Here is a 144,179-nt window from a genome sequence, read left to right as displayed (position 1 = left end):
GCGGGAATTAAGGAAGAATTCAATGCATATTTGCGTAACGCTGATCTTGTGAGCTTCAAGGGAGAGAAGTGCAGCCAGTATCACAACCTCACCAGTACCTTTGTGAGGAGGTTTGAATTTTCAACTTCACGTAATTCTCCAACTGTCTTGTTTGATCTTTATGATAATTCTTATACTATGGACTTAGAGGATTTTACCACTGCATGCAAACTTCCACAATGGGGTAGTATAAGGGATCCTCGCAAATCTAGAGATTTTCTTGCTAGCATAACTGTGGGAGAATCTAGAGATATTACACAAGCTACCATAGGGAGCATTCACTTTCCTGATATACATTATTTTTCTCTCTTCATAGGTAGATGTATCAATGGTAAAGATGAGGCATGTCACATGTGTGTTCCCGATCTCAGTATTTTTACGAGTGCTGTGTTAGGAGACCAATCTTATAATTTGGGAGCCATTGTTGCACGTAGGTTGCATCTTAATAGATTTAATGGAGATTTCTTTGGAGGAATTTATGAAACCCGCATAGCTAATTTTCTTGGTATAACCATACGGGAAGATGATATTGAATTACCACCTGCTTACCTAGACTTTAATGCTATGGTTCACCACCAGTTTGTTGAGAGGAATGAATCACCTCTCCAGTATCGACTAATCTTTGACAGACGCCGTGCTGTCCATATTACTCTCCCTGCTCCTGCCTTCTTTGATCATCACGCAAAAGGAATATATACCATTACCAGAGAGGAGGCAGATGAGTATGAGAGGAGAGCGGAGGCCGCTCGTCGCCACACTGCGGCTCAGTAGGCGATAGCCGCTGCATCTCAGTACGACCCCAACTACTAGTATGGATATCCGCCAGGCCAGCCGTGGCCATAGACCAACTTAGGCCAAAAGCCTAAGCTTGGAGGAGTACGTATTTCCCACCGACATTACATTTATGTTCACACACTCACTGCGAGATGTCGGTGCTCAAACTTTTTCATTGTATCATCCATGCTAGTTTAATTTCCTTTTTATGCTTTATTCTTGTGTGTTTAATAAACCTTAAGAAAAACTAAAAAAAATTAGTTATAGCTTTTAATCAGTTTAATTTCCATGCTTGTAGTAGTAATTAAAAAGAAAACCCAAAAAGATTTCATGTTCTTCTTTTGCTTGTTGGGAGCTTTCCCGTGTAAATAGTTTTATTTCTTTTCTTTTCTTTGGGGGTCGATAGGAGAAGACCATGATTAAATTGTTGAAGTGGCTCTTATATGCATTATTGTTTATCTGACAAAAGAGCCCATATTGCCTTGTCTTCTCCTGTTTATTGAATGCTTGCAGATTCCAGCTTAGTCCAATGCACGTGCACGGTTATTATTATTCACACTATTCGGTCGTGCAAGTGAAAGGCAATTATGATGATATATGATGGACTCGCTGAGATGAGAAAAGCTGGCATGAACTCGACCTCTTTTGTTCTTGTAAATATGATTAGTTCATTGTTCCTGATTCAGCCTATTATGAATAAACATGTTTGCAATGACAACTAGAGATCATAGTTTCTTGTGCCATGCTTGATTAGCTATGAGTTATAATGGTTTACCTTGCGTGCCAACATGCTATTGAGATAGTTATGATGTGGTATGATAGGGTGGTATCCTCCTCTGAATGATTTAAGTGACTTGACTTGGCGCATGTTCACGCATGTAGTTGAAACAAAATCAACATAGCTTTCACGATATTTATGTTCATGGTGGATTATATCCTACTCATGCTTGCATTCGGTGTTGATTAATTTTAATGCGTGCTCATGACTGTTGTCGCTCTCTAGATGGTCGCTTCCCAGTCTTTTGCTAGCCTTCACTTGTACTAAGCGGGAATACTGCTTGTGCATCCAATCCCTTAAACCCCAAAGTTATTCCATATGAGTCCACTATACCTACCTATATACGGTATCTACTTGTCGTTCCAAGTAAATTTGTATGTGCCAAACTCTAAACCTTTAAATAAATATCCTGTTTTGTATGCTCGAATAGCTCATGTATCAACTAGGGTTGTTTGTATCTTCCATGTGAGGTGGGTTATTCTCAATAGGAGTGGACTCCGCTCCTCACTCACGAGATAAATGGCTGGTCACCGGGATGCCCAGTCCCATGCTTTATACAAACTAAATCAAAATAATTGCAAACAAAACTCCCCCTATGACTCTTGTTAGTTGGAGGCACTCATTGTTTCGAGCAAGCCATGGATTGATGCTTGTTGGTGGAAGGGGGAGTATAAACTTTACCATTCTATTTGGGAACTGCCTATAATGTGTGTAGCATGGAAGATATCGCCATCCCTTGGTTGTTATGTTGGCAATGAAAGTATACCGCTCAAAATATTATTCACCTCTGTTTCAAAACCGAGCTCTGGCACCTCTACAAATTCCTGCTTCCCTCTGCGAAGGGCCTATATATTTACTTTTATGCTGAGTCATCATCCTCTTATTAAAAAGCACCAGTTGGAGAGCACCGCTGTCATTTGCATTCATTATTGTTAGTTTACATTGAGTATGACTTGACTGGATCTCTTTTACCATGAATTACAATGTCTAGTCAGTCCTTGATCTTTAAAGGTGCTCTGCATTTATGTTTTGCGGTCTCAGAAAGGGCTAGTGAGATACCATCTTGTTATATCATATTATGATTGTTTTGAGAAAGTGTTGTCACCCAAGATTTATTATTATTCCTCGCTAGTTGATTATGCTATTGATATGAGTAAACTTGAGACCTATGCATTATTGCAAATGTGATTAGTTATAATCTTTGCTGAAAACTTGAATGCTGGCTTTACATATTTACAACAACAAGAGCAAACAGAGTTTGTAAAAGTTTTTCTTTATCACTTTCAGTTTGTCAACTGAACTGCTTGAGGACAAGCTAAGGTTTAAGATTGGGGGAGTTGATACGTCTCCAACGTATCTACTTTTCCAAACACTTTTGCCCTTGTTTTGGACTCTAACTTGCATGATTTGAATGGAACTAACCCGGACTGACGCTATTTTCAGCAGAATTACCATGGTGTTATTTATGTGCAGGAACAAACGTTCTCGGAATGACCTGAAACTTCACGGAGCCACTTTTCAGAAAATATGAAAAATACCTGCAAAAGATGAAGGCCAGGGGGCCCCCCACCTCTCCACGAGGGTGGGGGGCGCGCCCCCTACCTCGTGGGCCCCCTGTTGCCTCTCCGACTCCAACTCCAACTCCATATATTGAGTTTCGGGGAGAAAAAAATTAGAGAGAAGAAATCATCATGTTTTACGATACGGAGCCGCCGCCAAGCCCTAAAACCTCTCGGGAGGGCTAATCTGGAGTCCGTTCGGGGCTCCGGAGAGGGGAATCCGTCGCCATCGTCATCATGAACCATCCTCCATCACCAATTTCATGATGCTCACCGCCGTGCGTGAGTAATTCCATCGTAGGCTTGCTGGACGGTGATGGGTTGGATGGGATCTATCATGTAATCAAGTTAGTTTTGTTAGGGTTTGATCCCTAGTATCCACTATGTTCTGAGATTGATGTTGCTATGACTTTGCTATGCTTAATGCTTGTCACTAGGGCCCGAGTGCCATGATTTCAGATCTGAACCTATTATGTTTTCATCAATATATGAGTGTTCTTGATCCTATCTTGCAAGTCTATAGTCACCTATTATGTGTTATGATTCGTTAACCCCGAAGTGACAATAATCGGGATACTTACCGGTGATGACCCTAGTTTGAGGAGTTCATGTATTCACTATGTGTTAATGCTTTGTTCCGGTTCTCTATTAAAAGGAGGCATTAATATCCCTTAGTTTCCGTAAGGACCCCACTGCCACGGGAGGGTAGGACAAAAGATGTCACACAAGTTCTTTTCCATAAGCACGTATGACTATATTCGGAATACATGCCTACATTACATTGACGAACTGGAGCTAGTTCTGTGTCACCCTAGGTTATGACTGTTACATGATGAACCGCATCTGGCATAATTCTCCATCACTGATCCATTGCCTACGAGCTTTCCATATATTGTTCTTCGCTTATTTACTTTCCCGTTGCTATTGCTATCATCACTACAAAATACCAAAAACATTACTTTTACTACTGTTACCTTTTGCTACTGTTATCACTACTATCATATTACTTTGCTACTAAACACTTTGCTGCAGATATTAAGTTTCCAGGTGTGGTTGAATTGACAACTCAGCTGCTAATACTTGAGAGTATTCTTTGGCTCCCTTTGTGTCAAATCAATAAATTTGGGCTGAATACTTTACCCTCGAAAACTGTTGCAATCCCCTATACTTGTGGGTTATCACCTAGCGTTGAGCCGAAAAATTCATGGGCCAATACAGGCCGAAACTGCCTAAGGCCCATGTTTGGCCCAAATAGGACGAGCAGTTAGCAGGCCAAAATATATCTCGGCCTGTTTGGCCCAATAAAATTATGGGCTTTAAGCATGCCGGTATCCACGCGGGCCATAGGCCCAAAAGTGTCGCGGTCCATTATCTGATTTGATGTAAGCAGGACGGATTCAATGCGGGCTGTAATTAGGCCCAACTGTTACACGGGCCATTAACAAGCCGATAGGCCAATTGGGCTGAAATTTATCCACGAAGACTACGGGCCGCTAAGAGGCCTAAAGTTACTTCGGACAAGAAATAGTCCAGTTTCTGCATGGGTTGTTAAAGGGCCTAAAGTTAAATTGGGCCAACAACGTCCGAGATGCACCATGGGTTGCTAACAGGTCGAAACTATTATCGGGCCGAACTGGTAAACGGGCATTTAACAGGCTGAAATACAAACCTATCTTAGAATGGGCCCAAAAGAATAGTGGCATGTTAATGGGCCTGATTTGATATGGGCCGTAATTTGGCCCAAAACACGGCAGGCTGTGAACGGGCCTGATCTAGTATGGGCCTCAATTTGACCCAAAACATGGCAGGCTGTTAACGGGCCAGCCCACGAGTGTCTAAAAAACATGGTGGGCCTTTAGCTGGGCCGACCTTTTTACCTAAAATGGGCCACTGTTGGGTTGTGCCACGTGTCGACATATCATAGGCGTCTTCCGTCCATTGTAGGAATGACATCTGTCCCAACGATTAGCTGACACATGCATTATCCAGTGAATGAGAATTTTACGCGTGGAAAATCCCCATTGGTCAGGGCTGTTACCAGGTTATCAGATCCAAATAGGAACCCGGTAGCTTAATGGTGACCCATTATGGTGGATGCCACGTGTCGGTCACCCTTGACGAAAGCACTTCCATGACGCGTGATTTATCGTCATGGAAGTGGACACTTCCATGATGATAATTTTGGTAATGTCATGGAACACTTCTACGATAGCACAGGTATGACTATCTTGATTCTGTCATAAAATCATCATGGATGTACATGCATTACAAAAAACGTGACCTACTGTGACAAACACGTATGATCACGGAAGTGTATTTTTTTGTAGTGCCACCAATGTAGCATTGTAAAGCAATGCCTGCGGAATCAACAACGAAAGGGAAAGATGCCGATGAAAAGGAGACCACAAGGAAGAACTCCTTGGTATCTCTAAATGGGGAAAGTGGACTATGGAACCAAATCTTCTTCTCACCAGTTCAGCCAAGGCAAGACCAGGGCCAAAGTCCCAATGCAATAGACCTTCCGTGGAGGGGTGGGTTAGCAATCACCATGGCTGCCAGTTGTGGTGGTGGTGGTGGAGGGGAGGAGGAGGAGTCATCGATTGATAAACCTTAGGTCATCCACTTGAGAGAAATTTGATACTATCTTACAAAACTCTACGCTTGGAGGCCCAACAAGAGTCTACAAGAAGAAGGTTGCATAATAGACATCAAGCTCTTTTCTGGCGCCGTTGCTGGGGAGGTGAGTGCTTGAAGGTGTATCTTTATATCTTTCAATTGAATCTTTTAGCTTCTTGTTTTATCACTAGTTTGGTTTATAAAAAGAAAACTACAAAAAATGGAATTGAGGTTGCCTCATATTATTCATCTTTATAATTTCTTTCTTGAAAATGATGGATTGAAAAATTGTGCTCAATTATTAGAACAAGAATTCAATAAAATGTTTGGCATAAAATCTTTGAATGATGAGCATGATTGCAATGTTGCTACTATGAATTATATGAATATCCATGATGGTAATGATATGCAAAGCCATAAGGTTGCGGATGCTATATTTGATGAAGATGATATTTTTAGTCCCCCAAGTTTTGATGAGCGAAATTATTATGATGATTGCATGCCTCCTATTTATGATGATTATCTTGATGAAAGTGGGTTTGGAAGAGTGTCAACTTTATGTAATAATGATCCCACTATTTTGGAGGGTGTTGAATCTTATTATAATAATGATAAAAGTGGATTTGGAGAGGTCGTGACTTTATTTAATACTGATTCCACTATTCCGGAAGAGGTTTCAGTTGACTATGATGAGAACAAAGTTGCTACTTATAATGATTATTGTGATGATACTTATGTTATAAAAAATAGTGATGATTATATTTATAAAACTTTTCATGATTATGATGACCATTTTACTAAACATTACTCTTTTAATGTGGAAAGAATTTATTGTATTCGAGTTTCATATGATACTCCCACTCCTATTGATGAGAAGAATTTTGCTTATGTGGAGAGTAAGAAAAAATTTATGATTGTGGATCATGAAAATATTGCTTTATGTGATAGTTATATTGTTGAATTCATTCATTATGCTACTGAAAATTATTTTGAGAGAGGAACATGTGCTTTTACATATCTCAATAATATCAAGTTTCATATCTATGTGTTGAAAGTTTTGAAGTTATGCTTGTTTTGTCTTCCAATGCTAGTTGATTCATGTTACCATGAATTGTTTGCTCACAAAATCCCTATGCATAGGAAGTGTGTTAGGCTTAAATGTGCTAGACATATGCTTCATGATGCTCCCGTTATGTTTCAATTCTTATCTTTTATGTAAGCATCATTGAAATCATCATGCATAGCTAAAAAGCCATTAAAGAAAAGCACTTGTTGGGAGACAACCCAACACGATTACCTAATGTTTTTGTGTGTTCGCATGATTAAGCTACTGTAGTAATCATGTTTTATAGCTTTTGTTTCAGTAAAGTTCCAAGTAAAGCCTTTGGGATAGTGTGGATGATAGTTGACTTGATTCTGTGCAAAAAAATAGAAACTTTTATGCCCAGTAACAGAATTGTTTAAATTCACTAGAATGTGATAAAATTCTGATTTTTTACACATAATTGATATACAAATTTCCTACGTTGTCATAATTTTTCAGAAGTTTTGGAGTTATAGCAGTATGGTCATTGTTCAGATCATTACAGGTGGTTCCGTTTGCTGTTTTAAGGCATTTCGCTTGTTTTATGGTTTCTATGGCTTATATTGGTTAATATAGATTGTAGAAATGATCGGGTACAGTAGGCATTGTGTGAAAAAAATTATGAATCTTGTCTTGACAGTACCAAAGTGAATGATTTGCTCTTTATCATACTAACCCATCTCACGGATTTCCGTTATGTTTTGTGTGATTGAAGTTTTCAAGTTTTGGGTGAGATATCGATATGAGGAGAATAAGGAGTGGCAATACCCTAAACTTGGGGATGCCCAAGGCACCCCAAGTTAATATTCAAGGAATACCCGAGCAACTAAGCTTGGGGATGCCTTCCGGGACCCTCTTTCGTCTTCAACATTATCGGTAACCTCACTTGGAGCTATATTTTTATTCGAGTTGGTATTGGAGCGTCATTTTCTTTGGTTGAGATTTTCTTGTTGTTATTTAGAATAATTTTTTGTATATTTTACTTCAATAAAAGTGTCAAGTATAGCCTTTACCATGCTTATTTTGCAAGTCTATATGTTGTTGTTTGAAAACAGAAAGTTTTCTATCATTGTTTGAATTCCTCAAGAAAGTCAGAACAAACAGAGTGTCCCTGGTATGCCTCTACTTGACCTTATATCATGATAAATGTTTATTATTCATGCTAGAATTTTCAATACTTGACCTTATATCATGATAAATGTTTATTATTCATGTTAATCAAAGATGGTTAAGTTTCCTGACCATAGACATGTGTTGTCATTTGATGAACGGGATCACATCATTAGAGAATGATGTGATGGACAAGACCCATCCGTTAGCTTAGCATAATGATCATTTAGTTTTATTGCTATTACTTTCTTCATGACTTATACATATTCCTCTGACTATGAGATTATGGAACTCCCGGATACCGGAGGAACACTTTGTGTGCTATCAAACGTCACAACATAACTGGGTGATTATAAACATTCTCTACAGGTGTCTCCGATGGTGTTTGTTGAGTTGGCATAGATCAAGATTAGGATTTGTCACTCCGAGTATCGGAGAGGTATCCCTGGGCCCTCTCGGTAATGCACATCAATATAAACCTTGCAAGGAATGTGACTAATGAATTAGTAACGGGATGATGCATTAGAGAACGAGTAAAGAGACTTGCCGGTAACGAGATTGAACTAGGTATGAGGATACCGACGATCGGATCTCGGGCAAGTAACATACCGATGACAAAGGGAATGACGTATGTTCTTATGTGGTTTAACCGATAAAGATCTTTGTAGAATATGTAGGAGCCAATATGAGCATCCAGGTTCCGCTATTGGTTATTGACCAGAGATGTGTCTCAGTCATGTCTACATAGTTCTCGTAGCCGTAGGGTCTGCACGCTTAAAGTTCGATGACGATTTGTATTATGAGTTATGTGATTTGATGACCAAAGTTTGTTCGGAGTCCCGGATGAGATCACGGACATGACGAGGAGTCTCGAAATGGTCGAGAGGTAAAGATTCATAAGCTGGAAGATTGCATTTGGACATCGGAATGGTTCCGAGTGATTCGGGCATTTTTTCGGAGTACCGGGAGGTTACCGGAACCCTCGGGAGAAGTATTGGGCCTATTGGGCCTTATTGGAGGAGAGGAGAAAGGCCACGTGAGAGGGGCACCCCCTCCTTGCCCAAACCGAATTGGACTAGGGGAGGGGGCCGACCCCCCTCTTTCCTTCTCCCTCTCTCTCCCTTCCACTTTTCCCTCCCCGGTGGAAGGAAGGAGGGGGTCCGAATCCTACTTGTACTAGGAGTCCAAGTAGGACTCCCCCCTTACGGCGCGCCCCCTAGGCTGGCCACCTCCTCCTCCCCCTTTATATACGGAGGCGAGGGGGCACCCCAAAGGCACAACAGACATCTCTTAGCCATGTGCGGTGCCCCCTCCACAGTTTACCACCTCGGTCATATCGTCGTAGTGCTTAGGCGAAGCTCTGCGCCGGTAACTACATCATCACCATCGCCACGCTGCCGTGCTGATGGAACTCTCCCTCGTCCTCAACTAGATCAAAAGCTCGAGGGACGTCATCGTGCTGAACGTGTGCTCAACACGGAGGTGCCATACGTTCGGTGCTAGGATCGGTTGGATCATGAAGACGTTCGACTACATCAATCGCGTTACTAATCGCTTCCGCTTTCGGTCTACGAGGGTACGTGGACACACTCTCCCCTCTCGTTTCTATACATCTCCTAGACATATCTTGCATGATCATAGGATTTTTTTGAAATATTGTGTTCCCCAACAGTGGCATCCAAGCGAGGTCTATGTGTAGATCTTATATGCACGGGTAGAACACAAAGAGCTATGGGCGATAATAGTCATACTGCTTACCACCAACATCTTACTTTGATTCGACGGTATTGTTGGATGAAGCGGCCCAGACCGACATTACATGACCGCGTTCATGAGACTGGTTCTACCGATGTGCTTGGCACACAGGTGGCTGGCGGGTGTCTATTTCTCCAACTTTAGTTGAATCGAGTTTGACTATGGCTGGTCATTGTTGAAGGTTAAAATAGCACACTTGACAAATAATCATTGTGGTTTTGATGCATAGTTAATAACAGTTTTTGCTAGAAGCCCATAGCAGCCACGTAACTTGCAACAATAAAGTAGAGAACGTCTAACTTGTTTTTGCAGGGCATGTTGTGACGTGATATGGTCAAGACGTGATGAGATATAAATTGTTGTATGAGATGATCATGTTTTGTAAAAGTTATCGGCAACTGGCAGGAGCCTTATGGTTGTCGCTTTATTGTATGAAATGCAATCGCCATGTAATTGCTTTGCTTTATCACTAAGCGGTAGCGATAGTAGTAGTAGCAATAGTTGGCGAGACGACAACGGTGCTACGATGGAGATCAAGGTGTCAAGACGGTGACGATGGAGATCATGATGGTGCTTTGGAGATGGGGATCAAAGGCACGAGATGATGATGGCCATATCATGTCACATATTTTGATTGCACGTGATGTTTATCCTTTATGCATCTTATTTTGCTTAGTTCAGCGGTAGCATTATAAGATGATCCCTCACTAAATTTCAAGGTATAAGTGTTCTCCCTGAGTATGCACCATTGCTACAGTTCGTTGTGCCGAGACACCACGTGATGATCGGGATACGTTCACATACAACGGGTGCAAGCCAGTTTTGCACATGCAGAATACTCGGGTTAAACTTGACGAGCCTAGCATATGCAGATATGGCCTCGGAACACTAAGACCGAAAGGTTGAACGTGAATCATATAGTAGATATGATCAACATAGTGATGTTCACCATTGAAAACTACTCCATCTCACGTGATGATCGGACATGGTTTAGTTGATATGGATCACGTGATCATTTAGATGACTAGAGGGATGTCTATCTAAGTGGGAGTTCTTAAGTAATATGATTAATTGAACTTTAATTTATCATGAACTTAGTACCTGGTAGTATTTGTATGTCTATGTTGTGGTAGATCAATGGCCCGTGCTACCGTTCCCTTGAATTTTAATGTGTTTCAAGGGAAAGCTAAGTTGGAAGGTGATGGTAGCAACTACACGGACTGGGTCCGTAACTTGAGGATTATCCGCATTGCTGCATAGAAGAATTACGTCCTGGAAGCACCACTAGGTGCAAGACCCGCTGCAGGAGCACCTCCGGACGTTATGAACGTCTGGCAGAGCAAAGCTAATGACTACTCGATAGTTCAGTGTGCCATGCTTTACGGCTTAGAATTGGGACTTCAACGACGTTTTGAACTTCATGGAGCATATGAGATGTTCCAGGAGTTGAAGTTAATATATCAAGCAAATGCCCGAGTTGAGAGATATGAAGTCTCCAGCAAGTTCTATAGCTGCAAAATGGAGGAGAATAGTCCTGTCAGTGAACACATACTCAGAATGTCTGGGTACCACAACCACTTGACTAAGCTGGGAGTTAATCTTCCTGATGATAGTGTCATTGACAGAGTTCTTCAATCACTGCCACCAAGCTATAAAGGCTTCGTGATGAAGTATAATATGCAAGGGATGGAAAAGACAATTCCCGAGCTCTTCGCAATGCTAAAGGCTACGGAGGTAGAAATCAAGAAGGAGCATCAAGTGTTGATGGTTAACAAGACCACTAGTTTCAAAAAAAGAGCAAAGGGAAGAGGGGGAACTTCAAGAAGAATGGCAAGCAAGTTGTAGCTCAAGTGAATAAGTCCAAGTCTAGACCTAAGCATGTGACTGAGTGCTTCTACTACAAAGGGATTGGTCACGGGAAGCGGAACTGCCCCATGTATTTGGCGGATAAGAAGGATGGAAAAGTGAAAGGTATATTTGATATACATGTTATTGATGTGTACCTTACTAATGCTCGTAGTAGTGCCTGGGTATTTGATATTGGTTCTGTTGCTCATATTTGCAACTCGAAACAGGGGTTACGGATTAAACGAAGATTGGCTAAGGATGAGGTGACGATGCGCGTGGGAAATGGTTCCAAAGTCGATGTGATCGCCGTTGGCATGCTACCTGCACATCTACCATCGGGACTAGTTTTAGACCTAAATAATTGTTATTTGGTGCCAGCGTTGAGCATGAACATTATATCTGGATCTTGTTTGATGCCAGACGGTTATTCATTCAAATCAGAGAATAATTGTTGTTCTATTTATAAGAGTAATATCTTTTATGGTCATGCACCCTTGAAGAGTGGTCTATTTTTGTTGAATCTAGATTGTAGTGATACACATATTCATAATATTAAAGCCAAAAGATGCAAAGTTAATAATGATAGTGCAACTTATTTGTGGCACTGCCATTTAGGTCATATTGGTGTAAAGCGCATGAAGAAACTACATGCTGATGGGATTTTGGAATCACTTGATGCTTGCGAACCATGCCTCATGGGCAAGATGACTAGAACTCCGTTCTTCGGAACAATGGAGTGAGCAACTGACTTATTGGAAATAATACATAATGATGTATGTCGTCCAATGAGTGTTGAGGCTCACGGCGGGTATAATTATTTTCTGACCTTCAGAGATGATTTCAGCAGATATGGGTATATCTACTTGATGAAACATAAGTCTGAAACATTTGAAAAATTCAAAGAATTTCAGAGTGAAATGGAAAATCATCATAACAAGAAAATAAAGTTTCTACGATCTGATCGTGGAGGTGAATATTTGAGTTATGAGTTTGGTCTTCATTTGAAACAATGTAGAATAGTTTCGCAACTCACGCCACCTAGAATACCACAGCGTAATGGTGTGTTCGAACATTGTAACCGTACTTTATTAGATATGGTGTGTTCTATGATGTCTCTTACTGATTTACCGCTATCGTTTTGGGGTTATGATTTAGAGACGGCGGCATTCACGTTAAATAGGGCACCATCTAAATACGTTGAGACGACACCATATGAACTGTGGTTTGGCAAGAAACCTAAGCTGTCGTTTCTTAAAGTTTGGGGCTGCGATGCTTATGTAAAAAAGCTTCAACATGATAAGCTCGAATCCAAATCATAGAAATGTGTCTTCATAGGATAAACAAAGGAGACTGTTGGGTACACCTTCTATCACAGATCCGAATGCAAGATATTTGTTTCTAAGAATGGATCCATTCTAGAGAAGGAGTTTCTCTCGAAAGAAGTGAGTGGGAGGAAAGTATAACTTGATGAGGTAATTGTACCTTCTCCCGAATTGGAAAGTAATTCATCATAGAAATCAGTTCCAGTGATTCCTACACCAATTAGTGAGGAAGCTAATGATGATGATCATGAAACTTCAGATCAAGTTACTACCGAACCTCGTAGGTCAACCAGATTACGATCTGCACCAGAGTGGTACAGTAATCCTGTTCTGGAGGTCATGTTACTTGACCATGATGAACCTACAAACTATGAGGAAGCGATGATGAGCCCAGATTCCGTGAAATGGCTTGAGGCCATGAAATCTGAGATGGGATCCATGTATGAGAACAAAGTGTGGACTTTGGTTGAGTTGCCCGATGATCGGCAAGCAATAGAGAATAAATGGATCTTCAAGAAGAAGACTGATGTTGACGGTAATGTGACAGTATACAAAGCTCGAATTGTTGCGAAAGGTTTTTGACAAGTTCAAGGAGTTGACTACTATGAGACCTTCTCACCCGTAGTGATGCTTAAGTCTGTCCGAATCATGTTAGCAATTGCCGCATTTTATGATTATGAAATTTGGCAAATGGATGTCAAAACTGCATTCCTTAATGGATTTCTTAAAGAAGAGTTGTATATGATGCAACCAGAAGGTTTTGTCGATCCTAAAGGTGCTAACAAAGTGTGCAAGCTCCAGCGATCCATTTATGGACTGGTGCAAGCCTCTCGGGGTTGGAATATAGACTTTGATAGTGTGATCAAAGCATATGGTTTTATACATACTTTTGGAGAAGCCTGTATTTACAAGAAAGTGAGTGGGAGCTCTGTAGCATTTCTAATATTATATGTCGATGACATATTGTTGATTGGAAATAATACAGAATTTCTGGATAGCATAAAAGGATAGTTGAATGAGAATTTTTTCAATCAAAGACCACGGTGAAGCTGCTTATATATTGGGCATCAAGATCTATAGAGATAGATCAAGACGCTTAATTGGAGTTTCACAAAGCACATACCTTGATAATGTTTTGAAGAAGTTCAAAATGGATCAATCAAAGAAAGGGTTCTTGCTTGTGTTACAAGGTGTGAAGTTGAGTCAGACTCAATGCCCGACCACTGCAGAAGATAGAGAGAAAATGAAAGTCATTCCATATGCCTCAGCCATAGGTTCTATCATGTATGCAATGTTGTGTACCATATCTGATGTGCACCTTGCTATAAGTTTAGCAGGGAGGTACCAAAGTAATCCAGGAGTGCATCACTGGACAGCGGTCAAGAACATCCTAAAATACCTGAAAAAAGGACTAAGGATATGTTTCTCGTTTATGGAGGTGACAAAGAGCTCATCATAAATGGTTACGTCGATGCAACTTTGACACTGATCCGGATGACTCTAAGTCACAAACTGGATACGTATTTATATCGAATGGTGGAGCTGTAAGTTGGTGTAGTTCCAAGCAGAGTGTCATGGCGGGATCTACGTATTAAGCGGAGTACATAGCTGCTTCGAAAGCAGCAAATGAAGGAGTCTGGATGAAGTACTTCATATCCTATCTAGGTGTAATACCTAGTGCATCGGGTCCAATTAAAATCTTTTGTGACAATACTGGAGCAATTGCCTTGGCGAAGGAATCCAGATTTCACAACATAACCAAACACATGAAGAGACGCTTCAATTCCATCCGCAATCAAGTCAAAGAGGGAGACATAGCGATTTGCAAAATACATACGTATCCGAATGTTGCAGACCCATTGACTAAGCCTCTTTTACGAGCAAAACATGATCAGCACCAAGACTCTATGGGTGTTAGAACATTACTATGTAATCTAGATTATTGACTCTAGTGCAAGTGGGAGACTGAAGGAAATATGCCCTAGAGGCAATAATCAAGTTGTTATTTATATTTCCTTATATCATGATAAATGTTTATTATTCATGCTAGAATTGTATTAACCAGAAACTTAGTACATGTGTGAAAACATAGACAAACAGAGTGTCCCTGGTATGCCTCTACTTGACTAGCTCGTTAATCAAAGATGGTTAAGTTTCCTGACCATAGACATGTGTTGTCATTTGATGAACAGGATCACATCATTAGAGAATGATGTGATGGACAAGACACATCCGTTAGCTTAGCATGATGATCGTTTAGTTTTATTGCTATTGCTTTCTTCATTACTTATACATATTCCTCTAACTATGAGATTATGCAACTCCCGAATACCAGAGGAATACTTTATGTGCAATCAAATGTCACAACATAACTGGGTGATTATAAAGATGCTCCACAGGTGTCTCCGATGGTGTTTGTTGAGTTGGCATAGATCAAGATTAGGATTTGTCACTCCGAGTATCGGAGAGGTATCTCTGGGCCCTCTCGGTAATGCACATCACTATAAGCCATGCAAGCAATGTGACTAATGAGTTAGTAATGGGATGATGCATTACAGAACGAGTAAAGAGACTTGCCGGTAACGAGATTGAACTAGGTATGAGGATACCGACGATCGAATCTCGGGCAAGTAACATACCGATGACAAAGGGAATGACGTATGTTGTTATGCGGTTTGGCCGATAAAGATCTTCATAGAATATGTAGGAGCCAATATGAGCATCCAGGTTCCGCTATTGGTTATTGACCGGAGATGTGTCTCGGTCATGTCTACATAGTTCTCGAACCCGTAGGGTCCGCACGCTTAACATTCGGTGATGATTTGTATTATGAGTTATGTGATTTGATGACCGAAGTTTGTTCAGAGTCCCGGATGAGATCATGGACATGACGAGGAGTCTCGAAATGGTCAAGAGGTAAAGAGTCATATATTGGAAGGTTGCATTTGGACATTGGAATGGTTCCGAGTGGTTCGGGCATTTGCCCGGAGTACCGGTAGGTTACCTGATACGTCTCCAACGTATCTATAATTTTTGATTGATCCATGCTATATTATCTACTATTTTAGACATTATTGGGCCTTATTTTCCACTTTTATATTATTTTTGGGACTAACCTATTAACCGGAGGCCCAGCCCAGAATTGCTATTTTTTGCCTATTTTAGGGTTTTGAAGAAAATGAATATCAAAAGGAGTCCAAACGGAATGAAACCTTCGGAAACGTGATTTTCTCATCAGATAAGATCCAGGAGACTTGGACCCTCCGTCAAGAAAGCCACGAGGTGCTCACGAGGGTAGGGGCGCCCCCCTAGGGCGTGCCCCCTGCCTCGTGGGCCCCTCGAAGCTCCACCGACGTACTTCTTCCTCCTATATATATCCACGTACCCCCAAACGATTGGGGACGGAGCCAAAAATCTAATTCCACCGCCGAAACTTTTTGTATCCACGAGATCCCATCTTGGGCCCTGTTCCGGACCTCCGCCGGAGGAGGCATCGATCACGGAGGGCTTCTACATCACCATCCAAGCCCCTCTGATGAAGTGTGAGTAGTTTACTTCAGACCTACGGGTCCATAGCTAGTAGCTAGATGGCTTCTTCTCTCTTTTTGGATCTCAGTACAATGTTCTCCCCCTCTCTCGTGGAGATCTATTCAATGTAATCTTCTTTTTGTGGTGTGTTTGTTAAGACCGATGAATTGTGGGTTTATGATCAAGTCTATCTATGAATAATATTTGAATCTTCTCTGAATTCTTTTATGTATTATTGGTTATCTTTGCAAGTCTCTTCGAATTATCAGTTTGGTTTGGCCTACTAGATTGGTTGTTCTTTCCATGGGAGAAGTGCTTAGCTTTGGGTTCAATCTTGCGGTGTCCTTTCCCAGTGACTGAAGGGGCAGCAAGGCACGTATTTAATTGTTGCCATCGAGGATAACAAGATGGGTTTTTTTATCATATTGCATGAAACTATCCCTCTACATCATGTCATCTTGCTTAAGGTGTTACTCTGTTTTTAACTTAATACTCTAGATGCATGCTGGATAGCGGTCGATGAGTGGAGTAATAGTAGTAGATGCAGAATCGTTTCGGTCTACTTGTCTCGGACGTGATGCCTATATACATGATCATACCTAGATATTCTCATAACTATGCTCAATTCTGTCAATTGCTCAACAGTAATTTGTTCACCCACCGTAGAATACTTATGCTCTTGAGAGAAGCCACTAGTGAAACCTATGGCCCCCGGGTCTCTTTCTCATCATATCAATCTCCATCACTTTACTATTGATTTGCTTTTACTTTGCTTTTACTTTATTTACTTTGCATCTCTATACCAAAAATACGAAAAAAATTATTATTTATCATCTCTATCAGATCTCACTTTCGTAAGTGACCGTGAAGGGATTGACAACCCCTAAGCGCGTTGGTTGCGTTGAGCTATTGTTTTTGTGTAGGTACGAGGGACTCGAGCGTAGCCTCCTATTGGATTGATACCTTGGTTCTCAAAAACTGAGGGAAATACTTACGCTACTTTGCTGCATCATCCCTTCCTCTTCGGGGAAATCCAACGCAGTGCTCAAGAGGTAGCAAGAAGAATTTCTGGTGCCGTTGCCGGGGAGTCTGCGCAAAAGTCAACATACCAAGTACCCATCACAATCCCCATCTCCCGCATTACATTATTTTCCATTTGCCTCTCGTTTTCCTCTCCCCCACTTCACCCTTGTCGTTTTATTCGCCCTCTCTCTCTATCCTCTCTCTCTCTCTTTCTCTATTTACCTCTTTTTGCCCGTTTCTTGTTTGCTCGTATGGTTGGAATAGTCGTTTATTTATTACTAAACAGAGAACCTAAGATTTATGAATCCTCATCCGCTTGCTAATCTTTTTAAGAGATTCAGTTATGTTGAACCAATTGCTAGTGGGTTTTGTGCACTAGATTATCTTTATGAAGTTTTGCTTGAAATTCGTGAATCTGAAAATTGCGATGAAGTATTTTATGAAGTGAATCACGATAGATCTTTGAATAAAAAGCATGATTGCAATGATGTTATTATAAATTCTATTAATGTCAATTATGCTAATAATATGCAAAACCCTAAGCTTGGGGATGCTAGTTTCGCTATGTCCTCTACTTGTTGCAATGATCATGATTGGGGTGATTCTTCTTATGATCTTGAAAATTTATTTAAGCCCCATGATGATTATGAGATTGATTATAATGTTTGCAATAATAGTGAAAGTGGGTTTGGAAGAATGTCAACTTTAGATCCCACGTATTTGGAGAATGTTCAATCTTATGAAGTTTTTGATAAAAGTCCGTTTGGAAAGGTCATGACTTTAGTTAATTTTAATCCCACTATTTCGGAAAAGTGCCAACTTTGCATGCATGTGGATCATGTTGAGAATATTTTATGTGATAGCTATATTGTTTAATTTGCTTATGATCCTACATGTAATTACTATGAGAGAGGAAAATATGGTTGTAGAAATTTTCATGTTACTAAATTACCTCTCGTTATGTTGAGATTGCTATTGTTTCTTTCTGCTTCCTTGCATATGCTAGTTTTTGCTTGCCTTGATAATTTGTTTGCCTATAAGATGCCTATGCATAGGAAGTATGTTAGACTTAGATGTGTTTGTCACATGCTTTATGATGCTCCTTTTGTGCTTCAATTCTTGTCTTTCATGTGAGCATCATTAAAATTATCATTGCCTAGCTATAAGGCTTTAAAGAAAAGCGCTTGTTGGGAGACAACCCGATATTTTTCCTTGCTGTTATTTAATAAATAAATTATCTAGCCTCTGTTTTGGTTGTGTTTTTTGTGTTTAATTAGTGTTTGTGCCAAGTAGAACCGTTGGGAAGACTTGGGGAAAGTCTTGTTGAACTTGCTGTAAAAAACAGAAACTTTAGCGCTCACAAGAACTGCTTTCATTTTTATTGGGAAAGTGATATTTAGTTAATTCTTTTGGCAGATGATTAATAGATAAATTTCTCACGTCCAGCAATTTATTTTAGAATTTTTGGGGTTCCAGATCTTGCGCTAGCTACAGATTACTAGAGACTGTTCTGTTTTTGACAGATTCTGTTTTTCGTGTGTTGTTTGCTTATTTTGATGAATCTATGGCTAGTAAAATAGTTTATCATCCATAGAGAAGTTGGAATACAGTAGTTTTAACACCAATATAAATAAATAATGATTTCATTACAGTACCTTGAAGTGGTCTTTTGTTTTCTTTCGCTAAAGGAGCTCACGAGTTTTCTACCTTAAGTTTTGTGTTGTGAAGTTTTCAAGTTTTGGGTAAGGATTTGATGGATTATGGAACAAGGAGTGGCAAGAGCCTAAGCTTGGGGATGCCCATGGCACCCCCAAGATAATCTAAGGACACCTAAAAGCCAAAGCATGGGGATGCCCCGGAAGGCATCCCCTCTTTCGTCTACTTCTATCGGTAACTTTACTTGGAGCTGTATTTTTATTCACCACATGATATGTGTTTTGCTTGGAGCATCTTTTATGATTTGAGTATTTTCTTATTAGTGTTCCACAATCATCCTTGCTTTACACACCTTTTAAGAGAGCCATACATGATTTGGAATTTGATAGGATACTCTATGTACTTCACTTATATCTTTTGAGCTTTATAGTTTTGCTCTAGTGCTTCACTTATATCTTTTAGAGCACGGTGGTGGATTTGTTTTATAGAAACTATTGACCTCTCATGCTTCACTTAGATTATTTTGAGAGTCTTAATAGCATTGTAATTTGCTTAAAATCCTAATATGCTTGGTATGCAAGATTAATAATAAAACTTTCGTCTGAGTGTGTTGAATACTAAGAAGAAATTGATGCTTGATAATTGTTTTGAGATATGAGGATGGTGATATTAGAGTCATGCTAGTTGAGTAGTTGTGAACTTGAGAAATGCTTGAGTTAAAGTTTGTGATTCCCGTAGCATCCACGTATGGTGAACCGTTATGTGATGAAGTTGGAGCATGATTTATTTATTGATTGTCTTCCTTATGAGTGGTGGTCGGGGACGAGCGATGGTCTTTTCCTACCAATCTATCCCCCTAGGAGCATGCGCGTAATACTTTGCTTTGATAACTTCTAGATTTTTTCAATAAGTATATGAGTTCTTTATGACTAATGTTGAGTCCATGGATTATACGCACTTTTCTTCCTTCCACCATTGCTAGCCTCTCTAATACCGTGCACTTTTCGCCGGTATCATACACCCACCAAATACCTTCCTCAAAACAGCCACCATACCTACCTATCATGGCATTTCCATAGCCATTCCGAGATATATTGCCATGCAACTTTCCACCATTCCGTTCATTATGACACGCTCCATAATTGTCATATTGCTAGCATGATCATGTAGTTGACATCGTATTTGTGGAAAAGCTACCGTTCATAACTCTTTCATACATGTCACTCTTGATTCATTGCACATCCCGGTACACCGCCAGAGGCATTCATATAGAGTCATATTTTGTTCTAAGAATCGAGTTGTAATTCATGAGTTGTAAGTAAATAAAAGTGTGATGATCATCATTATTAGAGCATTGTCCCAGTGAGGAAAGGATGATGGAGACTATGATTCCCCCACAAGTCGGGATGAGACTCCGGACGAAAAACAAGAGGCCATAAAAAAAGGAGAAAGGCCCAAAAAATGAGAGAAAAAGAGAGAATGTACAATGTTACTATCCTTTTACCACACTTGTGCTTCAAAGTAGCACCATGATCTTCATGATAGAGAGTCTCTCATTATGTCATTTTCATATAATAGTGGGAATTTTTCACTATAGAACTTGGCTTGTATATTCCAATGATGGGCTTCCTCAAAATGCCCTAGGTCTTCGTGAGCAAGCGAGTTGGATGCACACCCACTTAGTTTCTTTTGAGCTTTCATATACTTATAGCTCTAGTGCATCCATTGCATGGCAATCCCTACTCACTCACATTGATATCTATTGATGTGCATCTCCATAGCCCATTGATACGCCTAGTTGATGTGAGGCTATCTTCTCCCTTTTTGTCTTCTCCACAACCACCATTCTATTCCACCTATAGTTCTATATCCATGGCTCACGCTCATGTATTGCATGAAGATCGAAAAAGTTTTGAAAATGTCAAAAGTATGAAACGATTGCTTGGCTTGTCATTGGGGTTGTGCATGATTTAAATACTTTGTGTGGTGAAGATAGAGCATAGCCAGACTATATGATTTTGTAGGGATAGCTTTCTTTGTCCATGATACTTTGAGAAGACATAATTGCTTTGTTAGTATGCTTGAAGTATTATTATTTTTATATCAATATGAACTTTTGTCTTGAATCTTTCGAATCTGGATATTCATACCACAATTAAGAAGATTTACATTGAAATTATGCCATGTAGCACTCCGCATCAAAAATTCTGTTTTTATCATTTACCTACTCGAGGACGAGAAGGAATTAAGCTTGGGGATGCTTGATACGTCTCCAATGTATCTATAATTTTTGATTGCTCCATGCTATATTATCTACTGTTTTAGACATTATTGGGCCTTATTTTCCACTTCTATATTATTTTTGGGACTAACCGATTAACCGGAGGCCCAGACCAGAATTGTTGTTTTTGCCTGTTTTAGGGTTTCAAACAAAAGGAATATCAAACGGAGTCCAAACGGAATGAAACCTTCGGAAACGTGATTTTCTCATCAGATAAGATCTAGGAGACTTGGACCCTCCGTCAAGAAAGCCACGAGGTGCTCACAAGGGTAGGGGCACCCCCTAGGGCGCGCCTCCTGCCTCGTGGGCCCCTCGAAGCTCCACTGACGTACTTCTTCCTCCTATATATATCCACGTACCCCAAATGATCGGGGACGGAGCAAAAAACCTAATTCCACCGCCGCAATTTTCTGTATCCACGAGATCCCATCTTGGGGCCTGTTTCGGAGCTCCGCCGGAGGAGGCATCGATCACACAGGGCTTCTACATCATCATCCAAGCCCCTCCGATGAAGTGTGAGTAGTTTACTTCAGACCTACGGGTCCATAGCTAGTAGCTAGATGGCTTATTCTCTCTTTTTGGATCTCAATACAATGTTCTCCCCCTCTCTCGTGGAGATCTATTCTATGTAATCTTCCTTTTGCGGTGTGTTTGTTGAGATCGATGAATTGTGGGTTTATGATCAAGTCTATCTATGAATAATATTTGAATCTCCCCTGAATTCTTTTATGTATGGTTGGTTATCTTTGCAAGTCTCTTTGAATTATCAATTTGGTTTGGCCTACTAGATTGGTTGTTCTTGCCATGGGAGAAGTGCTTAGCTTTGGGTTCAATCTTGCGGTGTCCTTTCCCAGTGACAGAAGGGGTAGCTAGGCACATATTGTATTGTTGCCATCGAGGATAACAAGATGGGTTTTTTATCATATTGCACGAAACTATCCCTCTACATCATGTCATCTTGCTTAAGGCATTACTCTGTTTTTAACTTAATACTCTAGATGCATGCTGGATAGCGGTCGATGAGTGGAGTAATAGTAGTAGATGCAGAATCGTTTCGGTCTACTTGTCTCGGACATGATGCCTATATACATGATCATACCTAGATATTCTCATAACTATGCTCAATTCTGTCAATTGCTCAACAGTAATTTGTTCACCCACCGTAGAATACTTATGCTCTTGAGAGAAGCCATTAGTGAAACCTATGGCCCCTGGGTCTCTTTCTCATCACATCAATCTCCATCACTTTACTATTGCTTTGCTTTTACTTTGCTTTTACTTTATTTACTTTGCATCTCTATACCAAAAATACCAAGAAATTATTATTTATCATCTCTATCAGATCTCACTTTCGTAAGTGACCGTGAAGGGATTGACAACCCCTAAGCGCGTTGGTTGCGTTGAGCTATTGTTTTTGTGTAGGTACGAGGGACTCGAGCGTAGCCTCCTACTGGATTGATACCTTGGTTCTCAAAAACTGAGTGAAATACTTATGCTACTTTGCTGCATCATCCCTTCCTCTTCGGGGAAATCCAACACAGTGCTCAAGAGGTAGCATTACCGGAACCCCCGGGAGAAGTATTGGGCCTATTGGTCCTTATTGGAGGAGAGGAGAAAGGCCACGTGAGATCCCCCCCCCCCCTTGCCCAAACTGAATTGGACTAGGGGAGGGGGCCGACCGCCCTCTTTCCTTCTCCCTCTCTCTCCCTTCCCCTTTTCCCTCTCTGGTGGAAGGAAGGAGGGGGTCGAATCCTGCTTGGACTAAGAGTCCAAGTAGGACTCCCCCCTTATGGCGCGCCCCCTAGGCCGTCCACCTCCTCCTCCCCCCTTTATATACGGAGGCGGGGGGCACCCCAAAGGCACAACAAACATCTCTTAGCCGTGTATGGTGCCCCCCTCCACAGTTTACCACCTCGGTCATATCGTCATAGTGCTTAGGCGAAGCTCTGCGCCGGTAACTTCATCATCACCGGCGCCACGCCGTTGTGCTAACGGAACTCTCCCTCGTCCTCAACTGGATCAAGAGTGTAACATCCCAAATTTTCAATTTGGAATGTTATACATTAGATCATCATTGCATATCATATTTTATTGCATTTTGGCTTGATCCTAGAAATTCTACGCAACTCAAGGACCTACGGAGAGAGTTGGGGATTTCATTATTTTCATATTCGAGTTTTCTCAAATTTTGAAAAGAGGATCGTTTGATTTTAATTATTTTCTCTTCGAATATTTCTTTTATAAAAATAAAAGAGAGAGGATAAAATGATTTCCTCTAAATAAAGAAATATCAAAGGTTTAATATTAAAATCAAATAAGATTTTTATTCGGAGTTTTATTGCTTTTTTATTTGAATTAGGAAAAATATGTGTTTTTCAAAATTGCATTTTAGGCCCAAATAAATGTTCACCTTGTCCGGCTTATTTTTAGAGGACGGGGAAAATTTATTTCGGGATTTGTGGAGTCCGTTTAGTATTTCTTTTCTTTCTTTTTCTGCACGTCGGAATTATTTTTAAAAAAGTCAAACCGACCTCGGGTCGTACCCGGCCAGGAGACCTCGGGCCGGCCCTTTTATAAGCCGCCACCCCGCACCCCGCAGTCCACCCATGCCCCGACGCAAACCCTAACCCCGTCGCCGCCTGCGCCACGCGCCGCCGCTGCCGTTGCCGCACGCCGTCGCCTGTGCGCGCCGTCACCGCACGCCGCCGCTGTTGCCGCCCCGCGCCGCCTCGCCGGAGTCGCCGCTGCCGCCGTCTCGCCGGACTTCGCCGGAGGTAGTCGCCGCTGCTGCCTCGGTTTCCGCAAGAAAACTGAAAGGTTTTCTTTACGAAAACCCTAGGTCCGTTTTTTAGATCCGGTTCGGTTTTTTTTCTGTTTAGTTAATAGCGGACATTCGTTCGTACGTTCGTTTTAACGAACGGTTTTCGTCCGTTAGCCGCAGAAAGCGTACGTTCTTTCGTTAGCCTGTTCGTCAGTTTTTCTTTTTCTCGGATTTTCCGCGATTATTTTCGATCGTGATTTCTGATCCGATTTTCGTTTTAGTATAACTTTTGGCTCGTTTATCGAAATCAGGCGATTCAAGCGCCTAGAGTTTTGTCTCGAAACCCTCTTTCTATGTAACCAACTTAAACAAGTTTTTGCTACTGTAAAATTTGAATTTAGTCCAGATTAGTAAACGAAGCTTGTTTCTTTCGCCGTTTGAGTTTTGTTGCTTCGTTTGATTTGATTTTTTGCAAAGCGGAGTTCTTAAGTTGAACTTTCTGGTTAGATCTCTTATTTGAGTTTTACCCGTGCCCTTGCTTGATTGCTTATTGTATGTTTTTTATTGTGATAGAGTACCCGGAGTGTGAAGCATGCTACATCGAGTCTCTAGGTTTCACGGATCATCAACAAGGCAATTAACACTTTGATCATACCTCTTTACTACCCAGTTTTATTGCATTAGATCAATCCTCAAACAATTGCATGGTTAGAATCTGATTAAATTGTGGGTTGGGAAGTAGAAGAGGTAGTACCTATTCACTTGTTTATTATCAAACCCTGGGAGTTACTTCTACGTTGCTTATACTGCTATGCTATGCTCGTAGACGTGGATTGGGTTTGAGTGTATTCATGATAAATGTGAGATTGTTAATTAATGGTTCAACTTAAGGTGGCAACTTTAATACACATCTGGGTGGATTGAGGCACCTGGGGTATCTAGTGATTGCTTGTATTTTTGTAAATCACGGGGCACCGTGTGATTTTCCTATGGACCGCCACCCAGGCTCATAGGGATCATAAGATTATTCATGCTGGAAACTTCCGTGTGCAGCCACATGCCATTATGGGCTCTGGCATAGTTGAGTAACTTGTGGGAAACCTTTCCATGATGGGCTAGCAGATGTAGGGGGTTGTAGGTGTACCGGCCTATCTATCGGTTAAGGGGACCTCTTCGGAAAGACTGTGTCTCGGTCATCCATTTCTCAAACATCATGTAGTGTGAGAAATCCAACGGAGGAGATTGAGTCTTGTGGGGAAAAGTGCACAAACCTCTGCAGAGTGTACAAACTAATCTTGGTTAGCCGTGTCCCCAGTTATGGACATCTTGAGTATCTGGTTCTTGGATTATCATGTGGATCTCATCACTCTAAATTAATTTTGTTGGGTTTTTAATCACTTCTAATTGGGATTGATATGGGGTTTACCATTCTCAATATTTGTCAACAAACTTTGTAGTTAAATAAAATATATTCCTTTGCGGTAGGGAAAAATTGGCTTTTCGCAAAACCTATTAACCATACAGCCTCTACCGGACCATATATGCATGTAGTGATAGCATTATTCTGTTCATTACTCTCTTGTGTTACACTGCCAGCATATTCCATGTGCTGACCCATTTCGGGCTACAACGTATCATGTTGCAGACTTTTCAGACGACGAGTAAGGAGCTTTAGGTCGTGGTCTTTCACTCAGTGATGTCGTTGGAGTTGATGGACTCACTTTATCTTCCAAGCCTTCCGCTATTATCGCATTAGATGGCCTTAAGCCATATTTATTGTAATAAGTTCTCTTTTGAGACATTCGATGTAATAAGTGTGTGATTGCTACTTTGTTATAAATCCTCAAGTACTGTGTGTGTCAGCATTACCGATCCAGGGATGACACTAATGCACAGAGATCAGACTATTTGAGGTCTGGTCGCTACAAGATGGTATCAGAGCACACGCTGACTGTAGGACACGACCACTAAGACAAAATCCTAGATCACTACTCTCTTCTCATTTCCGACTCCTCTCCATTTTTTACTCTTTAGGATGGCGGACGCAAGGAACAAGTTTGCACAACCAGATGAAGACACACCTTTTGGACGCCACTTGAAGGAAGTCACTAGGTACCTGAACATTGGAATACCAAGCTTCACCGGGACTTACAACGCCACTTTACCAGAAGAGGAGCGCTGGATGATTCAAGTTCAAATTCCAGGAAGGACATTTACGCCAGTCGCTGAGCCCATAGAGTTTTCCTTTGATGCACCAACCTGGAGTCTAGGAAAGAGTATGGCAACCCACATCACCATGGGACGCATTGGAGAAGTTTACCACAAGGATCTCAAGGATACTATCTACCATATTTGTGGGCGCCGAGATGAGCAATGGGAGATGATCAGCACCAGGAAGGATAGGTTGATTGTCGTTTTCATCCAGGAGTTAAACCAGCATATTCGCCGCCAGGAAAATCAGATGTGCGCAGGCATGATAGATCTGAAGAAGGCGATGAAAAGGATCACGGAGCTTGAGGAAGAACTCAAGGCAACTCACGAAGATTATGAGGAAGAAATCGTCGTACTAGTGGAGAAGAATGACGACCTGACAAGGAAGCTAGGAGTATTCATGCGAGACCCCACGCCAGGAGGAGAACATGACGGTTCCACTTGCCCAGAGAACTACATCATCATCGACGACACCGACTCGGACCCCGACGATAGTGATGATGACTATGTTGATGAAGCTGGAGCGGATATCATGGAGTCTTTGACCGAACAATATTTCTAGTCGACCACCATATCAGTAGTAGTATTCTACCATGTAAATATTATAGTCCAAGCACTTTGTAACAATAGCTCTAGACCGATTGTATGCCCTTGCTTGATTGATTGAGTGATATGATTGTGTTTGTCTCATGTGCATATGGGTAGTGTTTTCTCACTAGACCTCATTCTATTCTATTCTCTTCCATCTAAACCCTCAGATGCCTCCGAGACGTGACCCCGGATTTACCTTTCCACCGGAGCTCACTCAGTTGATCCAGCAGCAGAATACCCTAATGCAGTTGTTAGTTCAGAACCAAGGCAACAGCAACAACAACAACCCACAACCACCCACCCACCCCCAGTTGACAATTTAGCCCGTTTTCTGAGGTTGCAGCCGCCGGTGTTTTCCAGTAGCACCGAGCCGATAGTGGCAGATGATTGGCTCCGCAAGATTGGAAGGGATTTAACCACTGCGGAGTGCACAGATGCTGAGAGGGTGCATTTTGCCGCGCAACAATTGGATGGACCAGCAGCCTCGTGGTGGGAGAATTACACTGTCACCTATCCTACAGTCACTGTTACATGGGACTAGTTCCAGCAGGCTTTTCGCACTGCCCATGTATCCCAGGAGCTATGGCCATAAATAAGCGTGAATTTTGCAACTTACGCCAAGGAGGACGCATCGTTAGCCAGTATGTCGATGACTTTAGCAAGCTAGCACGTTATGCCCCAGATGACGTTGCTACGGATGCAGATAAGCAGGAGAAGTTTTTGGAAGGACTGAATGATGAGCTGAGCATGCAGTTGATGGTAGCAACCTCTAATAACTACCAACAGTTGGTAGATAGAGCTCTCATGATTGAAGGGAAGCAACAGCAGATTGATAACCGCAAGAGGAAGTATGGACAAGGGAAGTATAATTCTGGAGCCCAACAGAGACCCCGTTTCACCCCGAACTCGGGAGGACTTGTGCATAACCATGGAGGCCGCACTCACAATGGAGGAAGTTCTCACAACCATAGTGGCTCCAAGAATGGTAATGGAGGAAGCAACGGATAGAACCATTCCAACCCAGCAACGTCCGCCAAGAAAGATCTAAGCCACATTACTTGCTACAAGTGCCAGAAGACCAGACATTACGCCAATGGATGTCCTGAAGCTAAGAACGGAAAAGGCAATGGAAGCTCTGGGAAGAAGCCCAGCCCTTTCAACAGGGGACAAGTGAACCACGTTAACATGGAGGAGATTGAAGCCCAGCCATATGCACTAATAGGTAAGTTTTTGGTTAAGTCTTTTACTGCAGTCATACTTTTCGATAGTGGTGCATCGCATTCATACATATCAAGGGGATTTGTGGATAAGTATAAACTGCCCACCAAAATTCTTAGTACACCTATGTTAGTGAGTGATAACCCACAATTATAGGGGATCGCAACAGCTTTCGAGGGTAGAGTATTCAACCCAAATTTATTGATTCAACACAAGGGGAGCCAAAGAATATTCTCAAGTATTAGCAGCTGAGTTGTCAATTCAAGCACACCTGGAAACTTAGTGTCTGCATCAAAGTGTTTAGTAGCAAAGTAATATGATAGTGATGGTAACGGTAACAAAAGAGTAATGAAAGCAAAGTAATGTTTTTGGTGTTTTGTAGTGATTGTAACAATAGCAACGGGAAAGTAAATAAGCGTAAACCAGTATATGGAAAGCTCGTAGGCATTGGATCAATGATGGATAATTATGCCAGATGTGGTTCATCATGTAACAATCATAACATAGGTGACATAGAACTAGCTCCAATTCGTCAATGTAATGTAGGCATGTATTCCGAATATAGTCATACGTGCTTATGGAAAAGAACTTGCATGACATATTTTGTCCTACCCTCCTGTGGCAGCGGGGTCCTAATGGAAACTAAGGGATATTAAGGCCTCCTTTTAATAGAGAACCGGAACAAAGCATTAGCACATAGTGAATACATGAACTCCTCAAACTACGGTCATCACCGGTAAGTATCCCGATTATTGTCTATTGTCACTTCGGGGTTAACGGATCATAACACATAATAGGTGACTATATACTTGCAAGATAGGATCTAGAACTCTCATATATTGATGAAAACATAATAGGTTCAGATCTGAAATCATGGCACTCGGGCCCTAGTGACAAACATTAAGCATAGCAAAGTCATAGCAACATCAATCTCAGAACATAGTGGATACTAGGGATCAAACCCTAACAAAACTAACTCGATTACATGGTGAATCTCATCCAACCCATCACCATCCAGCAAGCCTACGATGGAATTACTCACGCACGACGGTGAGCATCATGAAATTGGTGATGGAGGATGGTTGATGATGACAACGGCGACGAATCCCCCTCTCCGGAGCCCCGAACGGACTCTAGGTCAGCCCTCCCAAGAGGTTTTAGGGCTTGGCGGCGGCTCCGTATCATAAAATGCGATGATTTCTTCTCTCTATTTTTTTTCTCCCCGAAAGCAGTTATATAGAGTTGGAGTTGGAGTCGGGGGGTCTCCAGGGGGGCCACGAGGTAGGGGGCGAGCCCTAGAGGGGCGTGCCCCCCACCCTCGTGAGAAGGGTGTGGGCCTCCTTGTCTTCATCTTTGGCGAGGATTTTTTATTATTTATTGTAAGATATCCCGTGGAGTTTCAGGTCATTCCGAGAACTTTTGTTTTCTGCACATAAAACAACATCATGGCAATTCTGCTGAAAACAGCGTCAGTCCGGGTTAGTTCCATTCAAATCATACAAGTTAGAGTCCAAAACAAGGGCAAAAGTGTTTGGAAAAGTAGATACGATGGAGACGTATCAACTCCCCCAAGCTTAAACCCTTGCTTGTCCTCAAGCAATTCAGTTGACAAACTGAAAGAAATAAAGAAAAACTTTTACAAACTCTGTTTGCTCTTGTTGTTGTAAATATGTCAAGCTAGCATTCAAGTTTTCATCAAAGATTATAACTAACCACATTTGCAATAATTCTCAGGTCTCATGATTACTCATATCAATAACATAATCAACTAGCAAGCCATAATAATAAATCTCGGATGACAACACTTTCTCAAAACAATCATAATATGATATAACAAGATGGTATCTCGCTAGCCCTTTCTGAGACCGCAAAACATAAATGCAGAGCACCTTTAAAGATCAAGGACTGACTAGACATTGTAATTCATGGTAAAAGAGATCCAATCATAGTCACACCCAATGTAAACTAACAACAATGAATGCAAACGACAGCTGCGCTCTCCAGCTAGTGCTTTTTAATAAGAGCGTGATGACTCAACATAAAAGTAAATAGATAGGCCCTTCGCAGAGGGAAGCAGGGATTTGTAGAGGTGCCAAAGCTCGGTTTTAAAATAGAGGTGAATAACATTTTGAGCGGTATACTTTCATTGTCAACATAACAACCAAGAGATGGCGATATCTTCCATGCTACACACATTATAGGCGGTTCCCAAACAGAATGGTAAAGTTTATACTCCCCATCCACCAACAAACATCAATCCATGGCTTGCTCGAAACAGCGAGTGCCTCCAACATACATCAGGTCCCAGGGGGAGTTTTGTTTGCAATTATTTTGATTTAGTTTGCATAAAGCATGGGACTGGGCATCCCAGTGACCAGCCCTTTATCTCGTGAGTGAGGAGCGGAGTCCACTCCTCTTGAGAATAACCCGCCTAACATGGAAGATACAGACAGCCCTAGTTGATACATGAGCTATTCGAGCATACAAAACAGGATGATTATTTGAAGGTTTAGAGTTTGGCACATACAGATTTACTTGGAACAGCAGGTAGATACCGCATATAGGAAGGTATAGTGGACTCATGTGGAACAAATTTGGGGTTTAAGGAGTTTGGATGCACAAGCAGTATTCCCGCTTAGTATAGGTGAAGGCTAGCAAAAGACTGGGAAGCGACCAACTAGAGAGCGACAACAGGCATGTACATGCATTAAAATTAATGAACATTGGATGCAAGCATGAGTAGGATATAATCCACCATGAACATAAATATCGTGAAGGCTATGTTGATTTGTTTCAACTACATGCGTGAACATGTGCCAAGTCAAGTCACTTAAATCATTCAGAGGAGGATACCACCCTATCATACCACATCATAACCATTTTAATAGCATGTTGGCACGCAAGGTAAATCATTATAACTCATAGCTAATCAAGCATGGCACAAGAAACTATGATCTCTAATTGTCATTGCAAACATGTTTACTCATAACAAGCTAAATCAAGAATGATGAACTCATCATATTTACAAAAACAAAAGAGGTCAAGTTCATACCAGCTTTTCTCATCTCAGTTAGTCCATCATATATCATCATAATTGCCTTTCACTTGCACGACCGAATGATGTGAATAATAATAAGAGTGCACGTGCACTGGACTAAGCTGGAATCTGCGAGCATTCAATAAACAGGAGAAGACAAGGCAATATGCGCTCTTTTGTCAGATAAACAATAATGCATATAAGAGCCACTTCAACAATTTAATCATGGTCTTCTCCTACCGACCCCCAAAGAAAAGAAAAGAAATAAAACTATTTACATGGGAAAGCTCCCAACAAGCAAAAGAAGAATGGGAAATATTTTTGGGTTTTCTTTTTAATTACTACTACAAGCATGGAAAGTAAATTAATTAGAAGCTACAACTAATTTTTTTGGTTTTTCTTAAGGTTTATCAAACACACAAGAAGAAAGCATAAAAAAATAAACTAGCATGGATGACACAATGAAAAAGTATGAGCACCTACATCTGGCAATGAGTGTGTGTGAACATAAATGTAATGTCGGTGAGAAATACGTACTTCCCCAAGCTTAGGCTTTTGGCCTAAGTTGGTCTATGGCCACGGCTGGCCTGGCTGATATCCATAATAATAGTTATTGGGGTCGTACTGTGATGCAGCAGCTATCCCCTCCTGAGCTGCAGCGTGGCGACGAGCGGCCTCTGGTCTCCTCTCGTACTGATCTGCCTCCTCTTTGGTAATAGTATATCCTCCTCTTGCCTGATAATCAAAGAAAGCAGGAGCAAGGAGAGTAATATGGACAACGCGGCGTCTGTCAAAGATTAATCGGTACTGGAGAGGTGATTCGTTCCTCTCGACAAAATGGTGGGAAACCATAGAATCAAAATCTAAATAAGCAGGAGGCAACTCCATGTCTCCTTCACGAACGTCTATCTCAAGAAATTTAGCTAAGCGGGTTGCATAAATTCCTCCAAATAAATCTCCATTATGTCTATTATGATGCAACCTACGAGCTACAATGGCTCCCATATGATAAGATTGGTCTCTTGACACAGCTCTCCTGAGAATGCTAAGGTCAGGGACACACATGTGACATGCTTCATCCTTAGCATTTATGCACCTACCTATGAAGAGAGCAAAATAATGTATAGCAGGAAAGTGAATGCTCCCTATGGTAGCTTGCGTTATATCTCTAGATTCCCCTACAGTTATACTAGCAAGAATTTTTCTAAATTCAGATTTAGGGGGATCCCTAACACTACCCCATTGTGTAAGTTTGCAAGCAAAAGTGAAATCCTCTAAGTCCTTGGTATAAGATTTGTCATAAAGATCAAACATGACTGAAGGAGAATTACGCGAAGATGAATACTCAAACCTCCTCACAAAAGAGCTTGTGAGCTCATGATACTGGGGGCATTTGTCTGCCTCAAAGTCCTCAAGATCGGCATTACGCAAATATGCATTAAATTCTTCTTTGACTCCCGCTCGATCCATAAAACTTTCAGAAGGCCACTCACAAGGACGCACTGGAACGTCTCTTGGTGGCTCTTCGTCAGCATCACGCATTGCAAGCCTGGGTCCTTGCTTCTTTGAAGAACCACCTTGGAACATTTTCCTAAGCATATTTCTTCCTCTGAAAAATTCTGAAAATTTTTAGTAACTTCAAAATAAAAGTAAACCAAACTCAATAATATTGATAGCAACTACTCCTACAAGTGCCTAGGGCCTATATCATGCATCAAAACTACTTTTGACCATATAAATTTGACATGCAAGCTCAAGAACAGGGTCACCTAAGCAGCAAAATTTGCAATGAATAAAGCACTAGAACAAAAACTAATTCGACCAATGGAGGAGTCACATACCAAGGAACAATCTCCCCAAGCAGTTTTGTGAGAAGCGCTTTGAGCAAGGAGATCGAAAATGGCAGCAAAACGAGCTTGGACTCGGGTTTGAGTTGGTTTTTCATGTTTGGGGGAGGAAGATGAAGTGTGTGGCTGAAAGAATAAGTGGAGGAGGGCCACCGTGGGCCCATGAGGAAGGGGGGCGCGCCCTAGGGGGGCGCCCTCCACCCTCGTGGCAAGGTGGTTGGCCCCCTAGTGTGTTCTTTGTTCCATATATCCTCAAATATTCTATAAAAAATATATTTAATTTTCAGGGCATTTGGAGAACTTTTATTTTCAAGGTATTTTTATATTGCATGGATAATCAAATAACAGATAGAGAATTATTTATTTTGTTTTATTTCAACTAAATAACAGAAAGTATAGAAAGGGTACAGAGGGTTGTGCTTCTAGTTTCATCCATCTCATGCTCATCAAAAGGAATCCACTAATAAGGTTGATCAAGTCTTCTTAACAAACTCATTCCGATTAACATGAAACCGGAGAAATTTCGAATAACACTAGGTTACCCCAATGGGGATATGCACATCCCCAATAATAAGTATATCATATTTCTTCTTGACAGTAGGAAGAGGAAATTCAAAACCTCCAAATATAATCGATGGAATTTTTCCGATATAATTGATACTATGAACTTGAGGTTGTTTCCTTGGAAAGTGTACCATATGCTCATTACCGTTAACATGAAAAGTGATATTGCCTTTGTTGCAATCAATAACAGCCCCTGCAGTATTAAGAAAAGGTCTTCCAAGAATAATAGACATATTATCGTCCTCGGTAATATCAAGAATAACAAAGTCTGTTAAAATAGTAACATTTGCAACTACAACAGGCACATCCTCACAAATACCGACAGGTATAGCAGTTGATTTATCAGCCATTTGCAAAGATATTTCAGTAGGTGTCAACTTATTCAAATCAAGTCTACGATATAAAGAGAGAGGCATAACACTAACACCGGCTCCAAGATCACATAAAGCAGTTTAAACATAGCTTCTTTTAATGGAGCATGGTATAGTAGGTACTCCTGGATCTCCAAGTTTCTTTGGTATTCCACCCTTAAAAGTATAATTAGCAAGCATGGTGGAAATTTCAGCTTCCAGTATCTTTCTTTTATTTGTAATAATATCTTTCATGTACTTAGCATAAGGATTGGTTTTGAGTATATCAGTTAATCGCATACGTAAAAAGATAGGTCTAATCATTTCAGCAAAGCGCTCAAAATCCTCATCATCCTTTTTCTTGGATGGTTTGGGAGGAAAAGGCATGGGTTTCTGAACCCAAGGTTCTCTTTCTTTACCATGTTTCCTAGCAACAAAGTCTTTCTAATCATAATGTTGATTCTTTGATTGTGGGTTATCAAGATCAACAACAGGTTCAATTTCTACATCATTATCATTACTAGGTTGAGCATTATTATGAACATCATCATTAACATTTTCATTAGGTTCATATTCATTACCAGATTGAGTTTCAGCATCAGACATAGATATATCATTTGGATTATCAGGTGGTTCAGCAATAGGTTCACTAGAAGTTTGCACAGTTCTATCATTTTTCTTTTTCTTCTTTTTAGAAGAACTAGGTGCATCAATTTTATTTCTCTGAGAATCTTGCTCAATTCTCTTAGGGTGGCCTTCAGGATACAAAGGTTCCTGAGTCATTCTACCAGTTTTAGTAGCCATTTTAACAGCATAATCATTTTTCTTACTATTCATCTCATTGAGCAACTCTTTTTGAGCTTTAAGTACTTGTTCTACTTGAGTGGTAACCATAGAAGCATGTTTGCTAACAATTTTAAGTTCACCTCTAATATTAGCCATATAATCACCCAAGTATTTAATCATATCAGCATCTTGTTTTAATTGTCTACCAAAATAAGCATTGAAGTCTTCTTGCTTGATCATAAAATTATCAAATTCATCCAAGCATTGACTAGCAATTTTAGCAGGAGGGATTTCAGTTTTATCATATTTATAGAGAGAATTTACCTTTACTACCTGTGTTGGGTTATCGAGGTCTGGAGGTTCTTCAATAAATAAAGGATTAAGATCATATGTTTCTTCAACAGGCGGTAAATTAAGACCATGTATTTCTTCAATAGGAGGTAAATTCTTAACATCTTCAGCTTTAATACCTTTTTCTTTCATAGATTTCTTTGCCTCTTGCATATCTTCGGGACTAAGAAATAGAATACCTCTCTTCTTCGGAGTTGGTTTAGGAATAGGATCGTTAATTGGGGCAGGAGCTGGCTCAGGAGCTAGCTTAGGAGGTGCCCAATTATTTTCATTTGTCAACATATTATTCAATAAGATTTAGCTTCATCCGGTGTTCTTTCCCTGAAAAGAGAACCAGCATAACTATCCAAGTAATCTCTGGAAGCATCGGATAGTCCATTATAAAAGATATCAAGTATTTCATTTTTCTTAAGAGGATGATCAAGCAAAGCATTAAGTAACTTGAGAAGCCTCCCCCAAGCTTGTGGGAGACTCTCTTCTTTAATTTGTACAAAGTTGTATATTTCCTTTAAAGTAGCTTGTTTTTTATGAGCAGGGAAATATTTAGCAGAGAAGTAATAAATCATATCCTGGGGACTATGCACACAACCAGGATCAAGAGAATTAAACCATATCTTAGCATCACATTTAATGAGAACGGAAATATTTTAAGGATATAAAAGTAGCGAGATCTCTCATCATTGGTGAACAGGGTGGCTATATCATTTAATTTAGTAAGATGTGCTACAACAGTTTCAGATTCATAGCCATGAAAAGGATCATATTCAACCAAAGTAATTATATCAGGATCAACAGAGAATTCATAATCCTTATCAGCAACACATATAGGTGAAGTAGCAAAAGCAAGGTCAGGTCTCATCCTAGCATTTGGAGGTTGCTTATTCCATTTAGCTAATAATCTTTTGAGTTCATATCTATCTTTGCAGGCTAAAATAGCTAAAGAAGCATCTTGATAAAATAAATAACCCTCAGGAATAACAACTGATTCTTCATCATCACTTTCATCTTCATAATCAGATTCAATATTTTCAATCTCTCTAGCCCTAGCAAGCCATTCCTCTAGAAAATCACTAAGTGGCATAGTAGTATCAGGCATAGAGGTAGTTTCATCATAAGTATCATGCATAGCAGAAGTAGCATCATCAATAACATGTGACATATCAGAACGAATAGCAGAAGCAAGTGTAGGTGTCGCAAGCTTACTCATAACAGAAGGTGAATCAAGTGCAGAGCTAGATGGCAGTTCCTTACCTCCCCTCATAGTTGAGGGATAGATCTTGGTTTTTGGATCTCTCAAGTTCTTCATAGTGTCTAGCAGATATAAATCCCAAGTTACTCAAAGAATAAAGCTATGCTCCCCAGCAATGGCGCCAGAAATTTGTCTTGATAACCCACAAGTATAGGGGATCGCAATAGCTTTCGAGGGTAGAGTATTCAACCCAAATTTATTGATTCAACACAAGGGGAGCCAAAGAATATTCTCAAGTATTAGCAGCTGAGTTGTCAATTCAACCACACCTGGAAACTTAGTATCGGCAGCAAAGTGTTTAGTAGCAAAGTAATATGATAGTGATGGTAACGGTAACAAAAGAGTAATGAAAGCAAAGTAATGTTTCTGGTGTTTTGTAGTGATTGTAACAATAGCAACGGGAAAGTAAATAAGCGTAAACCAGTATATGGAAAGCTAGTAGGAATTGGATCAATGATGGATAATTATGCCGGATGTGGTTCATCATGTAACAATCATAACATAGGGTGACACAGAACTAGCTCCAATTCGTCAATGTAATGTAGGCATGTATTCCGAATATAGCCATACGTGCTTATGGAAAAGAACTTGCATTACATATTTTGTCCTACCCTCCCGTGGCAGCGGGGTCCTAATGGAAACTAAGGGATATTAAGGCCTCCTTTTAATAGAGAACCGGAACAAAGCATTAGCACATAGTGAATACATGAACTCCTCAAACTACGGTCATCACCGGTAAGTATCCCGATTATTGTCACTTTGGGGTTAACGGATCATAACACATAATAGGTGACTATAGACTTGCAAGATAGGATCTAGAACTCTCATATATTGATGAAAACATAATAGGTTTAGATCTGAAATCATGGCACTCGGGCCCTAGTGACAAGCATTAAGCATAGCAAAGTCATAGCAACATCAATCTCAGAACATAGTGGATACTAGGGATCAAACCCTAACAAAACTAACTCGATTACATGGTGAATCTCATCCAACCCATCACCGTCCAGCAAGCCTACGATGGAATTACTCACGCACGGCGGTGAGCATCATGAAATTGGTGATGGAGGATGGTTGATGATGACGACGCTGATGAATCGCCCTCTCCAGAGCCCCGAACGGACTCTAGATCAGCCCTCCCGAGAGGTTTTAGGGCCTGGCGGCGGCTCCGTATCGTAAAACGCAATGATTTCTTCTCTCTATTTTTTTCTCCCCGAAAGCTGTTATATAGAGTTGGAGTTGGAGTCCGGGGGTCTCCAGGGGGCCCACAAGGTAGGGGGCGCGCCCTAGGGGGGGCCACCCTCGTGAGAAGGGTGTGGGCCCCCTGGTCTTCATCTTTGGCGAGGATTTTTTATTATTTATTGTAAGATATCCCGTGGAGTTTCAGGTCATTTCGAGAACTTTTGTTTTCTGCACATAAAACAACATCATGGCAATTCTGCTGAAAACAGCGTCAGTCCAGGTTAGTTCCATTCAAATCATACAAGTTAGAGTCCAAAACAAGGGCAAAAGTGTTTGGGAAAGTAGATACGACGGAGACGTATCAGTGAGCTCGCTAGGAGCAGAGTATATGGCAAGCCAAGGATGTTTTTAGATACCATTGGCCATAGGTAGGCACGTTTTCCCCTCAGATCTGATAATTCTGGAGTCGCAAGGTTTGGATGTGATTCTGGGTATGGATTGGCTATCGATGTATGGAGGAAACATCGATTGCGCTAGTAAGTCGATTTTGCTCACCACCCCAGTAGGAAGAAGGATCAAGTATGTATCCCGGCATGTGCCGATTAGGACTCAAGTAAATTCCTTAACAGGAGTTTTACAGGAGGAAGTACCAGTGGTGATGGATTTCCCAGATGTATTTCTAGAAGAGTTGCCAGGCATGCCACCAGATAGATATATTGAGTTTTTATTGAGCTTTTGCCAGACACAGGGCCAATATCTAAGAGACCGTACAGGATGCCCGCACAGGATTTAGAGGAAATTAAGAAGCGGATTAAGGAGTTACTGGATAAAGGATATATTCGCCCAAGTTCGTCACCTTGGGGATCACCAATACTTCTAGTGGAGAACAAGGCTGGATCGTTAAGGATGGTTGTTGATTATTGTGGATTGAATGAAGTAACGATCAAGAACAAGTACCCACTTCCTATGATCAATGATTTGTTTGACCAGCTGCAAGGAGCTAAGGTGTTTTCCAAGATCGATCTGCGATCAGGGTACCACCAGTTGAAGATTCGAGAGCAGGATATACCTAAGACAGCTTTTACCACACGGTACGGGCTATATGAGTATACCGTTATGTCATTTGGCTTGACTAACGCACCTGCTTATTTTATGAACATGATGAACAAGGTGTTTATGGAGTTTTTGGATAAGTTCGTTGTGGTGTTCATTAATGATATTCTGGTCTACTCGAAGAATGAAGAGGAGCATAAGGAGCATTTGCGTTTAGTACTTGGGAAGCTCAGAGAACATCAGCTATACGCCAAGTTCAGCAAGTGTGAGTTTTGGTTGAAGGAAGTTGGATTCCTTGGACATGTTATATCCGGAGAAGGAATAGTAGTAGACCCCAACAAAGTTGTCACTGTGACATATTGGGAGGCACCCACGTCCATGGGAGAGATCGGGAGTTTTCTTGGATTCGCAGGATACTACCGGAGGTTCATTGAGAATTTCTCGAAGACTGCAAAGCCTATGACAGAGTTGTTAAAGAAGGACACCAAATTCAAATGGACTGAGGAGTGTGAGGCTAGTTTTCAGGAATTGAAGAAATGTTTGGTTGCATCACCAGTGTTGATTCTGCCAGATCAACGCAAGGATTATGAGGTGTATTGCGACGCCTCTCGTCGAGGACTTGGAGTAGTGCTTATGTAGGAAGGAAGAGTTGTTTCATATGCCTCACGACAGCTTAAAACCCATGAGTTAAATTATGCTACGCATGATTTGGAGTTAGCACCCGTAGTGCATGCGTTGAAGACTTGGAGACATTTTCTCATCGGAAACCATTGTGAGGTATACACGGATCACAAGAGTTTTAAGTATATCTTCAGGCAGAAGGAGTTGAATCTCAGGAAGAGGAGATGGTTGGAACTCATAAAGGATTATAATATGAAGTTGCACTATCATCCCGGAAAGGCTAACATAGTAGCCGATGCGTTGGGCCGCAAGAGTCATGTCAATACACTCATACAGGAGAGTTACCCAAGGAGTTAGCAGAAGACCTTCGCGAGCTATGTTTGGAGATAGTTCCGAGAGGTTATGTAGCAGCTTTGGAGATTCAGTCTACTTTGATGGATAAGATCAGAGAAGCGCGGAATACGGACAAGGAGATTGCTGAGATAAAGGAAAGGATGAGCAAAGGAAAAGCCAAGGGATTTCGCGAGGATGAGCACGATACCCTATGATTTGAGGACCGCGTATATGTACCAAATGATTAGGAGATCAGGAAGCTGATTTTGCAGGAGGCCCATGACTCACCATATTTGATTCACCCAGGAAATACCAAGATGTACCTGGATCTGAAGGATAGATTCTGGTGGACCGGAATGAAGAAGGATATTGCGGAGTATGTAGCAGTTTGTGATGTATGTCAGAGAGTGAAGGCAGAGCATCAGAAGCCAGCAGGATTGCTGCAACCATTGTCGATACCCGAATGGAAGTGGGATAAGCTAGGCATGGATTTTATCACGGGATTACCCAAGACTCGTTCAGGCTATGACTCGATATGGGTTGTAGTCGATCGTTTGACGAAAGTATCTCATTTCATCCCGGTGAAGACCACTTGCGCCAGTGCTAAGTTGGCAAAGATATACATGACAAGGATTGTATGTTTGCATGGAGTTCCGAGGACAATTGTATCAGATAGAGGAACCCAGTTTACCTCAAAGTTTTGGAATCAGTTACATGAAACTTTGGGAACCAGGCTAGAGTTCAGTACAGCTTTTCACCCACACACGGACGAACAGACTGAGAGAGTCAATCAGATTCTGGAGGACATGTTGAGAGCTTGTGCGCTAGATTATGGATCTAGTTGGGATGATAATTTGCCTTATGCAGAGTTCTCTTACAACAACAGTTACCAAGCCAGTTTGAATATGGCCCCTTTCGAAGCATTGTATGGAAGGAGGTGCAGAAAACCGTTGTTGTGGGATGAAGTTGGAGACCGACAGTTGTTTGGACCAGATTTGATTAAAGAGTCTGAAGAGAAGGTTAAGCTGATTCATGATAGACTCAAGGTAGACCAGTCCAGGCAGAAGAGCTATGCGGATTCTAAACGCAAGGAGACTGCTTACGAAGTTGGAGACAGAGTGTATCTTCGGGTATCACCACTCCGAGGAGTTAAGCACTTTGGAGTTAAGGGAAAGTTAGCACGAAGATACACTCCGAGGAGTTAAGCGCTTTGGAGTTAAGGGACCACACAAAGTTTTGGAACGTATGGGAGAAGTTGCTTACAAGTTGGAATTGCTCAAAGGATTGTCAGGAGTTCACGATGTGTTCCACGTTTCTTAGTTCAAGAAGTGCCACGCAGAGATGACGGATATCCCTCTGAGAGATACAGTGCCACTGGAAGCGATACAGTTGGATAGCGACTTGACCTACGAGGAGAAGCCAGTCAAGATTCGCGAGTTTGCCAGCCGAGTTACACGCAACAAAGTTATCAAATTCTGTAAAGTTCAGTGGAGCCACCATACCAAGGATGAAGCCACCTGGGAACGAGAGGAAGACCTACGCAAGGACCACCCACACCTACTTTCTAGCCAACCCGAATCTCGAGGGCGAGATTCATCTTAAGGGGGGTAGGTTTGTAACATCCCAAATTTTCAATTTGGAATGTTATACATTAGATCATCATTGCATATCATATTTTATTGCATTTTGGCTTGATACTAGAAATTCTACGCAACTCAAGGACCTACGGAGAGAGTTGGGGATTTCATTATTTTCATATTCGAGTTTTCTCGAATTTTGAAAAGAGGGTCGTTTGATTTTAATTATTTTCTCTTTGAATATTTCTTTTATAAAAATAAAAGAGAGAGGATAAAATGACTTCCTCAAAATAAAGAAATATCGAAGATTTAATATTAAAATGAAATAAGATTTTTATTCGGAGTTTTATCGCTATTTTATTTGAATTAGGAAAAATATGCGTTTTTCAAAATTGCATTTTAGGCCCAAATAAATGTTCATCTTGTCCGGCTTATTTTTAGAGGACGGGGAAAATTTATTTTGGGATTTCTGGAGTCTGTTTAGTATTTCTTTTCTTTCTTTTTCTGCACGTCGAAATTATTTTAAAAAAGGTCAAACCGACCTCGGGTCGTACCCGGCCAGGAGACCTCGGGCCGGCCCTTTTATAAGCCGCCGCCCCGCACCCCGCAGCCCACCTGCGCCCCGACGCAAACCCTAACCCCGTCGCCGCCGCCGCCTCGCGCGCTGCCGCTGCCTCGCCGGAGCCACCACCGGAGGTAGTCGCCACTGCCGCCTCGGTTTTCGCAAGAAAACCGAATGGTTTTTTTTATGAAAACCCTAGATCCGTTTTTTAGATCCGGTTCGATTTTTTCGGTTTAGTTAATAGCGGACGTTCGCACGTACATTCGTTTTAACAAGCGGTTTTCGTTCGTTAGCCGCAGACAGTGAAAGTTCGTTCGTTAGCCGGTTCGTCAGTTCGGCCATTATTTTCGATCGTGATTTTTGATCCAATTTTTGTTTTAGTATAACTTTTTGCTCGTTTATCGAAATCAGGCGATTCAAGCACCTAGAGTTTCATCTTGAAACCCTCTTTCTGTTTAACCAACTTAAACAAGTTTTTGCTACTATAAAATTTTACTTTAGTCCAGATTAGTAAACGAAGCTTGTTTCTTTCGCCATTTGAGTTTTGTTGCTTCGTTTGATTTGATTCTTTTTGCAAACCGGAGTTCTTAAGTTAAACTTTCTGGTTAGATCTCTTATTTTAGTTTTACTCGTGCCCTTGTTTGATTACGATAGAGTACCCGGAGTGCGAAGCGTGCTACATCGAGTCTCTGGGTTTCACGGATCATCAGCAAGGCAAGTAACACTTTGATCATACCTCTTTACTACCCAGTTTTATTGCATTAGATCAATCCTTAAACAATTGCATGGTTAGGATCTGATTAAATTGTGGGTTGGGAAGTAGAAGAGGTAGTACCTATTCACCTGTTTATTATCAAACCATAGCAGTTACTTCTACATTGCTTATACTGCTATGCTATGCTCGTATACGTGGATTGGGTTTGAGTGTATTCATGACAGATGTGAGATTGTTAATTAATGGTTCAACTTAAGGTGGCAACTTTAATACACATCTGGGTGGATTGAGGCACCTGGGGTATCTAGTGATTGCCTGTATTTTTGGAAATCCCGAGGTACCGTGTGATTTTCCTATGGACCGCTACCCAGGCTCAAAGGGATCATAAGATTATTCATGATGGAAACTTCTGTGTGCAGCCACATGCCATTATGGGCTCTGGCATAGTTGAGTAACTTGTGGGAAACCTTTCCATGATGGGCTAGCAGATGTAGGGGATTGTAGGTGTACCGGCCTATTTATCGGTTAAGTGGACCTCTATGGAAAGACTGTGTCTCGGTCATCCGTTTCTCAAACATCATGTAGTGAGAGAAATCCAACAGAGGAGATCGAGTCTTGTGGGGAAAAGTGCACGAACCTCTGCAAAGTGTACAAACTAATCATGGTTAGCCGTGTCCCCGGTTATGGACTTCTTGAGTATCTGGTTCTTGGATTATCATGTGGATCTCATCACTCTAAATTAATTTTGTTGGGTTTTTAATTACTTTTAATTGGGATTGAGATGGGGTTTACCATTCTCAATATTTTTCAACAAACTTTGTAGTTAAATAAAATATATTTTCCTTTGCAGTAGGGAAAAATTGGCTTTTCGCAAAACCTATTAACCATACAGCCTCCACCAGCCATATATGCATGTAGTGATAGCATTATTCTGTTCATTACTCTCTTGTGTTACACTGCCAGCATATTCCATGTGCTGACCCATTTCGGGCTGCAACGTATCATGTTGCAGACTTTTCAAACGACGAGTAAGGAGCCTTAGGTCGTGGTCTTTCACTCAGTGATGTCGTTGGAGTTGATGGACTCACTTTATCTTCCAAGCCTTCCGCTGTTATCGTATTAGATGGCCTTAAGCCATATTTATTGTAATAAGTTCTCTTTTGAGACATTCAATGTAATAAGTTTGTGATTTCTACTCTGTTATAAATCCTCAAGTACTATGCGTGTCAGCATTACCGATCCAGGGATGACAGTAATGCACAGAGATCAGACTGTTTGAGGTCTGGTCGCTACAAAGAGCTCAAGGGACGTCATCGTGTTGAACGTGTGCTGAACACGGAGGTGCCGTACGTTTGGTTCTAGGATCGGTTGGATCATGAAGACGTTCGACTACATCAACCGCGTTACTAAATGCTTCCGCTTTCGATCTACGAGGGTACGTGGACACACTCTCCCCTCTTGTTGCTATGCATCTCGTGGATAGATCTTGTGTGATCGTAGGAAACTTTTTGAAATACTGCGTTCCCCACCAAGAACGTGATAAAATCTTGAAATTTTTACACAGTAAGCCATAAAAAAATTCCTACAATGTGTTAATTTTTCTAAATTTTTGGAATTTAATAAGTATGGATCTTTCTTCATCCTTTACAAATTGTTCTGTTTAGACAGATTGTTGTTATGATTTCATTGTTTGCATATGTTTGGTTGTTTAATGATTATATTTGAGGATAGGAGTGTTAATTATACAGAGGCATTTAGTATGCAATGTTAAATCATAATTTTTGTGATTTACTACACTAGAGAATGTTAAGGTTTTTGCTTGATTTATACTAACTTATCTCACGAGTTCTTGTTGAGTTTTGGGTGGATGAAGTTTTTGAGATTTAAGGAAACCGTGATATGAGAGGAATTAAGGAGACACAAGAGCTCAAGCTTGGGGATGCCCAAGGAATCCTAAGATAATATTTCAAGAAGTCTCAACAATCTAAGCTTGGGATGCCCCGGTAGGCATCCCACCTTTCTTCTTCAAGAACTATCGGTTGAACCTAAGTTTTTGCTTCTTTGCATGAGATGTGCTATTCTTGGAATGCCATTTTTTGTTTTCCTTGTTGTTTGAATAAAATACTTGGGTATTAAAGTTTTTAAATGGGAGAGAGTCCTCACATAGCTACTTAATGTTTTGACTACTCACCTGATCTTCACTTATATCTTTTTGGAGTAGTTTGTCATTTACTCTCGTTCTTCACATATATCCTATGAGTAAATTGTTGAAGGAATTGAATATCATGAAGTTGAAATTATATGTGCTTCATATGCTTGTATCATACCTAGTAGCAGCTTCACGTTGGGTTTAGAAAGCAAAATCTATTGAATTTTGACAATCACAATATTAGTCATACAAGCAATTCATGAATGATTAGTATAAGGAAGAGAACTTTCACATGTAAATATATTATCTTGGACAACTTTTATGATTGTGAATACCCATTAATTATTTTAAAACTTGAGCAAATTAGTTGAAGTTGGACAAGGAAGACAATGTAATGAGCTATGTTTGGGTATATTTGTATAGAAGTTATATTATCATGGATCCTCCAACGTGTGGTGCTTGCTTAGGATCTTCTCCTAGCCAAAATTTCTTACTGAGTAGAGATACTACTTGTGCGTCCAAAAACCCTTAAACCTAGTTTCTTGCCATGAGTGTCCACCATATCTACCTATGGATTGAATAAGATCCTTCAAGTAAGTTGTTATCGATGCAAAAAGCAATAAAAGTTGCTCCTAAAATATGTATGACCTTTTATTACAAGGGAAAATAAGCGTTGTACAAACTTGTGATGGTAAAGAAATAAAAGTGATACACTGCATAATAAAGGTTGCTATCACAAGGGGCAATATAACGTGACGTTCCTTTGCATTAAGGGCTTGCACATCCAAAAATAAAAAGCGCATGACAACCTCTGCTTCCCTCTGTGAAGGGCCTATCTTTTACTTTTATGCAAGAGTCAGTAATATTCATCCTTATTCCAACTTATGCTCTAGTTAGCAAGCATCATGTGGTGGGGAAAGATCCAGGCACATATGCCATTCAAATATATTTGATCATGAATTATTATTGTTGATAATTATCTTTATGATAAATAAGTTGGGAGGCGAAACATCAAGTCCCTATCTTTTTCTGTGTTTGATGGATGCCATTTGTTCTAAAATATGCTTTGAGTAACTAGCAATCATAGAAGACTAGATTATAATTGAGTATGTGGAGCTCTTACTTAGACTTTGTTGAAGATAACTTGAATCTCAATTGTTTGGTGACTAAGAACATAGGTTGTTAAGTTTCAAGAGAATGCATTGTTTGAACCATAACGTGTGAATTGATTGCTACTTTATCATGATGAGTTTTATGAGAAAGAGTTGTTGTTATGATGCCAGGAAAAGTGATTGAAATTATCATTGATCAAACTTATGCACTATGCTAGCATCCACACTTCATAAATTATTTATTTTACCATTTACCTACTCGAGGACAAGCAGGAATTAAGCTTGGATGCTGATACGTCTCCCACGAATCTATAATTTATGAAGTATTCATGCCATGATTACAACAATGTTATGTGGTTTTGGTATGATTTGAATGGAACTAACTCGGACTGACATTGTTATCAGCAGAACTACCATGGTGTTGTGTTTGTGCAGAAATAAAAGTTCTCCAAATGCAACAAAACTTTTTGATGATTGCTTTTGGAAGGAAACAGACACTAGAAGCTTCGTGGGAGGGCCAGAAGAGGCACACGAGCCCCACCAGCCACTTGCGCACGCCCACCCCCTAGGCATGTCCTGGTGCCTTGTGGGCCCCCTGTGGCACCTCTTTGTGTGAGACCGACACCAAAAAAGCTTACATATTCTGAAACCCCCAAAAGTTAACCTAGATTAGAAGTTCCACCACCGCAAGACTCTGTACCTTCGAAATACCATCTGGAGCCCTATTCCGGCACCCTGTCAGAGGGGGGAATCATCACCGGAGGCCATCTTCATCATCCCGATAGTCTCCATGGCGAGGAGGGAGTAGTTCACCCTTGGGGCTGAGGGTATGTACTAGTAGCGATGTGTTTGATCTCTCTCTCTCTCATGTTCTTGATTTGGCACAACCTTGATGTACTGCGAGCTTTGTTAATATAGTCGGATCATATGGTGTTTTCCCGTCTCTATCTTGTTGTGATGAATTGAGTTTTTACCTATGAGGTTTCACTATTATCAGATTGAATACTTTTATGGATTTGACAACACTTGATGTATGTCTTGCATATGAATACCCATGGTGACAATGGGGTATTATATTGATTCACTTGATGTATGTTTTGGCACTCAACTCGCGGATTCCCGAGCTGACTTTGGGGTAACCTATGCATAGGGGTTGATGCGCGTTTCGTCCTACTTTCTCTGGTAGAAATCTTGGGGCACTCTTTGAAGTTATTTGTGTTGGATTGAATATTATGAATCTAATGTTGTTTGATGCATATCGTACAATCAACTCACAGATACTTGTGGTGACATTGGAGTATCTAGGTAACATTAGAGTTGGTTGATGTGTATCACATGGTGTTATTTTAGTATGAACTCTAGGGTTGTTTGTGACACTTATAGAAATAGCTCAATAGATTGATCGGAAAGGATAACTTTGAGGTGGTTTCATACCCTACAACAATTTCATCTTATGTTCTCCGCTAGATAAGAACTTTGGAGTGATTCTTTGTCGCACATTGAGGGATGGTTATATGATTCAAGTATGATAGCATTGTTTAGAGATTGCATTAGTGAAAGTATGAACCCTAGGCCTTGTTTCCAAGCATTGCAATACCGTTTGTGCTCCGTTTTATCACTTGCTACCTTTGGTGTTTTTTTACTTTCAGATTACAAAAACCTATATCTACTATCCATACTACACTTGTATCACCATCTCTTTGCCGAACTAGTGCACCTATAAAATTTACCATTGTATTGAGTGTGTTGGGAACACAAGAAATTTCTTGTGTTTGGTTGCAGGGTTGTTTTAGAGAGACCATTTTCATCCTATGCCTCCCACAGATAGATAAACCTTAGGTCATCCACTTGAGGGAAATTTGCCACTGTCCTACAGAACTCTCCGCTTGGAGGCCCAACAGGAGTCTACAAGAAGAAGGTTGCGTAGTAGATATCAGTAGTGCAGCGAGCAACAAAACGCTCAACACCCCATCTCATCTTTTGCCAAAACAAATGTGTATCAAGTACATCTTCCGTCTTCTTCATGGAAAAGTGTCCCATTAATACTCCTTCATGCGCCTCCTGCAACCACAAAACACGACCAGAGCTAACTGGAATGCATAGCTTGTTAGTACGTAACACAAATCCATCATTAATAATGAACTTTTCTGGTGTTCTTCCTTCTTACAATTCCGCATCACACTTTAAATTCAACATCTTGCACATATTGATCTTTGATGGTCTCCAAACCAAATATTTTAAAGTCAAGTTATGGAAGCATAGTATAACGACGAGACAATAATGCATCAGCAATAACATTTTCTTTACCCTTCCCGGGTTTAATGACATAAGGGAAAATCACAATTGATTCAACCGTCTACAGTTCATTTTTTCTTGACTTTTAATGTGTTTTGAAGATTCATGATCAAAATGTATAACAAATTCTTTGGGCCATAAATTATGTTGCCATATTTCCAAAGTGCGAACAAGAGCATATAATTCCTTATCATAAGTAGAATAATTCAGAGTAGGCCCACTCAATATTTTAGAGAAGTATGCAACAGGTTTACCATCTTGCAACAAAAGTAATAGAATCCAGTAAGTAGCCCAATCCTTATGTATATATGCTAAGGACAAGCCAGTAGTTTTTCTTATAATAGCTAAAACGCTCTTGAGGACACACGCGAATCTCGTCAAGTTACTTTCAACATGATTCATTAAGTTACCATTCATTGATTTGATAAGTGTTGTGTAGGTGGACTAGAGGCAGGGAAGCATCCGCAAATACAGGAGAAGTAATTAAGATAAATCTAACCATGGTACCATTAAACAATAGGATAAAAAATTGAAGGAAATATGCCCTAAAGGAAATAATAAAGTTGTTATTTATATTTCCTTATATCATGATAAATTTTTATTATTCATGCTAGAATTGTATTAACCGGAAACTTAGTACATGTGTGAATACATTGACAAACAGAGTGTCCCTAGTATTCCTCTACTTGACTAGCTCTTTAATCAAAGATGGTTAAGTTTCCTGGCCATAGACATGTGTTGTCATATGATGAACGGGATCACATCATTAGAGAATGATGTGATGGACAAGACCCATCTATTAGCTTAGCATAATGATCGTTTAGTTTTTCTGCTATTGCTTTCTTCATGACTTATACATGTTCCTCGGACTATGATATTATGCAACTCCTGAATACCGGAGGAACACCTTGTGTGCTATCAAATGTCACAATGTAACTGGGTGATTATAAAGATGCCCAACAGGTGTCTCCGATGGTGTTTGTTGAGTTAGCATAGATCGAGATTAGGATTTGTCACTCCGTGTATCGAGGAGGTATCTCTAGGCCCTCTCGGTAATGCACATCACTATGAGCCTTGCAAGCAATGTGTCTAATGAGTTAGCCATGGGATGATGCATTACGGAATGAGTAAAGAGACTTGCCGGTGATGAGATCGAACTAGGTATGATGATACCGACGATCAAATCTCGGGCAAGTAACATATCGATGACAAAGGGAACAACCTATGTTATTATGCGGTTTGACCGATAAAGATCTTCATAGAATATGTAGGAGCCAATATGAGCATCTAGGTTCCACTATTGGTTACTGGCCAGAGATATGTCTCGGTCATGTCTACATAGTTCTCGAACCTATAGGGTCCGCACGCTTAACGTTCGATGATGATTTGTGTTACGAGTTTCGTGTTTTGATGAACCGAAGTTTGTTCGGAGTCCCAGATGAAATCACGGACGAGATGAGGAGTATCGAAATGGTCGAGACATAAAGATTCATATATTGGAAGGTTGCATTTGGACATCGGAATGGTTCCGAGTGATTCGCGCATTTTTCCGAAGTACCGGGAGGTAAGTATTGGTCCTAGTGGGCCTTATTGGAGGAGAGGAGAAAGGGCCACAAGAGAGGGGCGCGCCCTCCCCTTTCCCAACCCGAATTGGACAAGGCGAGGGGGCCGACCCCCTCTCTCTCCCTTCCCTTTCCCTCCGGTGGAAGAAAGGAAAAAAGGGGGGTGATACGTCTCCGTCGTATCTATAATTTTTGATTGTTCCATGCCAATATTCTACAACTTTCATATACTTTTGGCAACTTTTTACACTATTTTTGGGACTAACATATTGATCCAGTGCCCAGTGCCAGTTCTTGTTTATTGCATGTTTTTTGTTTCGTAGAATATCCATATCAAACGGAGTCCAAACGGGATAAAAACCGACGAAGATTTTTTTGGAATATATATGATTTTTGGGAAGAAAAATCCACGCGAGACGATGCCCGAGGGGGCCATGAGGCAGGGGGCAGGCGCACCCCTGACCCTCGTGGACACCCCGTAAGGCGGTTGGTGCCCTTCTTTCGCCGTAAGAAATCTAATATCCAGGAATATAAGAAACAGTGAAAGGGCAGAATCTGAGAACGCAGAAATAGAGAGAGATAGAGATACAGATACAATCTCGGAGGGGCTCTCGCCCCACCCATGCCATGGAGGCCAAGTACCAGAGGGGAAACCCTTCTCCCATCTAAGGAGGAGGTCAAGGAAGAAGAAGACGAAGGGGCCCCCTCTCCCCTTCTCTTCCGGTGGCGCCGGGATGCTGTCGTGGCCATCATCATCATCATCATCATCATCATCACCGCGATCTACACCAACACCTCCGCCATCTTCACCAACATCTCCATCACCTTCCCCCCTCTATCTACAGCGGTCCACTCTCCCGCAACCCGATGTACCCTCTACTTGAACATGGTGCTTTATGCTTCATATTATTATCCAATGATGTGTTGCCATCCTATGATGTCTGAGTGGATTTTCGTTGTCCTATCGGTGGTTGATGAATTGCTATGATTGATTTAATTTTCTTGTGGTTATGTTGATGTCCTTTGGTGCCCATCATATGATTGCGCGTGTGGATCACACCCTAGGGTTAGTTGTATGTTGATAGGACTATGTATTGGAGGGCAAGAGTGACAGAAGCTTCAACCTAGCATAGAAATTGATGCATACGGGGTTGAAGGGGGACCAATGTACCTTAATGCTATGGTTTGGTTTTACCTTAATGAACATTAGTAGTTGCGGATGCTTGCTAATAGTTCCAATCATAAGTGCATAGAATTCCAAGTCAGGGATGACATGCTAGCAGTGGCATCTCCCACATAATACTTGCTATCGGTCTAGTAAAGTAGTCAATTGCTTAGGGGCAATTTCACAACTCCTACCACCACTCTTCCACATTCACTATATTTACTTTATTGTTCCTTTATCTAAACAGCCCCTAATATTTATTTACGTACTCTTTATTATCTTGCAAACCTATCTAACAACACCTACAAAGCACTTCTAGTTTCATACTTGTTCTGGGTAAAGCAAACGTCAAGCGTGCGTAGAGTTGTATCGGTGGTCGATAGAACTTGAGGGAATATTTGTTCTACCTTTAGCTCCTCGTTGGGTTCGACACTCTTACTTATCGAAAATTGTTGCGATCCCCTATACTTGTGGGTTATCAAGACCTTTTTCTAGCGCCGTTGCCGGGGAGCAATAGCGTGGGGTGAATATTCTCGTGTGTGCTTGTTTGCTTTATCACTAAGTAATTTTTATTTGTTGTTCTTAGTTGTTATTTATCTTTAGTTATGGATATGGAACACGAAATACCAAAAAAAGGTGTACTTGCTACTCATGGAGATGGGGAACCTTCTAAAACCCTCGATGTTGGTTATGTGAAAAATATTATGTACTACTTTAATAATCCTGAGAAAACCCCATTCAATTATGTAATGGGAGTAACGTTGGATCAGAGTGAATAATTAGGGATTACCGCTTGACAAAAAAAGGGAAACTATTATGGGATCAAATTCATATATTGAAGTGGTATGCTAGGCAACTATGCTTGAGATATGATTATACTTGTTGCTCTAGGATGAAGGCTCCACAGCTTCCCTTTTCATGCGAATTTAATGATAATAAAACCTTAGCTTCTTATGCCAATGGTATATATGATTACTATGATGTGGAACAAATAGAAGAATTTGTTGCTTTTATGGGTGCTTATGAAATTGAATCTATGTTTAAAGAGTTTGAAGACTTTGATAATTCGGTTTATAGACCTGAAAATTTAGCTATCCTTAAATATTGTTATGAGAATTATGAATACAATTACGATATTAATGCACTTATTGAGAAAGTATCCGCTGTCCAAGAAGAGACTAATATTTTGCAGGAGTCTATCAAAGAAGAAATTGATGAAACTGTGAGCTCATTGGATGAAAAAGATGAGGAGGAGAGCGAAGAACAAAAGGAGGAAGAGCGGATTAGCTACCCGTTCCCACCTTCTAATGAGAGTAACTCTTCAACTCATACATTGTTTAACTTCCCTTCGTGCTTACCGGAGGATGATTGCTATGATGATTGTTATGATCCCATTGATTCTCTTGAAATGTCCCTTTTTGATGATGCTTGCTATGCTTGTGTCCAATATGCCAATATGAATTATGCTTACGGAGATGAACTTGCTATAGTTCCTTATGTTAAACATGAAATTGTTGCTATTGCACCGACACATGATAGTCCTATTATCTTTTTGAATTCTCCCGACTACACTATATCGGAGAAGTTTGCCCTTATTAAGGATTACATTGATGGGTTGCGTTTTACTATTACACATGATGATTTTGATAGATATAATATGAATGTGCTTGCTGCTCCTACTTGCAATTATTATGAGAGAGGAACTATATCTCCACCTCTCTATGTTTCCAACATGGTAAAATTGCAAGAAATTGTTTATACTATGCATTGGCCTTTACTGTGTGTGCATGAATTGTTCTTTTATGACATGCCGATGCATAGAAAGAGATTTAGACTTCGTCATTACATGATATATGTTACCTTGTGCTCACCACTAAATTACAAATCATTGTTAATTAAAATTGGCTTTGATATAACTTGGGATCCGGGTGGATCCATTACTTGAGCACTATATGCCTAGCTTAATGGCTTTAAAGAAAGCACTGCCAGGGAGACAACCTGGAAGTTTTAGAGAGTCATTTATTTCTGTTGAGTGCTTTTATATATTTTAAAAACAACAAAAATAAAGAGGGGAACCCAAAACTTTTTCAAAAAGGAAAGCGAACCTAAGAAAGACAAGCATTGTTGAAGTGGGAGCTAGCCTTGAACTTTGTTCATGCTCACGGAAACTTTGTGAATCTTGATTATAGAAACTTTTCAATAAAAATAATTATCCCCTTGTACAATTCCATTGTATTATAAAAATAATGTGCCAAGGTTTGCCTTAAGGATGTTTACATTTGCTTGATGGTTTGTACGGTGCAGGACAGAAACATTGGCTGTAGTGCGTGATTTTACATTTTTAGCTGGAATATCAAATGGTTATGATTCTTTTTGACCTGTCTTCCTACACAAATTTTTTATTTTTCCTAATTTTGGCAGAATTTTTAAAGTATCATAAGTATGGTGAATGTTCAGATTATTACAGACTGTTCTGTTTTAGACAGATTCTATTTTTGATGCATAGTTTGCTTCTTTTGATGAAACTATCGATTCATATCAGTGGATTAAGCCATGAAAAAGTTATACTACAGTAGAAACAATGCAAAAACAAAATATGAATTGGTTTGCAACATTACTTAGAGTAGTGATTTGCTTTATTATACTAACGGATCTTACCGAGTTTTCTGTTGAAGTTTTGTGTGGATGAAGTGCTCGATGATCGAGAAGGTCTCAATGTGAGAAGAAGGAAGAGAGGCAAGAGCTCAAGCTTGGGGATGCCAGAGGCACCCCAAGTAAATATTAAAGGATACTCAAGCGTCTAAGCTTGGGGATGCCCCGGAAGGCATCCCCTCTTTCTTCAACAAGTATCGGTATGTTTTCGGATTCGTTTCGTTCATGCGATATGTGCAATCTTGGAGCGTCTTTTGCATTTAGTTTTCATCTTTATTTTATGCACCATGCTGGTATGAGATAGTCCTTGGTTGATTTATAGAATGCTCATTGCACTTCACTTATATCTTTTGAGTATGGCTTTATAGAATGCTTCATGTGCTTCACTTATATCATTTGAAGCTTGGATTGCCTGTTTCTCTTTACATAGACAACTGTCATTTGTGGAGTGATCTTTTGCTTCACTTATACTTGTTAGAGCGTGTGCATATCTTTTGTAGAAAGAATTGAATTCTCGTGCTTCACTTATATCTATTTAGAGAGATGACAGGAACTGGTCATTCACATGGTTAGTCATAAAATCCTACATAAAACTTGTAGATCACTGAATATGATATGTTTGATTCCTTGCAATAGTTTTGCGGTATAAAGATGGTGATATTAGAGTCATGCTAGTGGGTAGTTGTGGATTGTAGAAATACTTGTGTTGAGGTTTGTGATTCCTGTAGCATGCACGTATGGTGAACCGTTATGTAACGAAGTCGGAGCATGATTTATTTATTGTTTGCCTTCCTTATGAGTGGCGGTCGGGGACGAGCGATGGTCTTTTCCTACCAATCTATCCCCCTAGGAGCATGCACGTAGTACTTTGTTTCGATGACTAATAGATTTTTGCAATAAGTATGTGAGTTCTTTATGACTAATGTTGAGTCCATGGATTATACGCACTCTCACCCTTCCACCCTTGCTAGCCTCTCTGGTACCGCGCACCTTTCGCCGCGCAATGTTACTATCCTTTTACCACACTTGTGCTTCGGAGTAGCACTCTGTTCTTCATATAGAGAGTCTCTTGAGTTATCACTTTCATATACTAGTGGGAATTTTCATTATAGAACTTGGCTTGCATATTCCGATGATGGGCTTCCTCAAATGCCCGAGGTCTTCATGAGAAAGCAAGTTGGATGCACACCCACTTAGTTTTTAGTCTGAGCGTTCATACACTTATAGCTCTTAGTGCATCCGTTGCATGGCAATCCCTACTCACTCACATTGATATCTATTGATGGGCATCTCCATAGCCCGTTGATACGCCTAGTTGATATGAGACTATCTTCTCCTTTTTGTCTTCTCCACAACCACCATTCTATCCCACCTATAGTGCTATGTCCATGGCTCACGGTCATGTATTGCGTGAAAGTTGAAAAGGTTTGAGAACGTCAAAAGTATGAAAAAATTGCTTGGCTTGTCATCAGGGTTGTGCATGATGTGAATATTTTGTGTGGTGAAGATGGAGCATAGCCAGACTATATGATTTTGTAGGGATAACTTTCTTTGGCCATGTTATTTTGAAAAGACATGATTGCTTTATTGGTGGGCTTGAAGTATTATTGTTTTTATGTCAAATGATAGACTATTGCTTTGAATCACTCGTATCTTAATATTCATGCCATGATTAGATATGTGATGAAGATTATGCTAGGTAGCATTCCACATCAAAAATTATCTTTTTTATCATTTACCTACTCAAGGACGAGCATGAATTAAGCTTGGGGATGCTGATACGTCTCCGTCATATCTATAAATTTTGATTGTTCCATGCCAATATTCTACAACTTTCATATACTTTTGGCAACTTTTTATACTATTTTTGGGACTAACATATTGATCCAGTGCCCAGTGCCAGTTCCTGTTTGTTGCATGTTTTTTGTTTCGCAGAATATCCATATCAAACAGAGTCCAAACGGGATAAAAACTAACGGAGATTTTTTTGGAATATATATATGATTTTTGGGAAGAAAAATCCACGTGAGACGATACCCGAGGGGGCCACGAGGCAGGGGGGCGCACCCCTGACCCTCGTGGCCACCCTGTAAGGCGGTTGGTGCCCTTCTTTCGCCGCAAGAAATCTAATATCCGGATAGAGATCGTGTTAAAATTTCAGCCCAATCGGAGTTACGGATCTCCGGGAATATAAGAAACGGTGAAAGGGCGGAATCTGAGAACGCAGAAACAGAGAGAGACAGAGATACAGATCCAATCTCGGAGGGGCTCTCGCCCCTCCCATGCCATGGAGGCCAAGGACCATAGGGGAAACCCTTCTCCCATCTAGGGAGGAGGTCAAGGAAGAAGAAGACGAAGGGGCCCCCTCTCCCCTTCTCTTCCGGTGGCGCCGGAATGCTGCCGTGGCCATCATCATCATCACCGCGATCTACACCAACACCTCCGCCATCTTCACCAACATCTCCATCACCTTCCCCCCTCTATCTAAAGTGGTCCACTCTCCCGCAACCCGCTGTACCCTCTACTTGAACATGGTGCTTTATGCTTCATATTATTATCCAATGATGTGTTGCCATCCTATGATGTCTGAGTAGATTTTCGTTGTCCTATCGGTGGTTGATGAATTGCTATGATTGATTTAATTTGCTTGTGGTTATGTTGCTATCCTTTGGTGCCCATCATATGATTACGCGTGTGGATCACACCCTAGGGTTAGTTGTATGTTGATAGGACCATGTATTGGAGGGCAAGAGTGACAGAAGCTTCAACCTAGCATAGAAATTGATGCATACGGGATTGAAGGGGGACCAATATACCTTAATGCTATGGTTGGGTTTTACCTTAATGAACATTAGTAGTTGCATATGCTTGTTAATAGTTCCAATCATAAGTGTATAGAATTCCAAGTCAGGGATGACATGCTAGCAGTGGCCTCTCCCACATAATACTTGCTATCGGTCTAGTAAAGTAGTCAATTGCTTAGGGGAAATTTCACAACTCCTACCACCACTTTTCCACATTCGCTATATTTACTTTATTGTTTCTTTATCTAAACAGCCCCTACTTTTTATTTACGTACTCTTTATTATCTTGCAAACCTATCCAACAGCACCTACAAAGCACTTCTAGTTTCATACTTGTTCTAGGTAAAGCGAACGTCAAGCGTGCGTAGAGTTGTATCGGTGGTCGATAGAACTTGAGGGAATATTTGTTCTTCCTTTAGCTCCTCGTTGGGTTCGACACTCTTACTTATCGAAAACTGTTGCGATCCCCTATACTTGTGGGTTATCAGGGGGCGAATCCTACTTGGACTAGGAGTCCAAGTAAGACTCCCCCTTGGCGCGCCCAACCTGGCCGGCCTCCTCTCTCCCTCCCTCCCTTATATACGTGGCCAGGGGGCACCCCAATAGCACAACAGACAATCTCTTAGCCGTGTGTGGTGCCCTCCTCCATAGTTACACACCTCGGTCATATTGTCGTAGTGCTTAGGTGAAGCCTTGCGCCAGTAACTTCATCATCACCATCGCAACGCCGTCGTGCTGACGTAACTCTCCCTCGGCCTCAACTGGATCAAGAGTTTGAGGGACGTCATTGAGCGGAACGTGTGCTGAACACGGAGGTGACGTACGTTCGGTGCTTGGATCGGTTGGATCACGAAGACGTCCGACTACATCAACCGCGTTACTAAACGCTTCCGCTTTCGGTCTACAAGTGTACGTGGACACACTATCCTCGCTCGTTGCTATGCATCTCCTAGATAGATCTTGCGTGACCGTAGGAATTTTTTTGAAATACTGCATTCCCCAACAGTGGCATCCGAGCCAGGTCTATGCGTAGATGTTATATGCACGAGTAGAACACAATGAGTTGTGGGTGATAATAGTCATACTGCTTACCAGCAATGTCTCACTTTGATTCAACGGTACTGTTGGATGAAGCAACCCAAGCCAACATTACATGACCGCGTTCATGAGACTGGTTCTACCGACGTGCTTCGCACACAGGTGGCTAGTGGGTGTCTGTTTATCCAGCTTTAGTTGAATCGAGTTTGACTATTCCCGATCCTTGTTGAAGGTTAAAATAGCACACTTGACAAAAAATCGTTGTGGTTTTGATGCGTAGGTAAGAACGGTTCTTGCTAGAAGCCAGTAGCAGCCACGTAAAACTTGCAACAACAAAGTAGAGGATGTCTAACTTGTTTTTGCAAGGCATGTTGTGATGTGATATGGTCAAGACATGATGATATATAAATTGTTGTATGAGATGATCATGTTTTGTAACAGTTATCGGCAACTGGCAGGAGCCATATGGTTGTCACTTTATTGTATGAAATGAAATCACCATGTAATTGCTTTACTTTATCACTAAGCGATAGCGATAGTTGTAGAAGCAATAGTTGGCGAGACGACAACGATGCTATGATGGAGATCAAGGTGTCAAGCCGGTGACGATGGTGATCATGACGGTGCTTTGGAGATGGAGATCAAAGCACAAGATGATGATGGCCATATCATATCACTTATTTTGATTGCATGTGATGTTTATCCTTTATGCATCTTAATTTGCTTAGTTCTGCGGTAGCATTGTAAGATGATCTCTCACTAAATTTCAAGGTATAAGTGTTCTCCCTGAGTATGCACCGTTGCTACAGTTCATCGTGCCGAGACACCACATGATGATCGGGTGTGATAAGCTCTGCATTCACATACAACGGGTGCAAGCCAGTTTTGCACATGCAGAATACTCGAGCTAAACTTGACGAGCCTAGCATATGCAGATATGGCCTCGGAACACTGAGACCGAAAGGTCGAGCGTGAATCATATAGTAGATATGATCAACATAGAGATGTTCACCATTGGAAACATCTCCATCTCACGTGATTATCGGACATGGTTTAGTTGATATGGATCCCGTGATCATTTAGATGACTAGAGAGATGTCTATCTAAGTGGGAGTTCTTAGGTAATATGATTAACTGAACTTTAATTTATCATGAACTTAGTACCTGATAGTATTTTGCATGTCTATGTTGTTGTAGATAAATGGCCTGTGCTACTGTTCCTTTGAATTTTAATGCGTTCCTAGACAAAGCTGCTACCTCTTGAGCACTACGTTGGTTTTCCCTTGAAGAGGAAAGGGTGACGCAGCAAAGTAGCGTAAGTGTTTCCCTCAGTTTTTGAGAACCAAGGTATCAATCCAGTAGGAGGCCACACACAAGTCCCTCGTACCTACATAAACAAATAAGAACCTCGCAACCAACGCAATAAAGGGGTTGTCAATCCCTTCACGGTCACTTACGAGAGTGAGATCTGATAGAGATAATAATAGTAAGATAAATATTTTTGGTATTTTTCTGATATAGATTGAAAGTAAAGATTGCAAAGTAAAATAGATTGGAAACTTATATGATAAAAGATAGACCAGGGGGCCATAGGTTTCACTAGTGGCTTCCGCAAGATAGCATAAGTACGGTGGGTGAACAAATTACTGTCGAGCAATTGATAGAAAAGCGAATAATTATGAGAATATCTAGGCATGATTACGTATATAGGCATCACGTCCGTGACAAGTAGACCGACTCCTGCCTGCATCTACTACTATTACTCCACACATCGACCGCTATCCAGCATGCATCTAGAGTATTAAGTTCATAATAATAGAGTAACACATTAGGTAAGATGACATGATGTAGAGGGATAAACTCAAGCAATATGATATAAACCCCATCTTTTTATCCTCGATGGCAACAATACAATATGTGTCGTTTCCCTTTCTGTCACTGGGATCAAGCACCGCAAGATTGAACCTAAAGCTAAGCACTTCTCCCATTGCAAGAAAGATCAATCTAGTAGGCCAAACCAAACTGATAATTCGAAGAGACTTGCAAAGATAACCAATCATACATAAAAGATTTCAAGAATCAAATATTGTTCATAGATAGACTTGATCATAAACCCACAATTCATCGGATCTCGACAAACACACCACAAAAAGAGTTACATCGAATAGATCTCCAAGAAGATCAAGGAGAACTTTGTATTGAGATTCAAAGAGAGAGAAGAAGCCATCTAGCTAATAACTATGGACCCGAAGGTCTGAAGTAAACTACTCACACATCATCGGGGGGCCATGAAGTTGATGTAGAGGCCCTCCGTGATCGATGTCCCCTCCGGCGGAGCTCCGGAAAAGGCCCCAAGATGGGATCTCTTGGGTACAGAAGGTTGCGGCGGTGGAAATAGGGTTTCGTGGTGCTCCTGGATGTTTTCAGGGTATATGAGTATATATATAGGAGGAAGAAGTAGGCCGGTTGAGCCGCGAGGGGCCCACGAGGGGGGAGGGCGCGCCCAGGGGGGTAGGCGCGCCCCCCTACCTCGTGGACTCCTCGTTTGTTTCTTGGCGTCCACTCCAAGTCCTTTGGATCATGTTTGTTCCAAAAATCATGTTCCCGAAGGTTTCATTCCGTTTGGATTCCGTTTGATATTCCTTTTCTGTGAAACACTGAAATAGGCAAAAAAACAATTTGCACTGGGCCTTGGGTTAATAGGTTAGGCCCAAAATAATATAAAAGTGTAAAATAAATCACATTAACATCCAAAACAGATAATATAATAGCATGTAACAATCAAAAATTATAGATACGTTGGAGACGTATCAAAAGCTAAGTTGAAAGATGATGGTAGCAACTTCATGGACTGGGTCCGTAACTTGAGGATTATCCTCATTGCCGCACAGAAGAATTACGTCCTGGAAGCACCGCTAGGTGCAAAGCCCGCTGCAGGAGCAACACCAGATGTTATGAATGTCTGGCAGAGCAAAGCGGATGACTACTCGATAGTTCAGTGTGCCATGCTTTACGACTTAGAATCGGGACTTCAACGACGTTTTGAACGTCATAGAGCATATGAGATGTTCTAGGAGTAGAAGTTAATATTTCAAGCAAATGCCCTAATTGAGAGATATGAAGTCAAGATGGAGGAGAATAGTTCTGTCAGTGAACATATACTGAGAATGTCTGGGTACCACAACCAGTTGACTCAATTGGGAGTTAATCTTCCTGATGACAGTGTCATTGACAGAGTTCTTCAATCATTGCCACCAAGCTACAAAAGCTTCGTGATGAACTATGATATGCAAGGGATGGATAAGACAATTCCTGAGCTCTTCGCAATGCTAAAAGCTGTGGAGGTAGAAATCAAGAAGGAGCATAAAGTGTTGATGGTCAACAAGACCACTAGTTTCAAGAAGAAGGGCAAAGGGAAGAAGGGGAACTTCAAGTAGAACGGCAAGCAAGTTGTTGCTCAAGTGAAGAAGCCCAAGTCTGGACCTAAGCCTGAAACTCAGTGCTTCTACTGCAAAGGGACTGGTGATACGTCCATTTTGCATCATGCTTTTATATTGATATTTATTGCATTATGGGTTGTTATTACACATTATGTCACATTACTTATGCCTTTTCTCTCTTAATTTACAAGGTTTACATGAAGAGGGAGAATGCCGACAGCTGGAATTCTGGGCTGGAAAAGGAGCAAATATTAGAGACCTATTCTATACAACTTCAAAAGTACTGAAACTCCATGAAAGTTAGTTTTCAAATATATTAAAAATATTGGGCGAAGAAAGCACCAGAGGGGGCCACCCATCGTCCACGAGGGTGGAGGGCGCGCCCTACCCCCTGGGCCACCTGGAAGCCCCCTGATGCCCATCTTATGGTATAAGGTGTCTTTTGCCCTGGAAAAATCAGAAGGAAGCTCTTGGGATGAAGTGCTGCCGTCTCGAGGCGGAACCAATCTAGGGCTCCGGCAGAGCTGTTCTGCCGGGGAAACATCCCTCTGGGAGGGGGAAATCGTCACCATCGTCATCACCATTGATCCTCTCATCTGGAGGGGGTCAATCTCCATAAACATCTTCATCAGCACCATCTCCTCTCAAACCCTAGTTCATCTCTTGTATCCGATCTGTCTCAAAACCTCATATTGGTACATGTGGGTTGCTAGTAGTGTTGATTACTCCTTGTAGTTGATGCTAGTTGGTTTATTCGGTGGAAGATTATACGTTCAGATCCTTTATGCATATTAATACCCCTCTGATTATGAACATGAATATGATTTGTGAGTAGTTACATTTGTTCCTGAGGACATAGGAGAAGTCTTGCTATAAGTAGTCATGTGAATTTGGTATTCGTTCGATATTTTGATGAGATGTATGTTGTCTTTCCTCTAGTGGTGTTATGTGAACGTCGACTACATGACACTTCACCATTGTTTGGGCCTAGGGGAAGGCATTGGGAAGTAATAAGTAGATTATGGGTTGCTTGAGTGATAGAAGCTTAAACCCTAGTTTATGTGTTGCTTCGTAAGGGGATGATTTGGATCTATATGTTTCATGCTATGGTTAGGTTTACCTTAATTCTTCTTTCATAGTTGCGAATGCTTGCGAGGGGGGTTAATCATAAGTGGGATGTTTGTCCAAGGAAGGGGAGTACCCAAGCACCGGTCCACCCACATATCAAATTATCAAAGTAACGAACGCGAATCATATGAGCATGATGAAAACTAGCTTGACGATAATTCCCATGTGTCCTCGGGAGTGCTTTCCTTTATATAAGAGTTTGTCCAGGCTTGTCATTTGCTACAAAAAGTATCGGGACACCTTGCTGCACCTTGTTTACTTTTGTTACTTGTTACCCGTTACAAATTACCTTATCACAAAACTATCTGTTAGATAATTTCAGTGCTTGCATAGAATACCTTACTGAAAACTGCTTGTCATTTCCTTCTGCTCCTCGTTGGGTTCGACACTCTTACTTATCGAAAGGACTATGATAGATCCCCTATACTTGTGGGTCATCTACTGGTCACTGGAAGCGGAACTGGCCCAAGTATTTGGCGGACAAGAAGGATGGCAAAGTGGAAGGTATATTTGATATACATGTTATTGATGTGTACCTTACTAATTCTCACAGTAGCGCCTGGGTATTTGATACTGGTTTTGTTGCTCATATTTGCAACTCGAAATAGGGGCTACGGATTAAGCGAATATTGGTTAAGGACGAGGTGGCAATGCGCGTAGGAAATGGTTCCAAAGTCGATGTGATCGCCGTCGGCACGCTACCTCTACATCTACCTTCGGGGTTAGTTTTAGACCTGAGTAATTGTTATTTGGTGCCAGCGTTAAGAATGAACATTATATCTGAATATTGTTTTGACGCGAGACGGTTATTCATTTAAATCAGAGAATAATGGTTGTTCTATTTATATGAGTAATATCTTTTATGGTCATGCACCCTTGATGAGTGGTCTATTTTTATTGAATCTCGATAGTAGTGATACACATATTCATAGTATTGAAGCCAAAAGATATAAGTTTAATAATGATAGTGCAACTTATTTGTGGCACTACTGTTTAGGTCATATTGGTGTAAAGCGCATGAAGAAACTCCATGCTGATGGGCTTTTGGAATCACTTGATGCTTGCGAACCATGCCTCATGGACAAGATGACTAAGACTCCGTTCTTCGGAACAATGGAATGAGCAACAGACTTACTGGAAATAGTACATACTGATGTATGCGGTCCGATGAGTGTTGATGCTTGTGGCGGGTATCGTTATTTTCTGACCTTCACGGATGATTTGAGCAGATATGGGTATATATACTTGATGAAACATAATTCTGAAACATTTCAAAAGTTCAAAGAATTTCCGAGTGAAGTGGAATATCATCGTAACAAGAAAATTAAGTTTCTACGATCTGATCGTGGAGGTGAATATTTGAGTTATGAGTTTGGTCATCATTTGAAACAATGCGGAATAGTTTCACAACTCATGCCACCTGGAACACCACAGCGTAATGGTGTGTCCGAATGTCGTAACCGCACTTTACTAGATATGGTTGAAAGTGCAACTATCCCTGGGTGGTTTTGGTAATTCCTAACAACATATAGCTCATTGAGCTAATACTATTTCAAGATAAATATTTAAGGAAAACTCAATGATTGGCATGGCATGGATTAGAAATGTGGACCCCTCAAAATGCTAAGGACAAAAGATTGGCTCAAGCTCTAAAGGTCAAGATTCTACATTTTACCTTTTAGTGATCCAAAATCACATTGAGTCCATAGGAAAAGCTAATACTATTAAAAGGGGATGAGGTGTTGCTTAATGGGTTACTTGCTCAAAATGCTTAGTGATATGCTCCAAAACCCTCAACCACTTTCTCATATCCACATATGTGATACGTCTCCAACGTATCTATAATTTTTGATTGCTCCATCCTATATTATCTACTGTTTTGGACTATATTGGGCCTTATTTTCCACTTTTATATTATTTTTGGGACTAACCTATTAACCGGAGGCCCAGCCCAGAATTGCTGTTTTTTTTGCCTATTTCAGTGTTTCGGATAAACGGAATATCAAACGGAGTCCAAATGGAATAAAATCTTCGGGAACGTGATTTTCTCACCGAACGTGATCCAAGGAACAAAAGAGGCGGTCACGAGGGTGGGGGCGGCCCCCCTAGGGCGCACCCCCCTGCCTCGTGGGCCCCTGGTTGCTCCTCTGGCGTACTTCTTCATCCTATATATACACACGTGCCCCCAAACGATCAGAACAGGAGCCAAAAACCTAATTCCACCACCGCAACTTTCTGTATCCACGAGATCCCATCTCGGGGCCTGTTCCGGAGCTCCGCCGGAAGAGGGCCGTCATCACGGAGGGCTTCTACATCATCATAGCCTCTCCGATGAAGTGTGAGTAGTTTACCTCAGACCTTCGGGTCCATAGTTAGTAGCTAGATGTCTTCTTCTCTCTCTTTGAATCTCAATACAAAGTTCTCCCTCTCTCTTGTGGAGATCTATTCGATGTAATCTTCTTTTTGCGATGTGTTTGTTGAGATCGATGAATTGTGGGTTTATGATCAAGTCTATCTATGAATAATATTTGAATCTTCTCTGAATTCTTTTATGTATGATTGGTTATCTTTGCAAGTCTCTTCGAATTATCCATTTGGTTTAGCCAACTAGATTGGTAGTTCTTGCCATGGGAGAAGTGCTTAGCTTTGGGTTCGATCTTGCGGTGTCCTTACCTAGTGACAGAAGGGGCAGCAAGGCACGTATTGTATCATTGCCATCGAGGATAACAAGATGGGGTTTATTTCATATTGCAGGAATTTATCTCTCTACATCATGTCATCTTGCTTAAGGCATTACTCTGTTTTTAACTTAATACTCTAGATGCATGCTGGATAGCGGTCGATGAGTGGAGTAATAGTAGTAGATGCAGAATCATTTCGATCTACTTATCATGGACGTGATGCCTATATACATGATCATGCCTAGATATTCTCATAACTATGCTCAATTCTGTCAATTGCTCAACAGTAATTTGTTCACCCACCGTAGAATACTTATGCTCTTGAGAGAAGCCACTAGTGAAACCTATGGCCCCCGGGTCTATTCTCATCATATCAATCTCCATTACTTTAATCTTGCTTTGATTTTTACTTTGCTTTTACTTTTTACTTTGCATCTTTATACCAAAAATACCAAAAAATATTATATCTATCAGATCTCACTCTCGTAAGTGACCTGAAGGGCTTGACAACCCCTAATCGCGTTGGTTGTGAGTAGCTATCGCTTTGTGCAGGTACGAGGGACTTGAGCGTGGGCTCCTACTGGATTGATACCTTGGTTCTCAAAAACTGAGGGAAATACTTACGCTACTCTGCTGCATCATCCCTTCCTCTTCAGGGAAAACCAACGCAAGCACAAGACGTAGCAAGAAGGATTTCTGGCGCCGTTGCAAGGGAGTCCACGCAAAAAGTCAACATACCAAGTACCCATCACAATCCCTATCTTCCACATTACATTATTTGCCATTTGCCTCTCGTTTTCCTCTCCCCCCAATTCACCCTTGTCGTTTTATTTGCCCTCTCTCTCCCTATCCTCCCTCTCTATTTGCCTCTTTTTGCTCGTTTGCTTTTTGTTTGCTCGTGTGTTAGATTGCTTGTTTGTCGCGATGGCTCAAGATACTACTAAATTGTGTGACTTCACCAATACCAACAATAATGATTTCCTTAGCACTCCGATTGCTCCTCTTACCGATGCTGAATCTTGTGAAATTAATACTGCTTTGTTGAATCTTGTTATGAAAGATCAATTCGCTGGCCTTCCTAGTGAAGATGCCGCTACTCATCTGAATAGCTTCGCTGATTTATGTGATATGCAAAAGAAAAAAGATGTCAATAATGATGTCGTTAAATTGAAGCTATTTCCTTTTTCGCTTAGAGATCGTGCTAAAGCTTGGTTTTCGTCTTTGCCTAAGAATAGTATTGATTCATGGAACAAGTGCAAAGATGCTTTTATCTCTAAGTATTTTCCTCCCGCTAAGATCATCTCTCTTAGAAACGATATTATGAACTTTAAACAACTTGATCATGAACATGTTGCACAAGCTTGGGAGAGAATGAAATTAATGATACGTAATTGCCCTACTCATGGTTTGAATTTGTGGATGATTATACAAAATTTTTATGCCGGATTGAATTTTGCTTCTAGAAATCTTTTAGATTCGGCCGCAAGAGGCACTTTTATGGAAATCACTTTAGGAGATGCTACTAAACTCCTAGATAATATTATGGTTAATTATTCTCAATGGCATACTGAAAGATCTTATAATAAAAAAGTGCATGTGATAGAAGAAATTAATGTGTTGAGTGGAAAGATGGATGAACTAATGAAATTATTTGCTACTAAGAGTGTTTCTTCTGATCCTAATGATATGCCTTTGTCTACTTTGATTGAGAATAACAATGAATCTATGGATGTGAATTTTGTTGGTAGGAATAATTTTGGTAACAACGCTTATAGAGGGAATTTTAATCCTACGCCACATCCTAGTAATCCTTCTAATAATTATGGGAATTCCTACAATAACTCTTATGGAAATTATAATAAGATACCCTCTAATTTTGAATCTAATATTAAAGAGTTTATTTCTTTGCAAAAGAATTTTAATGCTATGATTGAAGAAAAATTGCTTAAGATTGATGATTTGGCTAGGAACGTTGGTAGAATTGCTCTTGATGTTGATTATTTGAAACTTAGATCTATTCCACCTAAGCATGATATCAATGAGTCTTTAAAAGCCATGAGAATTTCAATTGATGAGTGTAAGGAAAGAACCGCTAGGATGAGTGCTTCCAAAGATGCCTTTATTAAAGCGTGTTCTTCCAATACCTATGAAAATCAAGATGAAAATATAAAAGTTATTGATGTGTCTCCTATTAAATCTTTATTTTGCAATATGAATTTTGATGAAACTGGATATGATCTTCCTTTACCTAGAAGGCGTTCTAAAAATTTGGAGTATTTAGATCTTAATGATGAAATTGATGAAAGTGGGATTGAAAGAAATAAAAATCTAGATGTTGCTAAACCCACTATATTGGATTTCAAGGAATTTAAGTATGAAAGTTTATCTTTAATTGATTGTATTTCCTTGTTGCAATCCATGCTAAATTCTCCACATGCTTATAGTCAAAATAAAGCCTTCACCGAACATATTGTTGATGCCTTGATGCAATCTTATGAAGAAAAACTTGAGCTGAAAGTTTCTATCCCTAGAAAACTCTATGATGAGTGGGAACCAACTATTAAAATTAAAATTAAATATCATGAGTTTTATGCTTTGTGTGATTTGTGTGCTAGTGTCTCTACTATTCCCAAGACTTTGTGTGATTTACTAGATTTCCGTAACTTTGATGATTGCTCTCTAAACTTGCATCTTGCGGATTCCACTATTAAGAAACCTATGGGAAGGATTAATGATGTTATTATTGTTGCAAATAGGAATTATGTGCCCGTAGATTTCATTGTTATTGATATAGATTGCAATCCTTCTTGCCCTATTATTCTTGGTAGACCTTTCCTTAGAACGGTTGGTGCGATTATCGATATGAAGGAAGGGAATATTAGATTTCAATTTCTATTAAAAAAGGGCATGGAACACTTTCCAGGAAAGAAAATAAAATTACCATATGAAACTATCATGAGAGCCACTTATGGATTGCCTACCAAAGATGGCAATACCTAGATCTATCCTCGCTTTTATGCCTAGCTAGGGGCGTTAAACGATAGCGCTTGTTGGGAGGCAACCCAATTTTATTTTTATTCCTTACCTTTTGATCCTGTTTAGTAATAAATAAAATATTTAGCCTCTGTTTTGGTTGTGTTTTTTTGTGTTTAATTAGTGTTTGTGCCAAGTAGAACCGTTGGGAAGACTTGGGGAAAGTCTTGTTGAACTTGCTGTAAAAAACAGAAACTTTAGCGCTCACGAGAACTTCTGTCATTTTTATTTGAAGAGTGCTATTTAGTTAATTATTTTTGAAGATGATTAATAGATAAATTCCTCACGTCCAGCAATTTATTTTAGAATATTTGGGGTTCAAGATCTTGCGCTAGCTACAGATTACTACAGACTGTTCTGTTTTTGACAGATTCTGTTTTTCATGTGTTGTTTGCTTATTTTGATGAATCTATGGCTAGTAAAATAGTTTATAATCCATAGAGAAGTTTGAATACAGTAGGTTTAACACCAATATAAATAAAGAATGAGTTCATTACATTACCTTGAAGTGGTCTTTTGTTTTCTTTCGCTAACGGAGCTCACGAGTTTTCTATTTTGAGTTTTGTGCTGTGAAGTTTTCAAGTTTTGGGTGAATTCTTTTGATGGATCATGGAACAAGGAGTGGCAAGAGACTAAGCTTGGGGATGCCCATGGCACCCCCAAGATAATCCAAGGACACCAAGAAGTCAAATCTTGGGGATGCCCCGGAAGGCATCCCCTCTTTCGTCCACTTCCATCGGTAATTTACTTGGAACTATATTTTTATTCACCAACATGATATGTGTTTTGCTTGGAGCGTCTTGTATTATTTGTGTCTTTGTGTCTTAGTATGCCACAATCATCCTTGCTGTACACACCTTTTGAGAGAGCCATACATGAATTAAAATTTGATAGAATACTCTATGTGCATCACTTATATCTTTTGAGCATTATAATTTTGCTCTATGTTCTTCACTTATATCTTTTGAGCTAAGTAGTTTTGCTCTATGTGCTTCACTTAGATCTTTTAGAGCACGGTGGTGGATTCGTTTTAAAGAAACTATTGATCTCTCATGCTTCACTTAAATTATTTTGAGAGTCTCTTAATAGCATGGTAACTTGCTTAATAATAATATACTTGGTATTCAAGATTTGTGAAACTTTCTTTTGAGTGCGTTGAATACTAAGAAAAGATTGAAGCATGATAATTGTTTTGAGATATGGAGGTGATAATATTAAATTCATGCTAGTTGAGTAGTTGTGAATTTAAAGAATACTTGTGTTAAAGTTTGTGATTCCCGTAGCATGCACGTATGGTGAACCGTTATGTGATGAAGTCGGAGCATGAGGAGTTTATTGATTGTCTTCCTTATGAGTGGCGGTCGGGGACGAGCGATGGTCTTTTCCTACCAATCTATCCCCCTAGGATCATGCGCCATAGTACTTTGTTTTGATAACTAATAGATTTTTGCAATAAGTATGTGAGTTCTTTATGACTAACGTTGAGTCCATGGATTATACGCACTCTCACCCTTCCACCCTTGCTAGCCTCTCTAGTACCGCGCACCTCTCGCCGGTACCATAAACCCACCATATACCTTCCTCAAAACAGCCACCATACCTACCTATTATGGCATTTCCATAGCCATTCCGAGATATATTGCCATGCAACTTTCCACCGTTTCGTTCATGACACACTCCATCATTGTCATATTGCATATCCCGGTACACCGCCGAATGCATTCACATAGAGTCATATTTTGTTCTAAGTATCGAGTTGTAGTTGTTGAGTTATAAGAAAAATAAAAGTGTGATTATCATCATTATTAGAGCATTGTCCCAGTGAGGAAAGAATGATGGAGACTATGATTCCCCCATAAGTCGGGATGAGACTCCGGACGAAAAATAAATAAATAAATAAAAGGCCAAAGAAGCCCAAATAAAAAGAGGCCATAAAAAGGAGAAAAGTCCCAAATAAAAAAATGATGAGAGAAAAAGAGAGAAGGGACAATGTTACTATCATTTTACCACACTTGTGCTTCAAAATAGCACCATGATCTTCATAGTAGAGAGTCTCTCATGTTATCACTTTCATATACTAGTGGGAATTTTTCATTATAGAACTTGGCTTGTATATTCCATTGATGGGCTTCCTCAAAAATTGCCCTAGGTCTTCATGAGCAAGCAAGTTGGATGCACACCCACTTAGTTTCTTTTTGAGCTTTCATATACTTATAGCTCTAGTGCATCCATTGCATGACAATCCCTACTCACTCACATTGATATCTATTGATGGGCATCTCCATAGCCCGTTGATACACCTAGTTGATGTGAGACTATCTTCCCCTCCTTTTTGTCTTCTCCACAACAACCATTCTATTCCACCTATAGTGCTATATCCATGGCTCACGCTCATGTATTGCATGAAGATTGAAAAAGATAGAGTATGAAAAAATTGCTTGGCTTGTCATCGGGGTTGTGCATGATTTAAATACTTTGTGTGGTGAAGATGGAGCATAGCCAGACTATATGATTTTGTAGGGATAACTTTCTTTGGCCATGTTATTTTGAGAAGACATAATTGCTTTATTAGTATGCTTGAAGTATTATTATTATTTATGTCAATATAAACTTTTGTCTTGAATCTTTCTAATCTGAATATTCATACCACAATTAAGAAGATTTACATTGAAATTATGCCAAGTAGCACTCCGCATCAAAAATTCTCCTTTTATCATTTACCTACTCGAGGACGAGTAGGAATTAAGCTTGGGGATGTCTGATACGTCTCCAACGTATCTATAATTTTTTATTGCTCCATGCTATATTATCTACTGTTTTGGACTATATGGGCTTTATTTTCCACCCTTATATTATTTTTGGGACTAACCTATTAACCGGAGGCCCAGCCCAGAATTGTTGTTTTTTGCCTATTTCAGTGTTTCGGATAAACGGAATATCAAACGGAGTCCAAACATAATAAAATCTTCGGGAACATGATTTTCTCACCGAACGTGATCTAGGAGACTTGGACCCTGCTCCAAGGAACAAAAGAGGCGGTCACGAGGGTGGGGGCACCCCCCCCTAGGGCGCGCCCCTGCCTTGTGGGCCCCTCGTTGCTCCTCCGGCATACTTCTTCCTCCTGTATATACACACGTACCCCCAACCGATCAGAATAGGAGCCAAAAACCTAATTCCACCGCCGCAACTTTCCGTATCCACGAGTCCATCGGAAGAGGGCCGTCATCACGGAGGGCTTCTACATCATCATAGCCTCTCCGATGAAGTGTGAGTAGTTTACCTCAGACCTTCGGGTCCATAGTTAGTAGCTAGATGGCTTCTTCTCTCTCTTTGAATCTCAATACAAAGTTCTCCCTCTCTCTTGTGGAGATCTATTCGATGTAATCTTCTTTTTGCGGTGTGTTTGTTGAGACCGATGAATTGTGGGTTTATGATCAAGTCTATCTATGAATAATATTTGAATCTTCTCTGAATTCTTTTATGTATGATTGGTTATCTTTGCAAGTCTCTTCGAATTATCCGTTTGGTTTGGCCAACTAGATTGGTAGTTCTTGCCATGGGAGAAGTGCTTAGCTTTGGGTTCGATCTTGCGGTGTCCTTACCCAGTGACAGAAGGGGCGGCAAGGCACGTATTGTATCATTGCCATCGAGGATAACAAGATGGGGTTTATTTCATATTGCATGAATTTATCTCTCTACATCATGTCATCTTGCTTAAGGCGTTACTCTATTTTTAACTTAATACTCTAGATGCATGCTGGATAGCGGTCAATGAGTGAAGTAATAGTAGTAGATGCAGAATCGTTTCGATCTACTTGTCACAGACGTGATGCCTATATACATGATCATGCCTAGATATTCTCATAACTATGCTCAATTCTGTCAATTGCTCAATAGTAATTTGTTCACCCACCGTAGAATACTTATGCTCTTGAGAGAAGCCACTAGTCAAACCTATGGCCCCCGGGTCTATTCTCATCATATCGATCTCCATTACTTTAATCTTGCTTTGCTTTTTACTTTGCTTTTACTTTTTACTTTGCATATTTATACCAAAAATACCAAAAAATATTATATCTATCAGATCTCACTCTCGTAAGTGACCATGAAGGGCTTGACAACCCCTAATCGCGTTGGTTGCAAGTATCTATCACTTTGTGCAGGTACGAGGGACTTGAGCGTGGGCTCCTACTGGATTGATACCTTGGTTCTCAAAAACTGGGGGAAATACTTACGCTACTCTGCTGCATCATCCCTTCCTCTTCGGGGAAAACCAACGCAAGCTCAAGACGTAGCAATATGTCCCAAACCAAAAGTCAAACTTGGCCCTACCGAAACTTTCTATCCGGCGCCACCGAGTTCAGTTGACATAGGCACTGCCACAAAACCCTAGTCACTTCGGTCTCACCGAGTTGGGATTGCAAACTCTCGGTTTCCCTTCGTAACGTTTCGGTCTGACCGAGATGAGCGATCGGTCCCACCGAGTTCGCAATGCAAACTCTCGGTTTCCCCTTCGTAAAGTTTTGGTCTAACTGAAATGAGCGAATCGGTCCCACCGAGTTTGCCTGACCAACTCTTTGTTTGCTTATTACCAAAATCGGTCCCACCGAGTTTGTGTACTCGGTCTCACTGAGATTATGTTATGCCCTAACCCTAATGAAATTGGTCCCACTGAGTTGACATGTCGGTCCCACCGAAAATCCTAACGTTCACATTTTGAACTGAATCGGTCCGACCGAGTTTCATGGTTCGGTCCCACCGAGTTTGGTCAATTGTGTGTAACGGTTAGATTTTGTGTGGAGGCTATATATACCCCTCCACCCACTCTTCATTCATGGAGAGAGCCATCAGAATATGCCTACACTTCCATCATATATTTTCTGAGAGAGAACCACCTACACTTGTGTTGAGGTCAAGATATTCCATTCCAACCACATAAATCTTGATCTCTAGCCTTCCCCAAGTTGCTCTCCACTCAAATCATCTTTCCACCAAATCCAATCCTATGAGAGAGAGTTGAGTGTTGGAGAAACTATCATTTGAAGCACAAGAGCAAGGAGTTCATCATCAACACACCATCTATTACCTTTTGGAGAGTGGCGTCTCCTAGATTGGTTAGGTGTCACTTGGGAGCCTCCGTCAAGATTGTGGAGTTGAACCAAGGAGTTTGTACGGGCAAGGAGATTGCCTACTTTGTGAAGATCCACCCTAGTGAGGCAAGTCCTTCGTGGGCGATGGCCATGGTGGGATAGACAAGGTTGCTTCTTCGTGGACCCTTCGTGGGTGGAGCCCTCCATGGGCTTGCGCAACAGTTACCCTTCGTGTGGGTTGAAGTCTCCATCAACGTGGATGTACGATAGCACCACCTATCGGAACCACGCCAAAAATCTCTGTGTCTACATTGCGTTTGTGATGGGTAATGTAGCAGGATTTTAAAATTTTCTACACATCACCAAGATCAATCTATGGAGTCATCTAGCAACGAGGGAGAGAGGAGTGCATCTACATACCCTTGTAGATCGCGCGCGGAAGCGTTCAAGAGAACGGAGTTGATGGAGTCGTACTCGTCGTGATCCAAATCACCGATGACCAAGTGCCGAACGGACAGCACCTCCGCGTTCAACACACGTACGGTTGGAAGACGTCTCCTCCTTCTTGATCCAGCAAGGGGAAGGAGAGGTTGATGAAGATCCAGCGGCACGACGGCGTGGTGGTGGATGCAGCAGGATCCCGGCAGGGCTTCGCCAAGCGCAAGCGGGGAGGAGAGGTGTTACGGAGGGAGAGGGAGGCGCCAAGAGCCAGGGGGTGCGGCTGCCCTCCCTCCCCCCTCTTTATATAGGGGCCTTGGGGGGCGCCGGCCCTAGGGAGATGGATCTCCAAGGGGGTGGCGGCCAAGGGGTGTCTTCCCCCCCAAGCCAAGTGGGGGGCGCCCCCACCCCTAGGGTTTCCCAACCCTAGGCGCAGGGGAGGCCCAAGGGGGGCGCACCAGCCCACTAGGGGCTGGTTCCCCTCCCAATTCAGCCCATGGGGCCCTCCGGGATAGGTGGCCCCACCCGGTGGACCCCCGGGACCCTTCCGGTGGTCCCGATACAATACCGGCGACCCCCAAAACCTTCCCGATGGCCAAAATTGGACTTCCTATATATAAATCTTTACCTCTGGACCATTCCGGAACTCCTCGTGACGTCCGGGATCTCATCCGGGACTCCAAATAACTTTCGGGTTACTGCATACTAATATCTCTACAACCCTAGCGTCACCGAACCTTAAGTGTGTAGACCCTACGGGTTCGGGAGACATGCAGACATGACCGAGACGACTCTCCGGTCAATAACCAACAGCGGGATATGGATACCCATGTTGGCTCCCACATGCTCCTCGATGATCTCATCGGATGAACCATGATGTCGAGGATTCAATCAATCCGTATACAATTCCCTTTGTCAATCGGTACGTTACTTGCCCGAGACTCGATCGTCGGTATCCCAATACCTCGTTTAATCTCGTTACCGGCAAGTCACTTTACTCGTGCCATAATGCATGATCCCATGATCAACCACTTGGTCACATTGAGCTCATTATGATGATGCATTACCGAGTGGGCCCAGAGATACCTCTCCGTCATACGGAGTGACAAATCCCAGTCTCGATTCGTGCCAACCCAACAGACACTTTTGGAGATACCTATAGTGTACCTTTATAGTCACCCAGTTACGTTGTGACGTTTGGCACACCCAAGGCACTCCTACGGTATTCGGGAGTTGCACAATCTCATGGTCTAAGGAAATGATACTTGACATTCGGAAAAGCTACAGCAAACGAACTACACGATCTTTGAGCTATGCTTAGGATTGGGTCTTGTCCATCACATCATTCTCCTAATGATGTGATCCCGTTATCAATTACATCCAATGTCCATAGTCAGGAAACCATGACTATCTTTTGATCAACGAGCTAGTCAACTAGAGGCTCACTAGGGACATGTTGTGGTCTATGTATTCACACATGTATTACGATTTCCGGATAACACAATTATAGCATGAACAATAGACAATTATCATGAACAAAGAAATATAATAATAACCATTTTATTATTGCCTCTAGGGCATATTTCCAACAGTTTTCTCCTTCCAAACTCCTCCCTTTACCTTCATGTGCAATGTTTTACATTCCGCTGCTATACTCTTAGACTTGCATGTGTAGGTTGTTTACTTGACTAGTGCTAAGTTGCTAAAATCTGCCAAGACTTAAAATTGGGAAAAGGCTAGATTTTTATTTTGTCAAGTAGTCTAATCACCCCCCCCCCCTCTAGACATACTTTCGATCCTATAAGTGGTATCAGAGCTTTGGTCTCCATTTGCCTTGATTTCCATAGCTTTTTGTGATCATAGCCTTGGTTTCACAACCTAGGAGAGTATGGTGTCTAGTGATGGAAATTATCACTGTAGAGGTCCTTACTTTGATGGCACAAATTTTGCTACTTGGAAGCATAAGATGAAAATGCATATTCTTGGACATAACCCAGCCATTTGGGCTATTGTGTGTATTGGCTTGCAAGGTGAATTCTTTGATGGGAGAGAACCGAACCGTGAAGCTAGCGCGAAAGAGTTGAAGATGCTGCAATACAATGCTCAAGCTTGTGATATTCTCTTCAATGGATTGTGCCCCGAAGAATTCAACAAAATCAGCCGTCTTGAGAACGCAAAGGAAATTTGGGATACTTTGATTGATATGCACGAAGGTACCGACTCCGTCAAGGAATCCAAATTGGATGTGCTTCAAAGTCAACTTGACAAGTTCAAAATGAAGGATGGTGAAGGTGTTGCTGAAATGTACTCTAGGCTTGCTCTCATCACAAATGAGATTGCCGGCTTAGGAAGTGAAGAGATGACCGATAGATTCATCATAAAGAAGATCCTAAGAGCCTTGGATGGAAAATATGATACCGTGTGCACATTGATCCAAAAGATGCCCAGTTACAAAGATCTCAAGCCAACGGAAGTCATTGGAAGAATTGTTGCTCATGAGATGTCACTCAAGGATAAGGAAGAGCTTCACAACAAGTAAAGTGGTGCTTACAAAGCCTCATGTGATGCTCCCACATCATCAAGTGAGAAACAAGCCTTCAATGAAGAATTGAGCCTAATGGTGAAGAATTTCAACAAGTTCTACAAAAGTAGAAGCAAGGAAAGAAGTTCCCAGTCAAGGTCCTACAATGACAAAAGATATTCAAGTCGTGAACGTAATTGCTACAATTGTGGAAGACCCGGACACTAATCCATTGAGTGTACGGCTCCCTACAAAAGAAGAGAATATTCTCCCAAAAGAAGAAGTAGAAGAGAAGAATCACCACCAAGAGTGAGAAGGAGTAGAGATGACCGTTATGAACGAAGAACATCATGAAGAAGCAAGGATTCGGAAAGGAAGGACAAATCATCAAGAAGCTACACAAAATGAAGACATCAAGCTCATGTTAGTGAATGGGTATCCGGCTCCGTCTCCGACAATCACTCCGAGAGAAGTTATCACTCCGACTCTGAATATACTCAAGATGAAGGTGTTGCCGGTCTAGCACTTGTGTCAACCAACTCCTACGACATATTTGAGTCACCAAATGAAGGAATTGGAAGATGCTTCATGGCTAAAGGCCCAAAGGTATCACACCCCGAATATGTTGATTTCAATAGTGATGAATATGATTTACTAGGTGATGATGATTTACTTGTTGACAATTCTAGTGATGAAAACAATGATGAACTTGCTATTAATCATGCTAATCAAGATAAAACGAATTACGATGATAAGAAGGAGATTGAGTGTCTAACTAAAGAACTAAACACTCTTAAGTTAGCTCATGAAACTACCTTGGAAAATCATCAAGAGCTTTTAAAGACTCATGAGAAGTTACACTTCGAAAAGCTCAACCTTGAGCAAGAGCATGGGTTCTTAAAAGCGGTCAATGATGATCTTCGGAAGAAAAGTTCTTCTTACATTGCCAAGTGTTTACTCTTGTCTACTTACATGCCACAAGTTAAATCTAGCAACAAGAGTGAGAAAGATTCTTCTTCTAGTAGTAACAATAATCATGCCAAAACCAATGATGTTGCTTATAGTAGTTCTCTTGATTCCACTAATGATTCTCTTAGCCAAGTTGCACTTGAGCAAGAAAATAGCTTATTGAAGGGAATTATAGAGAAAGGTGTTTACAAGAGCCTTGTCGGAAGTAAGCAATTTGAGGAAATTCTACGCAAGCAAGGAAGACACCGGAAGAATCAAGGTGTTGGTTTTTAACGAAAGTTCAATGCCAATGGAGTTGAGTGGGAAGAAGATCAATACCCCAAGACGAAGTTTGTTACTCAACAAGAGAAGTATGATCCTACTTATTTCCAAGGAACACAAGCTCAAGATGATCTTCCACCACAAGACCACAAGCAAAAAGGCAAGGACAAGCTTCAAGAGGAGATTGATGCATTTGAGGAAGCTCCCAAAGCCTTGGTCAAGTGGGTTCCCAAGACTACATCAAGCTCTACTTCATCAAGTACGACTACAACTCCATTACTCCAAGGATTCCCATCAAGATGGTGTGGATCCCAAAGAAAAAGAACTAGAGAGTTCTTGAGGGTGACTCCGCCAACACACTTCACTCATATCATTTTGGCAAGGACAAGTGCAAACAACTTCCATATCTTGCACTAGTTCAAGGAGTCACAAACCCACTTGTTGGTAAGACAAGGGACAAGGTAACCTAATGCTTTCATGGACATCATCCTATGTGAACATCACTCTATGTCTATGGATATCCTTGTTTGTTCCTTGCGGGACTAACCCGTGTAGGTATTGAAAGTGCAACTCACTCCAATGGATTGCTCCGAATGATCTACATCAACATTGGGCATCTACATCCTCAACACCTACATGAAGTCATCATCGACAAAACCCAAGGTTAGTTCATCCCTCTTAGGGGGGATATCACATCTAGGGGGAGCTCTACTCTAATCAAATGAGCTAAAGCAACTCTAATGGTGTGAACATAACAATGCTTTATGTAAAAGTGGCAACCCCACTTATGCTTAAATGATGAGTATGACATATGATTAAATGTTCTCATTTGACTCCTCAGTCAATATACTCATATATAGATGACCTAGTCATCGCCAATTGCTTGATAGATGCTAGAGTGTTTGTGCATGCTTTGCCACATATTTCATTTGCCATTTTATTGTGTCATCATATTGGTTGCACATTTTACTCATTCGAGGACATCCACTTGTTGTTTTGATTGTTTGGCGTTTTTCTCTTTTGCCAAGTGGATGAACAAGAATGCCTAAGAACCTCCTCTAGCTATCTATGCTTTTCTCGTCACAAACTCTATTCATGCTACATCACAAAGTTTGATCAAGTCAGATTCGAACCACTCTGTATGAGGAGCACTCGGAGTCCCCGATTCGTCATAGACTTAAACTTCCAAAACCTCTTTGTGCATTTCAGTATGACCGAGTCATCCACTTCGGTCACACCGAGTTCACTAAGTTGATCTAGGTTTTCAATCTCAGTGCAACTGAGTTGAACTTTTTGGTCACACCGAGTTGCAGTAACCGCTTGCAATTCTGCATCTCGGTGCCACCGGGTTGTTCCACTTGGTCACACCGACAGGGTCGGGATATATATACTCACGGGTTGAATTTTGGAAATTTCTCCAAAACCCTTCACCCCGCGCGTGTCCTGCTTTGCCTCCTCGGGTCTCCTGATCGTCTCCTCGCCGCCAGCGACCTCCCGCCGCTGGTTTCCATCACCGTCTCGCGCGACCCGTGTGTCGTGCGAGCAGGCGTGAGTTGACGGGACGTGTCCGCCGTGCAGGCAGACGGGGAGGCGTGCGTGCAGGTGTGTGAATTGACGTAGGTGTGCTCGCTGTGTAGTGTCATCGGAAGGCGTGCGAGTAGCTATGTGGAACTTTGGTAGGAATGCCAGCAGTCCGATATGCAGGCTCACCCGGAGGCGAGCCATCGGTTTGACCGTCGCCCGCCTCTCTCCCACAACTCCCACAACTCCATATTAATGGTGCGCCCGAGCAGCCGCACCCCCCATCCTCGCTACACACACACAATCCTCTCTCTCCGATCCGCTTGCATCCTTGATGCCGCTCTTAGTCCTCAAAGTCGGCAGTGTATGAGGATGCCGCCGAAGCGCCCCATCGGAGGGAGTGGCGACGCCGGGGCTGCTAAAGCACCGGAGCACGGCGTGGAGATGGAGACAGAGGTTGCCGTCACCGCCGGCGAGTTATCGCTACACCCTGATGTCGTCGAGCTTCCATAGCCGGAGGCGGAGTTCCACACCGACTCCGACGACCACTCCGGTGACGACTCCGACGACCACTCTGGCGATGATCTGACGACCACTCCGACGACAACTCTGACGACAACTCCGACGATGACGGACAGCTGGTTAGTCATATATACCCATTTATGTGTCAAATAGATCATAGGGTTTCTCTGGTTACTCCTGCCTCCCCCTTTTTGGAATAGAAATCCTATGGTTATGTTCTCTCAATCCATGAAATTTGAGTAAGTTTCGTTAAATCCGTGTAGTGTATTGATTGTTTGAATGGTGCAGGTGATAAGTGATTAGTTGTTTCATCTGTGCAAATGATTTCTGCTAGTAATCCGACTAGGGTTAGTGCTCGTGCTAATAATTCCTATCCAGGGATTGACAATTGATTTTGAATGACCTACATATGTTTGTGCCATTATTTTCTTCAAGATTGGTCTGTACATAGACGATTGTGCTTAAAAATCGAACCATAATCTCTGGATATGTATAAATAAATAGTCATAAATTCCTAATCCTACTTCGCGGCATGTAATCATTGATTAGATGCCAAATTTGTTTTACTATTTGTATAGGTGCTATCTGACGATGTGGACAGCGAGGATGAAGATGTCCAGAGGAGGTACAACAGGCAAATCCTGAGGGAGCTTTATGCAGGAATGCATAACAGGTGTATTAGGACCTGGAACGGTGGCTATGGATGCCCATTTTGCAACCAGAAGCTTCATGACACGTATCTAAGTGTTCTGGCGCATGCAAGAGGACGGGTCGTTGGCTCCTTCAAGCATAAGTATTCTCGCAGGGTGGCGCACGGCACATACGCTGAGTACCTAGAGAAGCTTCAGGATCGTGTCGGTCGCATGTGAGATCAGATGTGGGATGGATCGAACTATGTACGTGAAACGTCTCCGTTGTATCTACTTTTCCAAACACTGTTGCCCTTGTTTTGGACTCTAACTTGCATGATTTGAATGGAACTAACCCCGACTGACGTTGTTTTCAGCAGAATTGCCATGGTGTTATTTATGTGTAGAAACAAAAGTTCTCGGAATGACCTGAAACTCCACGGAGATTATTTTCGAAAATAATAAAAAATACTGGCAAAGAATCAAGGCCAGGGGGGCCACACCCTAGCCACGAGGGTGGGGGCGCGCCTGCCCCCTGGGCGCGCCCCCTGCCTCGTGGGCCCCCTGGAGCTCCTCCGACCTCAACTCCAACTCTATATATTCTCTTTCAGGGAGAAAAAAATCAAGGAGAAGGATTCATCGCGTTTTACGATACAGAACCGCTACCAAGCCCTAAACTCTCTATGGAGGGCTGGTCTGGAGTCCGTTCGGGGCTCCGGAGAGGGGAATCCGTCGCCGTCGTCATCATCAACCATCCTCCATCACCAATTTCATGATGCTCACCGCCGTGCGTGAGTAATTCCATCGTAGGCTTGCTGGACGGTGATGGGTTGGATGAGATTTGTCATGTGATCGAGTTAGTTTTGTTAGGGTTTGATCCCTAGTATCCACTATGTTTTGAGATTGATGTTGCTATGACTTTGCTATGCTTAATGCTTGTCACTAGGGCCCGAGTGCCATGATTTCAGATCTGAACCTATTATGTTTTCATGAATATATGTGAGTTCTTGATCCTATCTTGCAAGTCTATAGTCACCTACTATGTGTTATGATCCGGCAACCCCAAAGTGACAATAATCGGGACCACTCCCGGTGATGACCGTAGTTTGAGGAGTTCATGTATTCACTATGTGTTAATGCTTTGGTCTGGTACTCTATTAAAAGGAGGCGTTAATATCCCTTAGTTTCCGCTAGGACCCCGCTGCCACAGGAGGGTAGGACAAAAGATGTCATGCAAGTTCTTTTCCATAAGCACGTATGACTATATTCGGAATACATGCCTACATTACATTGATGAATTGGAGCTAGTTCTGTGTCACCCTATGTTATGACTGTTACATGATGAACCACATCCGGCATAATTCTCTATCACCGATCCATTGCCTACGAGCTTTCCATATATTGTTCTCCACTTATTTACTTTTCCGTTGCTATTGTTACAATCACTACAAAACACCAAAAAAATACTTTTGCTATCTTTACCTTTTGCTACCATTACCACAACTATCATATTACTTTGCTACTAAACACTTTTCTCAGATATTAAGTTTCCAGGTGTGGTTGAATTGACAACTCAACTGCTAATACTTGAGAATATTCTTTGGCTCCCCTTGTGTCGAATCAATAAATTTGGGTTGAATACTCTACCCTCGAAGATTGTTTGCGATCCCCTATACTTGTGGGTTATCAAGACTATTTTCTGGCGCCGTTGCCGGGGATCATAGCTCTATTCTTTGAGTCACTTGGGATTCATATCTGCTTATCATTATGAAGAACTTGAAAGATCCAAGAACCAAGATTTATCCCTCAACTATGAGGGGAGGTAAGGAACTGCCATCTAGCTCTGGACTTGATTCACCTTCTATTTTGAGTAAGCTTGCGACACCTAAACCTGCTTCTACTATTAATTCTGATATGTCGCATATTATTGATGATGCCACTTCTGCTATGCATGATACTAATGATGAAACTAGTTCTATGCTTGATACTATTGTGCCACTTGGTGAATTTCTTGATGAACAACTTGTTAGGGCTAGAGAGAATGAAATTATTGAAACTGATAATACTGATGAAAGTGATGGTGAAGGCTCTCCTAATAAATATGAATTGCCTATTGTGCCTGAGGGCTATGTTATGGATGAAGAAACTAAAAGAGACTTTCTTGCTTGCAATGATAGGAGTGATCTTAAGAAATTGTTAGCTAAGCTTAAACAAAAAACTCTGAATGCTAGAATGAAATATGATCCTGCTTATGCTACTTCACCTATCTTTGTTACTGATAAGGATTATGAATTCTCTATTGATCCTGATATAATTACTTTGGTTGAATCTGATCCTTTTTATGGCTATGAATCTGAAACTATTGTGGCACATCTTACTAAATTAAATGATATAGCCACCCTGTTCACTAATGATGAAAGAACTCGCTACTTTTATATCCTTAAAATATTTCTGTTCTCATTAAAGGGTGATGCTAAGATATGGTTTAATTCTCCTGATCCTGGTTGTGTGCGTAGTCCTCAGGATATGATTTATTACTTCTCTGCTAAATATTTCCCAGCTCATAAGAAACAAGCTACCTTAAGGGATATATATAATGTTGTGCAAGTTGAAGAAGAGAGTCTCCCACAAGCTTGGGGGAGGCTTCTCCAATTACTTAATGCTTTGCCTGATAATCCTCTTAAGAAAAATGAAATACTCGATATCTTTTATAATGAACTAACCGATGCTTCCAGAGATTACCTGGATAGTTGTGCTGGTTCTCTTTTCAGGGAAAGAACACCGGATGAAGCTGAAATTCTATTGAATAATGTGTTGACAAATGAAAATAACTGGACACTTCCTGAGCCAACTCCTGAGCCTATTACTAAACCAACTCCAAAGAAAAGAGGTGTTCTATTTCTCAGTCTTGAAGATATGCAAGAGGCAAAGAAATCCATGAAAGAAAAGGGTATTAAAGCTGAAGATGTTAAGAATTTACCTCCTATTGAGGAAATACATGGTCTTATTTCTTCAATAGGTATGTTAAACTTATTAGTAAGCATGCTTCTATGGTTACCACTCAAGTAGAACAAGTACTTAAAGCTCAAAATGATTTGCTCAATGAATTGAATAGTAAGAATAATGACTATGCTGTTAGAGTGGCTACTAGAACTGGTAGAATGACTTAGGAACCTTTGTATCCTGAAGGCCACCCTAAGAGAATTGAGCAAGATTCTCAGAGAAATAATATAGATGCACCTAGTCCTTCTAAAATGAAGAAAAAGAAAAATGACAGGACTTTGCATGCTTCCAGTGAACCTATTGCTGAAACACCTGAGAATCCAAATGATATTTCTATTTCTGATGCTGAAACACAATCTGGTAATGAACATGAACCTAATGAAAATGTTAATGATAATGTTCATGTTGATGCTCAACATAGTAATGATAATGATATAGAAATTGAACCTGTTGTTGATCTTGATAACCCACAATCAAAGAATCAACGTTATGATAAGAAAGACCTTGTTGCTAGGAAACATGGTAAAGAAAGAGAACCATGGGTTCAGAAACCCATGCCTTTTCCTCCCAAACCATCCAAGAAAAAGGATGATGAGGATTTTGAGCGCTTTGCTGAAATGATTAGACCTATCTTTTTGCGTATGCGATTAACTGATATGCTCAAAATGAATCCTTATGCTAAGTGTATGAAAGAAATTGTTACTAATAAAAGAAAGATATCGGAAGCTGAAATTTCCACCATGCTTGCTAATTATACTTTTAAGGGTGGAATACCAAAGAAACTTGGAGATCCGGGAGTACCCACTATACCATGCTCCATTAGAAGAAACTATGTTAAAACTGCTTTATGTGATCTTGGAGCCGGTGTTAGTGTTATGCCTCTCTCTTTATATCGTAGACTTGATTTGAATAAGTTGACACCTACTGAAATATCTTTGCAAATGGCTAATAAATCAACTGCTATACCTGTCGGTATTTGTGAGGATGTGCCTGTTGTGGTTGCAAATGTTACTATTTTAACGGACTTTGTTATTCTTGATATTCTCGAGGACGATAGTATGTCTATTATTCTTGGAAGACCCTTTTTGAATATTGCAGGGGTTGTTATTGATTGCAACAAAGGCAATGTCACTTTTCATGTTAATGGTAATGAGCATACGGTACACTTTCCAAGGAAACAACCTCAAGTCCACAGTATCAATTCTATTGGAAAAATTCCATCGATTATCTTTGGAGGCTTTGAATTTCCTCTACCTACTGTCAAGAAGAAATATGATATTCTTATTATTGGGAATGTGCATATCCCCGTTGAGGTAACATAGTGTTATTCAAAATTTCTCCGGTTCCATGTTATTCGAAATGAGTTTGTTAACAAGACTTGATCAACCTTGTTAGTGGATTCCTTTTGATGAGCATGAGATGGATGAAGCTAGAAAGCACAACCTTCTGTACCCTCCACTTACTTTCTGTTATTTATAAAGCAAAAATAGTAATTTCTATATGTTTTCTGATTTATCCGTGCAATATAAAAAATACCACGAAAATAAAAGTTCTCCAAATGCCCTGAAATTTAAATATGATTTTTTCTGGAATATTTGAGAATATTTGGCACTAAGAACACAGCAGGGGGAGCTGGCACCTGGCCACGAGGGTCCAGGGCGCACCCACCCCCCTGGGCATGCCCCCCTGCCTCGTGGGCCCATGGTGGCCCCCCTCCACTTATTCCTGCATCCACACACTTCTTCTTCCTCCCAAAAAAATCACCATCCAGCTCAAGCACGAGTTATAGCTCATTTTGCTACGATTTTCGATCTCCTTGCTCAAAGCACCTCTCACAAAACTGCTTTGGAGGATTGTTCCTTGGTATGTGACTCCTCCATTGATCCAATTAGTTTTTGTTCTAGTGCTTTATTCATTGCAAATTTGTGCTGCCTAGGTGACCATGTTCTTGAGCTTGCATGTCAAATTTATATGGTTCCAAGTAGTTTTAATGCATGATATAGGCTCTAGGCACTAGTATGAGTAGTTGCTATCAATTTTGTTGAGTTTGGTTCACTTTTATTTTGAAGTTACTAAAAATTTCAGAATTTTTCAGAAAATAATGAAGAGATTTTTGAGGGGCTTATCGAGCCGAAGCTTGAAGGAAAAGCAAAATGAAGAAGCAGAGAGGCCCAAATATAATCTGCCTCGCACCGCGGTGGTTCGGCCGTGTGAATGGCCTTCCAATGATTTCTTGATAGCAGCCGAGATTTATGATGATTTTTATGAATTGGCTAAGAATGCAGGCCTCACCGACTTCCTCCGCGACCAACGCGAACAGTATCTCTTACTCACCAATACTTTTGTGCAAAACTTCTACTATTATCCTAAGTAATCACCTCCTTCAGTAGAGTTTCATTTATATGATTTGGTTAAGAAGATGTCATTATATGAATTTTGCACACATCGTACAGATGTGGATGGGTTTATTGACACTATTACCATAGGGGAAACTAGGAAGGTTTCCGATTCAAGAATCACTAGCATACATTTTCCTTTTTACGCTACTTTGCAATATTTGCTAGTCATTGCTTAATTGGTCGCGGAAACTGTGGGAACCTTAGTGTTCCTGATATTTTTATTTTGTTCCATGGTTTATTCTGTGACGACTCTGTTAGTATGGGCGGTATTATTGCTAAACGGTTAAGTCTAAACCGTACAAAGGGCCCCATCTTTGGAGGTATCTATGCTTCACGCCTACTTGCACATTTTAACATACCTATTAGGCACTATGAAAAAGAAGAAAAATTGCTGCCTGCTATTTATTGAGATTATAAGAGTATGGTAGTGCATGATTTTATTGTAAAGAATAGGGAAAGGAAGCTTAAATACAAATTGTTCTTTCATAAACATCATCCTGAGACTATCACCTTGCCTGCTCCTTCCTTGTTTGATTTATCTACAGGCCAGTATCTCGTTCCGCTGGAGGCTATTCACGCCTACCGGAACCCTACATTAGCCATAGAGCCAGAGTCGGGAGCACAATTTGATCCTCCACTATAGTCTAATTACCAGCGGGATCCGGAGATGATAGCCAACTAGTGGCAATCAGAGTCTTCTTCTTCGCAGTACGACCCCAACTATTACTTTGGATATCCGCCATGCTAGCCGTGGCCATAGACTAACTTAGGTCAAAATCCTAAGCTTGGGGGAGTACGTATTTGCCACCGACATTACATTTATGTTCACACACTCATTGCTAGATGTCGGTGCTCATACTTTTTCACTGTATCATCCATGCTAGTTTATTTTATTTTTTATTCCTTCTTCTTGTGTGTTTAATAAACCTTAAGAAAAACAAAAAAATAGTTGTAGCTTTTAGCTAATCTACTTTCCTTGTAGTAGTAATTAAAAAGAAAACCCAAAAAGATTTCATGTTCTTCTTTTGCTTGTTGGGAGCTTTCCCATGTAAATAGTTTTATTTCTTTTCTTTTCTTTGGGGGTCGATAGGAGAAGACCATGATTAAATTGTTGAAGTGGCTCTTATATGCATTATTGTTGATCTGACAAAAGAGCCCATATTGCCTTGTCTTCTCCTGTTTATTGAATGCTTGCAGATTCCAACTTAGTCCAATGCACGTGCACTATTATCATTATTCACATCGTTCGGTCGTGCAAGTGAAAGGCAATTATGGCGTGCACTATGATGGCTGGTATGAACTCGACCTCTCTTGTTTTTGTAAATATGATTAGTTCATCGTTCCCGATTTAGCCTATTATAAATAAACATGTCTATAATGACAATTAGAGATCAGAGTTCTTATGCCATGCTTAATTAGCTAGGAGCTTATAATGGTTTACCTTGCATGCCAACATGCTATTAAAATGGATGTGATGGGGTGGTATCCTCTTTTGAATGATTTAAGTGACTTGACTTGGCACATGTTCACGCATGTAGTTGAAACAAAATTAACATAGCCTTCACGATATTTATGTTCATGGTGGATTATATCCTACTCATGCTTGAACTCAATGTTTTCATTGGCTTTAATGCATGTTCATGGCTGTTGTCGCTCTCTAGTTGGCCGCTTCCCAGTCTTTTGCTAGCCTTCACCTGTACTAAGTGGGAATACTGCTTGTGCATCCAATTCTCTAGCTGCAACATCCATACTTCCATAACTCCAACAATTATGAAAGAAAAATCCCACTGTAGTAAATTTATCAGAGCTTAATATGCAAAATGTTTCAACATTTTATCACATTCTGACTTTTCTAGGGAATTATTGCAACAGCGGTAAACTTTCTGTTTGCAAACAGCGACATGTACACTTGTAACATAGGCATAGTAAAGGCTATCAATGCCACTTTTATTGAAATAAAAGATGCAAAACATTGTTATAAATAACAGCAAGCAAATACTAACAAAATAAATTGACGCTCCAAGCAAAACACATATCATGTGGCGAATAAAAATATAGCTCCAAGTAAAGTTACCGATGAACGAAGACGAAAGAGGGGATGCCTTCCTGGGCATCCCCAAGCTTAGGCTCTTGGCTATCCTTGAATATTATCTTGGGGTGCCTTGGGAATCCCCAAGCTTAGTCTCTTACCACTCCTTGTTCCATAGTCCATCGAATCCTTACCCAAAACTTGAAAACTTCACAACACAAAACTTAAAGTAGAAAACTCGTAAGCTCCGTTAGTATAAGAAAATAAATCACCACTTCAAGGCACTGTAATGAACTCATTCTTTATTTATATTGGTGTTAAACCTACTGTATTCCAACTTCTCTATGGTTTATAAACTATTTTACTAGCCATAGATTCATCAAAATAAGTAAACAACACATGAAAAACAGAATCTGTCTAAAACAGAACAGTCTGTAGTAATCTGAATCAAACGTATACTTATGTAACTCATAAAATTCTCAAATAAATTTCTGAACCTGAGTAATTTACCTATTAATCATCTGCAATAAGAATTAAATAAATAGCACTCTCCAAATAAAAATGGCAGCAGTTCTCGTGAGCGCTACAGTTTCTGTTTTTGACAGCATGATCAACAAGACTTTCCCCAAGTCTTCCCAAAGGTTCTAATTGGCACAAACACTAATTAAAAGCATAAAACCACATCTAAACAGAGGCTAGATGAATTATTTATTACTAAACAGGAACAAAAAGCAAGGAGCTAAAATAAAATTGGGTTGCCTCCCAACAAGCGCTATCGTTTAACGCCCCTAGCTAGGCACGATGATTTCAATGATGCTCACATAAAAGATAAGAATTGAAACATAAAGAGAGCATCATGAAGAATATGACTAGCACATTTAAGTCTAACATTCTTCCTATGCATAGGGATTTTGTGAGCAAACAACTTATGAGAACAATAATCAACTAGCATAGGAAGGCAAAACAAACATAGTTTCAAAATTTTAAGCACATAGAGAGGAAACTTGATATTATTGAAACTCCTACAAGCATATATTCCTCCCTCATAATAATTTTCAGTAGCATCATGAATAAATTCAACAATATAACCAGCACCTAAAGCATTCTTTTCATGATCTACAAGCATAGAAAATTTACTACCCTCCACATAAGCAAAATTCTTCTCATGAATAATAGTGGGAGCAAACTCAACAAAATAACTATCATGTGATTGAAAATTAAGATCAAGATGACAAGTTTCATGGTTATAATTATTCTTTAAAGCATACATGTCATCACAAAAATCATCATAGATAGGAGGCATCCTTTCATCATAATAAATTTGCTCATCAAAACTTGGGGGACAAAAAATATCATCTTCATCAAACATAGCTTCCCCAAGCTTGTGGCTTTGCATATCATTAGCATCATGGATATTCAAGGAATTCATACTAACAACATTGCAATCATGCTCATCATTCAAATATTTAGTGCCAAACATTTTATAGATTTCTTCTTCTAGCACTTGAGCACAATTATCCTTTCCATCATACTCACGAAAGATATTAAAAAGGTGAAGCGTATGAGACAAACTCAATTCCATATTTTTGTACTTTTCTTTTATAAACTAAACTAGTGATAAAACAAGAAACTAAAAGACTCGATTGCAAGATCTAAAGATATACCTTCAAGCGCTAGCCTCCCCGGCAACGGCGCCAGAAAAGAGCTTGATATCTCCAAGTGCAGAGGTTTGTAGGACAGTAGCAAATTTCCCTCAAGTGGATGACCTAAGGTTTATCAATCCGTAGGAGGCGTAGGATGAAGATGGTCTCTCTCAAGCAACCCTGCAACCAAATAACAAAGAGTCTCTTGTGTCCCCAACACACCCAATACAATGGTAAATTGTATAGGTGCACTAGTTCGGCGAAGAGATAGTGAAACAAGTGGTATATGGATAGTAGATAAAGGTATTTGTAATCTGAAATAATAAAAACAGCAAGGTAGCAAGTGATAAAAGTGAGCGTAAACGGTATTGCAATGATGGTAAACAAGGCCTTGGGTTCATACTTTCGCTAGTGTAAGTTCCCTCAACGATACTAACATAATTGGATCACATAACTATCCCTCAACATGCAACAAAGAGTCACTCCAAAGTCACTAATAGCGGAGAACGAACGAAGAGATTAAGGTACGGTACGAAACCACCTCAGAGTTATTCTTTCCAATCAATCCGTTGGGCTATTCCTATAAGTGTCACAAACAGCCCTAGAGTTCATACTAGAATAAAACCTTAAGATACAAATCACCCAAAACCCTAATGTCACCTCAAGTATCCGTGGGTATGATTATACGATATGCATCACACAATCTCAGATTCATCTATTCAACCAACACAAAGGACCTCAAAGAGTGCCCCAAAGTTCTATCGGAGAATCACGACAAAAACATGTACCAACCCCTATGCATAGGTTCCCAATGTCACGAAACCCGCAAGTTCATCACCTTAACATACATCAAGTGGCACGTGGTATCCCATTGTCACCACAGATATCCACGGCAAGACATACATCAAGTGTTCTCAAGTCTTTAAAGACTCAATCCGATAAGATTACTTCAAAGGGGAAACTCGATTCATTACAAGAGAGAAGAGGGGAAGGAGAAACATAAGATCCAACTATAATAGCAAAGCTCGCGATACATCAAGATCGTGCCAAATCAAGAACACGAAGAGAGAGAGAGAGAGAGAGAGAGAGAGATCAAACAAATAGCTACTGGTACATACCCTCAGCCCTGAGGGAGAACTACTCCCTCCTCGTCATGGAGAGCACCGGGATGATGAAGATGGCCACCGAAGAAGGATTGCCCCCTCCGGTTGGGTGCCGGAACGGGTCTAGATTGGTTTTTGGTGGCTACGAAGGCTTCTGGCGGCGGAACTCCCGATCTATTGTGCGTTCTGGAAGTTTTAGGTCACGTAAGTATATATGGGTGCAGGAGGTACGTCAGGGAAGCCACGAGGTCCCCACGAGACAGGGGGGTGCGCCCTAGGGGGGGGCGCCCCCACCCTCGTGAGCACCTCCTTCCTTGACGTGGGGTCCAAGTCCATCGGGTGTGTTTCCTTCCAAAAATAACTTCTCTAGTTGATTTCATTCCGTTTCGACTCCGTCTGATATTCCTTTTCTTCAAAACACTGAAATAGGCATAAAATAGCAAATCTGGGCTGGGCCTCCGGTTAATAGGTTAGTCCCAAAAGTAATATAAAAGTGGATAATAAAGTTCATAAACATTCAAAACAGTCGATAATATAGCATGGAGCAATCAAAAATTATAGATACATTGGGGACGTATCAGCATGCCCAAGCTTAATTCCTACTCGTCCTCGAGTAGGTAAATGATAAAAAAAGATAATTTTTGATGTGGAATGCTAGTTGGCATAATTTCAATGTAATTCTTCTTATGATATGAATATTCAGATCCGAAAGATTCAAGACAAAAGTTCATATTGACATAATAATAATAATACTTCAAGCATACTAATAAAGCAATCATGTCTTCTCAAAATAACATGACCAAAGAAAGTTATCCCTCCAAAATCATATAGTCTGGCTATGCTCCATCTTCACCACACAAAGTATTTAAATCATGCACAACCCTGATGACAAGCCAAGCAATTGTTTCATACTTTTGATGTTCTCAAACTTTTTTAATCTTCACGCAATACATGAGCGTGAGCCATGGACATAGCACTATAGGTGGAATAGAATGGTGGTTGTGGAGAAGACAAAAAGGGAGAAGATAGTCTCACATCGACTAGGCGTATCAACGTGCTATGGAGATGCCCATCAATAGATATCAATGTGAGTGAGTAGGGATTGCCATGCAACAGATGCACTAGAGCTATAAATGTATGAAATCTCAACAAAAGAAACTAGTGGGTGTGCATCCAACTTGCTTGCTCACGAAGACCTAGGGCATTTTGAGGAAGCCCATCACTGGAATATACAAGCAAAGTTCTATAATGAAATATTCCCACTAGTATATGAAAGTGACAACATATGAGACTCTCTATATGAAGAACATGGTGCTACTTTGAAGCACAATATATGAGACTCGCTATATCATGGTGCTACTTTGAAGCACAAGTGTGGAAAAAGGAATAGTAGCATTGTCCCTTTTATTTTTTATTTTTTTATTCTTTTAGTTGGCATTTTTTTGGCCTTTTTTGGGACAATGCTCTATTGAATGATGATCATCACACTTCTATTTATTTACAACTCAATGATACAACTCGATACTAGAACAAAGTATGACTCTATATGAATGCCTCCGGCGGTGTACCGGGTTATGCAATGAATCAAGAGTGACAAGTATGAAGAAATTATGAACGGTGGCTTTGCCACAAATACTATGTCAACTACATGATCATGCAAAGCAATATGTCCATGAGCGTGAGCCATGGACATAGCACTATAGGTGGAATAGAATGGTGGTTGTGGAGAAGACAAAAAGGGAGAAGATAGTCTCACATCGACTAGGCGTATCAACGGGCCATTGAGATGCCCATCAATAGATATCAATGTGAGTGAGTAGGGATTGCCATGCAACGGATGCACTAGAGCTATAAATGTATGAAATCTCAACAAAAGAAACTAGTGGGTGTGCATCCAACTTGCTTGCTCATGAAGACCTAGGGCATTTTGAGGAAGCCCATCATTGGAATATACAAGCAAAGTTCTATAATGAAAGATTCCCACTAGTATATGAAAGTGACAACATATGAGACTCTCTATATGAAGAACATGGTGCTACTTTGAAGCACTATATATGAGACTCGCTATATCATGGTGCTACTTTGAAGCACAAGTGTGGAAAAAGGAATAGTAGCATTGTCCCTTTTATTTTTATTTTTTTATTTTTTTTAGTTGGCCTTTTTTTGGCCTTTTTTTTGGGACAATGCTCTATTGAATGATGATCATCACACTTCTATTTATTTACAACTCAATGATACAACTCGATACCAGAACAAAGTATGACTCTATATGAATGCCTCCGGCGGTGTACCGGGGTATGCAATGAATCAAGAGTGAAAAGTATGAAGAAATTATGAACGGTGGCTTTGCCACAAATACTATGTCAACTACATGATCATGCAAAGCAATATGACAATGATGGAGTGTGTCATAATAAACGGAACGGTGGAAAGTTGCATGGCAATATATCTCGGAATGGCTATGGAAATGCCATAATAGGTAGGTATGGTGGCTGTTTTGAGGAAGGTAAATGGTGGGTTTATGGTACTGGCGGAAGGTGCACGGTACTAGAGAGGCTAGCAAGGGTGGAAGGGTGAGAGTGTGTATAATCCATGGACTCAACGTTAGTCATAAAGAACTCACATACTTATTGCAAAAATCTATTAGTTATCAAAACAAAGTACTATGCGCATGCTCCTAGGGGGATAGATTGGTAGGAAAAGACCATCGCTCGTCCCCGACCGCCACTCATAAGGAAGACAATCAATAAACACCTCATGCTCCGACTTTGTTACATAACGGTTCACCATATGTGCATGCTACGGGAATCACAAACTTCAACACAAGTATTTCTCAAATTCACAACTACTCAACTAGCATGACTCTAATATTACCATCTCCATATCTCAAAACAATTATCAGGCATCAAACTTCTCATAGTATTCAACACACTCATAAGATAATTTTATTTTTCTTGAATTCCTAGCATATTAGGATTTTAAGCAAATTACCATGCTATTTAAGATTCTCAAAATAACTTAAGTGAAGCATGAGAGATCAATAGTTTCTATAAAACAAATCCACCACCATGCTCCAAAAGATATAAGTGAAGTACTAGAGCAAACAACAAACTACTCCGAAGGATATAAGTGAAGATCAATGAGTAATCGAATAATTATGCAACTATGTGAAGACTCTCTAACATTTAATAATTTCAGATCTTGGTATTCTATTCAAACAGCAAGCAAAGCAAAATAAAATGACATTCTAAAAATAGCAAACATCATGTGAAGAAGCAAAAACTTAGTTTCAACCGATACTAACCGATAATTGTTGAAGAAGAAAGGTGGGATGCCAACCGGGGCATACCCAAGCTTAGATGCTTGAGACTTCTTGAAATATTATCTTGGGGTGCCTTGGGCATCCCCAAGCCTGAGCTTTGGTGTCTCCTTAATTCCTCTCATATCACGGTCTCCCTAAATCTCAAAAGCTTCATCCACACAAAACTCAACAAGGACTTGTGACATAAGTTAGTATAAACCATTGCAAAAACCTTATCATACTCTACTGTAGAAAATCACTAAAATTACTATTCAACATTGCATACTAAATGCCTCTGCATATTTAATAGTCCTATCCTCAAATAGAATCATTAAAGAACCAAACATATGCAAACAATGCAAACATAACAGCAATCTGCCTAAACAGGATAGTCTGTAAATAATGCTGCAACATCCATACTTCCCTAACTCCAACAATTATGAAAGAAAAATCCCACTGTAGTAAATTTATCAGAGCTTAATATGCAAAAGGTTTCAACATTTTATCACATTCTGACTTTTCTAGGGAATTATTGCAACAGCGGTAAACTTTCTGTTTGCAAACAGCGACATGTACACTTGTAACATAGGCATAGTAAAGGCTATCAATGCCACTTTTATTGAAATAAAAGATGCAAAACATTGTTATAAATAATAGCAAGCAAATACTAACAAAATAAATTGACGCTCCAAGCAAAACACATATCATATGGCGAATAAAAATATAGCTCCAAGTAAAGTTACCGATGAACGAAGACGAAAGAGGGGATGCCTTCCTGGGCATCCCCAAGCTTAGGCTCTTGGCTATCCTTGAATATTATCTTGGGGTTCCTTGGGCATCCCCAAGATTAGTCTCTTACCACTCCTTGTTCCATAGTCCATCGAATACTTACCCAAAACTTGAAAACTTCACAACACAAAACTTAAAGTAGAAAACTCGTAAGCTCCGTTAGTTTAAGAAAATAAATCACCACTTCAAGGCACTGTAATGAACTCATTCTTTATTTATATTGGTGTTAAACCTACTGTATTCCAACTTCTCTATGGTTTATAAACTATTTTAGTAGCCATAGATTCATCAAAATAAGTAAACAACACATGATAAACAGAATCTGTCTAAAACAGAACAGTCTGTAGTAATCTGAATCAAACGTATACTTCTGGAACTCATAAAATTCTAAAATAAATTGCTGAACCTGAGTAATTTATATATTAATCATATTAAAAAGAAATTAACTAAATATCACTCTCCAAATAAAAATGGAAGCAGTTCTCGTGAGCGCTAAAGATTCTGTTTTTGACAGCATGATCAACAAGACTTTCCCCAAGTCTTCCCAAAGGTTCTACTTGGCACAAACACTAATTAAAAGCATAAAACCACATCTAAACAGAGGCTATATGAATTATTTATTACTAAATAGGAACAAAAAGCAAGGATCTAAAATAAAATTGGGTTGCCTCCCAACAAGCGCTATCGTTTAACGCCCCTAGCTAGGCACGATGATTTCAATGATGCTCACATAAAAGATAAGAATTGAAACATAAAGAGAGCATCATGAAGAATATGACTAGCACATTTAAGTCTAACATGCTTCCTATGCATAGGGATTTTGTGAGCAAACAACTTATGAGAACAATAATCAACTAGCATAGGAAGGCAAAACAAACATAGTTTCAAAATTTTAAGCACATAGAGAGGAAACTTGATATTATTGAAACTCCTACAAGCATATATTCCTCCCTCATAATAATTTTCAGTAGCATCATGAATGAATTCAACAATATAACCAGCACCTAAAGCATTCTTTTCATGATCTACAAGCATAGAAAATTTACTACTCTCCACATAAGCAAAATTCTTCTCATGAATAATAGTGGGAGCAAACTCAACAAAATAACTATCATGTGATTGAAAATTAAGATCAAGATGACAAGTTTCATGGTTATAATTATTCTTTAAAGCATACATGTCATCACAATAATCATCATGGATAGGAGGCATGCTTTCATCATAATAAATTTGCTCATCAAAACTTGGGGGACAAAAAATATCATCTTCATCAAACATAGCTTCCCCAAGCTTGTGGCTTTGCATATCATTAGCATCATGGATATTCAAGGAATTCATACTAACAACATTGCAATCATGCTCATCATTCAAATATTTAGTGCCAAACATTTTATAGATTTCTTCTTCTAGCACTTGAGCACAATTATCCTTTCCATCATACTCACGAAAGATATTAAAAAGGTGAAGCGTATGAGACAAACTCAATTCCATATTTTTGTACTTTTCTTTTATAAACTAAACTAGTGATAAAACAAGAAACTAAAAGACTCGATTGCAAGATCTAAAGATATACCTTCAAGTGGTAACCTCTCCGACAATGGTGCCAGAAAAGAGCTTGATGTCTCCAAGTGCAGAGGTTTTTAGGACAGTAGCAAATTTCCCTCAAGTGGATGACCTAAGGTTTATCAATCCGTAGGAGGCATAGGATGAAGATGGTCTCTCTCAAGCAACCTTGCAACCAAATAACAAAGAGTCTCTTGTGTCCCCAACACACCCAATACAATGGTAAATTGTATAGGTGCACTAGTTCGGCGAAGAGATAGTGAAACAAGTGGTATATGGATAGTAGATAAAGGTATTTGTAATCTGAAATAATAAAAACAGCAAGGTAGCAAGTGTAAAAGTGAGCGTAAACGGTATTGCAATGATGGTAAACAAGGCCTAGGGTTCATACTTTCGCTAGTGTAAGTTCCCTCAACGATAGTAACATAATTGGATCACATAACTATCCCTTAACATGCAACAAAGAGTCACTCCAAAGTCACTAATAGCGAAGAACGAACGAAGAGATTATGGTATGGTACAAAACCACCTCAAAGTTATTCTTTCCAATCAATCCGTTGGGCTATTCATATGTGTCACAAACAACCCTAGAGTTCGTACTAGAATAACACCTTAAGATACAAATCAACCAAAACCCTAATGTCACCTAGATACTCCAATGTCACCTCAAGTATCCGTCGGTATGATTATACGATATGCATCACACAATCTCAGATTCATCTATTCAACCAACACAAAGGACCTCAAAGAGTGCCCCAAAGTTCTACCGGAGAATCACGACGAAAATGTGTGCCAACCCCTATGCATAGGTTCCCAATGTCACGAAACCCGCAAGTTGATCACCTTAACATACATCAAGTGGCACGTGGTATCCCATTGTCACCACAGATATCCACGGCAAGACATACATCAAGTGTTCTCAAGTCTTTAAAGACTCAATCCGATAAGATTACTTCAAAGGGGAAACTCGATTCATTACAAGAGAGAAGAGGGGGAGGAGAAACATAAGATCCAACTATAATAGCAAAGCTCGCGATACATCAAGATCGTGCCAAATCAAGAACACGAGAGAGAGAGAGAGAGAGAGAGATCAAACACATAGCTACTGGTACATACCCTCAACCCCAAGGGAGAACTACTCCCTCCTCGTCATGGAGAGCACTGGGATGATGAATATGGCCACCGAAGAAGGATTGCCCCCTCCGTCAGGGTGCCGGAACGGGTCTAGATTGGTTTTCGGTGGCTACAGAGGCTTCTGGCGACGGAACTCCCGATCTATTGTGCGTTCTGGAAGTTTTAGGTCACATAAGTATATATGGGTGCAGGAGGTAGGCCAGGGAAGCCACGAGGGCCCCACAAGACAGGGGGGCGCGCCCCCCACCCTCGTGAGCACCTCGTTCCTTCCTTGACGTGGGGTCCAAGTCCATCGGGTGTGTTTCCTTCCAAAAATAACTTCTCCGGTTGATTTCGTTCCGTTTCGACTCCGTCTGATATTCCTTTTCTTCAAAACACTGAAATAGGCATAAAACAACAAATCTGGGCTGGGCCTCCGGTTAATAGGTTAGTCCCAAAAGTAATATAAAAGTGGATAATAAAGCCCATAAACATTCAAAACAGTAGATAATATAGCATGGAGCAATCAAAAATTATAGATACATTGGAGACGTATCAGCATCCCCAAGCTTAATTCCTGCTCATCCTCGAGTAGGTAAATGATAAAGAAAAGATAATTTTTGATGTGGAATGCTAGTTGGCATAATTTCAATCTAATTGTTCTTGTGATATGAATATTCAGATCTGAAAGATTCAAGACAAAAGTTCATATTGACATAAAAATAATAATACTTCAAGCATATTAATAAAGCAATCATGTCTTCTCAAAATAACATGGCCAAAGAAAGTTATCCCTACAAAATCATATAGTTTGGCTATGCTCCATCTTCACCACACAAAGTATTTAAATCGTGCACAACCCCGATGACAAGCCAAGCAATTGTTTCATACTTTTGATGTTCTCAAACTTTTTCAATCTTCACGCAATACATGAGCGTGATCCATGGACATAGCACTATAGGTGGAATAGAATGGTGGTTGTGGAGAAGACAAAAAGGGAGAAGATAGTGTCACATCGACTAGGCGTATCAACGGGCTATGGAGATGCCCATCAATAGATATCAATGTGAGTGAGTAGGGATTGCCATGCAACGGATGCACTAGAGCTATAAATGTATGAAAGCTCAACAAAAGAAACTAGTGGGTGTGCATCCAACTTGCTTGCTCACGAAGACCTAGGGAATTTTGAGGAAGTCCATCATTTGAATATACAAGCAAAGTTCTATAATGAAAGATTCCCACTAGTATATGAAAGTGACAACATATGAGACTCTCTATATGAAGAACATGGTGCTACTTTGAAGCACTATATATGAGACTCGCTATATCATGGTGCTACTTTGAAGCACAAGTGTGGAAAAAGGAATAGTGGCATTGTCCCTTTTATTTTTTTATTTTTTTATTTTTTTAGTTGGCCTTTTTTGGGACAATGCTCTATTGAATGATGATCATCACACTTCTATTTATTTACAACTCAATGATACAACTTGATACTAGAACAAAGTACGACTCTATATGAATGCCTCCGGCGGTGTACCGGGGTATGCAATGAATCAAGAGTGACAAGTATGAAGAAATTATGAATGGTGGCTTTGCCACAAATACTATGTCAACTACATGATCATGCAAAGCAATATGACAATGATGGAGTGTGTCATAATAAACGGAACGGTGGAAAGTTGCATGGCAATATATCTCGGAATGGCTATGGAAATGCCATAATAGGTAGGTATGGTGGCTGTTTTGAGGAAGGTAAATGGTGGGTTTATGGTACCGGCGAAAGGTGCGCGGTACCAGAGAGGCTAGCAAGGGTGGAAGGGTGAGAGTGCGTATAATCCATGGACTCAACATTAGTCATAAAGAACTCACATACTTATTGCAAAAATCTATTAGTTATTGAAACAAAGTACTATGCGCATGCTCCTAGGGGGATAGATTGGTAGGAAAAGACCATCGCTCGTCCCCGACCGCCACTCATAAGGAAGACAATCAATAAACACCTCATGCTCCGACTTCGTTACATAACGGTTCACCATATGTGCATGCTACGGGAATCACAAACTTAAACACAAGTATTTATCAAATTCACAACTACTCAACTAGCATGACTCTAATATTACCATCTCCATATCTCAAAACAATTATCAGGCATCAAACTTCTCATAGTATTCAACACACTCATAAGATAATTTTATTTTTCTTGAATACCTAGCATATTAGGATTTTTAGCAAATTACCATGCTATTTAAGATTCTCAAAATAATCTAAGTGAAGCATGAGAGATCAATAGTTTCTATAAAACGAATCCACCACCATGCTCTAAAAGATATAAGTGAAGTACTAGAGCAAACAACAAACTACTCCGAAGGATATAAGTGAAGATCAATGAGTAGTCGAATAATTATGCAACTATGTGAAGACTCTCTAACATTTAATAATTTCATATCTTGGTATTCTATTCAAACAGCAAGCAAAGCAAAATAAAATGACATTCTAAAAATAGCAAACATCATTTGAAGAAGCAAAAACTTAGGATCAACCGATACTAACCGATAATTGTTGAAGAAGAAAGGTGGGATGCCAACCGGGGCATCCCCAAGCTTAGATGCTTGAGATTTCTTGAAATATTATCTTGGGGTGCCTTGGGCATCCCCAAGCTTGAGCTTTTGTGTCTCCTTAATTCCTCTCATATCACGGTCTCCCTAAATCTCAAAAACTTCATACACACAAAACTCAACAAGGACTCGTGAGATAAGTTAATATAAACCATTGCAAAAACCTTATCATACTCTGCTGTAGCAAATCACTAAAATTACTATTCAACATTGCATACTAAATGCCTCTGTATATTTCATAGTCCTATCCTCAAAAAGAATCATTAAAGAAGGAAACATATGCAAACATAACAGCAATCTGCCTAAACAGGATAGTGTGTAAAGAATGCTGAAACATCCATACTTTCCTAACTCCAACAATTATGGAAGAAAATTCCCAGTGTAGTAAATTTATCAGAGCTTAATATGCAAAAGGTTTCAACATTTTATCACATTCTGACTTTTCTAGGGAATTATTGCAACAGCAGTAAACTTTCTGTTTGCAAACAGCGACATGTACAATTGTAACATAGGCATAGTAAAGGCTATCAATGCCACTTTTATTGAAATAAAAGATGCAAAACGTTGTTATAAATAACAGCAGGCAAATACTAACAAAATAAATTGACGCTCCAAGCAAAACACATATCATGTGGCGAATAAAAATATAGCTCCAAGTAAAGTTACCGATGAACGAAAACGAAAGAGGGGATGCCTTCCTGGGCATCCCCAAGCTTAGGCTCTTGGCTATCCTTGAATATTATCTTGGGGTGCCTTGGGCATCCCTAAGCTTAGGCTCTTACCACTCCTTGTTCCATAGTCCATCGAATCCTTACCCAAAACTTGAAAACTTCACAACACAAAACTTAAAGTAGAAAACTCGTAAGCTCCGTTAGTATAAGAAAATAAATCACCACTTCAAGGCACTGTAATGAACTCATTCTTTATTTATATTGGTGTTAAACCTACTGTATTCCAACTTCTCTATGGTTTATAAACTATTTTACTAGCCATAGATTCATCAAAATAAGTAAACAACACATGAAAACAGAATCTGTCTAAAACAGAACAGTCTGTAGTAATCTGAATCAAACGTATACTTCTGGAACTCATAAAATTCTAAAATAAATTGCTGAACCTGAGTAATTTATCTATTAATCATATGCAAAAATAATTAACTAAATATCACTCTCCAAATAAAAATGGCAGCAGTTCTCGTGAGCGCTAAAGATTCTGTTTTTGACAGCATGATCAACAAGACTTTCCCCAAGTCTTCCCAAAGGTTCTACTTGGCACAAACACTAATTAAAAGCATAAAACCACATCTAAACAGAGGATCGATGAATTATTTATTACTAAACAGGAACAAAAAGCAAGGAGCTAAAATAAAATTGGGTTGCCTCCCAACAAGCGCTATCGTTTAACGCCCCTAGCTAGGCACGATGATTTCAATGATGATCACATAAAAGATAAGAATTGAAACATAAAGAGAGCATCATGAAGAATATGACTAGAACATTTAAGTCTAACATGCTTCCTATGCATAGGGATTTTGTGAGCAAACAACTTATGAGAACAATAATCAACTAGCATAGGAAGGCAAAACAAACATAGTTTCAAAATTTTAAGCACATAGAGAGGAAACTTGATATTATTGAAACTCCTACAAGCATATATTACTCCCTCATAATAATTTTCAGTAGCATCATGAATGAATTCAACAATATCACCAGCACCTAAAGCATTCTTTTCATGATCTACAAGCATAGAAAATTTACTACTCTCCACATAAGCAAAATTCTTCTCATGAATAATAGTGGGAGCAAACTCAACAAAATAACTATCATGTGATTGAAAATTAAGATCAAGATGATAAGTTTCATGGTTATAATTATTCTTTAAAGCATACATGTCATCACAATAATCATCATAGATAGGAGGCATGCTTTCATCATAATAAATTTTCTCATCAAAACTTGGTGGACAAAAAATATCATCTTCATCAAACATAGCTTCCCCAAGCTTGTGGCTTTGCATATCATTAGCATCATGGATATTCAAGGAATTCATACTACAACATTGCAATCATGCTCATCATTCAAATATTTAGCGCCAAACATTTTATAGATTTCTTATTCTAGCACTTGAGCACAATTATCCTTTCCATCATAGTCACGAAAGATATTAAAAAGGTGAAGCGTATGAGACAAACTCAATTCCATATTTTTGTAGTTTTCTTTTATAAACTAAACTAGTGATAAAACAAGAAACTAAAACACTCGATTGCAAGATCTAAAGATATACCTTCAAGCGCTAACCTCCCCGGCAACGGCGCCAGAAAAGAGCTTGATGTCTCCAAGTGCAGAGGTTTGTAGGACAGTAGCAAATTTCCCTCAAGTGGATGACCTAAGTTTTATCAATCCGTAGGAGGCGTAGGATGAAGATGGTCTCTCTCAAGCAACCCTGCAACCAAATAACAAAGAGTCAGTCTCTTATGTCCCCAACACACCCAATACAATGGTAAATTGTATAGGTGCACTAGTTCGGCGAAGAGATAGTGAAACAAGTGGTATATGGATAGTAGATAAAGGTATTTGTAATCTGAAATAATAAAAACAGCAAGGTAGCAAGTGATAAAAGTGAGCATAAACGGTATTGCAATGATGGTAAACAAGGCCTAGGGTTCATACTTTCACTAGTGTAAGTTCCCTCAACAATACTAACATAATTGGATCACATAACTATCCCTCAACACGCAACAAAGAGTCACTCCAAAGTCACTAATAGCGGAGAACGAACGAAGAGATTATGGTATGGTACGAAACCACCTCAAAGTTATTCTTTCCAATCAATCCGTTGGGCTATTCCTATAAGTGTCACAAACAGCCCTAGAGTTCGTACTAGAATAGCACCTTAAGATACAAATCAACCAAAACCCTAATGTCACCTAGATACTCCAATGTCACCTCAAGTATCCGTGGGTATGATTATACAATATGCATCACACAATCTCAGATTCATCTATTCAACGAACACAAAGGACCTCAAAGAGTGCCCCAAAGTTCTACAGGAGAATCACGACGAAAACTTGTGCCAACCCCTATGCATAGGTTCCCAATGTCACGAAAGCCGCAAGTTGATCACCTTAACATACATCAAGTGGCACGTGGTATCCCATTGTCACCACAAATATCCATGGCAAGACATACATCAAGTGTTCTCAAGTCTTTAAAGACTCAATCCGATAAAATTACTTCAAAGGGGACACTCGATTCATTACAAGAGAGAAGAGGGGGAGGAGAAACATAAGATCCAGCTATAATAGCAAAGCTCGCGATACATCAAGATCGTGCCAAATCAAGAACACGAGAGAGAGAGAGAGAGAGAGATCAAACAAATAGCTACTGGTACATACCCTCAGCCCCGAGGGAGAACTACTCCCTCCTCGTCATGGAGAGCACCGAGATGATGAATATGGCAACCGAAGAAGGATTGCCCCCTCCGACAAGGTGCCAGAACGGGTCTAGATTGGTTTTTGGTGGCTACGGAGGCTTCTGGCGACGGAACTCCCGATCTATTGTGCGTTCTGGAAGTTTTAGGTCACATAAGTATATATGGGTGCAGGAGATAGGTCAGGGAAGCCACGAGGGCCCCACAAGACAGGGGGGTGCGCCCCCCACCCTCGTGAGCACCTCGTTCCTTCCTTGACGTGGGGTCCAAGTCCATCGGGTGTGTTTCCTTCCAAAAATAACCTCTCCAGTTGATTTCATTCCGTTTCGACTCTGTCTGATATTCCTTTTCTTCAAAACACTGAAATAGGCATAAAACAGCAAATCTGGGCTGGGCCTCCGGTTAATAGGTTAGTCCCAAAAGTAATATAAAAGTGGATAATAAAGTCCATAAACATTCAAAACAGTCGATAATATAGCATGGAGCAATCAAAAATTATAGATACATTGGAGACGTATCAGCATGCCCAAGCATAATTCCTGCTCGTCCTCGAGTAGGTAAATGATAAAAAAAAGATAATTTTTGATGTGGAATGCTAGTTGGCATAATTTCAATGTAATTCTTCTTATGATATGAATATTCAGATCCGAAAGATTCAAGACAAAAGTTCATATTGACATAAAAATAATAATACTTCGAGCATACTAATAAAGCAATCATGTCTTCTCAAAATAACATGGCCAACCCCTATGCATAGGTTCCCAATGTCACGAAACCCGCAAGTTGATCACCTTAACATACATCAAGTGGCACGTGGTATCCCATTGTCACCACAAATATCCATGGCAAGACATACATCAAGTGTTCTCAAGTCTTTAAAGACTCAATCCGATAAGATTACTTCAAAGGGGACACTCGATTCATTACAAGAGAGAAGAGGGGGAGGAGAAACATAAGATCCAACTATAATAGCAATGCTCGCGATACATCAAGATCGTGCCAAATCAAGAACACGAGAGAGAGAGAGAGAGGTCAAACAAATAGCTACTGGTACATACCCTCAGCCCCGAGGGAGAACTACTCCCTCCTCGTCATGGAGAGCACCGGGATGATGAAGATGGCCACCGAAGAAGGATTGCCCCCTCCGGCAGGGTGCCGGAACGGGTCTAGATTGGTTTTCGGTGGCTACGAAGGCTTCTGGCGGCGGAACTCCCGATCTATTGTGCGTTCTGGAAGTTTTAGGTCACGTAAGTATATATGGGTGCAGGAGGTACGTCAAGGAAGCCACGAGGGCCCCACGAGACAGGGGGCGCGCCCTAGGGGGGCGCCCCCACCCTCGTGAGCACCTCGTTCCTTCCTTGACGTGGGGTCCAAGTCCATCGGGTGTGTTTCCTTCCAAAAATAACTTCTCCAGTTGATTTCATTCCGTTTCGACTCCGTCTGATATTCCTTTTCTTCAAAACACTGAAATAGGCATAAAACAACAAATCTGGGCTGGGCCTCCGATTAATAGGTTAGTCCCAAAAGTAATATGAAAGTGGATAATAAAGTCCATAAACATTCAAAACAGTCAATAATATAGCATGTTGCAATCAAAAATTATAGATACATTGGAGACGTATCAGCATGCCCAAGCTTAATTCCTGCTCGTACTCGAGTAGGTAAATGATAAAAAAAGATAATTTTTGATGTGGAATGCTAGTTGGCATAATTTCAGTGTAATTCTTCTTATGATATGAATATTCAGATCCGAAAGATTCAAGACAAAAGTTCATATTGACATAAAAATAATAATACTTCAAGCATACTAATAAAGCAATCATGTCTTCTCAAAATAACATGGCCAAAGAAAGTTATCCATACAAAATCATATAGTCTAGCTATGCTCCATCTTCACCACACAAAGTATTTAAATCATGCACAACCCTGATGACAAGCCAAGCAATTGTTTCATACTTTTGATGTTCTCAAACTTTTTTAATCTTCACGCAGTACATGAGCGTGAGCCATGGACATAGCACTATAGGTGGAATAGAATGGTGGTTGTGGAGAAGACAAAAAGGGAGAAGATAGTCTCACATCGACTAGGCGTATCAACGTGCTATGGAGATGCCCATCAATAGATATCAATGTGAGTGAGTAGGGATTGTATGCAACGGATGCACTAGAGCTATAAATGTATGAAAGCTCAACAAAAGAAACTAGTGGGTGTGCATCCAACTTGCTTGCTCATGAAGACCTAGGGCATTTTGAGGAAGCCCATCATTGGAACATACAAGCAAAGTTCTATAATGAAAGATTCCCACTAGTATATGAAAGTGACAACATATGAGACTCTCTATATGACGAACATGGTGCTACTTTGAAGCACAATATATGAGACTCGCTATATCATGGTGCTACTTTGAAGCACAAGTGTGGAAAAAGGAATAGTAGCATTGTCCCTTTTATTTTTTATTTTTTTATTTTTTTAGTTGGTCTTTTTTGGCCTTTTTTGGGACAATGCTCTATTGAATGATGATCATCACACTTCTATTTATTTACAACTCAATGATACAACTCGATACTAGAACAAAGTATGACTCTATATGAATGCCTCCGGCGGTGTACCGGGGTATGCAATGAATCAAGAGTGACAAGTATGAAGAAATTATGAACGGTGGCTTTGCCACAAATACTATGTCAACTACATGATCATGCAAAGCAATATGACAATGATGGAGTGTGTCATAATAAACGGAACGGTGGAAAGTTGCATGGCAATATATCTCGGAATGGCTATGGAAATGCCATAATAGGTAGGTATGGTGGCTGTTTTGAGGAAGGTAAATGGTGGGTTTATGGTACCGGCGAAAGGTGCGCGGTACTAGAGAGGCTAGCAAGGGTGGAAGGGTGAGAGTGCGTATAATCCATGGACTCAACGTTAGTCATAAAGAACTCACATACTTATTGCAAAAATCTATTAGTTATCAAAACAAAGTACTATGGCGCATGCTCCTAGGGGGATAGATTGGTAGGAAAAGACCATCGCTCGTCCGTGACCGCCACTCATAAGGAAGACAATCAATAAACTCCTCATGCTCCAACTTTGTTACATAACGGTTCACCATATGTGCATGCTACGGGAATCACAAACTTCAACACAAGTATTTATAAAATTCACAACTACTCAACTAGCATGACTCTAATATTACCACTGGTTTGTAGGACAGTAGCAAATTTCCCTCAAGTGGATGACCTAAGGTTTATCAATCCGTAGGAGGCGTAGGATGAAGATGGTCTCTCTCAAGCAACCCTGCAACCAAATAACAAAGAGTCTCTTGTGTCCCCAACACACCCAATACAATGGTAAATTGTATAGGTGCACTAGTTCGGCGAAGAGATAGTGAAACAAGTGGTATATGGATAGTAGATAAAGGTATTTGTAATCTGAAATAATAAAAACAGCAAGGTAGCAAGTGTAAAAGTGAGCGTAAATGGTATTGCAATGATGGTAAACAAGGCCTAGGGTTCATACTTTCGCTAGTGTAAGTTCCCTCAACGATAGTAACATAATTGGATCACATAAATATCCCTTAACATGCAACAAAGAGTCACTCCAAAGTCACTAATAGTGGAGAACGAACGAAGAGATTATGGTATGGTACGAAAGCACCACAAAGTTATTCTTTCCAATCAATCCGTTGGGCTATTCCTATAAGTGTCACAAACAACCCTAGATTTCGTACTAGAATAACACCTTAAGATACAAATCAACCAAAACCCTAATGTCACCTAGGTACTCCAATGTCACCTTAAGTATCCGTGGGTATGATTATACGATATGCATCACACAATCTCAGATTCATCTATTCAACCAACACACATGACCTCAAAGAGTGCCCCAAAGTTCTACCGGAGAATCACGACGAAAACGTGTGCCAACCCGTATGCATATGGCCACCGGAGAAGGATTGCCCCCTCCGGGAGGGTGCCGGAACGGGTCTAGATTGGTTTTCGGTGGCTACGGAGGCTTCTGGCGACGGAACTCCCGATCTATTGTGCGTTATGGAAGTTTTAGGTCACGTAAGTATATATGGGTGCAAGAGGTAGGTCAGGGAAGCCACGAGGGCCCCACAAGACAGGGGGGCGCGCCCCCCACCCTCGTGAGCACCTCGTTCCTTCCTTGACGTGGGGTCCAAGTCCATCGGGTGTGTTTCCTTCCAAAAATAACTTCTCCGGTTGATTTCGTTCCATTTCGACTCCGTCTGATATTCCTTTTCTTCAAAACACTGAAATAGGCATAAAACAGCAAATCTGGGTTGGGCCTCCGGTTAATAGGTTAGTCCCAAAAGTAATATAAAAGTGGATAATAAAGCCCATAAACATTCAAAACAGTAGATAATATAGCATGGAGCAATCAAAAATTATAGATACATTGGAGACGTATCAGCATCCCCAAGCTTAATTCCTGCTCGTCCTCGAGTAGGTAAATGATAAAGAAAAGATAATTTTTGATGTGGAATGCTAGTTGGCATAATTTCAATGTAATTCTTCTTGTGATATGAATATTCAGATCTGAAAGATTCAAGACAAAAGTTCATATTGACATAAAAATAATAATACTTCAAGCATACTAATAAAGCAATCATGTCTTCTCAAAATAACATGGCCAAAGAAAGTTATCCCTACAAAATCATATAGTCTGGCTATGCTCCATCTTCACCACACAAAGTATTTAAATCAAGCACAACCCCGATGACAAGCCAAGCAATTGTTTCATACTTTTGATGTTCTCAAACTTTTTCAATCTTCACACAATACATGAGTGTGAGCCATGGACATAGCACTATAGGTGGAATAGAATGGTGGTTGTAAAGAAGACAAAAAGGGAGAAGATAGTCTCACATCGACTAGGCATATCAACGGGCTATGGAGATGCCCATCAATAGATATCAATGTGAGTGAGTAGGGATTGCCATGCAACGGATGCACTAGAGCTATAAATGTATGAAAGCTCAACAAAAGAAACTAGTGGGTGTGCATCCAACTTGCTTGCTCACGAAGACCTAGGGAATTTTGAGGAAGTCCATCATTGGAATATACAAGCAAAGTTCTATAATGAAAGATTCCCACTAGTATATGAAAGTGACAACATATGAGACTCTCTATATGAAGAACATGGTGCTACTTTGAAGCACTATATATGAGACTCTCTATATCATGGTGCTACTTTGAAGCACAAGTGTGGAAAAAGGAATAGTGGCATTGTCCCTTTTATTTTTTATTTCTTTATTTTTTTAGTTGGCCTTTTTTGGGACAATGCTCTATTGAATGATGATCATCACACTTATATTTATTTACAACTCAATGATACAACTCGATACTAGAACAAAGTATGACTCTATATGAATGCCTCCGGCGGTGTACCGGGGTATGCAATGAATCAAGAGTGACAAGTATGAAGAAATTATGAACGGTGGCTTTGCCACAAATACTATGTCAACTACATGATCATGCAAAGCAATATGACAATGATGGAGTGTGTCATAATAAACGGAACAGTGGAAAGTTGCATGGCAATATATCTCGGAATGGCTATGGAAATGCCATAATAGGTAGGTATGGTGGCTGTTTTGAGGAAGGTAAATGGTGGGTTTATGGTACCGGCGAAAGGTGCGCGGTACCAGAGAGGCTAGCAAGGGTGGAAGGTGAGAGTGCGTATAATCCATGGACTCAACATTAGTCATAAAGAACTCACATACTTATTGCAAAAATCTATTAGTTATCGAAACAAAGTACTATGCGCATGCTCCTAGGGGGTTAGATTGGTAGGAAAAGACCATCGCTCGTCCCCGACCGCCACTCATAAGGAAGACAATCAATAAACACCTCATGCTCCGACTTCGTTACATAACGGTTCACCATATGTGCATGCTACGGGAATCACAAACTTCAACACAAGTATTTATCAAATTCACAACTACTCAACTAGCATGACTCTAATATTACCATCTCCATATCTCAAAACAATTATCAAGCATCAAACTTCTCATAGTATTCAACACACTCATAAGAGAATTTTATTTTTCTTGAATTCCTAGCATATTAGGATTTTAAGCAAATTACCATGCTATTTAAGATTCTCAAAATAATCTAAGTGAAGCATGAGAGATCAATAGTTTCTATAAGACGAATCCACCACCGTGCTCTAAAAGATATAAGTGAAGTACTAGAGCAAACAACAAACTACTCCGAAGGATATAAGTGAAGATCAATGAGTAGTCGAATAATTATGCAACTATGTGAAGACTCTCTAACATTTAATAATTTCAGATCTTGGTATTATATTCAAACAGCAAGCAAAGCAAAATAAAATGACATTCTAAAAATAGCAAACATCATGTGAAGAAGCAAAAACTTAGGATCAACCGATACTAACCGATAATTGTTGAAGAAGAAAGGTGGGATGCCAACCGGGGCATCCCCAAGCTTAGATGCTTGAGACTTCTTGAAATATTATCTTGGGGTGCCTTGGGCATCCCCAAGCCTGAGATTTTGAGTCTCCTTAATTCCTCTCATATCACGGTCTCCCTAAATCTCAAAAGCTTCATCCACACAAAACTCAACAAGGACTCGTGAGATAAGTTAGTATAAACCATTGCAAAAACCTTATCATACTCTACTGTAGCAAATCACTAAAATTAATATTCAACATTTCATACTAAATGCCTCTGTATATTTAATAGTCCTATCCTCAAATAGAATCATTATAGAAGCAAACATATGCGAACATAACAGCAATCTGCCTAAACAGGATAGTCTGTAAAGAAATGCTGCAACATCCATACTTCCCTAACTCCAACAATTATGAAAAAAAATTCCCACTGTAGTAAATTTATCAGAGCTTAATATGCAAAAGGTTTCAACATTTTATCACATTCTGACTTTTCTAGGGAATTATTGCAACAGCGGTAAACATTCTGTTTGCAAACAGCGACATGTACAATTGTAACATAGGCATAGTAAAGGCTATCAATGCCACTTTTATTGAAATAAAAGATGCAAAACATTGTTATAAATAACAGCAAGCTAATAAACAAAATAAATTGACTCTCCAAGCAAAACACATATCATGTGGCGAATAAAAATATAGCTCCAAGTAAAGTTACCGATGAACGAAGACGAAAGAGGGGATGCCTTCCTGGGCATCCCCAAGCTTAGGCTCTTGGCTATCCTTGAATATTATCTTGGGGTGACTTGTGCATCCCTAAGCTTAGGCTCTTACCACTCCTTGTTCCATAGTCCATCGAATCCTTACCCAAAACTTGAAAACTTCACAACACAAAACTTAAAGTAGAAAACTCGTAAGCTCCGTTAGTATAAGAAAATAAATCACCACTTCAAGGCACTGTAATGAACTCATTATTTATTTATATTGGTGTTAAACCTACTGTATTCCAACTTCTATATGGTTTATAAACTAATTTACTAGCCATAGATTCATCAAAATAAGTAAACAACACATGAAAAACAGAATCTGTCTAAAACAGAACAGTCTGTAGTAATCTGAATCAAACGTATACTTCTGGAACTCATAAAATTCTAAAATAAATTTCTGAACCTGAGTAATTTATCTATTAATCATATGCAAAAACAATTAACTAAATATCACTCTCCAAATAAAAATGGCAGCAGTTCTCGTGAGCGCTAAAGATTCTGTTTTTGACAGCATGATCAACAAGACTTTCCCCAAGTCTTCCTAAAGGTTCTACTTGGCACAAACACTAATTAAAAGCATAAAACCACATATAAACATAGGCTAGATGAATTATTTATTACTAAACATGAACAAAAAGCAAGGAGCTAAAATAAAATTGGGTTGCCTCCCAACAAGCGCTATCGTTTAACGCCCCTAGCTAGGCACGATGATTTCAATGATGCTCACATAAAAGATAAGAATTGAAACATAAAGAGAGCATCATGAAGAATATGACTAGCAAATTTAAGTCTAACATGCTTCCTATGCATAGGGATTTTTTGAGCAAACAACTTATGAGAACAATAATCAACTAGCATAGGAAGGCAAAACAAACATAGTTTCAAAATTTTAAGCACATAGAGAGGAAACTTGATATTATTGAAACTCCTACAAGCATATATTCCTCCCTCATAATATTTTTTAGTAGCATCATGAATGAATTCGACAATATAACCAGCACCTAAAGCATTCTTTTCATGATCTATAAGCATAGAAAATTTACTACTCTCCACATAAGCAAAATTCTTCTCATGAATAATAGTGGGAGCAAACTCAACAAAATAACTATCATGTGATTGAAAATTAAGATCAAGATGAAAATTTTCATGGTTATAATTATTCTTTAAAGCATACATGTCATCACAATAATCATCATAGATAGGAGGCGTGCTTTCATCATAACAAATTTGCTCATCAAAACTTGGGGGACAAAAAATATCATCTTCATCAAACATAGCTTCCCCAAGCTTGTGGCTTTGCATATCATTAGCATCATGGATATTCAAGGAATTCATACTAACAACATTGCAATCATGCTCATCATTCAAATATTTAGTGCCAAACATTTTATAGATTTCTTCTTCTAGCACTTGAGCACAATTATCCTTTCCATCATACTCACGAAAGATATTAAAAGGGTGAAGCGTATGAGACAAACTCAATTCCATATTTTTGTAGTTTTCTTTTATAAACTAAAGTAGTGATAAAACAAGAAACTAAAAGACTCGATTGCAAGATCTAAAGATATGCCTTCAAGCGCTAACCTCCCCGGCAACGGCGCCAGAAAAGAGCTTGATGTCTCCAAGTGCAGAGGTTTGTAGGACAGTAGCAAATTTCCCTTAAGTGGATGACCTAAGGTTTATCAATCCGTAAGAGGCGTAGGATGAAGATGGTCTCTCTCAAGCAACCCTAGAGTTCGTACTAGAATAGCACCTTAAGATACAAATCAACCAAAACCCTAATGTCACCTAGATACTCCAATGTCACCTCAAGTATCCGTGGGTATGATTATACGATATGCATCACACAATCTCAGATTCATCTATTCAACCAACACAAAGGACCTCAAAGAGTGGCCCAAAGTTCTACAGGAGAACCACGACGAAAACGTGTGCCAACCCCTATGCATAGGTTCCCAATGTCACGAAACCCGCAAGTTGATCACCTTAACATACATCAAGTGGCACGTGATATCCCATTGTCATCACAAATATCCATGGCAAGACATACATCAAGTGTTCTCAAGTCTTTAAAGACTCAATCCGATAAGATTAGTTCAAAGGGGACACTCGATTCATTACAAGAGAGAAGAGGGGGAGGAGAAACATAAGATCCAACTATAATAGCAAAGCTCGCGATACATCAAGATCGTGCCAAATCAAGAACACGAGAGAGAGAGAGAGAGAGATCAAACAAATAGGTACTGGTACATACCCTCAGCCCCGAGGGAGAACTACTCCGTCCTCGTCATGGAGAGCACCGGGATGATGAAGATGGCCACGGAAGAAGGATTGCCCCCTCCGGCAGGGTGCCGGAATGGGTCTAGATTGGTTTTCGGTGGCTACGAAGGCTTCTGGCGGCGGAACTCCCGATCTATTGTGCGTTCTGGAAGTTTTAGGTCACGTAAGTATATATGGGTGCAGGAGGTACGTCAGGGAAGCCACGAGGGCCCCACGAGACAGGGGGCCGCGCCCTAGGGGACGCCCCCACCCTCGTGAGCACCTCGTTCCTTCCTTGATGTGGGGTCCAAGTCCATCAGGTGTGTTTCCTTCCAAAAATAACTTCTCGAGTTGATTTCATTCCGTTTCGACTCCGTCTGATATTCCTTTTCTTCAAAACACTGAAATAGGCATGAAACAACAAATCTGGGCTGGGCCTCCGGTTAATAGGTTAGTCCCAAAAGTAATATAAAAGTGGATAATAAAGTCCATAAACATTCAAAACAGTCGATAATATAGCATGGAGCAATCAAAAATTATAGATACATTGGAGACGTATCAGCATGCCCAAGCTTAATTCCTGCTCGTCCTCGAGTACGTAAATGATAAAAAAAAGATAATTTTTGATGTGGAATGCTAGTTGGCATAATTTCAATGTAATTCTTCTTATGATATGAATATTCAGATCCGAAAGATTCAAGACAAAAGTTCATATTGACATAAAAATAATATGTAACATCCCAAATTTTCAATTTGGAATGTTATACATTAGGTCATCATTCATATCATATTTTATTTTGCTTTTGGTTTTGATCCTAGAAAATCCTAAGCAATTCAAGGACCCACAGAGAGAGTTGGGGATTTCGTTATTTACATATTTGAGTTTTCTCAAATTTTGTAAACAGGATCATTTGATTTTATTTATTTTATCATCAATTATTTCTATTACAAAAATATGAGAGAGGGAATAAAATGAATTTCCCCAAATATATAAATATTGAGCATTTAATAAAAAAATCAAATAAGATTTATTTCGGATTTTTCTGGTATTTTTATTTGAATTTAGGAAAAATGCGCGTTTTTCAAGGTTGTAGTTTGGGCCCAGATAAATGTTCACTCTATCGGGCTTGATTTTAGGAACTAGGGAAAATTTATTTCGTGATTTTTGGAGTTCGTTTAGTATTTCTTTTTATTTTTCTTCCGAGCGGATTTTAAAAAAAAACGCGGAACCGACTTTGGACCGTACTCGGCCAGGACTCCCTGGCCGGGGCCTTTATAAGTCGCCACCCCGGGGCGAGAGAGGCCAGCCACCCTAACCCAAGCCCAGCCGCCAGCCGCCCCTGCCCTAACCCTAGCCGCCACCTCCAGCCGCCCCGCCGCCGACTCGCCGGAGTGCGCGCCTCCCGAGGTTCGCCGCCGCCTTGTTTTCTGTGCTGTTTTAAAAAAAATCTATTCGTCGTTTTTCTTTTTCGTTGGATTTTTCGCGGTTATTTTCTGATCGCGATTTCTGATCCGATTTTCGTTTTAGTTTAACTTTTCGCTCGTTAGTCAGAATCAGGCGATTCAAGCGCCTGGAGTTTCGTCTCGAAACCCTCTTTCCGAATAATCAACTTAAATAAGTTTTTGCTACTATAAAATTTCGACTTAGATCCAGATTACTAGAACGAAGTTGTTTCTTTCGCCGTTTGTTTTCTTTTGCTTCGTTCAATTTGTTTCTTTTTGCAAACCAGGGTTCTTAAGTTGAACTTTCTGGTTAGATCTTCTATTTGCGTTTTACCTGTGCATTAGATGAGTGCTTATTGTATGCTTGTTTGTTTGTCTGCGATAGAATACCCGGAGTGCGCCGCCTGTTACGTTGAATCTCTAGGTTTCGCGGATCATCAGCAAGGCAAGTAACACTTTGATCATACCTTTTTCTACAACCCAGTTTTATTGCATTAGATCAATCCTCACACATTGAATGAATAGGATCTAATTAAATTGTGGGATGGGAAGTAGATGAGGTAGTACCTATTACCTGTTTATTATCAAACCTTTGGGAGTTACTTCTACGTTTGCTTATTATGCCATGCTATGCTAGTAGACGTGGATTGGGTGAGTGAAATCCATGACAGATGTGAGATTTTTAATTAATGGTTTATCTAAGGTGGCAACCTAACACACATCTGGGTGGATTGAGGCACTTGGGGTTTCCAGGACTTGCCTGTTTTCTTTTGGACCGCCACCCAGGCTCAAAGGGATCATGAGATTATTCATACTAGAAACTTCCGTGTGCAGCCACAAGCCATTATGGGCTCTGGCATAGTTGACTAAGTTGTGCGAACTCTTACAATGGTAGACTAGCAGATGTAGGGGATGTAGGTGGTACAGTCTACCCGATCGTAAGGTGCTAGCGCTTCTGAAAGACTATGTCTCGGTCATCCGTCTTCTCAAACACCCTGTAGTGCGAGAAACCAAACGGAGGCGATCGAGTCTTGTGGGGAAAAGTGCGCAAACCTCTGCAGAGTGTAATAAACTAATCATGATTAGCCGTGTCCCCGGTTATGGACATCTTGAGTATCTAGTACCTGGATTTTCATGTGAATCTCAACATGTTACTCTAAAGTTAATTTTGTTGGGTTTTAATGATGTTACTTTAATTGGGATTGAGAATGTTGTCAACCATTCTCAATGTTTAACAACCACCATGATAGTAATTAAATTTATTCCGTTGAAGTAGGGAAAAATTGGCTTTACGCAAAAACTGTAACCATAGAGCTTTCCGCCAGCCAAATATGCATATAGTATAGCTGTTGCATTCCATTACTCTCTATGTGTTACCTTGCCAGCATATTCCATGTGCTGACCCATTTTCGGGCTGCAACGTTAATGTTGCAGACTTTTTAGACGATGATTAAGGAGTTTTTAGGTCGTTGTTCTATACTCAGTGATGCCGTTGGAGTTGATGGACTCACTTATCTTCCAAGCCTTCCGCTGTTATCATTATTAGATGGCCTTAAGCCATATTTATTGTATTAAGTTCTCTTTTGAGACACTCGATGTAATAAGTGTGTGATTGCTACTCTGCTATAAATCCTCCGAGTACTGTGTGGTGTCAGCATTACTGATCTAGGGATGACACCGGAGCACAGAGATCAGACTGTTTGAGGTCTGGTCGCTACAGAGATGGTATCAGAGCACACGCTGACTGTAGGACACGATCACTAAGCTAAAGACCTAGATCACTACTCACTCTCTTCTCTTCTGACCTCTCATCTTTTCTACTCCTTAGGATGGCGGATGCAAGGAATATTCACACAACCAGATGAAGATACACCCTTTGGACGCCACTTGAAGGAAGTCACTAGATACCTGAACATAGGAGTACCAAGCTTCACGGGAACCTACAACGCCACTTTACCTGAAGAAGAGCGCTGGATGATTCAAGTTCAAGTTCCAGGAAGGACGTTCATGCCAGTCACTGAGCCCATAGAGTTTTCTTTTGATGCACCAACTTGGAGTCTAGGAAAGAGTATGGCAGCTCACATCGCCATGGGACACATTGGAGAAGTCTACCGCAAGGATCTCAAGGATACTATCTACCAGATTTGTGGGCGCCGAGATGAACAGTGGGAGATGATCAGCACCAGGAAATATAGATCAATCGCAGCTTTTATCTAGGAGTTAAACCATCACATTCGACGACAGGAGAATCAGATGTGCGCCGACATGATAGATCTGAAGAACGCAAAGACTAGAATCAAGGAACTGGAGGAAGAACTCAAGGCTACACGTGAAGATTATGAAGAAGAAATTGAAATATTGGTGGATAAGAATGCCGACCTAACTATAAAGCTAGCAGTATTTATGGGAGGCCCGACCCCAGTAGATGAAGACGAAGAACCCAAAAAGATTAGCCTGGAAGACTACATCATCATTGACGGCACCGACTCGGAACAAGATAGTAGCGATGATGATTATGTTGATGAAGCAGGAGCAGATATCATGGAGTCTACAACCGTAGAATATTTCTAGTAGACCACCTCATCAGTAGTAGTAGTCCACCATGTAAATATAGTAGTCCGAGCACTCTTGCGATAGCTAGATCGATTGTATGCCTTTGTTTGATTGAATGAAGTGAACTGTTTGCTTTTGCCTCATGTGCATATGGGTAGTGTTTTCTCTTTGGACCCCCTCTATTCTTATATCTCATCTTTTCTAAACCCTTAGATGCCTCCGAGACATGACCCCGGATTTGCCTTTCCGCCGGAGCTCACCCAGTTGATCCAGCAGCAGAACACCTTGATGCAGTTGCTAGTTCAGAATCAGAATCAGGGGAACAACAACCCACCACCACCACCACCACTTGTTGACCACTTAGCCCGTTTTCTTAGGCTGAATCCGCCGGTGTTTTTCAGCAGCACCGAGCCGATAGTAGCAGATGATTGGCTCCGTAAGATAGCTAGGGAGTTGACCATAGCAGGATGCACAGATGCGGAGAAGGTTAAGTTTGCCGCACATCAGTTAGAAGGACCCGCAGCATCTTGGTGGGAGAATTTCACAGCCACCTTCCCAGTCGACACTGTCACATGGGACCAGTTTCAGCAGGCTTTTCGTACTGCCCATGTTTCAGCAGGAGCAATGGCCATGAAGAAGTGTGAGTTTCGTAACTTGCGCCAAGGAGGACGGACAGTTGGCCAGTATGTGGAGGAGTTTAGTAAGCTAGCACGTTATGCCCCAGATGACGTTGCTACGGATGCAACTAAGCAGGAGAAATTCCTGGAAGGACTGAATGATGAGTTGAGTATGCAGTTGACGGTAGCCACCTTCAACAACTACCAGGAGTTGGTAGATCGTGCTCTTATGATTGAAGGGAAGCAGCAGCAAATTGAGAACCGCAAGAGGAAGTATGGACAAGGATGTTTTCAAGTGCCATTAAGTATAGGAAGGCATGTTTTCCCAGTGGATTTAATTATATTGGAATCTCAAGGATGGGATGTGATATTAGGCATGGATTGGTTATCAAAGTATGAAGGGAATATTGAGTGTGCTAGTAAGTCAATTTTGCTTACCACACCAGAAGGGAGAAGGATCAAGTATGTATCCCGGCATGTGCCAAAGGGGACCCAAGTAAATTGCCTAACAGGAGTTGTGCAGGAGGAAGTACCAGTGGTAAAGGATTTTCCTGATGTATTTCCCGAAGAGTTGCCAGGCATGCCACCGGATAGAGACATTGAGTTTTTGATTGAGCTTTTGCCAGGCACTGGGCCAATATCGAAGGGACCATATAGGATGTCAACAAAGGATTTGGTGGAAATTAAGAAGAAGATTAAGGAGTTACTGGATAAGGGATATATTCGCCCAAGTTCTTCGCCTTGGGGATCACCAGTACTTCTAGTAGAGAAGAAGGATGGATCGTTAAGGATGGTTGTTGACTATCGAGGATTGAACGAAGTAACGATCAAGAACAAGTACCCACTACCAATGATCAACAATCTGTTTGATCGATTGCAAGGAGCTAAAGTGTTTTCCAAGATCGATTTGCGATTGAAGATTCGAGAACAGGATATTCCGAAGACAGCTTTTACCACCAGGTATGGGCTGTATGAGTATACCGTTATGTCATTTGGACTGACTAACGCACCTGCCTATTTTATGAACATGATGAACAAAGTGTTTATGGAGTTTTTGGATAAGTTCATCGTAGTGTTCATTGATGATATCCTGGTTTATTCGAAGAATGAAGAGGAGCATAAGGAGCATTTGCGTTTGGTACTTGGAAAGCTCAGAGAACATCAGTTATATGCCAAGTTCAGCAAATGTGAGTTTTGGTTGAAGGAAGTAGGATTCCTCGGACACGTTATATCTGGAGAAGGTATAGCAGTAGATCCCGCTAAAGTTGAAACCGTGACCAAGTGGGAAGCACCAACAACAGTTGGAGAGATCCGGAGTTTTCTTGGACTCGCAGGATACTATCGGAGATTTATTGAGAATTTCTCAAAGATTGCAAAGCCTATGACGGAGTTGTTGAAGAAGGATACTAAGTTCAAATGGACTGAGGAGTGTGAGGCAAGTTTTCAGGAATTGAAGAACCGTTTGGTTACCTCACCGGTGTTGATTTTGCCAGATCAGACCAAGGATTATGAGGTGTATTGCGACGCTTCACGTCGAGGACTTGGAGCAGTGCTTATGCAGGATGGAAGAGTTGTTTCGTATGCTTCATGACAACTGAAGCCTCATGAATTGAATTATGCCACGCATGATTTGGAGTTAGCAGCCGTAGTGCATGCATTGAAGACATGGAGACATTTCCTCATTGGAAATCATTGTGAGGTGTACACGGATCATAAGAGTTTGAAGTACATTTTCACACAGAAGGAGTTGAATCTCAGACAAAGGAGATGGTTGGAGCTTATCAAGGATTATGATATGAAATTGCATTATCATCCCGGGAAGGCTAATGTAGTAGCTGATGCATTAAGCCGCAAGAGCCATGTCAATACGTTAATAACGGGAGAAATACCCAAGGAGTTAGCAGAAAATCTTCGTGAACTATGTGTGGAAATAGTTCCGAGAGGCTATGTAGCAGTGTTGGAAATTCAGTCAACTTTGATGGATAGAATCAGAGAAGCTCAAAAAACTGACAAAGAGATTGCCGCTATAAAAGAGAAACTGAGCAGAGGAAAAGCTAAAGGATTTCGTGAGGATGAGCACGACACCCTATGGTTTGAGGACCGTGTTTATGTACCCAACAACCCGGAAATCAGGAAGTTGATTTTGCAAGAGGCACATGATTCACCGTATTCGATTCACCCAGGAAATACCAAGATGTATTTGGATTTGAAGGATATTTTCTGGTGGACCGGAATGAAGAAGGATATTGTGGAGTATGTAGCAGTTTGTGACGTATGTCCGAGAGTAAAGGCAGAGCATCAGAAGCCAGCAGGATTGTTGCAACCATTGTCGATACCCGAATGGAAGTGGGATAAGCTAGGCATGGATTTTATCACGGGATTACCAAGGACTCGTTCAGGCTATGACTCGATTTGGGTTGTTGTTGATCGATTGACGAAGGTAGCACATTTCATCCCAGTAAAGACCACTTACACCAGTGCTAAGTTGGCAAAGATATACATGACCAGGATCGTATGTTTGCATGGAGTTCCGAGGAGCATCGTATCAGATAGAGGAACCCAGTTTACCTCAAAGTTTTGGAAGCAGTTGCATGAGACTTTGGGTACTAGGCTAGAATTTAGTACAACTTTTCATCCGCAGACAGATGGACAGACCGAGAGAGTCAATCAGATTTTTGAGGATATGCTGAGAGCTTGTGCGCTAGATTATGGATCTAGTTGGGACGATAATTTGCCATATGCAGAGTTCTCTTACAATAATAGCTATCAGACCAGTTTGAAGATGTCCCCTTTCGAAGCTTTGTACGGAAGGAGGTGCAGGACACCGTTGTCATGGGACGAAGTTGGAGACCGCCAGTTGTTTGGACCAGATCTGATTAAAGAGTCTGAACAGAAGGTGAAGTTGATTCGCGATAGGCTCAAGGTAGCCCAGTCCAGGCAGAAGAGCTACGCAGATTCTAAACGCAAGGAGACAGTTTACGAAGTCGGAGACAGAGCTTATCTTTGAGTATCCTCACTTCGAGGGATTAAGCGCTTTGGAGTTAAGGGAAAGTTAGCGCCACGATTTGTAGGACCATACCGAGTTTTGGAGCGTATGGGAGAAGTGCCTTACAAGTTGGAATTGCCAGAAGGATTAACAGGAGTTCATGATGTGTTTCACGTTTCTCAGTTGAAGAAGTGTCACGCGGAGATGGCTGACATACCTTTGCGAGACACAGTACCATTAGAAGCAATTCAGTTGGACAACAATTTGACCTACGAGGAGAAACCAGTCAAGATTCTTGAGTTTGCCAGCCGAGTCACTCGCAGCAAGGTTATCAAATTTTGCAAAGTTCAGTGGAGCCACCACACGGAGGATGAAGCCACCTGGGAGCGAGAGGAAAATTTGCTCAAGGACCACCCTCACCTATTTTCTAGCTAACCCGAATCTCGAGGGCGAGATTCGTCTTAAGGGGGGTAGGTTTGTAACATCCCAAATTTTCAATTTGGAATGTTATACATTAGGTCATCATGCATATCATATTTTATTTTGCTTTTGGTTTTGATCCTAGAAAATCCTAAGAAACTCAAGGACCCACAAAGAGAGTTGGGGATTTCGTTATTTACATATTTGAGTTTTCTCAAATTTTGTAAACAGGATCATTTGATTTTATTTATTTTATCATCAATTATTTCTATTACAAAAATATGAGAGAGGGAATAAAATGACTTTCCCAAAATATAGAAATATTGAGGATTTAATAAAAAAATCAAATAAGATTTATTTAGGATTTTTCTGGTATTTTTATTTGAATTTAGGAAAAATGCGTTTTTCAAAGTTGTAGTTTGGGCCCAGATAAATGTTCACTTTATCAGGCTTGATTTTAGGAACCCGGGAAAATTTATTTTGTGATTTTTGGAGTCCGTTTAGTATTTCTTTTTACTTTTCTTCCGAGCGGATTTAAAAAAACGCGGAACCGACTTTGGGCCGTACTCGGCCAGGACTCCCTGGCCGGGGCCTTTATAAGTCGCCACCCCGGGGCGAGAGAGGCCAGCCACCCTAACCCAAGCCCAGCCGCCAGCCACCCCTGCCCTAACCCTAGCCGCCGCCTCCAGCCGCCGTTGCCGCCCCGCCGCCGACTCGCCGGAGTGCGCGCCGCCTGAGGTTCGCCGCCACCTTGTTTTCCGTGCTGTTTTAAAAAAAATCTGTTCATCGTTTTTCTTTTTCGTCGGATTTTTCGCGGTTATTTTCTGATCGCGATTTCTGATCCGATTTTCGTTTTAGTTTAACTTTTCGCTCGTTAGTCGGAATCAGGCGATTCAAGCGCCTGGAGTTTCGTCTCGAAACCCACTTTCTGAATAATCAACTTAAACAAGTTTTTGCTACTGTAAAATTTCGACTTAGATCCAGATTACTAGAACGAAGTTGTTTCTTTCGCCGTTTGTTTTCTTTTGCTTCGTTCGATTTGTTTCTTTTTGCAAACCAGGGTTCTTAAGTTGAACTTTCTGGTTAGATCTTCTATTTGCGTTTTACCTGTGCATTAGATGAGTGCTTATTGTATGCTTGTTTGTTTGTCTGTGATAGAATACCCGGAGTGCGCCGCCTGTTACGTTGAATCTCTAGGTTTCGCGGATCATCAGCAAGGCAAGTAACACTTTGATCATACCTTTTTCTACAACCCGGTTTTATTGCATTAGATCAATCCTCACACATTGCATGAACAGGATCTAATTAAATTGTGGGATGGGAAGTAGATGAGGTAGTACCTATTACCTGTTTATTATCAAACCTTTGGGAGTTACTTCTACGTTTGCTTATTATGCCATGCTATGCTAGTAGACGTGGATTGGGTGAGTGAAATCCATGACAGATGTGAGATTTTTAATTAATGGTTTATCTAAGGTGGCAACCTAACACACATCTGGGTGGATTGAGGCACCTGGGGTTTCCAGGACTTGCCTGTTTTCTTTTGGACCGCCACCCAGGCTCAAAGGGATCATCAGATTATTCATACTAGAAACTTCCGTGTGCAGCCACAAGCCATTATGGGCTCTGGCATAGTTGACTAAGTTGTGCGAACTCTTATAATGGTAGACTAGCAGATGTAGGGGATGTAGGTGGTACGGTCTACCCGATCGTAAGGTGCTAGCGCTTCTGAAAGACTATGTCTCGGTCATCCGTCTTCTCAAACACCCTGTAGTGCGAGAAACCAAACGGAGGCGATCGAGTCTTGTGGGGAAAAGTGCGCAAACCTCTACAGAGTGTAATAAACTAATCATGATTAGCCGTGTCCCCGGTTATGGACATCTTGAGTATCTAGTACCTGGATTTTCATGTGAATCTCAACATGTTACTCTAAAGTTAATTTTGTTGGGTTTTAATGATGTTACTTTAATTGGGATTGAGAATACTGTCAACCATTCTCAATGTTTAACAACCACCATGATAGTAATTAAATTTATTCCGTTGAAGTAGGGAAAAATTGGCTTTACGCAAAAACTGTAACCATAGAGCTTTCCACCAGCCAAATATGCATATAGTATAGCTGTTGCATTCCATTACTCTCTATGTGTTACCTTGCCAGCATATTCCATGTGCTGACCCATTTTCGGGCTGCAACGTTAATGTTGCAGACTTTTCAGACGACGATTAAGGAGTTTTTAGGTCGTGGTTCTATACTCAGTGATGCCGTTGGAGTTGATGGACTCACTTATCTTCCAAGCCTTCCGCTGTTATCATTATTAGATGGCCTTAAGCCATATTTATTGTATTAAATTCTCTTTTGAGACACTCGATGTAATAAGTGTGTGATTGCTACTCTGCTATAAATCCTCCGAGTACTGTGTGGTGTCAGCATTACTGATCCAGGGATGACACCGGAGCACAGAGATCAGACTGTTTGAGGTCTGGTCGCTACATAATAATACTTCAAGCATACTAATAAAGCAATCATGTCTTCTCAAAATAACATGGCCAACCCCTATGCATAGGTTCCCAATGTCACGAAACCCACAAGTTGATCACCTTAACATACATCAAGTGGCATGTGGTATCCCATTGTCACCACAAATATCCATGGCAAGACATACATCAAGTGTTCTCAAGTCTTTAAAGACTCAATCCGATAAGATTACTTCAAAGGGGACACTCGATTCATTACAAGAGAGAAGAGGGGGAGGAGAAACATAAGATCCAACTATAATAGCAAAGCTCGCGATACATCAAGATCGTACCAAATCAAGAACACGAGAGAGAGAGAGAGAGAGAGAGAGAGAGATCGAACAAATAGCTACTGGTACATACCCTCAGCCCCGAGGGAGAACTACTCCCTCCTCATCATGGAGAGCACCGGGATGATGAAGATGGCCACCGAAGAAGGATTGCCCCCTCCGGCAGGGTGCCGGAACGGGTCTAGATTGGTTTTCGGTGGCTACGAAGGCTTCTGGCGGCGGAACTCCCGATCTATTGTGTGTTCTGGAAGTTTTAGGTCACGTAAGTATATATGGGTGCAGGAGGTACGTCAGGGAAGCCACAAGGGCCCCACAAGACAGTGGGGCACGCCCTAGGGGGGTGCCCCCCACCCTCGTGAGCACCTCGTTCCTTCCTTGGCGTGGGGTCCAAGTCCATTGGGTGTGTTTACTTCCAAAAATAACTTCTCCAGTTGATTTCGTTCCGTTTCGACTCCGTCTGATATTCCTTTTCTTCAAAACACTGAAATAGGCATAAAACAGCAAATCTGGGCTGGGCCTCCGGTTAATAGGTTAGTCCCAAAAGTAATATAAAAGTGGATAATAAAGCCCATAAACATTCAAAACAGTAGATAATATAGCATGGAGCAATCAAAAATTATAGATACATTGGAGACGTATCAACATCCCCAAGCTTAATTCCTGCTCGTCCTCGAGTAGGTAAATGATAAAAAAAGATAATTTTTGATGTGGAATGCTAGTTGGCATAATTTCAATGTAATTCTTCTTACTTGTGATATGAATATTCAGATCCGAAAGATTCAAGACAAAAGTTCATATTGACATAAAAATAATAATACTTCAAGCATACTAATAAAGCAATCATGTCTTCTCAAAATAACATGGCCAAAGAAAGTTATCCCTATAAAATCATATAGTCTGGCTATGCTCCATCTTCACCACACAAAGTATTTAAATCATGCACAACCCCGATGATAAGCCAAACAATTGTTTCATACTTTTGATATTCTCAAACTTTTTCAATCTTCACGCAATACATGAGCGTGAGCCATGGACATAGCACTATAGGTTGTAATAGAATGGTGGTTGTGGAGAAGACAAAAAGGGAGAAGATAGTCTCACATCGACTAGGCGTATCAACATGCTATGGAGATGCCCATCAATAGATATCAATGTGACTGAGTAGGGATTGCCATGCAACGGATGCACTAGAGCTATAAATGTATGAAAGCTCAACAAAGAAACTAGTGGGTGTGCATCCAACTTGCTTGCTCACGAAGACCTAGGGCATTTTGAGGAAGCCCATCATTGGAATATACAAGCAAAGTTCTATAATGAAAGATTCCCACTAGTATATCAAAGTGACAACATATGAGACTCTCTATATGAAGAACATGGTGCTACTCTGAAGCACAATATATGAGACTCGCTATATCATGGTGCTACTTTGAAGCACAAGTGTGGAAAAAGGAATAGTAGCATTGTCCCTTTTATTTTTTATTTTTTTATTTTTTTAGTTGGCCTTTTTTTGGCCTTTTTTGGGACAATGCTCTATTGAATGATTATCATCACACTTCTATTTATTTACAACTCAATGATACAACTCGATACTAGAACAAAGTATGACTCTATATGAATGCCTCCGGCGGTGTACCGGGGTATGCAATGAATCAAGAGTGACAAGTATGAAGAAATTATGAACGGTGGCTTTGCCACAAATACTATGTCAACTACATGATCATGCAAAGCAATATGACAATGATTGAGTGTGTCATAATAAACGGAACGGTGGAAAGTTGCATGGCAATATATCTCGGAATGGCTATGGAAATGCCATAATAGGTAGGTATGGTGGCTATTTTGAGGAAGGTAAATGGTGGGTTTATGGTACCGGCGAAAGGTGCGCGGTACTAGAGAGGCTAGCAAGGGTGGAAGGGTGAGAGTGTGTATAATCCATGGACTCAATGTTAGTCATAAAGAACTCACATACTTATTGCAAAAATCTATTAGTTATCGAAACAAAGTACTATGCGCATGCTCCTAGGGGGATAGATTGGTAGGAAAAGACCATCGCTCGTCCCCGACCGCCACTCATAAGGAAGACAATCAATAAACACCTCATGCTCCGACTTTGTTACATAACGGTTCACCATATGTGCATGCTACAGGAATCACAAACTTCAACACAAGTATTTCTCAAATTCACAACTACTCAACTAGCATGACTCTAATATTACCATCTCCATATCTCAAAACAATTATCAAGCATCAAACTTCTCATAGTATTCAACACACTCATAAGAGAATTTTATTTTTCTTGAATTCCTAGCATATTAGGATTTTAAGCAAATTACCATGCTATTTAAGATTCTCAAAATAATCTAAGTGAAGCATGAGAGATCAATAGTTTCTATAAAACGAATCCACCACCGTGCTCTAAAACATATAAGTGAAGTACTAGAGCAAACAACAAACTACTCCGAAGGATATAAGTGAAGATCAATGAGTAGTCGAATAATTATGCAACTATGTGAAGACTCTCTAACATTTAATAATTTCAGATCTTGGTATTCTATTCAAACAGCAAGCAAAGCAAAATAAAATGACGTTCTAAAAATATCAAACATCATGTGAAGAAGCAAAAACTTAGGATCAATCGATACTAACCGATAATTGTTGAAGAAGAAAGGTGGGATGCCAACCGGGGCATCCCCAAGCTTAGATGCTTGAGACTTCTTGAAATATTATCTTGGGGTGCCTTGGGCATCCCCAAGCGAGCTTTTGTGTCTCCTTAATTCCTCTCATATCACGGTCTCCCTAAATCTCAAAAGTTTCATCCACACAAAACTCAATAAGGACTCGTGAGATAAGTTAGTATAAACCATTGCAAAAACCTTATCATACTCTACTGTAGAAAATCACTAAAATTACTATTCAACATTGCATACTAAATGCCTCTACATATTTAATAGTCCTATCCGCAAATAGAATCATTAAAGAAGCAAACATATGCAAACAATGCAAACATAACAGCAATCTGCCTAAACAGGATAGTCTGTAAAGAATTCTGCAACATCCATACTTCCCTAACTCCAACAATTATGAAAGAAAATTCCCACTGTAGTAAATTTATCAGAGCTTAATATGCAAAAGGTTTCAACATTTTATCACATTCTGACTTTTCTAGGGAATTATTGCAACAGCGGTAAACTTTCTGTTTGCAAACAGCGACATGTACACTTGTAACATAGGCATAGTAAAGGCTATCAATGCCACTTTTATTGAAATAAAAGATGGAAAACATTGTTATAAATAATAGCAAGAAAATACTAACAAATAAATTGACGCTCCAAGCAAAACACATATCATGTGGCGAATAAAAATATAGCTCCAAGTAAAGTTACCGATGAACGAAGACGAAAGAGGGGATGCCTTCCTAGGCATCCCCAAGCTTAGGCTCTTGGCTATCCTTGAATATTATCTTGGGGTGCCTTGGGCATCCCCAAGCTTAGTCTCTTACCACTCCTTGTTCCATAGTCCATCGAATACTTACCCAAAACTTGAAAACTTCACAACACAAAACTTAAAGTAGAAAACTCGTAAGCTCCGTTAGTATAAGAAAATAAATCACCACTTCAAGGCACTGTAATGAACTCATTCTTTATTTATATTGGTGTTAAACCTACTGTATTCCAACTTCTCTATGGTTTATAAACTATTTTACTAGACATTCAAAATAAGTAAACAACACATGAAAAACAGAATCTGTCTAAAACAGAACAGTCTGTAGTAATCTGAATCAAACGTATACTTCTGGAACTCATAAAATTCTAAAATAAATTTCTGAACCTGAGTAATTTATCTATTAATCATCTGAAAAAGGAATTAACTAAATATCACTCTCCAAATAAAAATGGAAGCAGTTCTCGTGAGCGCTAAAGATTCTGTTTTTGACAGCATGATCAACAAGACTTTCCCCAAGTCTTCCCAAAGGTTCTACTTGGCACAAACACTAATTAAAAGCATAAAACCACATCTAAACAGAGGCTAGATGAATTATTTATTACTAAACAGGAACAAAAAGCAAGGAGCTAAAATAAAATTGGGTTACCTCCCAACAAGCGCTATCGTTTAACGCCCCTAGCTAGGCACAATGATTTCAATGATGCTCACATAAAAGATAAGAATTGAAAGATAAAGAGAGCATCATGAAGAATATGACTAGCACATTTAAGTCTAACATGATTCCTATGAATAGGGATTTTGTGAGCAAACAACTTATGAGAACAATAATCAACTAGCATAGGAAGGCAAAACAAACATAGTTTCAAAATTTTAAGCACATAGAGAGGAAACTTGATATTATTGAAACTCCTACAAGCATATATTCCTCCCTCATAATAATTTTTAGTAGCATCATGAATGAATTCAACAATATAACCAGCACCTAAAGCATTCTTTTCATGATCTATAAGCATAGAAAATTTACTACTCTCCACATAAGCAAAATTCTTCTCATGAATAATAGTGGGAGCAAACTCAACAAAATAACTATCATGTGATTGAAAATTAAGATCAAGATGAAAAGTTTCATGGTTATAATTATTCTTTAAAGCATACATGTCATCAAAATAATCATCATATATAGGAGGCGTGCTTTCATCATAATAAATTTGCTCATCAAAACTTGGGGGACAAAAAATATCATCTTCATCAAACATAGCTTCCCCAAGCTTGTGGCTTTGCATATCATTAGCATCATGGATATTCAAGGAATTCATACTAACAACATTGCAATCATGCTCATCATTCAAATATTTAGTGCCAAACATTTTATAGATTTCTTCTTCTAGCACTTGAGCACAATTATCCTTTCCATCATACTCACGAAAGATATTAAAAGGGTGAAGCGTATGAGACAAACTCAATTCCATATTTTTGTAGTTTTCTTTTATAAACTAAAGTAGTGATAAAACAAGAAACTAAAAGACTCGATTGCAAGATCTAAAGATATACCTTCAAGCACTAACCTCACGAATTCAAGTGGCACGTGGTATTCCATTGTCACCACAGATATCCACGGCAAGACATACATCAAGTGTTCTCAAGTCTTTAAAGACTCAATCCGATAAGATTACTTCAAAGGGGAAACTCGATTCATTACAAGAGAGAAGAGGGGGAGGAGAAACATAAGATCCAACTATAATAGCAAAGCTCGCGATACATCAAGATCGTGCCAAATCAAGAACACGAGAGAGAGAGAGAGAGATCAAACACATAGCTACTGGTACATACCCTCAGCCCCGAGGGAGAACTACTCCCTCCTCGTCATGGAGAGCACCGGGATGATGAAGATGGCCACCGGAGAAGGATTGCCCCCTCCGGCAGGGTGCCGGAACGGGTATAGATTGGTTTTCGGTGGCTACGGAGGCTTCTGGCGGCGGAACTCCTGATCTATTGTGCGTTCTGGAAGTTTTAGGTCACGTAAGTATATATGGGTGCAGGAGGTACATCAGGGAAGCCACGAGGGCCCCACGAGACGGGGGGCGCGCCCTAGGGGGGCGCGCCCCCCACCCTCATGAGCACCTCGTTCCTTCCTTGACGTGGGGTCCAAGTCCATCGGATGTGTTTCCTTCCAAAAATAACTTCTCCAGTTGATTTCGTTCCATTTTGACTCCGTCTGATATTCCTTTTCTTCAAAACACTGAAATAGGCATAAAACAGTAAATCTGGGTTGGGCCTCCGGTTAATAGGTTAGTCCCAAAAGTAATATAAAAGTGGATAATGAAGCCCATAAACATTCAAAATAGTAGATAATATAGCATGGAGCAATCAAAAATTATAGATACGTTGGAGACGTATCATTGTGCCATATGAGTCCACTATACCTTCCTATATGCGGTATCTACCTGCCGTTCCAAGTTAATTTGTATGTGCCAAACTCTAAACCTTCAAATAAATATCCTGTTTTGTATGCTCGAATAGCTCATGTATCAACTAGGGATGTCTGTATCTTCCATGTTAGGCGGGTTATTCTCAAGAGGAGTGGACTCCGCTCCTCACTCACGAGAAAATGGCTGGTCACCGGGATGCCCAGTCCCATGCTTTATGCAAATCAAATCAAAATAATTGCAAACAAAACTCCCCCTGGGACTATTGTTAGTTGGAGGCACTCGTTGTTTCGAGCAAGCCATGGATTGATGCTTGTTGGTGGAGGGGGAGTATAAACTTTACCATTCTGTTTGGGAACCGCCTATAATGTGTGTAGCATGGAATATCGCCATCTCTTGGTTGTTATGTTGACAATGAAAGTATGCCGCTCAAAATATTATTCATCTCTATTTTAAAATCGAGCTCTGGCACCTCTACAAATCCCTGCTTCCCTCTGCGAAGGGCCTATCTATTTACTTTTATGTTGAGTCATCACCCTCTTATTAAAAAGCACCCACTGGAGAGCACCTCTGTCATTTGCATTCATTACTGATTAGTTTACATTGAGTATGACTTGACTGGATCTCTTTTACCATGAATTACAATGTCTAGTCAGTCCTTGATCTTTAAAGGTGCTCTGCATTTATGTTTTGCGGTCTCAGAAAGGGCTAGCGAGATACCATCTTGTTATATCATATTATGATTGTTTTGAGAAAGTGTTGTCATCCGAGATTTATTATTATTTCTCGCTAGTTGATTATGCCATTGATATGAGTAAATATGAGACCTAAGCGTTATTGTGAATATGGTTAGTTCAAAATCTTTGCTGAAAACTTGAATGCTGGCTTTACATATTTACAACAACAAGAGCAAACAGAGTTTGTAAAAGTTTTTCTTTATCACTTTCAGTTTATCAACTGAATTGCTTGAGGACAAGAAAAGGTTTAGGCTTGGGGGAGTTGATACGTCTCCGTCGTATCTACTTTTCCAAACACTTTTGCCCTTGTTTTGGACTCTAACTTGCATGATTTGAATGGGACTAACCCGGATGATGGGTTGGATGAGATCTGTCATGTAATCGAGTTAGTTTTGTTAGGGTTTGATCCCTAGTATCCACTATGTTCTGATATTGATGTTGCTATGACGTTGCTATGCTTAATGCTTGTCACTAGGGCCTGAGTGCCATGATTTCAGATCTGAACCTATTATGTTTTCATGAATATATGTGAGTTCTTGATCCTATCTTGCAAGTCTATAGTCACGTACTATGTGTTATGATCCGGCAACCCCGAAGTGACAATAATCGGGACCACTCCCGGTGATGACCGTAGTTTGAGGAGTTCATGTATTCACTATGTGTTAATGCTTTGGTCCGGTACTCTATTAAAAGGAGGCCTTAATATCCCTTAGTTTCCTCTAGGACCCCGCTACCACAGAAGGGTAGGACAAAAGATGTCATGCAAGTTCTTTTCATAAGCATGTATGACTATATTCGGAATACATGCCTACATTACATTGATGAATTGGAGCTAGTTCTGTGTCACCCTATGTTATGACTGTTACATGATGAACCACATCCGGCATAATTCTTTATCACCGATCCATTGCCTACGAGCTTTCCATATATTGTTCTCCACTTATTTACTTTTCCGTTGCTATTGTTACAATCACTACAAAACACCAAAAATATTACTTTTGCCATCGTTACCTTTTGCTGCCGTTACCACTACTATCATATTACTTTGCTACTAAACACTTTGCTGCAGATATTAAGTTCCCAGGTGTGGTTGAGTTGACAACTCAGCTGCTAATACTTGATAATATTCTTTGGCTCCCCTTGTGTCGAATCAATAAATTTGGGTTGAATACTCTACCCTCAAAAACTGTTGCAATCCCCTATACTTGTGGGTTATCAGTATGCTTGAGTATATATGCTTAATGCGGTTGAACTATGTACTTATGGTTGAACTATGCTTATTTACATGTTGCTTATTATCTATGTCTGAGTATGTTAAATATTTGGTCAAAATTTGGTAAAAATTACAAAGGGGGAACAATAAACCAGGACGGAGGTAGTACGTCAATCACACACGGTTCCCAAAATTGGAACCATGTGCAATGACTTTCATTTTGCCTGTTGCGTCAATCACACACGGTTCGCTCTAGCAAACCGTCGCCCCCAAAATTCTTTGTGGGACAGAAAACCCTCACCACCCAATTCAAAAAAAACATCATCATCCCCACGTCACAAAACCCTCACCCCGCCCGCCACCCCCTTGGCCCCTCTGGTATGTTCCCCGTTCACACCTGCACAAGCTCCTCCGCGTCTATGCCATGGCACCGCCTATCGCGGTGGTAAACACTTAGGTCGACGCCTGCCGCCGCCGCCAGGCTACTGGCAAAGCCCACCACATTTCGCCACTTCCGCTTGCCACCGCCTATTGCCATCGACTTTCTCGATGCTGCTCGCGGTCGACCCAGCTCCGCTCGGTTGGGGAATCTGTCGTACTGAGGGTTCTTTCTCATGGACGACAAGATAACTAATTTAACGAGATATTATCTCATCTCTTATCCCAGTTCATCTGCCTCCTTTAATCACCCGGTGGAAATCGTCGTGAATTCATTTTTATTCGAGCCAATTTGAGGGTTTTCTTTCATTCATATAATATACAGTGTGCCGTCACTTCAGGACTTTGCAACCTCCGCCAGAGATTCCATCTCACCGTACCAGATAACTTGAGGACGCACGCGGTATGTTCAATCTCACCCTAAATCGGTTGGCATGGCCTACTTTCCTGAACATATTCTAAATATTGCTACATTTGGATAAAAGGTGCCACATGCACCATATACGTCAAAGGGGATTTTCCCCTCTTCTTTCTATATTAGGTAAATTAGTGATGTATTGTTCTTTCGATTACTCTCATATTTCCATGACATCATGTTTATCCTATCTGTTTAATTATAGATTTTTGTCCGTCGATTTCAACTGTTGTACAGTTCTTTCAATTTGGGCCCATATTTGCATGTTACCATATTTTGTTTAACAATCCTACCATTTTCTACAGAACATCCCTTGCTATGCAACAGATTATGTAGTGCATAATTTTTCCCTTTACATAGATGAAGGCTCCATGGATGTCATACTGCACACAAACCATGGATTTACAATCGATGCTATTGTAAGACTTGATGAACGTGGTGACTCCTATTTTGGCACTGGCTTTTGGAAAGAAATTGCAAAGTTTTATGTACTGAAAGCTGGCACTAAAATTGCACTACACATAAAAGGGCCTGGTCATGAGATATATGCTAACTTCCCCGACAAAATCATCCGTCTAGACTTTGTTCGAAGTAAGTTTTCTTTTCAACTATCTGCATGTTGACTTACCCAGGAATGTCAAATGAATTGTGTAGTATTTAAGCAACCAATTGTTATTCCCTTTTCTTACTATATTCCTACCTAATAACTTCTAGTTACCAATACACTTTTCTATGGCCCTGTTTTAACTAAATATTCCCTGTACTCCCATTTCTATCAGAAAGCGCCGCTGACAATGAGACTCCAGAGGTGGAGAACGGGGCTGCCAACAAGCGGAGGCGGGGCGAGCTAGAACCTCAAGCGACTCCAGCAGGCATAGACTTCATCGGTAGCCTCCCCGATGATATGTTGAGAGTCGTCATCTCCCTCCTCCTAATCAAATATGGGGAGCGGACAACCGTCCTTTCCCAGCAGTGGCGCCCCCTATGGAACTCCAACCCTCTCGACCTCATCGACACCCACGAGCTCTGCCATGGCTATCGCAAAAGCTTGGATGCGTTCTCCAACATCCTCAGCAGTCACCTTGGCCCAACCAAAGGCTATAGAATGGTCAAGTTCCATTCCAATGGCAAGGACCGAGCCAAGCTTGACGACTGGTTCCAATCCCCCGACCTAGATCAGCTTGAGGAGCTCACTTTTGATGATGGGCATATGCAGTGGCTGCCAACGTCCGCACTCCGCCTCGCGCCCACGCTGCGCATCGCCAAGTTCAGGAACTGCCACCCCCCCCCCTTAATGACGCGCCCGCTCTTATTCTACCACGATTGAAGCACCTTGAGCTCGTTGTCGTCTGCCTCTCAAATGGTGACATGAAGCGCCTACTCTGTGGCTGTACTGCACTCGAGTACCTTCATCTTCAGGTGATCAATGGGTTGAGTACCTTCCACATCACCTCCATGACTCTTCGGACTATTTATGTGTGTTGCTGGTGCGGCAGGAAGACATCACAGGATGTGTACCACAGTATGGTCATTGAGGACACACTTGCACTTGAGAGATTATTTGTAGTTGATCAAGAACGTCCAACAAGAATCAATGTCATTTCTGCGCCGAAATTGACAGTGGTGGGCTACTCGTCTCACAAATACCCCGAACTTATTATTGGATCCACACCCATTCAGGTACAACAGCCGCCTTCTACCTCTCCTTCTACAAATTAACATTATTTCTAATTTTGAAGATGTTTGTTCGTCTGTCATTCAAAAAATGATTCCGACAAGCTTGACCCCGAGACTGCGCATAGTAAAGGTCTTGGCACTAGAATCTATCAGCCCTAACCTGGAGCAAGTTGTAAGTTTCCTGAGATGCTTTTCGTGCCTGGATAAGCTATATATCGAGGTGATGTTCCTTTCCTATTAAATGTTAACCATAAGGGATTTCAAGTTTTCTTAGGGAACTTTTCATCCACTCCAAGCTCTTGTGAAGAAGGCTACAATTTTCTAGAATGTAATCAAATGCCCATGTTAATCATGTCAGATCGAAGATGGCATGTTAATGCATTTTACAAATCCTGCAAACCAAATAGGCATGTAGTAATGTTCAAAACTACATGTAGGCACTAACACATTTTCTTCTTTTGCAGATAAGATTAGGCCCAGTTGTGGATAATGTGATACAATATAACAATCACGTCGAATGCCTAGATCTGCATCTCTCAGAAATTACTTTGAACTTCTATCGAGGGACCTTACCGGAGATTATATTCGCCAGGTTCTTTGTTCTCAGAGCAAGGGTGTTGAAGGAAATGAGGTTTTCCCTACATTTATTTCACAAAAATGAATGGTTTGTTGATCAGCGCCGGCGCCTGCGGCAGAGTGGAGTAGGCTCCAAAAATGCTGAATTTCATTTTGGAACTTCAGATGACAGAGTAATCAGAAGTCATCGTGTCAACCCCATACATGACTTCTCAGTGGCTGACCCCTTTGCAAAAATTGTGAGGTTTTGAAACCAAACTTAGAAGCGGTGATATTAGTTTGAACCTCTCTGATATCCATGCTCAGCGAATCAGCACGAGCGTTTGCTAATGAGCTGAATTTCATTTATAATATCAGTTTGAACCTTGTAATCTTCAAATTTGAGCCATATAACTCTGGAATTTGAACCTTGTAACATTTCGAGCTTTTGTGGTACAATCGTTGAAATGGCATCGTATGAGACTCGTATATTGCTAACACTATTTTGACATTAATATGCAATGGTCTTAGATTTTATTAACCATTCTCAAATCAGTTTACCTTGTCGATCTCACAACACACGATATGTATAGCTAACTCGACTGCGATCTTCGACATTATTCCACACAGTTTGGTTTCTTCCACCGTATGCACTGTAGAGCGCAGAATTAATTATCGCACTCGAGTGTCCATTGCTACCTCTTGAGCATGCGTTGGTTTTCCCTTGAAGAGGAAAGGGTGATGCAGCAAAGTAGCGTAAGTATTTCCCTCAGTTTTTTAGAACCAAGGTATCAATCCAGTAGGAGATAACACGCAAGTCACCTAGTACCTGCACAAACAATCAAGAACCTCACAACCAACGCATTGTCAATCCCTTCACGATCACTTGCGAAAGTGAGATCCGATAAAGATAGTAAGATAAATATTTTTTGTATTTTTGTTGTATAGATTGGAAAGTAAAGATTGCAAAATAGTAAAAGAGATGCGATGTAAATAAGAAGAGATGCAATATAATAAGAAAGAGACCCGGGGGCCATAGGTTTCACTGGTGGCTTCTCTCATGATAGCATGTATTACGGTGGGTGAACAAATTACTGTCGAGCAACTGATAAAAGAGCACATAGTTATGAGAATATCTAGGCTATGATTATGAATATCCAGCATGCATCTAGAGTATTAAGTTCATAAGAATAGAGTAATGCTTTAAGTAAGATGACATGATGTGGAGGGATAAACTCAAGCAATATGATATAAACCCCATCTTTTTATCCTCGATGGCAACAATACAATACGTGCCTTGCTGCCCCTACTGTCACTGGGAAAGGACACCGCAAGATTGAACCCAAAGCTAAGCACTTCTCTCATTGCAAGAAAGATCAATCTAGTAGGCCAAACTAAACCGATAATTCGAAGAGACTTGCAAAGGTATCAAATCATGCATATAAGAATTCAGAGAAGAACCAAATACTATTCATAGATAAACTTGATCATAAATCCACAATTCATCGGATCTCGGCAAACACACCGCAAAAAGTATTACATCGGATAGATCTCCAAGAACATCGAGGAGAACTTTGTATTGAGAACCAATGAGAGAGAAGAAGTCATCTAGCTAATAACTATGGACCCGAAGGTCTGTGGTAAACTACTCACACATCATCGGAGAGGCTATGGTGTTGATGTAGAAGCCCTCCGTGATCAAATCCCCCTCCGGCAAATCGTAGGAAAAAGGCCCCAGATGGGATCTCACGGGTACAGAAGGTTGCGGTGGTGGAAAAGTGGTTTTGTGTCTCTCCTGATGTTTTTAGGGTATAAGAGTATATATAGGCGAAATAAGTACGTCAGTGGAGCTCTGTGGGGCGCACCTACCCCCGTGGGTGTGCCCTCCTATCTCGTGGATGCCTCACGGAGTTCCAGACTTCCACTCCAAGTCTTCTGGTTTGCATTTGTTCCAAGAAAGATCCTCGCGAAGGTTTCGTTCCGTTTGGATTCTGTTTGATATTCCTTTTCCGCGAAACACTAAAATAGGCAAAAAAAACAGAAACTGGCACTGGGCCTCCGGTTAATAGATTAGTTCCAAAAATAATATAAAAGAGCACATTAAAGCCCATTAAACATCCAAAACAAATAATATAATAGCATGGAACAATCAAAAATTATAGATACGTTGGAGACGTATCAAGCATCCCCAAGCTTAATTCCTACTCGTCCTCGAGTAGGTAAATGATAAAAATAGAATTTTTGATATGAAATGCTACCTAACATAATTTTCAATGTAATTTTTTTTATTGTGGCATGAATGTTTAGATCCAAAAGATTCAATACAAAAGTTTAATATTGACATAAAAAATACTTCAAGCATACTAACCAAGCACTTATGTCTTCTCAAAATAGCATAGCCAAAGAAAGCTCATCCCTACAAAATCATATAGTTTGGCAATGCTTCATTTTCGTCACACAAAATGCTCCCATCATGCACAACCCCGATGACAAGCCAAGCAATTGTTTCATACTTTAGCATTCTCAAACTTTTTCAACTTTCATGCAATATATGAGCGCGAGCCATGGACATAGTGTTGGGGAACGTAGCAGAAATTCAAAATTTTCCTACGTGTCACCAAGATCTATCTATGGAGAGACCAGCAACGAGGGGAAGGAGAGTGCATCTACATACCCTTGTAGATCGCTAAGCGGAAGCGTTCAAGTGAACGGGGTTGATGGAGTCGTACTCGTCGTGATTCAAATCACCGATGATCAAGTACCGAAAGGATGGCACCTCCGCGTTCAACACACGTACAGCCCGGTGACGTCTCCCACACCTTGATCCAGCAAGGAGAGAGGGAGAGGTTGAGGAAGACTCCATCCAGCAGCAGCACAACGGCGTGGTGGTGGTGGAGGAGCGTGGCAATCCTGCAGGGCTTTGCCAAGCACCTACGGGAGAGGAGAAGAACTTGGGAGAGAGGGAGGGCTGCACCAAAGGCATAAGGGGTGTCCCTCAAGAGGCCCTCCTACCCCCACTATATATAGGGAGCCCAAGGGGGGGTGCGCCAGCCCTAGGAGATCCAATCTCCTAGGGGGCGGCGGCCAGGGGAGGTTTCCCTCCCCCCCAAGGCACCTAGGAGGTGCCTTCCCTCCTTGGGACTCTTCCTTAGGGTTCCCCCTTCACCCTAGGCGCATGGGCCATAAGGGAAGTGGTGCCCCAGCCCACTTTGGGCTGGATCCCTTTTCCCACTTCAGCCCATGGGACCCTCCGGGATAGGTGGCCCCACCCGGTGGGCCCCCGGGACCCTTCCGGTGGTCCTGGTACAATACCGATGACCCCGAAACTTGTCCCGATGGCCGAAATAGGACTTCCTATATATAAATCTTTACCTCTGGACCATTCCGGAACTCCTCGTGGCGTCCGGGATCTCATCCGGGACTCCGAACAACATTCGGTAACCACATACAAGCTTCCTTTATAACCCTAGCATCATCGAACCTTAAGTGTGTAGACCCTACGGGTTCGGGAGACATGCAGACATGACCGAGATGTTCTCTGGTCAATAACCAACAGCGGGATCTGGATACCCATGTTGGCTCCCACATGTTCCACGATGATCTCATCGGATGAACCATGATGTCAAGGACTCAATCGATCCCGTATACAATTCCCTTTGTCTAGCGGTATTGTACTTGCCCGAGATTCGATCGTCGGTATACCGATACCTTGTTCAATCTCGTTACCGGCAAGTCTCTTTACTCGTTCCGTAACACATCATCCCGTGATCAACCCCTTGGTCACATTGTGCACATTATGATGATGTCCTACCGAGTGGGCCCAGAGATACCTCTCCGTTTACACGGAGTGACAAATCCCAGTCTCGATTCGTGCCAACCCAACAGACACTTTCGGAGATACCTGTAATGCACCTTTATAGCCACCCAGTTACGTTGTGACGTTTGATACACCCAAAGCATTCCTACGGTATCCGGGAGTTGCACAATCTCATGGTCTAAGGAAAAGATACTTGACATTAGAAAAGCTTTAGCATACGAACTACACGATCTTTGTGCTGGGCTTAGGATTGGGTCTTGTCCATCACATCATTCTCCTAATGATGTGATCCCGTTATCAATGACATCCAATGTCCATGGTCAGGAAACCCTAACCATCTATTGATCAACGAGCTAGTCAACTAGAGGCTCACTAGGGACATAATTGTGGTCTATGTATTCACACGTGTATTACGATTTCCGGATAATACAGTTATAGCATGAATAAAAGACAATTATCATGAACAAGGAAATATAATAATAATACTTTTATTATTGCCTCTAGGGCATATTTCCAACAGTCTCCCACTTGCACTAGAGTCAATAATCCAGTTCACATCGATATGTGATTAACACTCAAGGTCACATCCCCATGTGACTAACACCCAAGAGTTCTGGGTTTGATCATGTTATGCTTGTGAGAGAGGTTATAGTCAATGGGTCTGAACCTTTCAGATCCGTGTATGCTTTACAAATCTCTATGTCATCTCCTAGATGCAGCTACCACGCTCTATTTGGAGTCATTCCAAATAACTGTTCCACTTGGAGCTATTCTAAATTGTTGCCCCATAATACGTATCTGGTATCCCTACTTAGAGCTATCCGGATAGGTGTCAAGCTTGCATCGACGTAACCCTTTACGTCGAACTCTTTATCACCTCCATAATCGAGAAAATTCCTTAGTCCAGTAGTTACTAAGGATAACTTTGACCGCTGTCCTGTGATCCATTCTTAGATCACTCTTGTACCCCTTGACTGACTCATGGCAATGCACACTTCAGGTGCGGTACACAGCATAGCATACTGTAGAGCCTATGTCTTAAGCATAGGGGATGACCTTCGTCCTTTCTCTCTATTCTGCCGTGGTTGAGCTTTAAGTCTTAACTTCGTACCTTACAACTCAGGCAAGAACTTCTTCTTTGACTGATCCATCTTGAACACCTTCAAGATCATGTCAAGGTATGTGCTCATTTGAAAGTACCATTAAGCGTTTTGATCTATCCTTATAGATCTTGATGCTCAATGTTCAAGTAGCTTAATCCAGGCCTCCCATTAAAAACACTTTTCAAACAACCCTATATGCTTTACAAAAATTCTACATCATATCTGATCAACAATATGTCAACAACATATACTCATCAGAAATTCTATAGTGCTCCCACTCACTTCTTTGGAAATACAAGTTTCTCATAAACTTTGTACAAACCCAAAATCTTTGATCATCTCATCAAAGTGTACATTCCAACTCCGAGATGCTTACTCCAGTCCTTAGAAGGATCGCTGGAGCTAGCATACCTTTTAGCATCCTTAGGATCGACAAAACCTTTCTGATTGTATCACATACAACCTTTCCTCAAGAAAATCGTCGAGGAAACAATGATTTGACATCCTATCTGCAAGATTTCATAAATAATGCAGTAATCGCTAATATAATTCCAACAGACTCTTAGCATCGCTACGAGTGAGAAAGTCTCATCGTAGTCAACTCCTTGAACTTGTCGGAAAACATCTTAACGACAAGTCGAGCTTTCTTAATGGTGACATTTACCATCATTGTCCGTCTTCCTTTTAAAATCCATCTGCACTCAACAGCCTTATGACCATCGATCTATTCTGTCAAAGTCTACACTTTGTTTTCATACATGAATCCTATCTCGGATTTCATGGCCTCGAGCCATTTATCGGAATCCAGGCCCACCATCGCTTCTCCATAGCTCGTAGGTTCATTGTTGTCTAGCAACATGACCTTCAAGACAGGATCACCGTACCAACCTGAAGCAGTACGCGTCCTTGTCATCCTACGAGGTTCGGTAGTGACTTGATCTGAAGTTTCATGATCACTATCATAAGCTTCTACTTCAATTGGTGTAGGTGCCACAGGAACAACTTCCTGTGCCCTAATACACACTGGTTGAAGTGATGGTTCAATAACCATATCAAGTCTCCACCATCCTCCCACTCAACTCTTTCGAGAGAAACTTTTCCTCGAGAAAGGACCTGATTCAAGAAACAATCCCTTATTGCTTTCGGATCTGAGACAGGAGGTATACCCAACTGTTTTGGGTATCCATGAAGATGCATTTATCCGCTTTGTGTTCGAGCTTATCAGCCTGAAACTTTTTCACATAAGCGTCGCAGCCCCAAACCTTTAAGAAACGACAACTTAGGTTTCTCTAAACCATAATTCATACGGTGTCATCTCAACGGAATTACGTGGTGCCCTATTTAAAGTGAATGTGGTTGTCTCTAATGCCTAACCCATGAACAATAGTGGTAATTCGATAAGAGACATCATGGTACGCACCATATCTAATAAGGTGCAACTATGATGTTCGGACACACCATCACACTATGGTGTTCCAGGCGGTATTAATTGCGAAACAATTTCCACAATGTCTTAATTGTGTGCCAAAACTCGTAACTCAAATATTCATCTCTATGATCATATCATAGACATTTTATCCTCTTGTCACAATGATCTTCTACTTCACTCTGAAATTACTTGAACCATTCAATAATTCAGACTTGTGTTTCATCAAGTAAATATTCTCAACATCTACTCGAATCATCTGTGAAGTAAGAACATAACGATATTCACTGCATGCCCCAGCACTCATTGGACTGCACACATCAAAATGTGTTGCTTCCAACAAGTTGCTATCTTGTTCCATTTTACTGAAACCGAGGCTTTTCAGTCATCTTGCCCATGTGGTATGATTTGCATATCTCAAGTGATTCAAAATCAAGTGAGTCCAAACGGTCCATTTGCATGGAGTTTCTTCATGCATATACACCAATAGACATGGTTCACATGTCTCAAACTTTTCAAAAACGAGTGAGTCCAAAGATCCATCAACATGGAGCTTCTTCATGCGTTTTATACCGATATGACTTACATGGCAGTGCCACAAGTAAGTGGTACTATCATTACTATCTTATATCTTTTGGCATGAAAATGTGTATCACTACGATCGAGATTCAATAAACCATTCCTTTAGGTGCAAGACCATTGAAGGTATTATTCAAATAAATAGAGTAACCATTATTCTCTTTAAATGAATAACCGTATTGCGATAGACATAATCCAATCATGTCTATGCTCAACGCAAACACACAATGACAGTTATTCAGGTTTAATAATAATCTTGATGGTAGAGGGAGCGTGCGATGTTTGATCACATCAAACTTGGAAACACTTCCAACACATATCGTCAGCTCACCTTTAGCTAGTCTCCGTTTATTCCGTAGCTTTTATTTCGAGTTACTAACACTTAGCAACCGAACCGGTATCTAATACCCTGGTGCTACTAGGAGTACTAGTAAAGTACACATCAACACAATGTATATCCTATATACTTCTATCGACCTTGCCAGCCTTCTCATCTACCAAGTATCTAGGGTAATTCTGCTCTAGTGGTTGTTCCCCTTATTACAGAAGCACTTAGTCTCGGGTTTGGGTTCAACCTTGGGTTTCTTCACTAGAGCAGCAGTTGATTTGCCGTTTCATGAAGTATCCCTTCTTGCCCTTGCCCTTCTTGAAACTAGTGGTTTCACCAACCATCAACAATTGATGCTCCTTCTTGATTTCTACTTTCGCGGAGTCAAACATCACGAATATCTCAAGGATCATCATATCTATCCCTGATTTGTTATAGTTCATCACAAAGCTCTAGCAGCTTGGTGGTAATGACTTCGGAGAAACATCACTATCTCATCTGGAAGATCAACTCCCGCTCGACTCAAGTGATTGTTGCACTCAGACAATCTGAGCACAAGCTCAACGATTGAGCTTTTCTCCCTTAGTTTGCAGGTTAAGAAAATCGTCGGAGGTCTTATACCTCTTGACGTGGGCACGAGCCTGAAATCCCAATTTCAGCCCTTGAAACATCTCATATGTTCCGCGATGTTTCGAAAACGTCTTTAGTGCCTCAACTCTAAATCGTTTAACTGAACTATCACGTAGTTATCAAAATGTGTATGTTAGATGTTCGCAACATCCATAGACAACGTTCGAGGTTCAGCACACTGAGCGGTGCATTAAGGACATAAGCCTTTTATAAAGCAATGAGGACAATCCTCAGTTTACGGACCTAGTCCGCATAATTGCTACTATTAACTTTCAACTAAATTTTCTCTAGGAACATATCTAAATAGTAGAACTAAAACGCGAGCTACGACATAATTTGCAAAATCCTTTTGACTATGTTCAGGATAATTAAGTTCATCTTATGAACTCCCACTTAGATAGACATCCCTCTAATCATCTAAGTGTTACACGATCCGAGTCGACTAGGCCATGTCCGATTAACACGTGAGACGGACTAGTCATCGCCGGTGAACATCTTCATGTTGATCGTATCTTCCATACGACTCGTGTTCGACCTTTCGGTCTCTGTGTTCCGAGGCCATGTCTTCACATGCTAGGCTCGTCAAGTTAACCCTAAGTGTTTTTGCATGTGTAAAACTTCTTACACCCGTTGTATGTGAACGTAAGGATCTATCACACCCGATTAACACGTGGTGCTTCGAAACGACGAACTGTAGAAACGGTGCACAGTTAGGAGAGAACACTTCTTGAAATTTTAATGAGGGATCATCTTATTTACTACCGTCGTTCTAAGCAAATAAGATGTATAAACATGATAAACATCACATGTAATCAAATAGTGACATGATATGGCCAATATCATGTAGCTCCTTTGATCTCCATCTTGGGGCTCCATGATCATCTATTACAAGAACATGATCAATCTCATACATTACATATATCATTCATCACATCCTTTTGGCCATATCACATCACATAGCATACCCTGCAAAAACAAGTTAGACGTCCTCTAATTGTTGTTTGCATGTTTTACGTGGCTGCTATGGGTTTCTAGCAAGAACGTTTCTTACCTACACAAAACCACAACGTGATATGCCAATTGCTATTTACCCTTCATAAGGACCCTTTTCATCGAATCCGTTCTGACTAAAGTGGGAGAGACAGACACCCGCCAGCCACCTTATGCAACTAGTGCATGTTTGTCGGTGGAACCGGTCTCACGTAAGAGTACGTGTAAGGTTGGTCCGGGCCGCTTCATCCCACGATGCCGCCGAATCAAGATAAGACTAGTAACGGCAAGCATATTGAACAAAATCAACGCCCACAACTACTTTGTGTTCTACTCGTGCATAGTAACTACGCATAGACCTAGCTCATGATGCCACTGTTGGGGAACGTAGCAGAAATTCAAAATTTTCCTACGTGTCACCAAGATCTATCTATGGAGAGACCAGCAACGAGGGGAAGGAGAGTGCATCTACATACCCTTGTAGATCGCTAAGCGGAAGCGTTCAAGTGAACGGGGTTGATGGAGTCGTACTCGTCGTGATTCAAATCACCGATGATCAAGTACCGAAAGGACGGCACCTCCGCGTTCAACACACGTACAGCCCGGTGACGTCTCCCACGCCTTGATCCAGCAAGGAGAGAGGGAGAGGTTGAGGAAGACTCCATCCAGCAGCAGCACAACGGCGTGGTGGTGGTGGAGGAGCATGGCAATCCTGCAGGGCTTTGCCAAGCACCTACGGGAGAGGAGAAGAACTTGGGAGAGAGGGAGGGCTGCACCAAAGGCATAAGGGGTGTCCCTCAAGAGGCCCTCCTACCCCCACTATATATAGGGAGCCCAAGGGGGGGTGCGCCAGCCCTAGGAGATCCAATCTCCTAGGGGGCGGCGGCCAGGGGAGGTTTCCCTCCCCCCCAAGGCACCTAGGAGGTGCCTTCCCTCCTTGGGACTCTTCCTTAGGGTTCCCCCTTCACCCTAGGCGCATGGGCCATAAGGGAAGTGGCGCCCCAGCCCACTTTGGGCTGGATCCCTTTTCCCACTTCAGCCCATGGGACCCTCCGGGATAGGTGGCCCCACCCGGTGGGCCCCCGGGACCCTTCCGGTGGTCCTGGTACAATACCGATGACCCCGAAACTTGTCCCGATGGCCGAAATAGGACTTTCTATATATAAATCTTTACCTCTGGACCATTCCGGAACTCCTCGTGGCATCCGGGATCTCATCCGGGACTCTGAACAACATTCGGTAACCACATACAAGCTTCCTTTATAACCCTAGCGTCATCGAACCTTAAGTGTGTAGACCCTACGGGTTCGGGAGACATGCAGACATGACCGAGATGTTCTCCGGTCAATAACCAACAGCGGGATCTGGATACCCATGTTGGCTCCCACATGTTCCACGATGATCTCATCGAATGAACCACGATGTCAAGGACTCAATCGATCCCGTATACAATTCCCTTTGTCTAGCGGTATTGTACTTGCCCGAGATTCGATCGTCGGTATACCGATACCTTGTTCAATCTCGTTACCGGCAAGTCTCTTTACTCGTTCCATAACACATCATCCCGTGATCAACCCCTTGGTCACATTGTGCACATTATGATGATGTCCTACCGAGTGGGCCCAGAGATACCTCTCCGTTTACACGGAGTGACAAATCCCAGTCTCGATTCGTGCCAACCCAACAGACACTTTCGGAGATACCTGTAATGCACCTTTATAGCCACCCAGTTACGTTGTGA

This window comes from Triticum dicoccoides, chromosome 2A, assembly GCF_002162155.2.
Source record: "Triticum dicoccoides isolate Atlit2015 ecotype Zavitan chromosome 2A, WEW_v2.0, whole genome shotgun sequence".
Taxonomy (NCBI): Eukaryota; Viridiplantae; Streptophyta; class Magnoliopsida; order Poales; family Poaceae; genus Triticum; species Triticum dicoccoides.
This window is presented reverse-complemented; position numbering follows the sequence as displayed.